Source organism: Pan paniscus, chromosome 10 (assembly GCF_029289425.2).
Source record: "Pan paniscus chromosome 10, NHGRI_mPanPan1-v2.0_pri, whole genome shotgun sequence".
Taxonomy (NCBI): domain Eukaryota; kingdom Metazoa; phylum Chordata; class Mammalia; order Primates; family Hominidae; genus Pan; species Pan paniscus.
In genome coordinates this window covers 114825311-114951764 of record NC_073259.2, presented here as the reverse complement: position 1 = coordinate 114951764, position 126454 = coordinate 114825311, and the positions used below count along the sequence as shown (strand labels likewise).

At 38.8% G+C, this 126454-nt stretch overlaps 1 protein-coding gene across 9 annotated transcripts; it reads right to left on the bottom strand.

The window, feature by feature from the left end:
- Window positions 1-8609: 8609 nt before the first annotated feature.
- On the bottom strand, window positions 8610-126177 carry RIC8B (RIC8 guanine nucleotide exchange factor B). Of its 9 annotated transcripts, none has more exons than XM_014347331.5 (11): window positions 120961-126176; window positions 111758-111805; window positions 80557-81165; window positions 70017-70111; window positions 53022-53250; window positions 51897-51992; window positions 44229-44373; window positions 35435-35579; window positions 24962-25081; window positions 21327-21413; window positions 9857-9990 (listed from the first exon to the last, which is right to left on the bottom strand). In XM_014347331.5, exons 1-10 carry the CDS (start codon window positions 121042-121044, stop codon window positions 21374-21376), a joined length of 1611 nt encoding a protein of 536 aa, XP_014202817.1. In that variant the 5' UTR covers window positions 121045-126176; the 3' UTR covers window positions 9857-9990; window positions 21327-21373. The 9 variants fall into 9 exon arrangements, 8 of the variants coding, with proteins under 8 accessions (XP_008956227.1, XP_008956228.1, XP_003832595.1 ...); XM_055096078.2 differs by lacking the exon at window positions 9857-9990 and adding an exon at window positions 16768-16902; XM_008957979.6 differs by lacking the exon at window positions 21327-21413 and having other exon boundaries at window positions 8610-9990; window positions 120961-126091.
- Between the last annotated feature and the right edge of the window lie 277 nt (window positions 126178-126454).

The window sequence follows — 126454 nt, the reverse complement described above, 5'->3', positions numbered from 1 at the left end:
TAGTACTGAGACCCTCTGTTCTCCTGAGTTCTACCTTCAGCATGTTCTCACAGTTCAGTTCCTGCTGTTATGGCTTTGTTTGATGATGATGATGATAACGATGATGGTTATGATAGCAAGCCTTTTTGTGCGAGCTTAGAAAAAACTCCAGGCCGTTTTGTACCAGTTAGAAAAAAACTCCCCTTCCACACCTCTCCTAAACACAGTCAAAACTGGTGAGAACTTAAAAAAACAAAAACTTACTAAAAAATAAGGGATTGGGAGGCCGAGGCAGGAGGATTGCTTGAGCCCAGGAGTTCGAGACCAACCTGGCAACATAGGGAGGCCTTGTCTCTACAAACAAAATTAAAAAAAATAAAAAACAAAGGAAAGCAAAGTGGAAACACAGGAAGTGTAAGAAGCCTGAAACTCTGGCTTCAGTTTTCTGACCCTCCTGGAGCTGGATTGCTCCCAGGTACTGTCCAATTTCACACAATATTTGTGATATTTATGCTCGGTGTCTAGCTCAGTATGTTATTGGTTTTTCTGAGAGACTCAAGTATACAGTCAGGCAGCCCTTAACAAGAGGGAAGCGTTCTAAGAATCTTGTGATTAGGTGATTTTGTCATTGTGTGAACATCACAGAGTGTACTCACACAAACCTGGATGGTCTTGCCTACTACACACCTAGGCTAGATGGCATAGCCTGTTCCTCCTAGGACACAAACCTGTACAGCATGTGACTGTACTGAATACTGTAAGCAACTGTAACACAATGGGAGGGATTTGTATATCTAAACATGTCTCAGCATAGAAAAGGTACAGTTAAAGTACAGTATAAAAGATAAAAGATGGTCCACCTGTATAGGGCACTTACTACGAGTTGAGCTTTCAGACTGGAAGTTGTTGTGGGTGAGTCAGTGAGTGAGTGGCAAGTGAATGGGAAGGCCTTGGACATCACTGCACACTCCTGTAAGCTTTGTAAACACTGTACCCTTAGGCTACACTAAATTCATTAAAAAATGTTTTCTTTCTTCAAGAAAAATTAACCTTAGCTTACTGTAACTTAGTTACTTTATAAACTTAAATTTCTAACTTTGTGACTCTTGTAATAACACTTAGCTTAAAACATAAATGCATTGTACAGCTGTACAAAAATATTTTCCTTTATGTTCTTATTCTATAAGCTTTTTCCCATTTTTAAAATTTTTTCTTTTTTTTTTTTTTTTTTTTACTTTTAAAAACTTTTTTGTGGCAGGGTGCAGTGGCTCACGCCTGTAATCCTAGCACTTTGAGAGGCCAAGGCAGATGGATCACGAGGTCAGGAGTTCAAGAAGAGCCTGGCCAATACGGTGAAACCCCCGTCTCTACTAAAAATACAAAAATTAGCCAGGCATGGTGGTGTGCACCTGTAGTCCCAGCTACTCAGGAGGCTGAGGCAGGAGAATCACTTGAACCCGGGAGGCGGAGGTTGCAGTGAGCTGAGATTGCACCATTGCACTCCAGACTGGCAACAGAGTGAGACTCCGTCTCAAACAAAACAAAACAAAACAAAACTTTGTTGTTAAAAACTAAGACACAAACACACTTAGGCCTACGCAGGGTCAAGATCCCCAGTATCACTGTCTTCCGCCTCCACATCCTGTCCCACTGGAAGGTCTTCAGGGGCAATGGCATGCATGGAGCTGTCATCTGCTGTGATAGCAATGCCTTCTGGAATACCCCCTGAAGGACCTGCCTGAGGCTGCATTATCATTAACTTTTAAAAAATAAGTAGAAGGAGTACACTCTAATGATAGCATAATACAGTAAATAAGCCAGTAATATAGTTATTTATTATGATGGAGTATTATGTACGGTATATAATTTTTTTGGTGTGTGTGTGAGACAAGGTCTCACTGTGTCACTCAGGCTGGAGTGCAGTGGCATGACCATGGCTCAAGGCAGCTTCAACCTCCCAGGCTCAAGCAATCCTCCCACCTCAGCCTCCTGGGTAGCTGGGACCACAGGTGTGTGCCACCATGCCTGGCTAATTTTTAAAAAATATTTTGTGGAGACAGGGTCTCGCTATGTTGCCAGGGTTGGTCTTGAACTCCTGGCCTCAAGCAGTCCTCCTGCCTTGGCCTCTCAAAGTGTTGGGATTACAGGCATGAGACACTGCACCCAGACTTCTGTACATAATTAAACGTGATACTTGTATAGGCCTGGCAGCACAGTAGGTTTGTTTACACCAGCAGCATCACAAGCTCATGAGTAATGCGTTGAGCCACGATGATACGATGGCGATAATGTCCCTAGGCTGCAGGAATTTTTCAGCTCCATTATAATCTCATAGGGCCGTGGGCATATGCGCTGCCCGTTGTTGACTGAAATGTCATTATGTGGTTCATGACTGCACTTTATAATGAAGTGAACCACTACCCAGTGTACTGCTTATCAGTTAATTCTATTTTATTTAATTGCCTTGTTCAGCTCTAGGTTTATTTATTTTTAGTTCTTGCTTATTGTTCTGCTCTTTTCTTGTAATAGAGCTGAAGTCTATGATAATTAATCGTGGTTTCGTAGACATTTTCTTTGGCTCCCTGTTTTTTGGTTTGTTTTGGCCTCTGTTTTTCATGCGAGAGGATTTCCTGAAAGGTCTAGACCCTGTGGACTGTCCCTCCATATGGATGAGTGAGACACAGAAAACCTGATTGAGAGCTCGGTGTGAGCCAATGGTGTCTTCTCTAAGGCCTGCGTGATGTGGTCTCATTCTCTCTGACCATCTCCTGTCTCCCTCCCCCTTTCTTCCTTTGTCCCAGCTGCACTGGCCACCCTGCCATTCCCGCAATATCCGGATTGTTGCTGCCTCAGGGCCTTTGCACTTGCTGGGTCCTCTGCCAGAAGAGAACATCCCTTAAGTGTTCACTCGGCTTTTTTCCTCCCACTTCTTTCAGGTCTCTGCTCAAAAAACAATTTATCAGAGAGGCTTTCCCTGATGACCCTTTATAAAACTTCCACCTGGGCCTTACTCTGCTTTTGTTTCCAATGGACTTATCGTCACTTGATGTGACAGCACAGTATGCTGTTTAGATTTATTTGTTGTCTTTCTCCAGAAGAATGAAAGCTCCATGAAGTCAGGGTCTTTGTTTTGTTCACGGTTGTGTCTTTTGCACCTTCTGCAGTGCTTGGGATATTAGCACTCAGTGTATATTTGTTGAATGAATGAATGAATGGTGGCTTGAGTGACTGTGAAAAGGCTAGGATCTGGGCATTTCATTGGAGGATTCCTAATATTCATTCTCTATATCTCTTCTTTTGGGTCAGTTTTCTCAGCTAGAAGAGTCCTGGCTGCCAGTGTTCTTAGAGCTGACTAGGGAAGGAGGCTGAAGATCCGTTGATTCAATGTGCGGTCTCTTACCTGATTCTCGTTTTCAGTAAGAATCTCCCTTTCTTCTTCTATGCCTGAGTCCGAGGGTCTAGAGCCTTTTGAATTAACTTCCTCAGTGAAACTCCTGGCTTATGCTGGGGAGGTGGATTGGGAGTCACCTGGTTGCATGCACAGGCTTGCAAGTGTGTGTGTGTGGGAGGGGCTGGTGGCAGAGTGGAATTTGCCTGTTTTAAAGCCTACCCACACCCTTATTTGCAGATGTTACTGGTATTTCTGATTCCCAAGCCATTCTGGGGTTCTGCAGGGTATACTACAGTGACTGCTGGTAAATGTTTAATTGGCTCTCCAGGGGAATAAAAGCTCTAATTTGTGGTGTTTGCTGATTCACGTGGTGTCAACATTCCCACCACAGTTGACTTCAAGTTACCATCATGACATCACTGAACATGGATTTTATAAATCCCTTTATCTCCTCCTGTAAATAAGACTCAGGTCTCAGCTGTGACCGAGACCCCACTCCATTCTTTCCACAGCTTGGTTGTTCATCTCCTCCTTTCTTTACAAAAGACACATGTTCTTCCATTACCAAGCTAGTTCAATTTGAGTTTCTGATACTTTTTACTAAGAGTTATAAGTTTTTTCAATTATGAGAATTTCTTTTTCTAAAGTCTGAACTTTCCAGGATCTCCTTTCGCATAATAGTGGCTTATCATGCTTTAACTGAGAAAATAGATGGGCAAAAGGATACTAAGAATGCAGTAATAACTTATATAAATAAGCTTTTATCATGTCAACATGTATATATATAAGTATTTGTACAATAGGAGTACTTGCATGTCCAAGGCATTGTTTATTTGGTATATAAATAATGTTTGGTGACCATACACATTTGCAGACTCCTTGAATTAACTCTTAACTCTACTCTCCTACTCCCAAACCCAGAGTTGTTTAGTTCACAGGTTAGGAGCCAATGGTTCAGATGATCTTTTCTCTGAACATTCTCATTCTCATGAGTTAAATGAGCTCTTTCTTGCCTTTCTCCAAGATCAAAGGGTGTTTCTTTTATCTTTGAAATATTTCTTGAATCCATCCCCTTTTCTACGTCTACTGCCAGTGTTCTAATCCAGGCCCTACTTGCCCCTCCCAGGTAGAGGCAACAGCTTTCTGTCTGGTCTCTTCTGTCTGTCCCTGCATCAATCCATTCTCTATACGGCAGCCAGAGTGCTCTTCCTGGTGGGGTCCTTTTCATGCCTGAAAGGCTGCTGCTCATGTGTCCAATCATGAGACATGGGATAGCTGTTTCCATCATACTCAACAACTTGTGTTCTGTAAACCTTTTGCCCATGAGCTTGTGTTTGACCCAGTTCTTTTGGTAGCAACAGCCTTTTTCCAGTGGATGGAAAACGCATATGTTACCTACAAAACTTTGTTATTCACCCCCCGCAATCCTCCTGGCCAGCATTAGCCATACCTCATCCTGGCAGCCTGTAACAGTACAGACTTTGGTTATGGACTTCTTACACTGTGGGTATTTAGGGGATAGGACCTTTCAGTTATGTTTGTATACCCAAGCACATTGACGAGTACCTGGGACATAGTCAATGCTCAATCAATGTTAATTGAACAAATTGATATGGATTGGTGTGCTTGGGACTATAGGTTTATCTTTGAGACTAGTTCCTGAATGGGAGCTAGATAAGAAATGTGTGATATGGAAATGAAGTAAGAAAAATGTGTTTTCCCAATTCTGTTTTTCCCATTTGTCTCTTCTGACATTCTTTTCTTCCAAATAAGCAAGATTTTATTGCATTTTTCTGATTGCAGAAGCAATACATTCGAAGCATAGTATTTATATGGACTCTGGCATCAGGCTTGAGTTCAAATTTTGCTATGTGTATCAATTAATAAGCAAATAGAGAGGGCTGTGTGCTTGCACACAGTGCTTAACACCTTTATGTCTTAGTTTTCTCATCTGAAAAGTGGATGGAAGCTATTATAATAGTGCTTACTTCTCAAGATTGTTTTCAAGTTAGACTGTGCATGTCAGTGCACAGTACAGACTTTGGTTATGGACTTCTTACACCATGCATGTTAGTGCACAGTCTAACTTCAAGTGCTTGGCACAGTGATTGCTCAACAAATACTTGCAGCTCTTATTGTGAAGTTCAGTGCCGAAAAGGTAAAGGTCTCTGAGATCTGGATATAGCTGCAGGGTAGGGCTTAGGATCTTCATGGTGCTGCACTAAAAGAAAACGCAAATCTGACTCCAGAAGCCTTGGAGAATATTTTGATCTCTTCTCTTAGAACAGCCTTTTTCAACCAGGTTTCATCTGGACCACAGAACACAGAAAGTGACTGGAGTGACTATTTTCTCAGTTCTCAGAATGTTACATAACTTACACTGTTCTAGATGCACGGGAGAGTATGTTCATTGTCTACAATTCAGGGCATGTAGGTTTCATGATCTCCAGTCCCCTCCGCTTTAAGAAAGGCTGCTCTGATATTCTTTGATGTTTCTTAGACCTGGAGACCTGGTGCAGGGACTCAACACAGTGCATCAGAGTCAAACCACTTAAAGTCCTCTCTAGATACCTCTCCCTTTCCTTAAACCTTCTCACAGTTGCTACAAATATCTCCCTTCCTCACCCATAATTTGTTCCTTGAACAGTTTGTTCTCCATATCGTGCTTATCACACACCTATTCTGACACGTGTTACCTTGCTTTTCAAAACTGAGAGTCACACATCACTCCCCAACCCTGTGTGTTCTCCACTTCTGGAACTGCAGTGAATATCTCCAAGAAAATTAATGCGAATAACTGGACTAAACACTAAACATGGTTGACGTCTTTTTTTTTTTTTAATGCACTTTTCTAAATCACCTGGCTCCCTCGCTCCCTTCAAATAACTCTTCTTGACAAAAACTATAGTTATCTGGGCACTTACTCTAGCTGTTCTGACTTGTGCTGCCGAGGCTTCTGTGAGACTGTTGCTGTGTGGCAGAGCAAGCCTGCTCCTTCTGGTGCCACCCCTAGTTCCTGCTGCTCTTCAGCACTAACAACTCATGCTGCCTTCTAGAAAGGCAGCAGGCACCACCTTTTTAAATTTTTTTTTTTTTTTTTTTTATGGGCATGGTGGTCATGATGTCTTCTGTTAGAAAGAATATTGGGAAGGAAACTAGCAGTGTCTGCCACAATTCACATAATGGAATATCATATAGCCATTACTTTTTGAAGAATATTTATTGACATGGGAAAATGCTCACAATATGTTAAAGAAAGCAGGATACAAATCTGTAAATACAGCATGATCCCAATCTTGTAGTAAAATAAATTATATATGCATAGAAAAAATACAGGAAGGAAATACACTAAAACATTAACAGTGATGATCTCAGGATGGTGGGATTTGGGGTAAATTATTAATTTTATTTTCTGCATTTTCCAAACTTTCCACAACGAACATATATTACTTTTATAATCAGAGGGGAAGAGGTCAATACAGGTGACACCTAGTCCTGGGAGGTGGCGAGACTGATGTGGCACTAAGGGGGTGTTTAGAGTCACTTGCACTGCCTCAGTCTGTGTCCTCATTTATAAAGAAGGGATAATAACACCTGCCCTGCCTGCCTCCCAGGACTACTGGGCATCTGAAAGGGTCACAATATCTGGTGATTGTTCCTCTGTAGCAGCAGCTCAAATGCTTTATTTTAGGACACACGCCTCCGTACCCTGCTTCCAAGGTCAGGAGAGTTGTGGGCAGAGAGGCCAGCCTGCAGCCTTGGTCCCTGGCCTATCCTAACGGATTCCAGGTCTTCATTGGAAATCCAGTGCTGACCATGCAAGTTTCCCACTCATACTTCCACTTCAGGTCACTTCCCTGCTTAAAAACCTCTTTAAACTAGTTCTGTTGAAATAGTTATTGCTTAAAATGGCCTGAGAATGACCACCCTCCTCACACCACTCTGTTCCCAGCATTTCAGAGCCCTAAGGAGGCACAGTGTGGGCCCAGGTGTGCTGTGGGGAAAAGGAAGGAGTGGTGCTGGGAGTCAGGCCACCAGAGTTGGACTCTTCCTTGCTGTGACGTGGGGTAACTTTCACAAGCTTTCTGGAGAGGATCTTTCATATGCGATAAGGTGAGGTTACATGAGATAACATACATCAAAAGCCCAGCATGTAGTAAGCACTTAACAGATATTAGTTCTCTTTCTGTGTGCCAGATGAAGACACTCTCATCTTCTTCCCCGCAAACTCTCTTTTCAAAAACAAAGCTTAGTGCCCAGTGCAGAGAAATGCAAAATGAAACAGAACTCACTGAAAGCAGAAGAGCACAGCTACTGAAACAGGACTGTTCAAACACTTACTCTGCATAAAGAAAGCTGGTAAGATGGCATTTCATTAAACACATCTTCATTTAGGTAAGCTGACATGCATGCCAAAGCTATTTGATTATAGAAATTATAAAAATACTTTAAAAATGCATTTGTAGAATGAAATAACAAAAATACTTAAAATTTTTTCTAAACTTTTCACTTAATCTAAAATTATGAATTGCCCATTTCTTTTGCTGTTGGTTAAAACCTGGGTCACTCACCTCTCCCTCAAATATTTTGGATGAAATTCTAACATCTATTGTCTTCTTCCTACCCTTTTATAAAGCATTCTGGATTTAATTTCTTCTTTTAAAAAAACTCAGGGTCACCATTATGGGAAGTAGTCTATGGGCCATACTGTTGTACACACATTTTCTGGGTCAACTAGAGTATCCTTTGGTAAGTAGACAGTCCCAGATTTGCTATGTCTTGAAGTTTTATTCTTCTCATCTCACTATCTAGTTTTCAGTTGGCCTTTTTCTTCTTTCAGTATGCCTGCCTTCAATCTAGCAGCCTCTTTCTTTGCCATTCTTTTGTGAGCTTCAAAGCCAGCTAATAAAACATGTTGGAAGCGCATGCAAATTTCAGTTCAGAGTCTAAGAGTGATATTCTTGAAGATCTCTCCCATAAGTAAGTTGCAAGAAACTTTGTGACATCTCCTCTGGCAGCTGAAAGGCCTTTAAGACGCAATTCCTGATTTTTTTGCTTTGCCAGAGAGGTAACTTCTGGATAAATGACCTTTTCACTAACACTCCATGTACTCTACCTGTCCTTAAAAAGGCTATTAGAAGTGGGACCATGGATGTAAAAGCACTTTAAAAAAGCATAAACTGTGAAATAGTATTGTTTAGCCCATGTATCTATAAAGAAACACACACAGATGGCCAAATTGAATCAACCCCAATGTTTTATTTAATTTAAAGTTTTAAAAGGCAGTGGTTAAGCACATTATGTATATATGTATATATATGAATGTATGTACGTGTGTATATACATACATATATATACAGGAAACCAACCCCTTTTCAACTTTAGCCACTGATGAGCTAGGCCCACTGTCTAGTGCATGACTCACTTTCTACTTCTTCATAGGACCAATTCTAAAAGTAAAAATAAACACCCTTTATCAGTTTAACAGTAACTAATTGTGTTTCTTTTTTTTAAATAAATAAAGTTACTATTAAACTGATCACATATGGTAGAAACGTAGAACTCACACACACACCAGCACACACAGTCCCCAATTTAAAATGTGATGTATGAATGACCTATATGTACAAATGGGTGCTGCTGACTCCCCCACCCCAAGCAGAGGCCACGAAAGAACTCCCATTACTCAGGGAGTCCCCATTCTCTATGCTGGGATGGAGGATGTGTGTGTTCCTGGCACCCCGGGTTAGACCTCAGAATGCACACTCCCCATGCGCTGATACAGATGGTGGTTCAGTTCTATGGTACTAGTGTTCAGGTACATTAGGGAATAAATAGGCATTTGTAGCTGCCTGAGAACTAAACCATCATTTATAACTCTTTATAGGGAGAAATGTATTCTGAAGTTTTAGCTAACTGACATACAAACTTTTAGAGTATAATCAGTTTGTAAGTCTGAGGCTGTGTGTGTGTTTCTATATATTTATACAAAATTGATATGAAGAATGGGGCTAGGTTTATGGAGCAGCTGCTAGGCTTCCATTTGGTGAGTTCTGATCTAAGAAGTCGCTTGCCCAAGGCTTTATTTACCAGCTCTTTCTGCTTCTCACGTGCCTCTGGCTGCTGGAGAGATTTAGAAGGGGCCACTCACACAAGTGAGGGGAAGGACATGGCTAAATCTTCTGCTAGGAATCTTGGCAAAAAGAATTGCCAGATTCAACCAGGGCCGCTTTATAGAATAAAATCCTTCAGTTCCATCCCGATGAAATGGAATTTTTTTTCTGCTTTTAGCCCCCGTAACCCCGTCTAACTGCAGCTCTGTATGAATGCCTCAATATCACAAAAAACACAGGGTCACCTCTTAAATATGCTGGATTCTCAATGAGTAAACCAGTTAATGTGTTTCTAGCCAAAGCAAGGGCATAAATGTTTTAGAGAAAAGATTCCCCTGGAGCTACAGAGAAAAGATGCTGATAAAGCAATATTGAGAGTTGAGCAGGTGATGCTTTTAGTCTGTGTCAGAGCTGGTCTCTTCGATGACAGAGTACTGGTTGAGTGCTTCCTCCAAAGGCGTTATTGTCCCATCAGGTTTTAGTCCCATTGGTTTAAGCAACTCCTCTCTAGAAAAAGAGATAAAAGAGAGAGAAAAAAAAGTATTCACCAGCATCACACACACACCCCTCCCCCCCACCCAAATCCACAACCTTTTAAAAAGAAAAGTCTTTAAAAACCAAAGTATTTTCCCTTGAGCTTTCTCTGTGTGTTTGTAATAGGAAAGATGAAAGGGGCATGGAAAGAAAAAGAGGGAGATAAAAGACTTCATTCACACAGGCCAAACCTACTAAGCCAATTAAAAGTATGAAAAGTCAAGGTCTAAATGGGCTCAGGACAAGGAGCAGGTCTCTTCTGTTTTGAATAATTAACCTTTTTTTTTTTTTGTGGATTGGTTTTGTTTTAGACAAGTTGAAGCTGCCAAAATTTCACCTGCCCCAGTGGTTGGAGCATACAATTAAATGGCTGATTTGATATGCATACACTTCATTCAATGGAATAAATCTGTCGGTTTTGATTTTGCCTCAGTCTCTAGTGATATGTAAGTACATGTTGATTCATTTCAAATTAGTTGGCCTTCCCCAACTCTCTCCCCGACTTTTCTTTCCTTCTCTCTCTCTCTTTCACTCTTTCTTTCCTCCTCCTCCTCCTTTCTAAAAAACACCATTGCTTTTGTTTGTGGCAGTTTAATTATGGGATTGACAGCCATTTTAATCTCTTCAAAGCTCCGCAACTGCCGCTTTTCAGCTAATCCAATTATATCTACTCCACAAGTTACAGCCTCATCTAAAGATGATTAATTATTGATTAAGCCAATCAAAAAGCATTAGGAAAGATTTATTTAATCTTTTCATAGGCTCTTATTTATTACATGGAGATTATGGTGAATGTACCTGTTGAGTTGCTAACTCCAGTCCTCCCATCCCTAGAAAGGTCAGCAGTGTACTTAAGAGTGGCCTTGAAGAGCCCCATGAACTGCTTAAAACTTATTTATCACAGAAATGGGCATCACCCCCCAAAAACATGTCCATAAGCAAAAACCCACATGGCAGCAGCTATAATGTTGGTGGGATTTGGATGGAGGGGAAATGACTCCCTCCTCACAGTTGTCCCTTAGGCCAACAGAAAGAAGGGCTCCCTCCTGGGAAGGGGCAGCCACACAGTAGTGTAATGGTGTTACAGACACAGTGAAACCTCCTGGGGAGGAGTGAGAACAGCTCAGTGGTCAATGGATACGCCAACAGGAGCCTAATGAAGAGCTCTGGCTAGCTCAGTAGACAACTTCGAAGTGTTTGAAAGCTTTGCTTGGGAAATGTGAACGTCTGACAGGCTAAATTGAGGCTCCTGAATACTATGAGGGAGGAAATGTGTTTCCCAATCCAAGAAATGGGGTCAGAATCATAGAACTTAAAGTTGAAAGGGGTCTGAGAGATCATTTAGTCCAACCCCCTTCTTTAATAAAGGAGACTGAATGACTCATCCAAGGTCACTTATCTAGTGGCAGAGCTGGACCTGGGACATGGGTCTCCTGAATCCTAGTCCAGTGATCTTTGCAGCCCACCACATCTGGATTAATTGCCCTAATTGCATTGGAGGAGCACACTGAGTTCATGTCTTCAACATCTGTTCAATGACTATGTGACAGGAACTATGTCATATACTGGGAGGTAAGGAAGACTGGGTACAGCTGCTGCCTTTGAGGAGCATAGAAAACAAATATATGCAAAAGTCATTTTGAGCAGAATGAGGTAAATGCTGTAAGAGAATTATGAACAAAGAAGTGAGGCAGCTCCTGAGATGAAGCACTGACCAGGCTGCCTGGGGAGGGCACTGTCAGGTGTCAGTGAGTGGCCCTGCACTAGGCAGATGGGCACAGAGCATTTCAGATAAAAGAGACTGTAAAGAGCTCTGAATGGTCCCACTGACGTGTGTGATTCTGTATCTTTTTAAACCTTTTTGGATTGTGTCAGCTCATCTTTTCTATCTCTGTGCTCTCATGAAGCCGGGAAAGGGCCCAGTGTTTGGGGAATGGTGAGGTTCAATGAAGGAGGGGCAGGAGGTAAGGCTGCAAGGGTAGTTTGGGATGCAATAGTCAAAAATGTCTTAAATGCCAAAATAAGGAGTTTAGATTTTACCCTGTAAAGAGTGTTTGATTACGTTTGTTTTATAAGAAAGTACCTCTGGCAGCAGCATGATAGACACATTGGAATTGGTGGCAGATAGACAAGTCATTAGGGGGGGTCATCATAATAGTGTGTGGGGGAGGAGACAGACAGCTGGATTAAGTCTGAGGTTGTGGGAAGAAAAGGCAACATTTCTGAGGTAAATCTCATGACTCACTGGGAGGAAAAGGGGTTGGAGAATGAGAGTAGTAAGTAGAGAGTTCCTGTTGTTTCAGCTCAGATGACCAAGTGGATGGTGACTCTATTCAATGGGGCCAGGACATAGGAGATGGAGATTTGGTGGGGAGATTCTGATATATTTTAGGACCTGAAGGGCTTGAGGTGCCTACATGACAACCATGTAGAAATGTTCAGTGGAGAGCTAGAAACAACGTTTCCATTAAAACTTCTCTCTAGCACTGACGTAAATTACATACCTATATTTTAAATAAATTCCTAGTTCTAACTGATTGTGCTAAAGGACTTTGTGATGTTGGACACTACATATTAACAACTGAAGCAAAAGGAGAAGAGGGAGAACCTGCTGGGAATGAAACACTGAGGGTCTGAAGGGGTTGGTAAACTCAGGTGTGGGGTGGGGACTGAAGGGTAGGGATAGGTAAAAGTAGGATTGGCAGATGGGACTGAGTGATAAACTGCTGGGTGGATATACCATCACTCCTGAGACTAAAACTACTGCATCTCTGATAAAAAGATGATTCTGGGGCTAGCTACTAACTTGTGTGAAGTATCTAGCACTTTCTCATCTAAACCCAGAAGTAATATTTTCAAATAAGTCTATCAGCTTTACCCTTGCTCCCTAATCCAATTATGGAAATAATTAAAAATATTAGTTTTATGGCCAAATTATAGGATTTCATTATGGAACAACGGGCCTATATTTTCATTCTTACTTGTGAACTATTCTTCTCAAGCATTTACTTTCTGGGTGCTTTGTATCAATCCCCACTAAAATGGAAGCTCCTCTGAAGGTATGAATTATTTTCTTCTCCACATGGCTCTACGTAATGCCTGGGCTCATTGATACTTCTGTAGGAAAGGCGTCAGTGAACACTGGCCATACAATCATGCATTGTGCAAATGAATTAAGGCAGCAATGTGATGTCATGGAAAGAAAAAAAAAGATCTGGAGTCAGGAGGTCTGTCTGAAGTCCTGGTTCTCCTCCACTTACCAGCTGTGTGATCTTGGGCAAGCTTCCGAGTCTCAGTTTCCCTACCAGTGAAATGGGGGTCGTGATAATCTTGGCTGTACCTACTGACTAGTGAAGATGTAAGTAGTGGTAGTAATAATAATAATAATAATAAGGTAGACCAAAGAGTTGTGAATTGTACAGAACAAATATTCGTTGTTATTATTGTGGTATAGTGAAAAGCACATATAGGTTTTGGAGTCAGACGGACCTGTGCTCTAATTCTGGATCAACCAGTCACTAGCTGTAAGAACATGAACTCACTGAATTCCAATTTCGTTCTCTGTAGAATTAGGACAGGAACACATACCTCACACTAAGTTGTGATGAGGGCAAAAGGCTACTATACATACAAAGTGTATAGTATAACATTAGGCTGGAATGTAGTTAGAACCCACAAATTGTCGTTCCTGTCCCTTAAGTGCTTACAGAAGGTTTTCCCATGCTAGTTAGGGATTAAGTGGGGGAAGAATATGCAGAGGCAAATAAAAGACATGGTCCCTGTCCTCAAGAAGCTTTTAGTCAGTTCAGAAAACACACACACATTAAACAATATTGAAAGAGTTACAGAACAGCAGATCAACAAGCTTGAGATGATTAACAGGCAGAGCCCTGCTTTCTTTAAGCTTTAAAATTTGTCAGTACACCCTTACTGTATTTGAAGTTGGTTTAAAGGAGATTTCTTGTCCTGTCTGGGAGTAGAAGGAGAGGATCATTTACAGATGTGTGACTGTTTGTTCTAATTGACCCCAGGCTTATTTCTCATACCCCCACCCTAACTTTTCTCATCTTCTTCCTCTATCCTTCAACTAGTGGCCCACAAATATCAAAATGAAATATTTGGTACAGAGACTCACTCCTAAAAGGCTTGGTAAATGACCTGGTTATATTGGACTGTCTCATTTATAATCTGGGACTATTTCATTTGCAATCTGTTGTATCTAGATCAGCAAGATGTGGACAGAGAATGGGAAGCTTTAATGAACACCACAGAAATATTCCTTCACCAGTCGTATGGCTATGCACATGTGAGAGGGACACAGGAGGAGACAGGGATGCTGACCACAGGCTCCTTGCAGTAGGTGGACTCAGGGGCCAGACTGTAATGGCAGTGATGGACACGGATTCACAGGGAGAAAGACATCCCAGAAGCAGAAGAATTAGTCAAGCAGAGGCACAGAAGCAAGAGTTAGTTGTGTGCAGGGACTGGCAAGCAGGCTGGCTCGGCTGAGATAAAGGAAAAAAAAAAAAAAAAAACTCAAAAGAGATGCGGTATAAAAGAGGATTTGAATGGAGACCTTGAATCCTAGGCTGACAAGTCTGGACTTGAGTACAAAGGTATTCTTGTTTTCTATTTCAAGAGCATCCTCCCACCCCCAACTTCTAAGGATATTAAAAATAACTGTCATTACAAAGTTTGAAAGCTATGAAATACTACTGCTCTGATATTTTAAAAAGAGAATGTCTATGCTTTACTCAATTTTCATATCCCTATGTGTCTAGCACAGTGCCTTGCAGATAGCAGATCCTCAATAAGTGTTTGTGAATTAAATTTAGTTGTACTTGATATTATCTTTCATTTTCCTGAAGAGAAAAGGTATGGTGTCTAATGGGACTCCTAATGACTAAACCATGAAGAGAAAAGCTAAATCTCTGGGTACACATTCACTTTCATCACGAAGATTTACAGGGTTAGAAACAGGATTAACATTCCACAGGAAATTCTGTATAATGCTTTCCAGAGATTTCTTGTTCTGTACTAGACTGTGAGCAACTTGAGGGCAGAGTCCATGTCTTCTCAGGCTGTGATTTGCCAGTATCTAGTATAGAACACAGCACACAGCAGGTGCTCAGTAAACGTGGCATAAATGGGAGACCATTTGTCAGGAATCATTCTCATGTTATTTTAACTGTAATTATTTTCCTGATGAATTAATATCATCAGACATTCTGACAGTTCAGCAGAAGTCAAGCCCCCTTTTCACCAGACAGCCTGGAATTCCCAACCATTAACTAACTGGTATAGACTGAGCTTCTTCCATATGGGGCATCAGAAGACCTAGATTCTAGTCTCAGATGTTCCACTAACTTGCTAGGTGTCCTTGGGCAGGTCACTTGCCTCTCTGGGCTTGAGTCTCCTCACCTATAAAGTGAGTGGTTGGACAAGATGATCCCCAATATTCTATACTAATTTCAAGAGGCTAAGTGTTGGGCTATGAAATAATTTTGATCTATTTAAAAAGCTGCTAGGTTTTTAAAGATACTCAAACTCATTATTACTAAGCCTTTGTTTCTAATGCAGATATTCTAAACCTAAGAGTCAAACACAGCATACTACCAAATTGTCACAGACATACACCAAGACCACAAGCCCTTTCTGCAAGACTACCAGCATATGATTAAAATGATTACAAAGGGAAACCAAAGCAATGGCAAGTGCTACAAAAAAGGATCCAAATTCAATCATGGCCCTCAATAAACAGGCCATTTCATAAAGAGTTACTGATCCTAAATTATGAAGGTCCTATCTAAAAAGGATGGCTATGTGTCAGATACATGTATATCATGGTAAAACGGAGATACTGTATATTGAAATGTGTATCAGGATTAAGATATTCACATAGCAACAACTCCTTCATACTTACCTTCAATGCTACACACAGGCCTTAACACAAGTTAAGACTGCCCTCGTATCAAAAAGTACAGTGGTGTCTACTGGATAAAGAGCCCATTCTAGGCACTGTGACAGTATCATGGCGGGCTTCTCATCTGATCAGGCATCTGGCCAGGGAAGAGATAAGCCTCCAAGAATGTTCAACTGGAACGAAACATCATTTAGAAATTTGATCTTACTAAACGATAAGGAACCATAATCTACAAGGGCTTGGCCAGGCAAGAGGACACAGATAAAGCACGTCCAAGAAAGGAAACCCTATTTTGCCCCAGCCTAACCCTTGGGACTGCTAATGGAAACCAAAAAAATAATTTCTTAAAGAGCTAGGGATGGGAGATACGGAATTTACACCATATTTAAAATATTCTGGTCTGTTTTTTTTTTTCCAGATATATTGTAACATTTTCCTGAGCCACCGTTTGCCTGTAAGTATGGTATACTCTAGGATGCCTGGGCTTATATGACTTCTCAGAACCTTAGAGAAGGTTCTGCTTTTTAGGGCTTCTGGTTCCTATACGACTCTTTCCCCCAAAAATGACAGTGCAAAATTGGGGTTCAGATACTAACATACCCAATCGCACAATATAGAATAGGTCAGACGTGTATGTGTATAAAACACTTTACTTGACCTGAAAGCAAGAGAATACTCTTGCCCACAGCACATGTTTTTGTGCAATACAAACAAAACATTCAATTCAAGTGTACTTGTTGAAAAACAGGACATAATTAAGCAGTTGGTAAAATGCATTCTTGTTTCCCACTTGCAGATCTCCCAAGAGTCCCTTCGAATTTACCTATACGAGTTTCAGCTTCCCGCTTGCCACTTAGCTTGATAACGACTCAAAAATCATTCCCTTGTTTTCAAGGGCTCTTCTTTCTTGTCTGCTCTGTGTACTACAGGGCAGTATTGACACATGGAATTAATGACAGGGTCTGTAATGAAACAACAGTCATGCAAACACCAGTCTGCTCTTTTGATAAAACAGCATGTTAGAGACCTATTCACCTCCCTCTAATTGAGTACTACATAATAGTTCCGATCCTTTTATGTAACATATTTTGTTCTATGATTAGAAAAGAAGAAAAGGGGGGGAAACATATGAGGCATTGCTTCCTTCAATCACCCCCTGATTAATTCTCTGTTTTTAATGAGGGCGGCTGCTATTTAGGCAGGTTCTGTTACATACTTGTTTTGTTGACTTCTGTACAATGTATAACAAAACCCAAGACAGGATAATTGGGAACCATTTCTTAAGCACAGGATTCCTGCTCTTAATGTAAGGTTGACTTGGAAAAAAGAATCCTGACAGTTTAAATTAGCCATTTCATATTTAATTCCTTTTCACATTTGAAAGATGGGATGAGAAATTAGTATATAAATAAAGCATTTTAATTAACATAGAGCTTTTCAAAAAATGCCTGTTAAAATGGATGGAGCCTGTGATAGCCCTGAGAAGGAAGCTCTGTAGTTCTTTTAAAGTCTGGGCGTGCATCTTATATCAAGATTTCAGTATCACTGGATAGTTCATAATCCACTGAAGTATAACGGGTTTCCCAATAACTTGTGATATTCTTATAAATGTTTTCACCTCTTTTTTTCTCACAGCAATAATATTATAACCTTTGGACTGGTAAACATGTTCAGTTAGATACTGTGAAAGTGTCCTTTAGGCTTGAACCCTGATCCTTCATCTTTCATCTAATGACTTCCTAGAGTTGACTGGTTACACCAATCTTTCATTAAGCCACTAATTTGGTAGGAATGAGTGGTATGGTAGCTTTTCCATAGCAAATTTGAGGTCTAGGCTACATCTTTGAAAGGATTCTGAGATCCTTCCCTCAGCCCTCATCATTGTGCTTTGGGATTGGGTACAATTGGGAAAGTAAAATATGCAACATAAAAATATTGTTACCCAAGACAAATTGATATGGTGTACAGTCCCCACATCACCATGTCTTTCCACTTTATAAAGGTAATTGGGAATTGTCTAAACCAGGGATGTCCAATTGTTTGGCTTTCCTGGGCCACACTGGAAGAAGAATTGTCTTGCGTCACATAAAATACACTTAACACTAATGATGGCTGGTGAGCTTTAAAAAAATTGCAAAAACATCTCATAATGTTTTAAGAAAGTTTATCAACTTGTGTTGGGCCGCATTCAAAAGCGTCCTGGGCTGCGGGTTGAGCAACTTTGGTAAATAGTCCCATAGGGAAGCCTTTTTTAAGTTAGGTTTTATTAATGTGATCACATGTATGAAAATTTGTCAGAAGAGCCATAATCATTCTCTTTTTAAAACAATTTAAAAACCTTGTATTAACATAGAATCATAGAAATTTTACTTGTTCCCTTCAAAAAGCTTTGCTTTGTTTTGTGTTTTAAAATATAAGCTATTTATTTAGTATTTGACCTGATACCTACGAAGAGCTCAACTGTGGAATGAAAAAGCAGTAATGCATGTCCTCTAAATCTTAGTTCTCTTCTAAAGTAAATATGCTTATTATCTGTCTTTCGTGCTTTTCATTTATTTAAAATTTAGAATGTCTTATTTAAAAATAATCAGACAACTTTTGAGAGCTGTTGGTAATTTCTCACAATAGCACACAATCTGGAGTCTCAAGACTGAAAACTGGACTTGGGTTAGTTACTTAATCTTTGGTGCATTTAATCCTTAAAAAAATACCTGACGCTATTCACAGGGCTGTTTTAATAATCAATGGAGATAACGTATATGGAAGCATTTTTTAAACCTTAAAGCACTATATAAATATTAGTTTTTTTTTAATCACTGTTCACATTTCTGTTAGATCACATGCAAAGCTTCTAAAAATCTGCTACCCACCTAATTTACCCACAGTAAACAGCATGGTTAAGAAAATATAGAGAAAAAGAGATCAGGTATAGTACTAGAAGAATAAAGTGCAGTTTTATCTTTAAGTGGTTTTAAAAATTATTTCTTGGTAATTTATTTACAGAATTTTTCTTATCTGTTGTCCAAATTAACAAAATAAATATTAATAGGTCAGCATGCCAACTGACACTGTAGAATAAAGTAGTAGAAACAGAAGTTCTTAACGCTCTTCCCAATAAGGAAGGATTAAAAGTTAAAGAATGAGGAGAACTACGAGAACAAACAGCCAGTGGAGATGATTCTTATTTGATGTTCCTCTACTAGTCAAAAACCATTTCAGAGAGTACTTTAACCAAGAGCTCAAAGTAGTTATTCCCACTACAGATCTAAAGAACAATGACTACAGATAGGCAATACAAAGGTAGCATGACGTCCTACTTAAAGGTGTCTAGCTACTGGAAAGGTCCTATATAACCTAAGGATAGATAATATCAAGCTTCTCAAGTTAATCCTCCCCTGACACCTTAAGGTGTTTAATTTAGCTGGATCCAAGTCCTCTTAATTCAATTTCCAAGCAACCTTACAGTATATTTTAATGAGGTAGAACAGCACTGTCTAATAAAAATATAATGTAAGCCACAATGTAAGCCAAATGTATGTACTCTTAAATGTTCTAGTAGCCACATTGAAAAAGAATAGGTAAAATTAATTTTAATATTTTAACCCAGTGTATCAAAAATATTATCATTTCCATATGTAATCTATATTAAACAAATAATGAGATATTTTACTTTTTTTGTGCCAAGTCTCTGAAATCTAGTGAGTATTTTACACTGATAGGACATCCCAATTTGGACTATCCACATTTCAAGTGCTCAACAGTCATATATAGCTGTGGTTACCATACTCTGGACAGGGTAGTCTAAAGAATATTCTGATGAAAACAAGATCTTTATATTTTCATATCTATAATAGATCTTACAATGCTCTAAAAATTAGATCATGTTTATGAAATGTACCTGAAAAGCATTTCCTTAACTAACTTATCACAAAGGTAGGTATAATCACAGTCGTTGATATTTTTGTAAGGAGAGTAAAATAACTTATTTATAAGAAAAAACTATGTATTTGTTATTTTTCAGTTATAAACTACCTATCTCAGCCTTAGTCAGTTTAAAATTAATCTTTTGATTAAAGGGAACTAATCCTATATCTGATGCCTGCATTTATTATAAAAGTCATGTTCCAAATAGTACACAATGACTGGCAACAACAACAAAAAAGAAAACAAAACACTTATTGGCTAAGGAGTAAGAAAAGGAAGAAATGGTAGAACAATTATCTTTAATTTATATAAATATAAATTTTAAAACATAGATTTTGATGGCAGAATATATAAGTAAAAAGGCAATGTATCTTGTTAGACAGTGACGGGGTAAGGGTGAGTAGAGGATTAATTAGCTCTGGTTCCAATTTAGAAACTAAAGGGGATTAGAGAAGTCAAAACAAAACTGTAACTTGAAATATTATTTCCCTTGGTTAGTTTAAGCTTAAGCCAGTCAATGCTCTCTCCCCTTTTCTAGAGGAGGCACCACTATTATATACAAGTTGTGTGCAATAGCTAAGGCAAATGAAATTGTATTAGGCACAGTGGGCTTGCTTTTACTACACAATTCCCATTCAGATCTCCTGCTTGAGTTGCAGGGGCTTATTTTTTCCGAAGTCTCAGGGAAGGAAAGAGGAGGTGAAGAGGCAGGCAAATTTCATCCGCTTTTCCATCTCTGCCCTCACATTAAAAAATGTCAAATGAGGCTTTCTATAATTTCATGCCTCAGGCCTTAAATGTTTATATTTGATAAATATTACAGTTATCATTCTATATTAAAGGAATTATGGACCCCAATATTTAAATAAGCCAGTCATGACTCAAAGTACTTTATGGAATTCCTTTCTGGCCCTGAATTTTATGACATCTGGCCAAAAAATGGAACTGACAGAGTATACTTTAAAGTCTTAAGCCATGTAGGTATTTTAAAGCAAAAAACTGCCCTTCAAATTTGGGGATCAGCTATTTTCATTATTTCATCATCACATACTGTGGAAACCACAGGGTACAAGGCACTGTACTAGCTAGACATGATGGGATTTATAGGGTTCAGATTCTTTTCCAACTCTTTAGACCTCCAGGTGCACTGCCAATCACCTTATCTACATCTATCACAAATATAATCCTTATACTAAAAAAAAAAAATCACTTGGAATACTCTTAAGTCAGCTGGTATTCAATGGGAAGAAAATATCTGAGCACTAATCTCTCCAATATCTTTGGAAATCTAGTTGAGAGAAAGCTGCTAAGGTGATGAGCTCCTTGAGGCAGCGGCTATGTCCAGCATGGAGGCAAAATAGAAATGTAATTTTAACTTTTACATTGGTGGTTTTACAATTTTGGTAGTGAATAACATCTATACCCTACACCAGGCTCAGTAACAGTACTTGGCATGACCAACCTTAGTCATCATCACTTTGGTAAGTGCTTTGGCACGGGCCACTGTTGCTAACCACCATCCTGGTGCAGGTCCTTCACATCTGCTCTCCTATGGATGGAAAAAAGGAAGTGTCTAGTGTCCATTCATTGGCCACATCACCTCCAACCCTATCCTTTACTCACATGCCTTTCAATTCAGGTGCAGGAGAAAACCATTTCATTTTTGAGAAGGAAAGTTAATCAGACAAAGCTATGGTACACTCTTAGCACAATAACGACTTGGTTGAATGCAGAATGTCCTAGAGTGAAAGGGAGGGAACTAACCAATAGTACAATGCTGACAGAGTGATGAGGAAGTGTTCTGGCAAACACTTACTATAACAGACAGACACCGTAGCACAGTGGACAGAGCAAACGTCTTGAGTTCTGGAAAATGAAGGTCTAGTCTCACTTTTTAAAATGAAACTAGAAAGAGGATGTATGTGAAAGTGTTTTATAAACTGTTAAAAGGAAATGAATTATCATCAGTCATTAGCTTGGAAATGCTTTGGGCAATTCTTTGGTACTTGCTTCCCCCAGTGATAAATCTGATAACGTACTAATCAAATAATGATAAAACAACCTGAGCTCTTTAGAAGAAATAAGTAGTATGTGACTATCCAAGACTTATTAACAAGATTAAATTTCTCTCCACCTGGAATGAATGGTCATTTTTCCATTTTTCTATTAAATACATCAAAATTCTAGGATCAGCACAAATGCTAGCTTTCCTGTGAAACAGTCCCTGAATCATCCAGACAGAATGAACTACTCCTTTTCCTGCATGCTTACATTTCAACATAGAACTCATTTTGTCATTATTTCCTTCTACCTTGTATTCTAGACTAGATTACAGTCATTTCTTCCACTAGAATGTGAGTTTTCCAAAGGCAGAGACTGTCACACTCTCCTCTGAATCTTCCTCAGGTTCCTAGCACGATGCCTTGCACAGAGTAGCTGCTTAGTAAATGTTCCCTGAATTGTACTGAGTTTAGTCTATTTTGGCTTTATGGCATCTTTTTTTTACCTCAAAAAAAAGTGGAAAGAGAGAAGAAACTTAAGACTAATGAGGAACACAGCACAAAAGACATGTAAGACGCATAAAGAATGACTTCATTCTTTGCATTACTGCTTTGGAATGCCCACTGCTGATCTTTATACAGTTTTGTCATTGATTGTATTTAGTGAGAGCAAATGTTAGAAAGCATACAAAGGCAGACAATGTAAAACGCCCAACACACGTCATGCAAAAATTCTGTATGATTTGAACTATTCTCAAGGTTGCCTTTTGCTTCAACTTTAATGGCAAAATTGATACCATCAAAGCCAACATAAGACATATTTGCTCTGCTTTAAACATGCAAAAATCAGTGTCACCTTCAGTTGGGCATCTGCTGGGTACTTCCGGATAAGTAGGCATCTTCTTTGAGGCATAGTTTAAATCAGGTGGAAGCTGGGGTATTTCAGACTTGACGTTTGTATATTTATTTGTTGGCAGCTTCTAGAATATGTGGATTCCCCTGAGATTAAAAGGAGAAGGACCTAGCACCTTTGTTTTCTGTGCCTGTGATAGAGATGCCTTATGAAATGGTAGTTCCTCTATTAGTAAGCCAAGTATCTGGATTATACTGTGTAGTCTTAGGCAGTTATTTCCCCTGTCTTCCATTTCCCTACCTGGAGTTTATTCATCCAGGGTAGATGGCCCAGTTAAATGGCATTTGTGTTAAACTTTAAAAACTCATGTTGTTGGTCAGAATATGAAATTTATGCAACTGGTTTACTGTCCTAACACACTAATGTGTTCTACTCAGGTCCTTGCTAACCTTTCCTCTCCAGTTTCTACCAGATGGACTCTGTCGGTTTTTTTTTTTTTTTTTTTTTTTTTTGAGACAGAGTTTTGCTCTTGCTTGACCAGGCTGGAGTGCAATGGTGCGACCTTGGTTCACCGCAACCTCCGCCTCCCAGGTTCAAGCGATTCTCCTGCCTCAGCCTCCTGAGTAGCTGGGATTACAGGCATGTGCCACCACACCCGGCTAAATTTGTATTTTCAGTAGAGACAGGGTTTCTCCATGTTGGTCAGGCTGGTCTCAAACTCCCGACCTTAGGTGATCCGCCTGCCTCAGCCTCCCAATGTGCTGGGATTACAGGCATAAGCCACTGTGCCCGGCCTGACTCTGTTGGTTCTTATCCTGTTGTTCTTATACTCCTGTGTTTCATTAGCTACATCAGCTCCTCCTGGAAGTGGCCAAGCACACATCTTATCTTTATATATTCATTTTGATCTTATTCTGCCTCCTATAGGTTTGCCCTATCGGTATCTTCTCTGTGACTATTAATCCCTTCTGGGAGGGAACATTTCTGTTCTATACAAAGGTATGGAGAATGTAATTTGCAAAGAGGCAACAATGTCTTTTGAAGATTGTGAATATAGTCAGTTAGCTGTAACTTCTAACCTTCTTGAGAAAGGATGAAAATTTAAAAGGGCTAGCTGGAAGTTACTGAGTTCTAGTCTTATTAGCTTTGTAGATAATTAAGCTATTTACTCCTAAACAACTTCTACCACACTACCAGCATCATACTCTGCAGTGTGGATAAATATCCATACTTGTCACACTCCCCATGTCAGTCTCTTGTTCTTGTCCATTTCTACCCCTAAGCCTCTGCTGTGCCCTTAATCTCTGCTTGTTTCTGTGTTCCACCTTTCCCTTTCATGGTTGGCTCTCTGGCTTTTCCATTCCAATGGCTCCTTCTTTTGACTGAGGGATACTAGCCTTTACACAGTTACTGTGAAAAAGGAGATGGCCAGAAGAAATTCATCTTTAAGTGGCAGCTGCCACCAACACACAGAAGCATTCATTCAAGATGGCTTAAAGAAGATAGTGACTCAATGTATGACTAGAAAATAGAGTGACTCAGCCAAGTATGAAAGGAATTATTTTCTAATAACTCCTCCAAGAAGACTAGTTGCTGATTAGTATATACTTGATTTAATTATTTCAAAACTGGTTATTTTTGAAGGGGAAGGAGGTGAGAAGCAAGAGGGGAAGGGGAGTTTTTTGTTTTTTTGTTGTTTTGTTTTTTTTTTTTTTAGAACTCCTAATTAATACAAGTCCCTGTTTTCAGAAAATCCTTCATGTGAGCTATTTCTTTTCACTTTTTCTTATTGGGTGCATGACATTTTAGAATTCTTGGTTTCAGCAGCAACCCAAAAAGGCGTAATTGCAAACTTACACATCAAAAATGAAAAAATAAAAGCATCATGATTTGAAACAAAAACTAAAACAGGCTAAAACAAAAATACAAGCAGCAGCAAAATCACTGAATCTAACTCACAGCATCTTTTTGAAGACAGGGAGGTTAGTTGGTTAATTATTACAGTGCTCTGGTAGTTACTATCTTAGCTTTGAGAGTTTAAATGTTTAGGAATGCACATCCAGAACCGGCACATGTAGAAAAACCATGGTAGCCAAGAGCTATCTGAACTACTGCTGCCTGGGCCACCCTATTCCAATCAACATGGATTTCCAGAGTTGCTGTTCTATGGTAACTCTCAGTGAGAGAGACAAAGAAATAGACCATTTTTAGAAACCAAGCAAAAAATGGATGGGAATACAATACCTGGAAAGTTTATCAAGCATGTTGACAAGTTTCATGGCTTCATATTCTTTTTGTTCTTCTGTCATTTCATCTATGGGGTTTGGCATTGGTTCCTCTAAATGACCAGTGATAAGATTAATGCTACAAAAAGAAAAAAAAGTTATGCTGTATGTTTTAAAATTATGCTCTTTCTATACTTTTCTGGTCCAACTTTTAAGTGATAATAAGAAAGAGTATAATAGCCAAAAAATTGGCAATAATTTCAATTTTATGGTATAGAACTGATATAGGAATTTTTAAAACTGGACTTTTCCACTAATTTGCTTTGGGAAATGGGCTGTACTTTTTTTAAAAAACGAAAACTGTCTTGCCAACTTTTTTTTTTTTTAGAGGCATGGTTGCTTTTTAAAAATACAAAATTTGATTAGTGCCGTTAGGATATCCGTGGATGCACAGCTTATCCATTAATTCTAAGGGGACACATGATTTCAGGGAAGAAGAAATGAGGAAATCCATTTTGTGATACAGCATAAAACAAACATCAAAAAAAATTGGAAAAATGATGACAGAGAGGCTACAATCTGGAAATGAAAGCATGCCAATTTATAATCTCAGGAAATTAGTCCATTAGTGAGACCACAGAGGGCAATGAGTGTTTAAATAATAAAAGATAAAGCAGAAGAACAATTTTAATTAGGTTTGATCTGGCCTAGACAAAAAAAGGGATGAAATCTAGCCTACCAAGAGACAGGTATATCATCCTGGCTTTCTGGAAATAGATTTAATACAGTACTTAAAATGAATACTTTGCAAAAACTTTGTATGAGGTTATAATACCAAACAAACTATTCTCTTAGAGAAAAGCCATACTTTTTTTTTTTTTTTTTGAGGACAGGAAATAAAAGATAACTCTTTCAATGGCTCCTAAATATCTACAACAAACATTTTTCTGGAGAAGCAGACAAGAGATCACAGTATCTTGTACCAGCCAAGTACATACTGTTTTTTTGTTTTTGTTTGTTTGTTTTGACAGAGTCTCGCTCTGTCACCCACGTTGGAGTGCAGTCGCACAATCTCGGCTCACTGCAACCTCTGCTTCCTGGGTTCAAGTGATTCTCCTGCCTCAACCTCCAGGGTGGCTGGGATTACAGGCACGTGTCACCACGCCTGGCTAATTTTTGTATTTTTAGTAGAGACGGGGTTTCACCATGTTGGCCTGGCTGGTCTCAAACTCCTGAGCTCAAGTGTTCCTCCTGCCTCAGCTCCTGAAGTGCTGGGATTAGAGCCATAAGCCATGGCGCCTAGCAGATAGTTTGTTTTTAATGATCAAATTAAATATCCCTGCAAATAGCAATTGCTAATAAATTGCTTTCTAGGGTCTATGAACATAAACGCTTTCAGAAGCCACGCCTTTAAGATAAGCAAGTGAGTGAGAGGGTCAAATATACACAATGTGGAGTGTTGGGAGATTGAGATCAACTGGAAAACGGTGCCCAGTTTAAATTAAAAAAAAAAAAAAAAGATACTGGCCAAGACAAAGACACAGTGATTAATTAAATCTTCTGGTAGCCAGCTTGCAACCCCTCTTTGAGACTTTCAGTTGGGCAAGTTCTTTACTGACCAGGGCTTTTCTCATTTGGGGTAAAGGCTTGCTTACTACGTACTGTTATCTATTACTATTAGATTTACTTTTCTTTTCTACCTTCCTCAGAGGCTGCATGACATACCAATTCTTATGGAAGGACTCAGTGCTCACCATCCTCGAAAACCTGATTCAAAACCTATCTTGCCATTCTTGCATAAGACCTACATCTAGAGTCATGTTTAAAACTTTTCCCCCATTAGAAACCCAATATATAAAATAGACAAAAGTGAACTGCTCAGGCAAGAAGGGGATGGGAATAGCCAAGTAGATAGGGGCGTAGAGTCCCTTTATTTGTCCCCTACCCACTTGTTTTCTCTTAAGGTACTTTCAAAGGTTCTGGGGCAACCTGAAAACCCATAGCCTTGTCATTTATTTCTAGCCTTGGCTGTACATTAGAATCACTTGAGAAACTTTAAAAAAGGCTTGGGTGACAGAGTGAGACTCCGTCTCAAAAAAAAAAAAAAAAAGCTTGGGCCTCACCTTAGACCAACTAATAAATCTGTGTGTGCGTGTGTGTGTCTAGAGTACCTGCTTTAGACACTCATTGTGTGCTATTTCCTCTTTATCAGGTGCTCCTAAAAGAAGAGAAAAAGGCCTCCAGTTAGAGGCCATCAACAAAAATGCTGAATGGGTCATCGTATTTCCTAAAAGTCAAGAACAAAGAAGACCCAGACAAGGCTTCTGAGAACTATGGAGACGTATCCAGATGCCACACTGAAAATACAATTCCACCACCCATCCATTATTTGCTCAGGCATATAACAAGACATCTCTTTTCACTGGTTTCTCTTCTGCCACCTGTTAAATTAGAAAAACAACTAGTCTTATAAATGAATAAAGGTGCTTATTATAGATACATACCACTTCCCAAGCAAAGAAAATCAGGCCTTAGAAGAAAGTATAAGGGAAGGTAGATGTATTAACTATGTAGATCATGCTTATTTGCCTCTTGAGAGATGGCTTCTCTCCTCAAATTCAATGGAGCTGTAATTTGAAAAATCAGGCCTGTAGGCACTTTTAGGATATAATGACATTTGCACACATGATCACATGCTTCAGGGAAAAAAATGAAATCAGGAGGACACACTGGTAAGCTGTGGGCTTATTGTGGGCACCACAGCATACAAAGTCACTATATGAATTCCCAGATTAGGACATAGTTTGATGGTTTTCTTGGTTCTCTTAAGAGCTTGGTGGAAATTAAGTCTGTTTTACATAAGGTAACCTCAAGTCCCCTGGCTGCTAAAATGATATAATGGTTTGCTCTGAAATTAGCTACTAAAGTAACACAATTCTTTGCTATCTGAGTATAAAAGCAGAAGCCAGAAATTCATTCTTACAGAGTAAGAACTCATTTTTTGCCATAGAGTAAAACATTCCAACCCTCCAAAGTCACTCTAGGGATTTGGGTTTCATTTTTTCCTTTAAAAAGACATTTTTCCCCTGGATATTCGGAAGAGTGTAAACAAAAGCCACAGAAAACACAAGTTAGGGCACTGAGGTATAGCGTAGCACTCTCTTATGGGAAAAATGCCAGTGTGCTGTGGCAGAAGGCAGATGAACACTGTCTCTTCTCCCGCTCCCCACTTCAAACCAGAGTCTCATGTAGTTTCCCTACCCAGAAAGGAAGAGAAAACAAATAATAGCTACCGTGACAACAACGACGTGAGATTTCATAAAATAGATTACTTTTGGTGGAACAAATACCTGACACCTTTCAACCTCAAACAGTACAGTCTGAGACGCCACAGTCCAGGTTTCAATCTTAACGCTATGAAATTCTGGAGTTTTATTTCATTCCAAAACTTGGAGTCTTAAGATGCTTTAAGAACACTAATTGTGGTGGACATTTTATTGGGTAATTATATTTATCATGATCTCCTCCACCTTGTCTCTGCTCCTCTGTCCCATTTTGTAGCACTCCAATCCTGTGACTTCCAATTAGGTGACAAGAAGTGTCTAAATTCTTATCTGTGGTATTTCATCATAAATTTTGTATAAGACTATTATATGAACTGACAACAGCTATGGGCCTGGAGACAAAAGGATTAAGACACACTAAAAAGGTATGGACAAATGAACACAGGTATAAAACCTGAACTGTATTTCAAGTCTTTTGCTCTTTCTTCAAATTTTTGCTACCTTTGGCCAACATCAACAGTACTAGGTCATTTAACAAAAAAGATCCATTAAAACTTAATTCGGCTATATGAAAATTAACTTCAATCTACAATGTGTGGCTTAAATTCATTCAAAGCATTCTGGTTAAAAAAGGAACTCTAAAGTCAACCTACAGGAGTTGGACAGGTAAGATAAGTGAATAGGATAAGCTGTCAAACCAAAGGAGCTTATTCCTCGTAGGAAGGAAACCACAGCTACTCAATTCCATCAACTGGTTGTCACGTAGAATGCAGGCCCTATGTTACCAGAACTTCCAGTTTTTCAAAAGAAGTTAGAAATCAAGATTTTCATCTATGGGATATGTTAACAGAACTTCCATTTTTTCAAAAGAAGTTAGAAATCAAGATTTTCATCTAAAATATCTGAATTCTAAATGTTGCTAAGTAATTAAATTATTTTAAGAAGCACTGTGTAAAACAAGCAAAACCACAAACCAAATAACCAATAGGACATGGAGCAAGCCAAACAAAACATACTTGTGGGCTAAATCTAGACAATTTGCAACCTCTACGAAAGGGATCAGGGTTTTTAGGAAAGGGCATTTTGTAAGCCAAGACCAGGAAAGAAGGGGACAGGCGGGTGGGAAAGGAGATGTTATATGTGAATGAAACTAAAACAACTTTCCAGGGGGAAAAACCCAGAATACACTGCTCCCCCAAAAAACAATATAAAGAACAAAATGGAAATTTACCATATCTGAATTTTCTTGAATTCTATTCCCTGGCTCCCATTCCTCAACTAGATGTAGAAGCTTGACGAGGAAAGGGAACTCAATTTTCTTGGTATCCTAATGCTGAGGAGGGGCTAACTCAAAAAATTCATTCAACAAAAATTTACTGACTGCCTACTGTGTGCGGGGCACTATTCTGGGGACATCTACATGAACAAAAACAGACCAAAAAACAAAAAAACAAAAACTCCTCTTCCCTCTTGGAGCTTACTTTTTGGAGGAGAAAACAGACTTAATAAGTAAGTTATATGGAATGTCAGAAGGTGAATAGCACTGTGAGAAAAAAAGAGCAATGTAAGAAGTATGATATGGAGTGGTAAAGGCAGGAGTGCAGCAACTGTTAACAAGGGCACAGAACAGGTGATACCTGAGTAAAGACTTGAAGGTGGTGAGGGAATGACAGAGATATGACAGCTATCTGGAGGACAGGCATTCCAGGCAGAAGGAACAGCAGTCAACAGAAAGGCCTCAGGCAGGAGTGTGTCTGCAGTGCCTGACACATAGTAAAGAGGTCAGTGTGGCAATAGTATAGCAAGAAAGGGTGCAAGTATACCACTGCGAGGACGTCTGAACAGTTGACTAGTCTGATTTACATATTAAAAGGATCCCAACTAACAGCTGTTTTGAGAACAAAATGAAGAGGAACAAAGGTAGAAGCAACAAGGCCAGTGAGAAGGCTTTGAGAATGATCCTGGAGAGAGATTTTAGCTTGGACCAGAGTGGTAGCAGTGATGACAAATAAAAAGTGTAATTAGATTCAGAATGTATTATGAAGATAGGACCAGAACTACCTGACAGATGTATGTGAATATTTACCAATTTAGAATGAATCAAATGGATTTTTCTGTTTTCAGGAATATCGGGGTATACACAGATACATTTTCTTTCTTTTTTTTCTGTTTTGGTTATATCAAAGAAAAATAATAGATGCTCTGAGAACAGGGAAGCTATCTGAAGGGCAAACTTATTTCTCTCTTTGATTGGCTTTGAAACAGAATATAGTAGAAGTTAAAATAAGCTCTGACTTCACACCCATTAGGATGGCTATTACTAAAAATCCCAAAGACAAGCAACCCCAGAAAATAATAAGTGTTGTGAGGATGTGGAGAAAAGGGAACCCTTGTACACTGCTGGTGGGAATATAAAATGGTGCAGCTGCTATGTAAAATATGGCAGGCTGGCAACATAATTAAACACAAGAACTACCTACCATGTGATACAACACTTCTGGGTATATACGCAAGAGAGCAGAAAGCAGGGACTTGACAGATATTGGTAGACACATGTTCACCAGCATTATTAACAACCAAAAGGTGTATATATAATGTATATACACACATGGAATATTATTCAGCTGAAACTTTGACATGTGCCACAACATGAACGAATCTTAAAGACATTATTCTAAGTGACACTAGCCAGTAACAAAAGGAGAAATATTGTATGATTCCATTTATAGAGATTCTTAGATTCCATAGAGACAGAAAGTAAAATGGTGCTTACCAGGAGCTAGAAGGAGGGGAATGTGTACAGAGTTTCATTGGGGACAAGGAAAAAGTTCTGAAGAGAGATAGTGGTGATGGTTGCATAACAGTGTAAATGTACTTAATGCTACAAATTTGTTCACTTAAAGCTGATTAAAATGGTAAATTTGATGTTACATATTTTATCCCCAAAGTAAAAAGGCAGAATGAAGAGCACAATAAAACTTGCTTTGCCTACCTCAAAAAAACAACAATAAAATTCCCAAAAACCGCAAGCTCTAGAGTCAGGCTGCCTGACCACTTAACGAACTGTTTGCCCTGGACAAATTACTCGATTCATTGCCTTTAGTTTTCTCATCTATAAAATGAGATTAATTCTACCTCAAAGGATTGTTGTGAAGATTATATAATATTTGTCTAGTTCTTAGAAAAGTGCCTGGCACATATTAAGCACTCAATAAATACCAGCTATTGTTACTAGCGTTAGGGAGCCACTTGTGGAGAAATAGGCAACACAGAAGGCCTCGGATGATCCAGGAGGTAAGTTACTCTATTCAGTCAAATCCTTACTATGGAGATGCATGTGTAATCTTCATTAACTAAAAAAACCATGCAACAAATAGGTGGTTTTGTGGCGTGTGCTTTAAATTCAGATATATTTTGAAGAGATACCAGTTTCTGAAAATGTCTCAAGTAATTTAAGAATTACCATATAAATGATACACTGATTCTCCATAAAAGAAACAGGGTAAATTATGAAAGCACAACCTAATTCAGGTTTTCGCATTACATTTGCAATAGAAAGAACCAGTGTAATATGGTGTCATTCTTTCATTTACTTATCTGATATTTACTATGTATCTACCATGTATTAGCCACATAAATTTATACATACTGAATATATATACATACAGGAATACCAAATTGCATCTAGGCAATAAAACAAAAAAGGCCTCAAAATGCCTTTTTAAATTATAGTGCTTTTTAAATGTTTCCCATGTCAGGCCGTTTGATTAAGAGTAATAACCTTGACATAAAGGATATAGAAAACTGACGATTGTGAATCCATAGCAAATAAACACTGGAGCAAAACTCAGTACTGTAGTTAAGCTAATATACTGGCCTCTTTTACCTCTGGTCTTTTAGAACTCTGAATTTAGATACGTTTTATGACTGCTTACAGTAACAGGTTCTAGTTCCTAGAAATGCTATTTTACATAAATACGTCATCACAGCCCAAATTGGGCAAAGAGAAAAATCTTCATGTCCTGGTTTCTGGGTCACTTACTTCAATAAATATTTAATATTAAAAATAAATAAATTTATAAAGCCCAATATAATGAGACAACTATAAAAAGACTTGACTGAAGCAGCATAGCAAAATCTTGACAAATAAAAGAAAAAGTATCTTGCCTTGTGCTGAAGAAACTGTTTATACAGCTGGTGGCATAGCTACAGCTGAGAAAAATATGGTCAAGAAGGAAACACCCCTGAGTTTATTAGTACAATGGTTTTAAGCTTTTCGATCTGATTATGAACTGGTGTGGTGTGTTAAGTGTGCAAGGAGGCTCCCTAGGGTTCTGCTCACTTTTGACCATCTGTTCCTCCTATCCCTCCACAAAGCAGCCTTTTAAAGATACCTCTTTGGGCCTCTAGATGCCTATGCACCCTGTGAAAGCCACTCGTCTAAAAGGAGCCAAATGTCATCAGACACACATCTTTCAGTTGATGTCTAGAATAATGTATAAACCATACCAGCCAGTTATATCACCTTTACAGTCAAGGGACCTCCATTCTCAGAGGCATTAAAGAAACAGGTATAAAGGTTAGAATTTAGAAATTTGGTTTCCCTTTGACACAGGACTAAAGTTTATCTGAAAACTTTCAACAAACCTGGCTAGACATACACCAAAAATTTATGTGGCATGTAACTCAATTCTATGAGTATATTTTCTCTAAGTGTGCTAATTGCAGAAAGCCATTTCCAGTCCATTAAATACATTTATTTTGACACAAAAAGCTTTGTTGTGATATTAACTGTCTCCCATAGCCTGAATGTAAGCTCCATACAATTCTTGGTTTCAGATTCCAGTAAAGGATTACAGGTTACCTTGGTGCATTAATCAGAATCCACTTAAAGTTTTGACAATGGGACTAGAGCCAACTGGATGAAGAGTAAGTTCTCTGCTTCTGCCAATAGTAGCAACTGTTGTGAATAAATGCATCACAAGAAAAGCAGACTGAGATCTTGGGAACTCTGACTGGTGAATGGTATTCAGGGGTAGGGGAGTAAGCAATCCTTTCAGATGCTGACTTTATAAGCTTGATTGGTAAAAAATTTTTTACAACTGTTTTTAGGAAACAAGTTCTTTGAGCTCTATGGATCGCTCCACAGAGTACAAAGGGTACTCCTGCTTGCAGAGTACTTTATTTACCACCACTTCCATAGAGATCATTTGCACAAATATTTTAAAGTAACATTAAATATCTCACCACACTTTTTCACTTTAAAAAAGGAAAATTTAAGAGAAAAACAGATGCAAATCTATCCGAAGGGGGAAGATGTGATGCTACTTGAAAAACACACATTTATACTTATAATGAGCAGTGTTTAAGAAATACAACAAAATTTCACAATGATGACTATTCTGACTACACAAACATACCATTCCTATGAATATTATAAGCAAAGTCCAAAGGCTGAATATTATAATTAGGGATGTAAGGCTTAAGTACAGAAACTTTCCATGACAGAGAGCCAAGACAGTAACAATACTAATCATGGCTGTTGATTTCAACAGAAGGTACTTCCTGAAATCTAACATCACTTCCACAATGTAACATAATTCTATTTTCCTATTGTTATAGTAGCATTCTGGCACTTGCTACATATATGACCATTACCATTATAGAAGTTATCTACTAAACAAAATTAACAATACATATTGAGATACAAAGATATCAACCATGTATGAGTACTCATGAGTTTTCTATCATAGTTGAATGTGTCCACACACCCTGGGATGTAAGAAATGCCTAATGTAATTGCTACTTTAATTTAGAAATATGAAATTTCTCAAGTGGTGTATTTTAATGGCTCAAATCAAGAGATATCAATATTAAACTGATAAGGAAATATAGTTTATAGAATGAAAAAAGCTAGTAAGACTAATTTAGAATGATGACTTCTATAATTCGGGAAAGAAAGAAGCAGGATTCCTCTATCTTAGCTTCAAATACTTGTCAGAGATAGCCAATTGATAATATCTAAATGGTGGCAGTCTTAAGAAAATAGTGCTTAGAGTCATTGCCAGCTTTCCCCCCAAAAGTCTTTATTTCTAGGACACACTCTATAAGATCCTACTAAGGCTGATGGCATTGGGGATGCTAAAAGTAACACTACCTACTCAGACCTGATTTGCCAAGAAACAGGCCATATATGTCCTGTCTAATTGGGAACTGATCATTTCTTTCACCTTCTGACAACCCATTACTTGCATGTCAACAAGGCACAATGTATGTTTTTTAAAAGTATCTAATTTTGCAGATAAAGATAGTCTATCCTCGATCACCTATTGCATGATCCACATCACACTCCAGAAGATGCCCAGCAGAAAACACAGCATGTCAATGTCACCATGTCACAAGGAAAGGGCATGCTTTTCCAATTTTCAGATGGAAATCTTCAAATGGAACCCAGAAAAAACATAGCTCAAATAACTCCTAATAAGCGGAAACTAAGAATTTACATGGGTTGAGGGTTACGAGTGGGATGGAAAGGATGGAGAGGGAATAGGAGAAAGGAGAGGTGGTTTATCTTGGGATAAAAGAGAATAATTATAGTGTCTTTAATTTGTTAAGCACTGACTCAGAGAAGACTTCACAGAGTCTCTGGTTTGCCTACTCATTGCACTAATGTATCTGTTAAAAGATGAGTCTCTATATGTTTGTTTGATTAAAATTCACTGTGAAGCCAGACTTCTTTTCTTTTGATATTAATGTGTCTTGTTGCCTATTTTACTGAATTATAAGGGCTTTTATGCAAGGGGGAGGATCAGAACCTACATTTAGATTTCTGAGAAAGACTGAAGCATCAAATAATCAACTTAAATATGTGGTCTTGGTTATACCTTATAAAATCTTAACCTATGGAAAGGAAAGCAAATAGTAAGCAATACCACTTTCTCAGTACAACCTAAACACACCAGCTCTCTTAGTACTTGGGAGAAGATAATAAGTATGTTGAAAATATCATTTCTTGCATTATTAGCCTTCCTCCATCACTTGAAGTCACTCTCTAAGGCACTAGCTATGAAACTGCCTCTAAAAACACCATTAAATGGAAAGTTTCCAAATCCACAAGAGAAAAGAAACACTTGGAAAATGAAAGACAAAGGAAATAACCAACTCAAAGGCACAGCCATAGTTAGGTGAAAAGAAATTTGATACTATACTTTGGTTTTGCATTTTTGTATTCTTCAGTGTCTGTGTCCTCATCCTCTGAGTACCAATTATCTCCTCTTCCTCCAGCCAAGAGGCCCCTGGCCGCCAACAGTCCTGCAGCATTCCCATAGCCAGTGTATTTCAGCAGACTATCCACTGCAAAAACAGAATAGGGTTTTAGATAGGAATCCTTGGGTCTTCACCATCATCATCAACCACTCACCAACACAAGAAGATTGAAGACACACACTATGGCAGTAAACCTTTAAACTGAGGGAATTTCAAAATGTGGTAGTGGTTATACTGAACTACTTACAAATTTTCCCATAGGTTCTGGGGACTAAGAGCCTTTTTTGAGGTACCAGAAACTAAAGCAGAGCTGTTCTGAACATACTTTATGGCAAAAGTGGGGCCTCTGTGACTGCCAGGCCTTTGGTAAGGGTCACGCTTTAAGTTTCTGATCTCAGATCTTACTATTTAAAAATCCAGTTTTGGAGAAATGATAAGAAACTAGAGAGAGTGAAAGTCAGATTGGGACTTTAGCAATATGGCACATAATGTAAAATCTCTCTCTCATTCTTTGTTGGAATTGGAGGAAAAGGAAGTAAGAAATAAAGAAAACTTAAGGAAGAATATTAGCAAATAGCATAGGTGATAACTTACTGCTTTTTTAAAATAAAAAGTCGGCAACCATATATAAGCACATGAAGCCCATTAAGAAGGTAGACCCAGGAGTTAGACTGGCTGGATTTCAATACTGGCTCTACCAATTACTAACTGGTTGACCTTGGGTAAGATATTTTGCAGCTTTATCCTAGTTTTCTAATCTGTAGAAACAGAATAGTAACTATCTACCTCACAAGTTAATATATGCAAAGTATGAAAAGTATCTACCAAGAAGTAAACAATCATTCTTTTTCTTTGAGAAGAGTGGGTAAAATGATCATTTTAGAATTATCTTAGTTTAAAAAAAAAAAGGAAGCCTAATGAAAAGCTTGGTTCAGGCTCTCTGAAAGTATTATCCTGCCAACAGGGTCAGGTGATGTCTCTCTTAAGATGAGCAGACACACACAACTTTTGCAAGGGACACTTGCACTGCAGTAATGTTTTTAGTGATTTCTAAACACCTTTAAGGAAGATACTAAGCAATAACTGGCAGCTTTGTTTAGCAGTATTTCATTTTCTTCAGGTACAATTTCAAGGTAAACAGAATATTTAATCGAAAGATAAGAATTGAGAAAATTTACTTAAGGTCTTTAACAGAATGTTGTTAAAATGTCATCTGAAAGGCAACTGTAGGAAACACAACATAACATACAATCTTATCCACGTATAAAGCCATAGTAAAATCTACATCTGTAATTCAGATCACTTACCTCAAAAAAGACAAAATAGAGCTGGAGAAGATTCAGAAAAAGGTAATTAAAATGACTGGGGAACTGAAAGGGTTGGTGGAAAGGAAAATAGGTAAGAAAAGTGGGTATATATGATCAGAGTATAAAATCATGGAGGATACGGACAGGATAAATATATTCTAGGATAGAGTTTACTGTTACATTTTCAAATACCTGAACTAGAGGGTCCTTCTCATGACACCGAAAATAAGTGGTATGGGGATAAATAAAAGGAAGCCCTGCTTTCAAATAATATAGCAAACTGGTGAAATTTGTGCAAAAGGAAACATGGGCTAATGAGTATATTAAATGATGTTGAAACTAGTCATTTTCAATCTTAAAACCTATTGGTAACTGTGGTCTCTCTGTAATAATTCTCAGTGGGTGCTGGATAGAATCCTATTAGAATTATTGAATGAGGGTGGGGTAAGCCCTCTGAATAAGTCTGATATGCTCTCTCTTGGCATCAGTGCCTCCCCAAGATGTAGTGCTTTAGATAAATGAAGGAATCCTTAAAAAGTACAAGCAGAAGAAATGAGTGTTCAGTGTATATAGGTATTCTTAATATTCATGAAGGTCAAACATTTTCTTAATGACATGGTCAGACACAAAGCCACTGAAGGCAAAGGGTCACAGATCTAAACCCACACAAAGTAACTTACAGATAGTAGGTGATGCTATCATTGTAAGCATTACTGATAAAGCTTATTTTTAACAAACAAGGAGGTTTAGTGGATCCAGAAAAGAAATACTCATTACAATTAGGAAACTCTAAATTGAGATATGAATAAATGTTTAAATGAATATACTTAAAGACAAAATAACAATAATTTAAAAAGACATAAAATGGCGAAAAATTAAAAGAGTTTAAAAATGCAAAGGTTATGAAAAGCCAAAATAGGTTAAACAGAAGTAAACAGAATACTAAATAACTGTTCTCTTATGTAGAAAATCTCTCTGGAAGCCAGTTAACAGTAAAAGCCCCCGGCAATTTTATGAAAATCATGTCAACTCCTCTTTCACTGGAACAAACCTTATGTGCTAACTCTATGACAGGCAATGTGGGTTACAAAGGTGACTTAAGACAAAGTTTGCCTTCAAAGTAGATAAAGGGTATAGCCAAGAGTTTTAAAATCACATGAACTTCTGTTAACAGGATAAAATACCCAAAAATTAGGGGTAGAGAAGGTGAGACAAATGAAATACGAAATCCTCACAGTGAGAAGCATTGAAGCAGTGTTTCTAGCTACTTTTAAGTCTGTTTTCAAATACACCATAAAATATCCTATTTGATACTGGGAAAGTAGTAAACGGAAAACTGACTGCACTTGGATGTTAAGGTGAGCTGCTAGTGCAAACAAAAGATTTTCTGGGTGGTTCTAAAATAAAAAGGAAACACACAAATATATTTGTTCCTTGCATAGTAATTATCCATGCAGTTATATGAAAATGCTGCCTAAATGAAACAATTCAGCATTCAGTCAAAAAGTTGCGAGAAATATTTCACCACTATTTTATCAGGATGCTAGAGGGCACTATGAACAGAGGAAACCAACCACAGCAGCACTGTGCAAAGTCAGAACTGCACTGGTAATAACATAGACAGTTACACAAACGTGGGTTCTACCACACTCTAAAATAAAAGCAATACGTTTTTGCTCTTTTACCAAGAACAAAGAATGTCAAGAACCAGATTCTACCCAGAGACCATTCCCCCTTCTCTGTGAAAATCCTTTTCCTTCTAGTCAAATGCTGTAACTTTTAGAAGACTCAACTAGTGGCTTCGTCTTGGTGTCCTTATTTCCAGTCTCACACTCCTCCATTTCTTATTCCACACAACTGCCCAAAATATCTTTGTAAAGCAAAAATAGGATTTTACAACCTTCCTGGATAAAATCTCTAACGTCTTCCCCTAAAAACTAAGCTCAAATTCCAAAACAGGGCCTAAAGGGCTCGTTTTCTGGCCTCTGCTGTCTTTTCCAAACTTGTCTCCTAAAGATTCCTCACACATTAAACTAGTCTCTTTTCTATACATTCAAGGCTACTTCCTATTTCTCTGTCCTCTTCTGTGAAGACTTTGTCTGATCTCCTCCACACCGCCCAAGCATTCCCTCTTCCAGGTTGCCATAGCACCGGCACATTTCTTCTTAGGGCACTTATCATAGTGTACTGAAATTACTCCTTTAAATGGGACCCTGTATTCACCAGCCTGAATTTATAGAGAGCACAAGCATTTGCTCTTTTATTAAACATTTATGGGGCACCTGCTATCTGTTAAGCACTGGGGATCCAAAGATGAGTAGGACATGATCTCCGACCTAAAGGAAACTCAGTGTCTAGAATGTAAGTTCAACAAATAAAGAGTTACAACATAGCAAATGTCAAAAGTATTAACAACAGAGAAGGAAAAATGGCACAAAGGAGAAAATGATGAACTCTGCCTGGAAGGTCTTCACAGAGATGATGTTTAAGCTGGTCTTCAAGGATAAGTAAAGCTCGCCATGGTAACAAAGATGAGGAAGAGCATTCCTCACAAAAGGAACAGCATCTGCCAAGCCATGGAGATATGCCAAGAAATGGTGCAGTATAATCAGGCAAGAATAAAGAATTTAGTATGATTAAGCATGCAGTGTAACAGGGGAATAGATTTAAAATACACTACACAGAGACTCTGTGGAGGTAAAATTTGGTTTTTACCATGCAGGCAACAGAGAATCACTGAAAGTTTTATATGAGGGGAATGACAAGATTATATTTGTGTTTTACACCAATCCCTCTGTTAACCACGTGGAAGAGAAACTGAAGAAAATCTGACTAGAAACAGATGAGATATTTTAATAGCTTATTAATAGTTAAAATAATTTTAAGGGTCTGCACTAAGATGGTGGTGTGGGAACAGAATGGGGGAAATAAATAAAAGATATTTAACAGGAGGTAAAATCTACAGATGTGGTGATTATGACTTCTACAGGTAAAGAAGGAATCTAGCGTAACTCCTAAGTTTCTGGCTTTAGGAACTAAACAGACAGTGGTGCTGTTTGCAGAGAAAGTGATAGAAGGATAATGAAAAGGTTGAAGGGCATGGGAATGAAGATGATAAATTCAACTTTAGCTATGAGTTTGAGGCACCAGTGAGAAACTCAGGCAGAGAGGTCCAGTAAGCAAGTGGATAAATATGACTGGGTTCAGAAGAAAGGTTGGGGCTAAAGATACATAGATTTGGGAATCTACGCAAACAGAAGCCAAGGGAGAGGATAAGATTACTCAGGGAGCAATGTGAAGTGAGGATTGGGACCAAAAGATTACTTTAGGGAACACCAGCAATTAAATGTGGACAAGGACAGGAGCTAGCAAATCAGACTGCAAAGAAAGAAGAGAGGTCAAAGGACATCTAGGAGTGTGTGGTAGTACAGAAACAAAGAAAGTGGACAACAGCATTAACTGTTATGAGAGACGTAATAAGACAAAGACTAAAAAATACCCATTGCTTTTGAAAATCAGGTAATTTGTGACCTTATTGAGAGCATTTTCAGTGGTATTTGGGGGGTAGTGAATGGTTATGGAAAGCCTGACTTGCAGCAAGTTGAGGACTAACTTTTTCAAGATGTTAAGCAGTGAAGGACAGTGATATAAGTATGCATAGAGATTGGGGAAAGCACATAGGGCGAGTTCAAAGAACAAAAGAATAAAGGGTAATGAGTGATGGAGCAACACTTCTGCAAACACAGGAAGAGAAATGATCAACAGGAAAGGGAGACTAGTGAACCTCAAGCTAAAGAGACAACCTATTCCTCTGAGACTGAAGTGGGTATTACAGTAAATTTATTGGTGTGGGGCTATGTGCTAAGGGAGTTCAAGCCTAATTTTTCTTTGCAATTCAGCCCCTACATCATAATGCCTACCATATACTGAGATTTAATGAATACGATAAAAGGTGGGGGGGAACCCCTACCAAGGCAGATTATTTTACAAATCATCTTCTTTTAATTAAACAATGTAAGGCCTATTTTTAGGCCCCTAGTAGAAGGTACACAATTTGCAGGGAGATAAAAATAGTCACGTTCAGGCTCAATTGAACAAGTTAATGGCATGAGTACAAGTTAACCTGTGGGCCATTATGTGCTGGGGATACCGTTGGGCCTGGCACAGATGGGTATTTAAGACCTTTGGATGGTTCTTTCTGTGCCTAGTCTTCCATAAAATTTTGTCCTTTCTCTCTTACCTCTTTCTTTTTTCTTTTTTGAGACGGAGTCTTGCTCTGTCACCAGGCTGGAATGCAGTGGCGTGATCTCAGCTCACTGCAACCTCCACCTCCCGGGTTCAAGCGATTCTCCCCTCAGCCTCCTGAGCAGCTGAGATTACAGGCATGCACCACCACGTCCAGCTAATTTTTATATTTTTAGTAGAGACGGGGTTTCACCATGTTGGCCAGGATGGTCTCGATCTCCTGACCTCATGATCTGCCCGCCTCGGCCTCCCAAAGTGCTGGGATTACAGGCATGAGCCACCGCGCCTGGCCCCTCTTTCTTAATGCAGTCTCTGTGTTCCTAACCCATTATAACTGCTGCTTGCTGTCTGTCTCTACTTAGTGGTCTGACCTTTGAGCCTTGATCAAGGTGCCTTCACTTTCAAATTTACTTGGCATATCCTTAAGAGACAGTTCAGACATTCTGAAAAATTATTTGAAATTTATTTTATTTTATTTTATTTTAATAGTCTACCTCCAAACCCAAATTCCAAAATCTGATTACTGTTAAGTTGAAGGTAAACAGCAGACATTTTCTTTTTTTCTGGCCAGAAGGTTTTAAATTTGAACTAGCTGACAACATTTAAAAACAGAGAGCTTCTCTTGAAAACATGGAACATCTGCTAACCCTGGCCACATGTTCCTTGATGGTAACCATCAGTCACTGCTAAATAGTAGCAACATACTGTTTATAATCTCCTATAGTCCCTTCGTCTCCCTACACCAGCCAATTGTCTCCCCAACAGTGAGCCAAGTGTCAGCTTTCATTTGTTCATCTTACATCTAGTCCACTTGACTTACTTTTATTACCAGCCTGGCTGCTGTAGGCATTTGAGTCGGTGACCCTTAAATAAAAAAGTAAGTAATACATGGGCAGAAACACTGTTTATCTTATATACCTCTGTAATTCCAGGGTCTAGTTCAAAAACATTTGTTGAACAAATGTCTGTTTATTCCGGAAGAATACATTTACTAAACTTATAATCAAATTGGAAGAAAAAAAATGATTATAGGTCAGGTGCGGTGGCTCATGCCTGTAATACCAGCACTTTGGGAGGCCGAGGTGGGCAGATCACAAGGACAGGAGTTCGAGACCATCCTGGCCAATATGGTGAAACCCCATCTCTACTAAAAATACAAAAATTAGCCAGGCATGTTGGCATGTGCCTGTAGTCCCAGCTACTCAGAAGGCTGAGGCAGGAGAATCGCTTCAACCTGGGAGGCGGAGGTTGCAGTGAGCCAAGACTGCACCACTGCACTCCAGCCTGGGCGACAGAGTGAGACTCTGTCTCAAAAAAAAAAGACTATAAAGCAGAATTGTTGAGGTCAAATTAAAAATATATTATCTGCTAATGGAGGTTAGCTTTGGGCTCAAAGACAGGACTATGAAACTAAATACTGGGTCCAAGAGGGCGCAAAACCAACCATTTTAAATTTTAAAAGTTAACAAAATTCACTTATAAATGCAATTTACCATATTTGCTATGATACTCACTCATCGGTAATGTGATTACATTTATAAATTATTTAGATATGTAATTATTTATTTAGATTTATATATTTAGATATACACTTAGATGTGTAATTACAGGAGAAATAAACTTTATTTTCCCCATTTTAAAACTTTTTAAAGGTATACAAAAAAATACATGTTCATTATAGAAAAATTATACAGACAACTAAAAACATCACCAGTTCTCTTATTACTCAGAGGTAACAATAAATAATATTTTGGTATATATTTTGACAAACTTTTTAAAATGAATAGATACACATATGTGTGATTTTGGATTTATGCATATACATGTATAATTACACTTTAAAAAACAGATCATTTCTGATCTCGAATCAATTCAATTCAGCCAATATTTACAGATAACTATGTGCAAGGCACTATGCTAACCACTTAATTCCAAGATGCTAAATCAATCTTTTTTCAAAGTCATTAAAGAAGAAGTAAATTGTCTAAAAGAACAGATGCTAAACAGTCTATGATAATAGTTAATATAATTATTATGAGAGGAAATATGGCAGAAAGAAAAGACAGGACCCAAATTTGGGCTCCTGCCCTCAGCAACTGTGTGACATGTTATTGAAAGGCTCTCAGGTGGCAGGTTGCTTCATTTATGAAATCAAAATATAATATTTACCTTAGAGAGTCATTATGAGAATTAAATGAGATTATACATAGAATGTCAGGCACATGATACCTCTCAATTCATAATCACCATTATAATAATGATCAAATTAGGTTACTAACATACCATCTTAATGTCAACTTAAGTGGTTGGATCAATACATCAGAAATGAAGTTTAGGAATAACAATTGACTTAAGATTTTAGGAGGAGTGAACTTTTCCATCTCCAAATTATCTATCTTATAAAACTGGGGTACTTTAAAAAAGTAGAATATAGATCTGCTTAGATGGGATTTTATACTAGCAGACTTACAAAGTAGAAGAAGAAAAAATAAGTGGGAATAACTGAATAATCAAAGTTCCTTGTTTGGAAAACTTGCCTTTTGCAGAGTAATCCATATAATTTTAGAAAATATCTTTAATTGTTGGATCTATCTCAGTAGACAATCACTTTATATACACTTATAGAGTAGTATTTATTACACTGTAGTACAGTTATTTTAAAATTTCTCTCTACCACTATCTTAACTTTGTCTCAAGGGTATTATGCATTTTAAAAATTTCTATTCAGTATATTATATAGCTCACATTCAGTAAGTACTGATTGGAAAACGTAGTAAAGAAACCAAAACTCCTATAGCTTTAATTCCAAGAGGAATTAAAAAGAGGAATTAACCCAGACCTGTGCCTCTTATTAAAATAGTAGCCGCTGAATTACTGAACCAATTTTTCATAATGGCTCTATGTCCTGCCCCATTAAGATGAAGGCTGGGTTAAGGATACAGAAGGCAAAGTTTAAATGTGAGTGTGTTTGGTAATGTATCTGTCTTTGCATGTCTCAATGAATTCAGAAGCGTATACAAATGTTTTTGGCTATTAATTTTTATTAACTCCTCAGCCTCTCTAATAGAACAGACAGTAAGCTTTGGAAAGAATGGAATGAGACGACCAGTACTAACACTATCAATTAAATTTCTCAAAGTCCCTCTGAAAGATAAAAGGCAGAGGCAAAGAGAGTTTAACCTACCTCTCTCTTTGCAAAGGACAAAAAGGAATTCAGCAGCAATTTGCTTGACTCCAAGGTCAACATGTGTCATGAGGCGCACCAGCTTATTTCTCACAGTTGAGCCAACTTCAGGTCGATTTGTCACATCCCTCAACGGTGGTAAAACCTGATGGCACAAATGCAAAAACCATCATCAATCGAGGCTACTAGAGTGAGTGAGGATGGTACAATGCAACTGGCCAGTCTTGTAATGTCTACTGGGGTTTGTATTGTAGGAGCAAAAAAAAAAAAAAAAAAAAAAAAAAAAAAAGGTTAGCTTCCAAGTAAAACTAAATAACAAAAACCAGACCTCAAGTGATTTCATGCCTCTGATGAGGTTTCATTTGAACAGAAACATCTCTTCACTGTATCATCACACTATCCTCAAGAGAATTTCCGAGTTTTTGTTTATCTCAACACCTGGAATGCCTCAACTTGCCTCTATGAAAATCCATTTTGAAGTTTAGGTCAAGTTTCTCTTTCTTCCATGAAGACTTCCCTAATACCCTGAGTCATACTGATTTTTACCTTCTCTTGAGTCCTCCAACATTTTCAGTATAGGTTGAGTATACCTTATCCAAAATGCTTGGGACCAGAAGTGCTTTGGACTTCTATTTTGGGGGGATTTTGAAATATCTCGTGTTATACATACATCTGGATTAAGCATCCTTAATCCTAGAATCTGAAATCAGAAATGCTCCAAAATGACCATTTCCTTTGAGCATCATGTTGGTGCTCAAAAAGTTGCAGATTTGGGAGCATTCTGGACTTCTACATTAGGGACACTCAACCTTTATTTAATTAAAAAAACTGTACTTATGTTTTCTAGCTATTTAATTTTATAATAAAAATGGCTATTAATTTTTTAGTACTTTCTATGCATTAGTTGCTGCACTAGATGGTATATATACATTATTTATAATCCTCACAGTAACCCCGCAAAGGAGATAGTAACATCACTCTCATCCCTGTTTTGTATTAGGTTGGTGCAAAAGTAATTGTGGTTTTTGCTTTTAAAAGTAATGGCAAATAGACTGATCCCCAGAGGGCCTATGAAACTTGCTTAGTTTGTCTGTTAGTTTGCTCACTCACTCACCCATTCATCCACCCACATACCTTTCTCCTGGTCCTCCTCCTATCTCATTGGTTGCTTTGTCTCAGCCTCTTTTGCCAATTGTCTTTTCTATTCCTGTTTTGTTAATGTTGGAATATTCAAGGGTTGAGTTTCTAGGCAACTTCATTATTTTTACTCAATTTGTGATCTCATCCAGTTTTATGGCTTTTTATAGTCTCTGCATCCTGATGACTCCCTAAATCAGCAGTCCCCAACCTTTTGGCACCAGGGACTTGGCCAGTTTCATGGAAGATAATTTTGCCACAGACTGGGGCTTGGTGGGTGGTTTCAAGATGAAACTGTTCCACCTCAGATCATCAGGCATTAGATTCTCATAAGGAGCACACAACCTAGATCCCTTGCATGTGCAGTTCACAATAGTGTTTGTGCTCCTACGAGAATCTAATGCACCAGCTGATACGACAGTAGGCGGCGCTCAGGCAGTAATGCTCGCCTGCTGCTCCCCTCCTGCTGTGCAGCCCAGTTCCTAAAAGGCCATGGACCAGGCCCTGGGGTTGGGGACCCCTGCCCTAAATTATATCTCCATTGTTGATTTCTTCCCTGACCTCCAAACTTCTTTTTTTAATCACAGAAATTATAGGATTTTACAAAGAGCTACAGAAACTAATAGATTTAAATAAGGGCAGAAAATATATTAAAATGGACTCACTTTCATTTTTTTAAGATAATTATATCTATGATAGATCTATATAGAGGATATTCAATCTAACACAATATTAAATACACTGCCACCACCTTACTTACACTTACAGACTGATTACAGAGCATATTAAAGTGTCCTGAAGTCATCCTGTTAACTAGGGCTTTTCAGGCTAGTGATTTTAGACTGGAATGTGCATTCCAAACACCTGGGGATCTTGTTAAAATGCAGATTCTGATTCAGTTAAGTCTTGGTGGGACCCATAACTGATTCCTTGTTTGTTTTTTCTAACCTTCTTAAATTTGTATGTGTACCATACGGTATTTTTTTTTGTAGTTTTTTTTTTTTTAATTTTTAATTTTTGGCCGGGCATGGTAGCTCACACCTGTAATCCCAGCGCTTTGGAAGACCAAGGCAGGAGGATCGCTTGAAACCAGGAGCTCGAGACCAGCCTGGGCAACATAGCGAGACCCTGTCTCTACAAAAAATAGATAAATAAATAAATAAATAAATAAACAAACTATTTAAAAAGAAAAAAAATTTTTTTAATTGTTGTGGGTACATAGTAGGTTATATATTTATGGGGTATATGAGATATTTTGATACAGGTATACCATACATAATAATCACATCAGGGTAAATGGGGTATCCACCATTTATGCTTTCTGTTACAAACAATCCAATTACACTCTTTTAGCTGTTTTTAAACTGTACAACAAATTATTGTTGACATCACCCTGTTGTGCTATCAAATACTACATCTTATTCATTCTATTGAAGTACATTTTTGTACCCATTAGCCATCCCCACTCCTCATTCTCCCGCCACTCCCCCATTATCCTTCCCAGCCTCTGGTAACCATCATTCTATAGGTACAATGTTGTACAGCAGATCTCTTGAACTTAATAATTTTACATTATTGAAATTTTATATCTATTGAATAATAACTCCCCATCTTCTCCACAGCCCCTGGTAACCACTATTCTACTCCGTGTTTCTGACCTCCAGGCTTTTATAGACTTCTTAAATTTAGCGGGTCCTAAGCAGGACTCTTGAAGTTCCCACCAAACCTGTTCCTCATCAGTTTTCCATCTCATTAAATGGTAGGTCCATTCTCCCAATTGCTTAGTACAAAAACCTTGGAAATATCCTTGACTCCTCTCTTTAATATCTATCCATCAGCATATTATGTCAGCTCCACCTCTGAAATATACCCACAATCCAACCACTTCTCCCCACCTCCTCCAGTATTACCAAGTCCAAGGTACCAATATTTCTCTGGACTAATACCAAAGCCTTGTAAGTGGTCTCTGCTTCCATGCTGGTCACTCTCTAATTCATTTTCTACATAGTGGCTAGGATGATCCTTTGAAAGTCAGATCATGTCACTCCTCAAAGTTCTCCAGTTCCCATGGCTTCTCATCTCACAGTAAAAGGCAAGGTCCTTAACAACTTCCGTACAGGATTCCACATAATCTGGCTTCCTGCTACTTCTCTGACTTCATTTCTACTATTCTCCCTGCCTATGCTGTTACAGACACACAGACCTCCATGGACCTTCTTAAACATGCCAAGTACTTTCCTGCCTCAGGTCTTTTGAATTTGCTTCTCCTTCTGCCCAGAAACTCTTTTTCTAGAAACTTGCATGGCTCTCTCCTTACTTTCTTCAGGTGTTTGCCAAAATGTCACTTACAGGAGACATTCCCTGACCACTCCATATCACTAACCTTTAGCCCTCTCTTTTTGCAACACCTCCACCTCCTTACTCTGCCAGAACCTTCCTCATAGCACTTATCACCACCGGACGTAGTATATAATTATCTGTTTACTTGTCTGCCTCCTTCCACAAGACCAAGTTCCACTGGGGCAGCGATTTCTTTGTTTTGTTTACTGCTTTCTTCCCAGTGTCTAGCATATTACAGGTGTTTAATGAATATTTGCTGGTTGAAGGAAAAATGAATTAATTCAAGAAGCTTTTATTAAGTGCCTTCTATTATATAAGCTAGGCACTGTGCTAAGAAATGAGGGCAGACACGAAGTCAAATAAGAACTTACTGTGCACCTATTATATCCCAGATCCTTTATGTATATATAATTTTACTTGATCCACTCAAATGACTTTCTTCTCTCTCTCTCTTTCTATGTCAAGTATCCACCATGTATCAGGAGATATCAGAGGCAGGGGAGACACAGCTATAAACAAAAATGGAAACTAAATCTCACAAAATTGAGTAACCTATCTAAAGTGTTTACGGAATCCATATTTCAGTCTCTGGCTGGGTAGAACAAAATGCTAGGCACAAAGTAATTGCACAATAAATCCTTACTACTGTGAACCATTATTGAACCATACTTAGTACATCTCCCATTTCTAGAAGAATGAAACATGTAACAAATGATTTCATGTAGTATATGTCTATAGTACCTCGAGTACAGAATCTATGAACAAAGGTTATCATGTAAAAATTTTGTTAGCTACATTTTTGGTTCCTTAAAACAAATTTTTAACAAAATTTTGTTGTTATTGTTATGTACCACTCCCAAACTGCCTATGTATTTCCCCCTAGAATACTACCTCCAACAAATTTTTTCTTTGACAAATCTTGTCCAGTTTCTTTTTCAAATCCCCCAAATACTCATTGCTTCTATAAGCCTCTCCAGAATAATACAACCTGGGTCAGTAATTTCTACCACTTGCTTTCTTTTCTACCTCCCAAACACAGAATATAGACCAATTTCCTTTGGATAGGCATGAGTTGGATTTAACCAGGTATTTACTACAGGGCATAATAATAAATCAAGGTTCCACTTACATTATTATCAGAGTTAATCATCTGTACTTTAAGTTCTGCCTTTCTTGATCATAACAGTCTACAGTGCATCCTCTTCAGAAGGAAAGTTGATTTCTGTATTATGCCTTGTATCTTTAGTTATCTTTTTACCTGTCATGTTTCATCTCCATACCTCTACTGTAATGTTTCTTGAAGACAGACAGTGGGTCACATAATCTTTTATAATGACACAATATGTGGCCCAAGGCCTTCATATTAAGAAGTATTTAACTAATAGGTTTTTTTTTTTTTTTTTTTTGGCTGTTCTGTTTAGAGATAGCAAAATCTAAACAGTTTAGGTGTACCTGGATCCCTTGTGGAAAAAAGCGAAAATGCAGAAAAAAAGTATTTTCATTTACTGTGCTTCACCAACTCCTCCTAGTCAAGGGAGAATGTCTTAAAATAATCAAATGTGGAAATGACCTTAATTAATTAATTAATCTTGCTTAAATCATTATTCATGCTTTCTGGGTATTTCTCTTCTTTCAACAGACTGTAAATTCCTCAAAGATGGTCTCTATTTTCTAATCTCTCCTTATCAGCACTACCTATTAGTGTTTCTAGATACAGTAAGGTGCTTACTAAATCTTGACCATAAATACAGAGGGAAAAAATGAATCTGGTTCATTTATTAGGGGAGATTCTATGCAGTGATAAATGAACAATTGGGTGAACGGTGGTACCACGTATTGAAATGTGGAAAGAAGGGGAAGAAATAGGTTGGAGGGATGAAAATCAAGATATTAGTTTGAGGTATGTTAAACTTGAGATACCTACTATACATCCAAGAGGAGGAGATGAGTCGGCAGTTCATTGTATAAGTCTAGAGCTTAGGTGACAGGTCAGGGCTGGAGATATAAATTTGAGAGTCATCAGCATACATGGATGATTTTCAAAACCATGACTCTTGAATGAGATCACCATGGCAGCAGAGATAGAGACAAGACAGTATTGCCTCGGGGCACTCAAACATTTAGGGTTAGGAAAACGAGGAAGATCAACAAAGAGGTTCTCTATTGTGTCCTAGAAACCAAGTGAAGAAAGTATTTCAAGGAGGAGGGAATACTTACATCAAATTCTATTGGAGAATTTAAAAAAAGAGACTTGAGAACTATTAGCTTTGGCAAAGTTGAGTTGGTGACTGTGATAAACACCTTTGCAGTGGGGCGGAAGGCATGTAGCCTACAGAGGGTTTAGGAGTCAAAAACGAGTAAAAAGAATAGAGAGAGTGAGTACAGAGAACTCTTCTGAGGACACTGCATAAAGAGGAGCATAGAAATAGAAAGGCAGCTTGAGAAGTGGGATAAGGGAAGGTGTTTTTGTTTTTAAGATGAAAGATGTGTTTGGGTGCTGATAAATGATCCAATACATTTTTTTAAATGATTAATATAAGAAGAGAGAGAGGGGAAATAAATGCAGGTGCAAAGTTGCATTTAATGAGAGAGAAAGAGATCCAGGACAAATGCTGGCCACAGAAGTAGCAATGATTCATCCATTGTGACAGATGGGAATACAAGGGATATGGCAGCATAGATGCAGACAGATAGCAGATGCAATGGTGGAAAGATAAAGTTTTTTCTTAATTTCGTGATGAAACAGGAAACAAAGTCAAGAAATGAGAGTGAGGAGAGGGCAGTAAGCATTGGAGGTGTGAAGAAAAAGAAGCTGTGAAATAGTCATCTTGGAGTTTGCTAAGGAACCGGTTGGGGCTGGTGGTCTTAAATTTAAAGTAGACTCGTCAAAATGGTTGTGTCATTTTCTCTTATCATGTTCAAGTGCTTGGTGGAGACCCAGAGTAGGAAGAAAGCTGGTGTTAGCCAGTTTGTTAGGTTTTGCCAGGTGAGTACGACTGAGGGAGCGCACAAGGTGCTAGTTAGAGATGTATGGAAAGGAGTGATTACAGTAATGAACCTCAGGTGGAATCTAGCCTGGGTAAGGAGAGAAGGCACAAGTGAGTGAAGAACAGTGGGAAAAAATGACAGACTGACAATCCTCCGAGGAAGAAAGAATGTTGAATTGAGGGTACTAAATAAGAGAAGGTGCTTGAAATTGGGATTTTAGAGGAGGCTAGTTTCAGGTATTGTTACAATCAAAGTCTTACACTTGTAGTCTAAGATATAATCTGAAAGTTTAAAAATCACCCTTATTTTTTCTTTTTCAACCCATATTCCAATCTATCAGCAAGTTCTGTGAGCTACTTTTAAGACATATTAAAATATTTAAGACATATCCCCAAGTATGAACTCTAACCACTACCATCCTACTCCAAACATGCAACATCAGTTATCTTTTGGACTTGTCTCCTTGCATCCATTTGTGCTCCACTATGTCAATCTTACAAATAGTAGCCAGGATATCTTTAAGCATAAATAAGGTCACATCACTTCCCCTCTTAAAACAGTCCAATATCTTCTCATCTCACTTAGAAGAGAATGGAAAGTCCTACACCGCCTGCTGTATCTGGCTCTTGTTACCTCTCTTTATCTACCAATCTCCCCCTTGCATATTGTGGCCTAGTCACACTGGCCTTCTTGCTTTTCCTTAAGTGTACCAAAGCATCCTCTTGTCTCAGGGATTGTGAACTTGTTCTCTCAGGGACATTCCTTTCCAAACATTCTCAGAGATACTCTTACTTTTCCACCTTTCTGTTCAAATGTCATCTCAGAGAGGTCCTCCCTTGTTCCCTTAAAGTGTCTCCTCTCTCTTAAAATGCTTTATCTTTCTTCAGAATGCTTATCACCACCTGCCATTATATTTTAAATTTGTTTACTTTTTGACCCCCCTCTACAAAATAAACTTCCCAAGGGGAAAGACTTCATCTGTTGTTCAATGCCCAAAACACAGCACACACAGCAGATCTCGGTAGCATTTGCTGAATGAATGACTCAAAAAATACACACTTCTTGATTAAGAAGATTTCAAAGATTAAGACTGAGTTTCTGATTATCTGAAACAAAATCATTGTGAGAAAATTCAATTAATTCTATGTTTAAAATGCACATAAAAAGACTAACTTTGCAATATAATATGCATTAAGCAGTTACCTGATCTTTGAGAAATTTTCGGATGTTTCGATGGGCTCGGGAACATTCGGTTAATAAGCTGAGAACTGGAGTTAGACCCTCTCTATAGCTGCTTCCCTATAAAAAAAAAACCATATGTTTTTGAAATACATTAGTTTTGTTTCTAACAGTATTACTTTCCTTCATGTAACTGAGGATACCAATTTGTTTTTGAGGTGGGGACTTTTTTTTTTTTTTTTTTTGGGAGAGGGAGTCTCCCTCTGTTGCCCAGGCTGGAGTGCAGCGGCGCAATCTCGGCTCACTGCAAGCTCCACCTCCTGGGTTCACGCCATTCTCCTGCCTCAGCCTCCTGAGTAGCTGGGACTACAGGTGCCCACCACCACACCTGGCTAATTTTTTGTACTTTTAGTAGAGATGGGGTTTCACCGTGTTAGCCAGGATGGTCTCGATCTCCTGACCTCGTGATCCGCGAGGTGGGGACATCTTATGTTACCTAAGCTTACAAACTATTTTAAAAATTCTTTTCCTAAAAACATTTCCATTTTATCATCTTCATGTTTACTATTGCCTTTTTTGGTCCTTCCTGGATGTTCCTACATTTTCTAGGATTCCCATGGGCTTAGCCAAAGGGCTTGAATGAAGCAAAATTTTGGTGACTGGACTATGCTACCTTGCTGCCTTTTAATACAGATACCTGACAAAGTGAGTGATAGACCAGAGAATGTAAACAGCTCACAACAAATGGGAAATTGACAAGGTCTTCTTTTTTCTTTTTTTTGGGAAGATGTCTTTTAGGTATTATGAAGAGTATTTAGCAAGTTTTTGGGGGGATATTTTTTATTTCTAGGACTCACAAAGTAACAAAATGGAACAGTAATTACTTTTTCCTTTGTTTTCAAGCACTAGTCATAATTTTGGTGTTGCATGAACATAATTTTCAGCATTAAACAAATAAATTAACATGGCTTCAGCAATTTATCATATATTGTAATAAACTGCTTTCCAAAGTAAAAACAATTATGCAACATATCAGTCAGAAAAAAAGCTTAGATTTAAAAATCATGCTCTGTGATGTGTGTCTGTATGTATGGCACATTTACATTCTTTGGAAGCATCTTCCCAGGGCTTCCATTTTATCAGCCTTACCTTGTCTATTCTCTTCTCCATAAAATTAAGTAAAACATGAATGGCCTCCATATTCATACCATTGTATACCATGGTATTGTTTTTCAAAACTGTTTCTTTCTCAGCTGTTTTATTACTGGGCAGTTCATCTAGAGTCGTTGCCTCTTGGGCTGTTTCTTCATGGGTTAACGGACAAATGAGAACATCCAAACAAGAGACCGGAACATTGCTTAAAAGGTTGACTGCATTGCTGAAAAGCAATTAAAAAAATACAATATTTTAACTTGATTGAATAGTCCTTTAAAATGCAAACATAATAAGAAGTTCAAAAGTGACTTTTAAGAGTCAATTAAAATATTTCTTTTCCAAAAATGAGCCATTATGGACACTTGACACTATGAGATAGGAAATAAAAAACTGTTTCAAATATATGTTGTACAAATTAGAAAAAAAAAAATGTTGAATAGACAGACACAATCACATGATGTCATGTCACTTTCTGAAATGCTAAAATAGGAATTAGTGAGCTTTAATGCCAGCTCCTTAATTTTATTATGGCAACAATGCTAGCTTTGCATTTCTTCCCTGGGATTTTAAATCCTTTTGTGGATCCACTGGTGTTTTATTATTCCTTAGATTACAACATAAAGCATTTGAGAAGCACTGAAAATAAGCAGCTTATCAGTAGCAACAACAGTAAACCAAATATGGTAGAATTAAGTTTTATTCTTTCTAAATGTAGAAAATACAATTTTAAAATCATCCCAATTTTTGTAAGACATATGCAGAAAAAGGGAAATGGAGTTTTTTCTCTCTTTCTTATCATCAGGTCTCTAAATGAAGTTAATATAGCTATTTCTAATCTCTAGCCCCTAGGCCTTTCAGCTGTGTATTAATGAATACACGAGACTGGGATGCACACCAGTAGGGGGAACCCAAACCTTATATTTTTGGCATTCCCTAAAAACCTTGTTCTGTTGTTCAGTGTACAAAAGATTAAAATGACACTAACAATTTCAAAATTAGATATGTTCTCAACAAACATATTTTCTTCCATGAGTTATTTCATATTCTTTCATCTAAAAGGAGTGGTGGTGTTCTGGCTAACTGGCTCTTATATGCCTGTGCCTTAGAACTTCCTGATCAACAATGGAAAGACAGGCATTTTATTTCCTAGTGACAGAGAAGCAGATCTAAAAATAACCACATCCTGACTAAAAATAAACTCCTGCAAATGCAATTTAAAAGTCCAACCACTTGGAAACCAAATTTAGAGCTTCATCTATCTGATACTGCCTTAATTTAGACCAGCAGCTCCTTCTACTTTAGATTATAGTGACACCCTGAAAAACAAAGCAAAACTAACAGAAAAACAAAGAAATAGAAATACAAAAATTTTTCTTTCCTCTACCCTGAATTGTGCTCCACCTCCCCAAGAATGAATATTTCTTTTCTTTTTATATTATGGAAAAATAAAAACCAGTAACAAGTCAGTTGAAAAGTTAGACAATGCAGAACAGAAAGTGGTAATGTATAGGGCATCAAAAAAATGAATCAAGAGCAAAAAATAATTTAACAAGTCATATGAATAAATGGTTCCTAGTAAAATACAAGTTATTTGGTTGCCCTCACTAAAACCAAATACTGCTGCTGCTACTGGTGTTATGCACAAAATCTCTATATTTGGTTATTGGTAAATAATCAAAGGTGGCTGAAATATAAGCTTTCCGCAAAACTTTCTCTTAAAACTTTTTTTTGCAAATATCTGTAGTTTATCTTATCTATAGTTCAGAACGTTTTGCTTCTATCTTAAGCACTTAGAATTTGTTACTAAATAATACCATAGATTCATTGAGAATAAAAGGGGGGAAATAACTCTACCTTAGAATTATTTTCAAAAACTGTATACAAGCCATTCTGAAATGTTATGATTTTTTCCCTAAACATCAGGCAATAGGCTCTTAAATACACTGACCGTATGATGCTCTGAACCTACCAGAGACCAGATTGAAAAGTTTAAGATGGGTCATTTCATTACAAAGGAATGTTTCCCCTTTAAATTCGTTTAAAGTAAGCAGTTTCCAGGAATTCAGTAAATTTAAGAAACCAAATGTAGACTTTGATTCAACAAATATTTGGAGGTTTTAGGCTTTTCAAGAAAAGTTCCCATTTTCTTATTTCTTATTTAACAACTTGGTTTCCAAACAACTACAAAATTAATTTTCTGGCTCACTGTGTTTGAGCTGTTCTTTTTAAGTAAGGAAGGCCAGCTTTTTGAGCTCTGTCACTTCTCTGACAGTTTTATTTGTGGTAGAAGAGCGTATGAAATTCTCCAGCTACCAGGAAGTCAGTGACTATGCACAGATCTGCACAATAGTGTTTGCATTCCTACTCCAGGGGGTAGAAATACTGTGTATATTACACTCCCCTTTTCAGCTTCCTAGAGATCATTAATCACTGAGACATGACATCCTCCCGCTCATGCTCCCAGCCCCCTCCTGATATGCAGATTCAAAAGCAAGACCTATTTAGAACTCCTTAATGCCCTGATTAAAGCCTTGTCAGTTGTGGGAGAGGAAAGGCAATCTAAAATCTAGTCCTCTGTGAATCGCTGGACAAAAACATGAAATTACACTGAAGAACATGATATGGCACACGTAGATCCATAGTTGTTAATAAATCTTGCTGGTCAAATGTATCTTCTTTATATTTGGGGCTTACACATCTTTTTTCAAGGCTGTAAAGTCTATGTAAACGAATCTTAAAATCTCCAAAAGATTTTCCTTTTGCCCTCTTTATTCATTAAAAAAAATTGTTTTTGAGATAGAGTCTCTTGCCCAGGCCAGAGTACAGTGGGCATGATCACGGCTCACTGCAGCCTTGACTTCCCGGGCTCAAATGATCCTCCCACCTCAGCCTCCTGAGTAGCTGGGACCACACGCACACACCACCATGCCCCTTGCTAATTTTTTAATTTTTAGTAGAGACAAGGTCTCACTATGCTCCCCAAGCTGGTCTCAAACTCCTGGGCTCAAGCAATCTTCCTGCCATGGCTTCCCAAAGTGCTGGAATTACAGGCGTGAGCCACTGCACCCAAACCCCTCAAAATCTTTGAAAAGTATTTTTTTCTTTTGTGGTAAGAGCACTTAACGTAAGACCTATTCCCTTAGCAACATTCTAAGTATACAATACAGTATTGCTAACTATAGGCTCTGCTACACGGGAGATCTCCAGACCTTATCTTGCATAACTAAAACTTTGTATCTTTTGACTGACACCTCCCCATTTACTCCTCTCCCCAGCCCCAGATAACCACTATTCTACTACCTAGTTCTACAAGCTTCACTATTTTAAACTCCTCATAAAAGTGGGATCATGGAGTATTTGTCCTGTGCCTGGTTTATTTCACTTATCATAATGCCCTCCAGATCCACCCATGTTGTTCCAAGTGATGGGATTTCCTTCTTTTTTTAAAGGCTGAATAATACTCTACTGATTCTGCTCTGTGTGTGTATACATATATACGCACATTTTATCCATTCATCTGACTGATAGACATTTAGGTTGTTTCAGTATCTTGGCTATTGTGAACAGTGCTGTAAGGACCATGTGATGAAAATGCAGATATCTCTTTGAAACAGTGATTTTATTTCCTTTGGATATACTCCCAGAAGCGGGATTGCTGAATCAAATAATTCTATTTTTCATCTTTTGAGAAAACTCCACACTGTTTTCCATAATGGCTATACTAATTTACATTCCCACCAACAGTGTAAAAAGATTTCCTTTTCTTCACAACCTTACCAATGATTATCTTTTGTTTTTTGAGGTTTTTTTTTTTTGGAATAACCCTTCTAACAAGGTATGAGATGATATTGAGGTTTTGATTTGCATTAGTGATGTTAAGTACCTTTTCATGTACCTGTTGTCTGTTTGCATGTCTTCGTTGGTTAAATGTCTATTCAGGTTCTCTGCCCATTTTAAAATCAGGTGTTTTTTTTTGGCTATTAAGAGTTTTTTAATAGGTTTTTAGATATTAACCTCTTGAGGTATATGGATTGAAAATACTTTCTCCCATTTCTTAAGCTGCCTTTTCATTTTGTTGACTGTTTCCTTTGCTGTGCAGAAGTTTTCTAGTTTCATGTAATTCGACTTGTCTATATTTGCTTTTGTTGCCTGTGCTTTTGGTGTCATACCCAAGAAATCATTGCCAAGACCAATGTCCGTAAGCTTTTTCTCTTACGTTTCCTGCTCCTGCTCCTCCTGCTCCTCCTCCCTCTTTTTTTTTTTTTTTTTTTTTTTTTTTTGACAGGGTATTGTTCTGTTGCTTAGGTTTTAGGTTAGAATGCAGTAGTGTGATCACAGCTCATTACAGCCTCAACCTCTCAAGTTCAAGTGATCCTCCCACCTGAGCCTCCGGAGTAGCTGGGACTACAGGTGTGCCACCATGCCTGGCTAATTTAAGTGTTCTTCTAAGAGTTTTATTGTTTTAGGTTTTACATTTAAGTCTTTAATCTATTTTGAGTTGATTTTTGTGTATGATGTGAGATAAGGATTCAATTTCATTCTTTTAGTGAAATCCAGTCTTCCCAAAACCATTTATTGAAGAGACTATTTTTTTCCCCGTTGTGTATTCTTGGCACCCTTGTTGAAGATAACTATATATGCATGAGTTTATTTCTGGACTCTTTCTTTTGTTCTGTTGGTCAATATGTCTGTTTTATGCCAGTACAAAAACTGTTTTGATGACAAAGTTTATGGCCTTGATTATGGTAATACCTCTCAGGTGTTTACTTAGAATTCCAAACTCATCAAGTTGTATACATTAACTATGTACAGCTTTTTGTGTATCAACCAAACCACAATAAAACCATCTGAAATGATTCAGGCAATGAAAAGAACGATCCCCGACCAGGTGTGGTGGCTCACGCCTGTAATCTCAGCACTTCAGGAGGCTGAGGTGGGTGGATCACCTGAGGTCAGGAGTTCGAGATCAGCCTGGCCAACGTGCTAAAACCCCATCTCCACTAAAAATACAAAAATTAGCCAGGCATGCTGGCGCGTGCCTGTAATCCCAGCTACTTGGGAGGATGAAGCAGGAGAACTGGTTGCACCCAGGAGGCAGAGGATGCAGTGAGCCAAGACTGCACTACTGCACTCCAGCCTGCGCAACACAGTGAGACTCTCTGTCAAAACAAAAACAAAAAACAAAAAACAAAAGATTTTCAGATGTAAATAAATAATTTTATTTAATCTAACTCAATCCAGTAATTATTTATTATTTACTTGTGCCAGGCACTATTTCAGGCAGGTATCACAAAGAAAATAAAGAAAAAATTCCTGTCCTCACAGAACTTATTCTCTGGCATGGACAGAAAAGTCAATAAAATTTTTTTAAAGTTAATTAAATAATATGCTAGAAGGTGATAAGTGCTCTGGGGGAAGAACCCATGAGGGTAAACTAGTATGTATGGGTTATACTTTTTTTTTTTTTTTTGAGAAACAGTCTTGCTCTGTCGCCCAGGCTGGAGTACAATGGCGCCATCTTGGCTCGCTGCAACCTCCGCCTCCTGGGTTCAAGCGATTCTCCTGCCTCAGCCTCCTGAGTAGCTGGAATTACAGATGTGTGCCACCATGCCTGGCTAATTTTTGTATTTTTAGTAGAGACGGGGTTTCGCCATGTTGGTCAGGCTGGTCTCGAACTCCTGACCTCGTGATCCGCCTGCCTCAGCCTCCCAAAGTGCTGGGATTACAGGCGTGCGCCACTGCGCCCGGCCGGGTTATACTTTTAAATAGGATGGTTAGGGAAGGCTTCACTGAGATGAGTTATTTAAATGACTTGAAGGGATTAGAGAGAGAGTAATGTGACTGAGGAAGGAGCATCAGAGGAAGAAGAGTAAAAGCAAAGGCTCTGGGGCAGGAGCAGTGGCATGTCTGAAGAACAGTAAAGAAGGTGGTGTGGCTGACCCACCATACATAAGAGGAGTAGGATATGACATCAGGTAGATAACAGAGAAGACCAGATTGGTCTTGTAGGATATTATAACTTTAGATCTTATTCTGATGGAAGTGGAAAATCATTCATTGCAGGGTTTTGCATGATGAGATCCTCTTAACTTAGGTTAAAAAGGTCACTCTGGCTACTGCATTGAGGACAGTCAGTAGGCCATCAAAGGTAAGGGAGAATAGTTAGAATGTTACTGCAATAATTCAGGTGAGTGCACAAGGTATTAACAGTGAAGTGGTTCATTTGATACATAATGAAGGATTTCCTGACAGGCTAGTGTGGAGTGTGAGAGAATCTAAAGTTCTAGCCTTAGCAAGTGAAAAGCTGGAGGTGCCATAAACTGAAAATGGGAAACACTGCAAGAGAAGAAGCTTTTTAGGGGGATGATAGAGAGTTTAATTTTGGATGTTAAGTTTGGGGTGTCTAGTTGACATCCAAGTGGAGATGTTAATAGGAAATTAGCTAGGTGAGTCTGGAGTTCAGGGAGGGAGATCAGGGTTACAGAGGGATATAAACTGAAAAGTCATCAGCATGTAGATGGTATTTAAAGAGAAGACTGTATTAGATCAGTAAAGGAGTGAGTGTGGATTAAAAGACTATGAAAGCTGAGACTGGAGCACTCGATCAATCATTCAGAGGCTGAGGAGTAGACAAAGAATTTACAATTAGTTAGGTAAGAGGAAAACCAAGACAGCATGGTATCTAAGAATGGAGTGATGATCTGTGTCAAATGATGCTGACAGATCAAGTAAGATGACTGAAAAATGTCCACTGGATTTAGCAACACAGAAGTCACTAGTGACCCTAACAATAGCCATTCTAAGTGGAGTAGTGAGGCTAAAAGCCTCGGTGAACTGGATTCAAAAGAACAGTAGAGGAATCAGATAGTCACCACTTAAAGGAGTTTTGCTACAAAGAACAAGAGATGACTACAGCAGCAACAAGTGGGGAAGCTTCAAGAAAACTTTGAATGGAAAGACCCCTGAATGCTACCCTCAGTGAAATACCTTTTAACCCATGGTGACCAGGTCATTGTTCTCTAAATGTGCTGTAGACATACTCTCTTTTCTGTATTTGTCCATGTTTTCTCCTGCCTAGAACATTTTCATTCTTTAAGACTAGCTCAAACCTCACTTTATTCATTCAACAAATATAATATTTGCTATGCCTTGTGCTAGGTGCCAGGTATAAAAAAGAAAATAAACTCCTTTTCGTAAGGGAAGGCAGCATAACATAATTAGTAAAGCACTGGGTTTGAATTCTAGTATGCCTTAGGCAAATTATACAACCTCTTCTAGGCCTTGTCCTACCTCTAAAATAAAGGAGCTTAAACTTACCAGGTTGATGTGGGTATTAAATGAAGAAAGGCATGCAAAGCATTCTGCCTGGCACATAGTAAATGTCAACAATTAAGGAGCTTCTGAACAGCAGACATATTCCACTATAAGAGGGAATAGCAAAAATTTGGAGGAATGAGAGATTATGGTACTTGTGGGGAACTGAAAACAGGTTCCTAAACCTAAAGCAAATGATAAGGCCTCTAAAGGAGGGGTCTTAGTAGGTAATAAGACCAGAAAGGTCTATTTATGTATGTATGAAATGGGGTGGGGACATTATAAAAAGTCTTGTATGTTATGATAAGGTAACTTACTAATGACCTTAAACCAGAGTTGTGCTGGCAGAGGAATAGATGCAGAAGCCTGATTACAGTGGGCTGAAGAATGAATAGAGGGTAAAGCCATGGAAACGGTAAGTACAAACCAGTAGTCTGCAAAATGAGGTAGATACAACCCTGGAGGTACATAAGATGATCTACTGGGTGTGGGAAGAAAAGAGTTCTACTTTTTTTTTTTTTTTTGACACAGAGTCTCGCTCTGTCGCCCAGGCTGGAGTGCAGTGGCGCAATCTCAGCTCACTGCGAGCTCTGCCTCCCAGGTTCACGCCATTCTCCTGCCTCAGCCTCCCAAGTACGTGGGACTACAGGCACCCGCCACCATACCTGGCTGATTTTTTTGTATTTTTAATAGAGACGGGGTTTCACCGTGTTAGCCAGGATGGTCTTGATCTCCTGACCTCGTGATCTGCCTGCCTCGGCCTCCCAAAGTGCTGGGATTACAGGCGTGAGCCACTACGCCCAGCCAAAATAGTTTTTTTATTATTTTTATCTAAAAAGTTGAAAAGAAATTAAGCTTTACTAATATTTTATAAATGAATTGACATTGGTACCCAGACCTGAACCATAAATCAAATGCTCCCCATGTCACAAACAAATGCAAAGTATCTTGAGATACTTTGAAAGAAGTATTAAAATTGAGAGAAGAGTTAAAATTCCATGTTACAGAAGGGTAGCAGTGATGTCCTTCCTTCCTGGTCACTCATTTGCTTTCTTCATTGGTCATATTACAATTTACATATGCCCAGTTAACTGGGTTTATATATTATATCCAGTTTTAACTAAACCAATTCTTGTAAAATGAACAAACTGTTTTAAATAATTCCTATAATACAAAGACACCAACATTGAAGATAATTAGTATAAGCAAAGGATAAGAAAATGGCAGAGCCTTTTGTATGCCATTATCATGAGTCAAAACAAGGACAATCCAAACAGATCTGACAAGAAACTAGTTTTAGAAAAACTGGAAATTATCTGTAACATAAATTCACAACTACTACAATACTAAGGAGTCTTGCCTTAAATACTGTATTAGTCCCATAAAGGAATAGCTGAGACTGGGTAATTTATAAAGAAAGGTTTATTTGGCTCACAGTTCTGCAGGATGTACAAGCATAGCACTTGTATCTTACTGGCTTCTGGTGAGGGTCTCAGGAAGCTTACAATTATGGTGAAAGACGAAGGGAGAGCAGGAGTATCACACAGCAAGAGCGGCAGCAAGAAAGAGGGGGAGAAGGTGCTAGGTTCTTTTAACAGCTAGATCTCGAGTGATCACAGAGTGAGAACTTACTTGTTATGGGGAGGACAGCACCAAGCATTCATGAGGATCCACCCCCATGACTCAAACACCTCCCACTAGGCCCACCTCCAACATTGGAGGTCACCTTTCAACATGAGATTTGGTGGGGACAAAACATCCAAACACATCAAGTATATAATGTGCCCACAGCTATTAGCTAATGATAGTTCAAAGCCACCACAATTAACAAGGTACTTAAATAGTAAGTGTGCAGAACATAAAGAAAAACTTCTGCTATTTGATAATTTTTTTTTCTTTTTTTGAGACAGAGTCTCACTCTGTCACCCAGGCTGGAGTGCAGTGGCGCGATCTCAGCTCACCGCAACTTTTGCCTCCCAGGTTCAAACGATTCTCCTGCCTCAGCCTCCCAAGTAGCTGGGATTACAGGCATGCGTCATCATGCCTTGCTAATTTTGTATTTTTAATAGAGACAGGGTTTCTCCATGTTGGTCAGGCTGGTCTCGAACTTCTGACCTCAAGTGATCTGCCCACCTCAGCCTCCCAAAGTGCTGGAATTACAGGCGTGAGCCACCACGCCCAGCTGATAATTTTGAAAGTTTGTGGCAGGTTAATTTTAAAAATCTATTTTAAAATATTAATCTCTATGTTATCCCTTTTTATTATTTGTATATAATTTCATTATTTCGTGTGTCAGTTTAGCAGCATATATATATAAGGTATATGTAAATAAATATACTTGAGGGTGTATTCAAAAATTTTTATTGATTAGGAATATGACCAAAATATTTAGAGGCTAATGGCACACAAAACACTGTCAAAAAACTTAGCTGTGAAGGGAAGGGAAGAAACAGGGTCATATCTCTGAGGTGACAAAGATCCGATAAAAGATTTTTTTTTCCTCACAAAAGGGATAGATCTCAGCATGTCACATATTGAAGGGATAAAGCCCAAAGAAGAGATTGAAGAACTAGAGGAGGAGTTCAATGCTGAAATAAGGCCTCAAGAGGCAGAAGAAAAAGGTGTGGGCATTAACCTTGGGCAGCGAGAGAGCCACTTAATTTCCTGAGATTGGCAGAAAACAGGAAAGAATAGGTACATTTTACAGTACACTTATAGGTAGGGATGGGGAATTAAGGGTTTAAGAACGATCCTGCTTGACAGTTTCCAATTAGCCTCTTAAGAGGTCAGCAAGATCATCTATCTATCCATCCCTTCATCCAACTAATATTTATTGAGCATTTACTAAGTATACCTGTTCTAGGTGTTGGGTATATAATGGCAGAGAAGACAGACACAATCTTCACTCTTTTTAAGCATAAAATTTTTTTTTTTTTCATACAGAGTCTTGCTCTGTCTCCCAGGCTGGAGTGCAGTGGCCCCATCTCAGCTCACTGCAATCTCAGCCCCCCAGGTTCAAGCGATTCTCCGGCCTCAGCCTCCTGAGTAACTGGGACTACAGGTGCCTGCCACCCGCCCATCTAATTTTTGTGTTTTTGGTAGAGATGTGGTTTCACCATGTTGGCCAGGCTGGCCTCGAACTCATGACCTCAGGCGATCCACCCGCCTTGGCCTCCCAAAATGCTGGGATTACATACAATTTAATGAAGGAGAGAAACAATAAACAAGTGGAAAAATAAAAGATGAAGATTATTTCAGTTAGTGATAAGTACCATGAAAAAAATAAAGCAGATGATAAGATAGTGACAAGATATGTGTGTGTGTGGTGGCAGGGGGCTGGGAGGGAGTTCTTAATCTAAATTAGGCAGTCAGGGAAGGCCTAACTGAGGAAGTGACATTTGAGCTGAGTTCTCAGTGTCAAGAAGGACTCAGCCTCTTAAAGATCTGGGAAAAGGATTCCACGCAGTAGACAGAGCAAGTGTAAAGGCCCTAATAAGGCATCTATGTCTAAGGAAGAGAAAGAAGAGCAGAGTAGCTTGAATACAAAGTCATGCAGATTGTGGAATGGTAGGCTCCTGGAGGCAAAGGGAGGAAGTGGCTCCATGCCATGCAAATGTGTTGCTTGATAACAGAAAGACGAATGCTGTCGGGGCAGAGAGTTCCCAAGGTGAAGGCCAATGCCTCAGATCCAATTCCATGGATTCATCCAATACAATGCAACCAGAGACGGTTTCCCTCATTCAGAAGTTACTGGCATATTGCCATGATAACAGCATTTTGCCCAATTTATTAGGCAGAGACTCTGACACTTTAGCATGATATTCTGCCCTGAAGTCTTGTTGAAAGGGTTTAGATTTAATCCAGATGTCAGGCTTCAATGGCCATGCTAAGATGTATTTGAAGGCTTTAAGCTCTCTCATAATCTCACAACCCCTACACCATGTTGCCAGGCCACCCCAAATATCCATAATAAAAACTAAGTAAAAACATGTTATCTTCTGAGGACAAGGGGGTGCAGAAGGCCTTTAGAGAGTTGCAAAGGTTTGGTAGAATCATATACATGGGATGAAAGTGGGAACTGACCAGGGGAAACAGATTTTCTACATAAGACTGCATATCATAAACACATGCACAGTGATTAAAAAAATTTTTTTTTTCTTAATCCTTAAGACAGAGAAGAGCCACGAAAGGACTTAAAGTAGAAATCCGCTTTTTGAAAAACACCTCTGTGTGCAGTGGAGAAGATGGAGCCATCTGTCAGGTTAGGTAAAACTTTCCCTTAGGGCTCAGCAGCCTGTGGAGAAAGAAGGTGAGCTGACAGATCTAGGGTTGAGTGCTTTAAGACTGGCAGGACATGGTAATGGAGTGGAGCAGGTTGAAATGATGAACAAATGTTTTAGAATAGAGATGGAAGAAAGGAAATCTATAAGAGGACTTAGAGATAGGAGAAAAAGGAATCATCAGAGGACTAGAAGTCTGGAAAAGGCCAGGACAGGTATCATTCGAGCAAGGAAGACTTTCTTCATCATGACAGACCATAGTGACGTTGCCCTTTGAATTCTATTAGCAATTATTATTTGAATAATTAATTTACTGGGAAACTACTAAAAAAAATCTGTGATATCTCTCTATCCCTGTCTCGAATTGTTATTTAGCTTTCCTAACATTTATGTCTTTTCTCCTTATAAAAAAAATAAAGCAGATGATAAGACAGTGACAAGATATGTGCATGAGGGGGAGGGAGGGTCTTAATTTAAATCGGGCAGTCTGGGAATTTAGTCTCCATGTTCCTCCAGGTATGCATTGTGAAGTCCTCTAAGACCAGTGTTCAGCTATAGTTCAGAAAACATCTGTTCACCTAGATGACTGTCATTTACAGAGAGTCAGCTTAAAGAGCTAAGAGCTTTATGATTACAACAAAACCAATCCAAACCCCTTCTCAATCTCTCCAAAGTAAATTATCCTTTTCTGTACAACTATATAAGCTTATTCATGTCTAATACCGCACTCATCAAAACAACTCTACCTATTTACTTACAAATCTGTCTTATCTATTGATTAGCGAGTCATGGAGAACAGAGACTGTGCTGTATTCACCTTTGTTACTCAACATAGTGCCTAACACATAGTAGTGCTTAATTAATAAACACATGAAATCAATTTTCAAACATTTATTAAAAGTCTGCCTTGTGTAATTAGAAGACAGTATTGTTAAAATGTTAATACAACCCAAAGCATTCTATAGGTTCAATGCAATCCTTATGAAAATCCCCATGACACTCTTTTTTAGAAATAGAAAAACCCACTTTAAAATTCATATGGAATCTCAAGGGACTCTGAATAGTCAAAATAATCTTGAAAAAGAACAAAGCTGGAGAACTCACACTTACTCATTTCAAAACTTACTATAAAGCTACAGTAACCAAAACAGTGTGTTACTGGCCTGAAGCCATACAGACAAATGAAATAGAATAGAGAGCTCAGAAATAAACTCTCACATATATATATTCAAAGGTTTGGTAGAATCATATATACAGGATGAAAGAGAGAACTAATCAGGAGAAACAGATTTTCCACATGAGACTACAGATCATAAATACTTGCACAATGATCCCCCACCAATCCTGCTGCCAAAAAGTTTTCTCTTATTCCTTAAGACAAAGAGGAGCCATGACAAGATTTAAAGCAGGCATTTGCTTTTTGAAAAACACCTCTGTGTGCAGTGGAGAAGATGGAGCCATCTTAATGAATAAATGAAAAGAGTTACGGAGAAGGATGGTGGTGATGGTTGCACATTATAAACAGAACCACCAAATTGTACACTTAAAAGATGGCAAATTTTATAACTGTATTTTACCACTATAAAAAAAACTGAAAGAAAAAAAGACTGCCATGTTTAAGGCATTGTATTTAGCACTGTAATAAGGTGTTATTAGGTACTGTATTATGTACTATATTGTCCCCTTCAATATGTGAGACAAAATGAATTAGTCTAAACAAAGAAACAGTAACAAACAGCTTTATAAATACCAATGCACTCAGTGAGTAAAAGAAAACGAGATTGAGAGCCTAAAATAAATTAAATCAAATCCGGTCCTCCCCTCCTCTCATCAGCATATAGGCCATCCTGATTTCTTCCCTTCTCTCCAAAATAAAATAAAACCACAACCACATGCCAACTTTTTTGGGCTAAGTATTTATGCATAAGCTTGTTGATTATGGACTGGAGTGCTGAAAATACTTTCAGGCACATAGAAATGAACAGAATTAGGATGTCCTTCAATGGAGCAAAAAAGGTGGATCATACCAGCAACCTACCTGTTACCATTAAGTACAGACAAAAGGAAATGAAAGAATAGATTTTAAAAGCCATATAAAATGTTGATTAGTGGAAATGAAGGTCAAGGTCTGCTGTCTTTACGAGCTAACTCATTTCATCTCTATGTCCATGTCCTCTTGACTTCTCTGAAAAAATTGCACTGTCTTACAAAGACAACGTATCAGAAAAAGCTGCCAGGCTATTTTTTTTAACTTACTTTTCTCCTAAAGCACCTTTATAGGCTCCTAACATGCATATATCATAGAACTTATCTGGCTTCAGAAACACTTGGATTAAAAGAAAAAAGATGTCTTTACACGATCACAGGATAAACATAGGCATAAGTTCCTAAACAGCGTATCAAAATCAACAAACAACTTTTAAAAAAAGATTTAAAATAACTAAATATTCTAAAATCCAGTATGTTTATCATAATCCTAATAGAAGTAGCACATCAGTGGCACAGTGGCAGTGGTGGCAGCAGCGGCAGCAAGTGCCATTTACTGAGTATTTTCTCATTGCCAGGGAAGAGGTGCTTTATGAACCTCTCATTTAATCACCATCACAACTCTTTGGGTTTGATGATAACGCACAACCATACACTGTGCTACCCAGGGTTACCTATTTCATTAAACTTTTCTTTAAAGCAAATCAAAGTGTCCAAAAAAAAGCAAAAACAAACTTAGAAAATAACTTTCAAAAATGGAATTTGAGATGTTACTTTGAAATCCTTTTAAAAAAATTTTTATGCTTAAAACACACACACACAGAAAAATTGTTTTCAGGATCACTAACAGAAGCTTCCTAAAATAGCACTTTGAGGTTAGTGCCATTTTCGTTGTATTTAAATGGATTAGCCTAGAATCATTACTGCTCAAAATGATACTAATCACTCTAATTCTGATTAAAGGAACATGCAAGGCCATTCCAGATAAACTGTTAAGTCAGCAGCAACCTCAATCTCCCAGGAAAGCCTCTGAGAAATACTCATAAATCCTGTCTGTGGCTCTAGGCATGCTCCTTATTTACAGTGAAGCCGATAGGTTTTTATCAAAATAACTTTTAAGACAAAAGCAAATTTAAGGAAAAAAGCTAGCATCACTAAGGAAAATAAATACGACTTCTTTAAAAAAATTTTATTTTAAAAACCTCTATTACATAGTTTTGCTCTCTTTCAACAAATACTGGGTGCTGCGTCAAGATATTAAATTCATTATTTGGAGAAATCTTTGGCAATGTATTTGTGACTAGTATAGCAATCTTGGTCAAAGTGCCTTCCTTTCACATCCTTGTATGATTATTTAACTTGTGATATCTGACTTCTTAAAAAAAATCAATTTACTCTTGGGCTTATAAGAGCATTTTCTTTTAGTTTTAGGGTCTAAATTTCTAGTGTCTCTTAATTACGAAAAAAATTACAGTGGGTCAAAATGTTTAATAAAATCTTGTTAGGATATGATTTATTGCAGTTAATCTGACTTTTTTTAAAGGTACTGTCTTAAGAAAACTAAAGGAATGTTTGATTTGTAGCTACAGAAAAAAAATTACATTTTTTAATCAAGAAAAACAGTCTTTTGACCGGCTGCAGGGCAGGGAGTACACTGAGATAACCTACCAGCAAATTCAGTACAATATCAAATAATAAGTTGCTGATCATAACTAAAATAATATGGATTTAATTGAAAAATAACAATTAAGCATATGTTTCATTTTATACTGTGGCTGTGTTTCTATAGTTTTATTTAAGCCGTATTTTGGAAAACTGAATATTTTAAGTGTTCAAAAAGGAATTTCTACTATTAAGAACAACCCTATGTTAAATCCTTTGTAGAGTTAATGCCAAAGTAATTTGTTTGCAGATATGAGTTTATTTGAATTGTTTAAAATGCCATTTGTATTCATATAGAATAAAGCATCATGAGTAGCATCATGATGAAGTCAGAACTCTTGTTATTGTAAATCTGATCCAGAATGGAAAGAGAACTGGAAAAATGCATTAATTCTTATTCAGTTGTTCTCAGAGTACAATAAATTTTTACAGCAGTCCGTTAATAGTTGTAACGGACAAGTCGCAAAATTTGAACTATTTTATTTATTTATTTGAGACAGGGTCTCGCTTTGTCACCCAGGCTGGAGTGCAGTGGTGGAATTTCGGCTCATGGCAACCTTCGCCTCCTGAGGTTCAAGAGATTCTCCCACCTCAGCCTCCCAAGTAGCTGGGTCTACAGGCGTGCGCCACCACACCCAGCTAATTTTTGTATTTTTAGTAGAGATAGGGTTTTGCCATGTTGCCCAGGCTGAACTCAAGTGATCTGCCCGCCTCAGCCTCCCAAAGTGCTAGTATTACAGGCATGAGCCACAGCACCCAGCTGAACTATTTTATATATTTTATTTACTTTTAAAATTAATTAATTAATTTTTTGAGATGGAGTCTCACTCTGTTGCCTAGGCAGGAGTGCAATGGTGCGACCTTGGCTCACTGCAACCTCCACCTCCCAGGTTCAGTGTTTCTCCTGCCTCGGCTTCCCGAGTAGCTAGGATTACAGGCATATGCCACCATGCCCAGCTACTTTTTTTGTATTTTTAATGGAGACGGGGTTTCACCATGTTGGCCAGGCTGGTCTCAAACTCCTGTCCTCAAGTGATCCACCGGCCTTGGCCTCCCAAAGTGTTGGGTTTACAGGCATGAGCCACCACACCTGGCCTATTTTATATATTTTAATGCTAGACACTATGCCCTAATTCTTACAAGTTTTTTTAAAAAATAAAACTATCATTGCCAAAATATATACTTTTTGGTAAGTACTCTTCAAATGAAATTAGTGAGAGTACTAGTTAAGTGTAGTAATTAAAAGCAGGGTTTAAATCCCAGCTCTTTCACTTGTTAGGGCTGTATAATCTCAGAGAAATTGCTTGATCTTTCTATGCATCAGTTTCCTCAACTAGTAAAAGGGAAAAATTGCAGAATCTACCTTATAATGTTGGCATGGTGATTAAAGAAGTTAATCGTTATAAAGCACTTAGCACAATGCCACAGAGTAAGTGTTCAATAACTGTGTACTATTATTGTTGTTCTGGATAAAACCAAGAACAGTAACTATTTGTGGCATTTGCAACAAATGCCAAATTCTCTTCTCCTGTTGAGCCTCAATATAACAAAGTGAAAGGGGGCAGAATAAAAATTTCTCATCAGGGCATAGTAATGATTTCCATGATAATGATTTCTGACCTACCAGTTACCTGATTTACTGTAGTAGTTTCACTTTCTTGTGCTTATAATAATTGAAATTAGATGCATAAAACCAAGAACAACTGATGATGTCCTTCATTGGGATATCAATACAGAGCTTACCCACCTGTGTAGCTCTTCTGTTTTGTCTTCAGTTGGACCTACGATTAGTAAACAATGACGAAGGACAGCTGCCATTACACGGAACTGATGAGAATCACTCTATGGCAAATAAAAAAGAGAGGAAACATTGGGGGTTGAATACCTGAACAGTGGGGTCTGCTACTTTACTACATCTCTTGCCCACCCCAAACAAGCATTCTTATACCATACATTTTAGATGGCAGAATATCCTAGGAAGAATTCCTGAGGCAATACTAAGTAAATAGTCACTATCTCTTATGAACAACCATAACCACTTCCAGAAATGCTGACCTAGCCACTCTCGTTTACCTTCTTAAGATTCAATTCCGCTAGAGACTTTTTTTCATTTCCAAAAAGCCTAAATTCGTTTTTTCTATGGTGCACTGTTGCAGTTTACTAACCATTATAAAAGTTTCAACAGATGTGATGTTACCAGGTTATTTCAGAGACTGGTTGTACACCCTTAATAAAAATGTCTCATCTCTTAACTTTCAAAGCAATAAATCCACGAACTTCATTTTAATCAATCTTAATATCCTAATTCCCCCAGAACTACCAGCAAGTAATGAAAAACAAGTGATCTCCAATGTTTACTCACTGGCAGTGGTATTAAAGAGACACAGGGAGTTAGAGGCAAGAAGGCAAACAGTAGGAAATAAACTAAGCCCTGAATACTCATTTGGTTTACTTCTTCATTTTTAGTGAGATCTTGGGCCATTACACCTGCTTTAATTATCTGCATCAAAGTCATATCTTTCTTCTTCCAGATTTTAAATAATTAAGAAGACACATGAAATTAGAGACAATTGTGATAAGAGAGCCTGGATATGCCATATTTCAGGAAGACTCCAACTACCTCAAAAACTACTAAAAAATTATAAAACTTTTTTTTTTTTTTTTTTTTTTTGAGATGGAGTTTTGCTCTTGTCGCCTAGGCTGGAGTACAATGGTGTGATCTCGGCTCACCACAACCTCCGCCTTCCAGGTTCAGGCGACTCTCCTGCCTCAGCCTCCCGAGTAGATGGGATTACAGGTGCCCGCCACCACACCCAGCTAATTTTTTTTTTCTTTTTGTATTTTTAGTAGAGACAGGGTTTCACCATGTTGGCCAGGCTGGTCTTGAACTCCTGACCACAGGTGATCCACCCGCCTTGACCTCCCAATGTGCTGGGATTAGAGGTGCCAGCCACTGCACCCGGCCAAAACTTCTTAATATATCATCGATTTCAAGTCCATGTAAAGTGATATATTTTCATAAATTATACACATATATCCTATATTCATATATAGAACTCACATAACCCTTCTAGGAAGATGTCTCTCCTAAAATCTAGCAAGCAATTAGGGCACACTTTCACAACTCATAATGTGGACCATAACATTTTAAATATAACATCATCATGTATAGAGCTGGATGAGAAGAGGGCCTCAGTGGCCTAACTGAAATAAAGGCACTGCACTTGGGGTCAGGACTCCAGATCGGCACTTTAGACAAGTCATATAGTTTATCCGAGCCTCAGTTTCCCCACATGAATCTCCAAATACTGGAGGGTTCTGTCAGGGTTACAAAGGATTAAAGAAGATGATATGCATAAAAGTGCTTTAATACTTTCAATATAACATCTGAAGGTTGGGGGAAGGGTAACAGAGGAAGGGAACAAAAGGCAAGACTGATAGAGGTGAAACAAATGATAAATCATTGTAGGGGGAAAGGGGAAAAACAAAGAGGACTACTGGAATGACAGAGACACTGAGACTGGAAGGGTTGGAATGAATGTTGTCCCATTCACTATCCATCTCAAATGCCTGAATAAAAATTCTCTCATACGAGTCGGGTGCGGTGGTTCATGCCTGTAATCCCAGCACTTCGGGAGGCCGAGGCGGGTGGATCACCTGAGGTCAGGAGTTAGAGGCTAGCCTGGCCAACATGGTGAAACCCCGTCTCTACTAAAAATACAAAAATTAGCTGGGCATGGTGGTGCAAGCCTGTTAATCCCAGCTACTCGGGAGGCTGAGGCAGGAGAATTGCTTGAACCCAGGAGGCGGAGGTTGCAGTGAGCCGAGATCATGCCATTGCATTCCAGCCTGGGCTACAAGAGCTAAACTCCGTCTCAAAAAAAAAAAAAAAAAAAAATTCTCTCATATGTTAAATACCCATGTGAAATGCATTCATTACTTAACTCTTGATAAGATCATATTTCCCTTAGTTTTAAAAATTAACTAGGGAATACACTTCCCTTTAAATTATATTTTCCTTTATTTTAGATATAATAATCTTTCTCTTTTCATGCTGATGTTGACAGACTTTTGGAAATCTATCCATTTGGTCTTTCCATTATTTGCAGCTGCAAACCAAAATTCTACTTTTTACCTTTTCCAGTTTTGATAACATCAACTCCCAAGTTGTACCCGATGTCTACAATGTCCTCTTTTACTCTAAATCCACTAAATTAGCTCTATTTCTCTACTCAAAACAACTACCAAAATCCCTGGATTGTTTGCCTCTGCTCTTTGCATCGCTGGTTCCTTTGCATACTCCAGGTTTCAGCTAAAGTATCTTCTCCGAGAAGACTCTTTTTTCTCTCATGAAATCATAATTTGTAATTTCACATTTGTTTACTTGCATACACTTTGTTTCCTCCACTAATCTACTACCTTAATGAGGAAAGAGGGTGTGTGTTTAATAGGTCATCAATACATTTTAATGTAAATGTTAAGTATAATGTACATACAGAAAAGTGCACAAATCATAAGCGCACAGCTAAATTTTGACAAAATGAGCACACCCATATAGCCAACATAAAAATCATGCAATGCCAAGATTAAGAATCCCAGAATTCTTTCCATACCCCCTACAAATGACCATCTTCTGCTCCTCAAGGGTAATTCTAACTTGTTAATGTCACAGGTTAGTATTTTGGTTGCTACTGAACTTTACACCTATGGAATCATAAAATACAGACTCTTGTGTTGGCTTGTGAGATTCATTCACACTACTCTGTGTAGTTGCAGTCTGTTCTTTGTCATTGTTTGAGAGCAGTGCTATTTGAAGTATGTTTGTGTACCACTGCTGGTCCCCACCCTGTTCATCACTGGCCTGCAACACCATGAGTACAGAAGGTATGTGTGAACATTTAGAAACTTTTGAGCAGTTTGGCGTTGTATGTAATATTGTATTACACAAGAGTTTCATCCTGACAGATTTTTAGGGAAAAAAATCTGGTTCCTCACCTACAGATAGGTTAAGAAAGCACTGCTATATAGTATTCCAATGTATGAATATGCCACAATTTACTTATCTGCTGTACTCCTGATGACACTTGGATTGTTTCCAGCTTGGGGCTATCTTGAAAAGTGCTGATGTGAACACAATTTTTACATGTCATTTGATATCTACAGGTATACACCCTAGAGAGGAGATGCTGACTCACAGGTTATATCCATATGTCAATCTTTACCAGGTACTGCTGAACAGTGTTTCAAAGTACTTATACCAATATATACCGCAGCAGTTGCTCTACAGGGACACCAATACTTGTTAGAGTCAGCCTTTTTCATTTTAGTCATTCTCATGGATGTGTAGTGATTTCTTGGTTGTAGTATGCATGTTTATGGTGACTAATAAAGTTGAACACCTTTTCATATGTTTATTACTCATTTGGATATCTCTTTTGTGAAGTTCCTGTTCAAGCCCTTTTCTTTTCTTTTTTTTTTTTTTTTCTTTTTTTTTTTTTTTGAGATGGAGTCTCGGTCTGTCGCCCAGGCTGGAGTGCAGTGGCACGATCTTGGCTCGCTGCAAGCTCCGCCTCCCGGATTCACACCATTCTCCTGCCTCAGCCTCCTGAGTAGCTGGGACTACAGGCACCCGCCACCACAGCCGGCTAATTTTTTGTATTTTTAGTAGAGATGGGGTTTCACTGTGTTAGCCAGGATGGTCTCGATCTCCTGACCTCGTGATCTGCCTGCCTCAGGCTCCCAAAGTGCTGGGATTACAGGCGTGAGCCACCGCACCTGAACGCCCTTTGCTTATTTTTCTATTGGGGTGTCTGATTTTTATTTTTATGGGTTTGTAGGACTTTTTAGTGTATTCTGAAGAGAGTCATTGCACATATCTTCTCCTCCTGGTGTCTTGTCTTTTTGCTTCTTTTGATGAATTCACTTTAATGAAAATCAATGTCATTTCTTTAATTAATAATTTTATCCTTATTTTGCCCTGTTTTAGAAATCTTTGCTCATATAAGAAATGTTTGACTTGCATGAGATAAAGTCATGAAGATACTCTTCAGTGAGCTTTATTATTTACCTTGTATATTTAGGTCTCTTATCCATCTCAAATTAATTTTTTGTGTATGGTATAAGATGGGGATTCAAATTCACTTTTTTTCCATATGGCCATACAATTGATAAAGCCCCATTTATTAAAAAGCCCATTCTTTCACTACTGCACTTCAATGTTACCTGTAAGTCAGTTGATTGTATCAACTCTATTTATTCTATTCCATTAGTCTATGTCTCCATAAATATCCGTTGGATGAGTGCTATCATTTAAGAAGTCTTAACAAAGCTTAAAGTAGACACTATTTTCTACTGTTGGTTATTCTACTGTGTGACTTTCCTTAAGTAATTTAAACTCTCTGATCTTCACTGTCCTCATTTGTCAAATTGGGTTAATGCTCCTGTCTCACAAAGATGCCAGCAAAGAAATGCAATTGCTTTTTCCATAGCATTATACAAACACAGCTTATACAACTGTTTACTAATTGTTTCCTGATTTAGTTTTGATATTTTCAGGGCATCAATATTCTCTCCTCCTGAAATGATACCACCTTCAAAGGCTGAGAGAGAAAAGAAGTCCCTAAGGATGAAGGGCAAAGGAAGAGAAAGACAGCAAGCAGGCATGGTTGTGATAGTGAAAATCGAAATGAGGTAACATTAAAATGGAGAAAAAAACTCAGGAAATTCTTTGGGATCTCTTTATATAGCTTTCACATCCTAATGACAGATTCCACTACTGCATATTTCCTTCAAAGTCTTTAAAATAATCATGGAACTAACCTCTTTTGTGACATTCCTAATTAACTTCTATGGACACTCACTGTTTTATCTCATTTAAATGGTATCCTTTGACTACTCAGATACTTGTACTTCTCTGTGTGCACTGGGTTGTCTGTTTCTAACATGTCTGCTGGTCTGTACTTTCTTATTACGTTTCACTGATACCTTGGAAGCACGGGAGAAGGGAATGTGGTCTTCATTCCAGGGACCCCTTACAGTCCCTAGAATAACATGCTCTCTTCCATCAACAGAGATATTTAGAAAAGTGTTAAAACAGGAGGAAGACAAGACCATTTCAATTAACTTTTCTAAAACTGACTTTATATCCTGCTAAATAAATCAATTGGCTTTTTAAAACACACTAGCTTTAGGAAAGGGAGACAGAGGCTGATTCCACATGTGGAAATAAGGCTAGCTACATTTCCCACTGAATGGAAAGCAAACTCCAAATTAATCTGCTGATGGCATCAGCAGGCAGGCACGAATTTAACACTGAGGCATGAATCTAAAATGAACAAATTGCACTAATTTGCTAAACCTCAAGAAAAATCTAGTCATTAATTTTCTATTTTTGGTGAACTGTAAATGAAAGTGGTCATAAAAATAACTAAAACAGTTTAAAACCAAATGTTTGCATTTTCTGTAACTGTAAAGCTGTGAAACAGGCAAAGATTTTAAAAAGTGAAATGCCCAGGGTTTGAAAAGGTATAAACCAACAATATTTTTCTGAAGGTAAATTTGGCAACATATATAAAAACACCTGAAACTTTGAAACCCGCTGGCCCACCAATTTCAGGAATGTACCTAGAAAGACTTTATAAGAAAAATCATTAGAATTTAAAACAGCAAGCAACTGCAAACAATCTAAGTGTCTTCAAAAGGGAGATTTGTTAAAGGTTGATACATCTTTCCTTATGAAGGAATACTCTAAGTATAAAATATATAAGTATTTTATATATTTTATATATACTTATATATTAAATACTTATGAGTATTCCTCCTCCTCTTTTTTTTTTTTTCCTGAGACGCTGTTACCCAGGCGGGAATGCGGTAATGCAGCCTTAACCTTCTGGGCTCAAGTGATCCTCCCACCTCAGCCTCCCAAGTAGCTAGGACTACAGGCACATGCCACAATACCTGGGTAATTTTTATCTTTTTTTATTTTTTGTAGAGATCAGGTCTCACTATGTTGCCCAGGCTGGTCTCAAACTCCTGGGCTCAAGCCATGCTCCTGCCTCAGCCTCCCAAAGTGCTAGCATTACAGGCGTGAGCCACCACTGCACCCAGCCATATTCTTTATTTTCATAGGTCTCTTTATACTTATAAGTATGTATTATTTCACAAGAAGTTAGAAGGTGGTCATCAAAAATTTCTTTTGGGTTGAAGAACCCTTTTTATCCCCCAAGTTAAATCTTAATTACAACCTATATTTAAAGAAAAGCAATAGCAATAGCAAGAACAATTGGTGCTCTTTATTTAAAGTGAGAGGGAGGAACTTGGAGCACTGTCCAATTACTCCCAGAGGCCACTGCTAGGAACCTTGTGGCTTAAAGAAACACATGTTGAAAACCTACTCTTTATGAATTTTTATTGTGAAGAAAAAAGACTAAGATTATTAAATGACTGCATTTTTGTAAAAATGTATATATATATTCGTTTATATATTATACAATGAAGAATAGTTAAAAAGATATACTCCAGCTGGGCGCAGTGGCTGACACTTGTAATCCCAGCACTTTGGGGGGCCAAGGCGGGCGGATCACTGAGGTCGGGAGTTCGAGACCAGCCTGACCAACATGGAGACACCCCGTCTCTACTAAAAATATAAAATAAGCCATGGGTGGTGGCACATGCCTGTAATCTCAGCTACTCTGGAGGATGAGGCAGGAAAATCACTTGAACCCGGGCGGCAGAGGTTGCTGTGAGCCAAGATTGCGCCATTGCACTCCAGCCTGGGCAACAAGAGGGAAACTCCATCTCAAAAAAAAAGAAAGATACACACCAAAAGGCAAATAGTGCTTGGTGCAGTAGCTTACATCTGTAATCTCAACTACTTGGGAGGCTGAGGTAGGAAGACTGCTTGAGGCTACAAGTTCAAGACCAGCCTGAACAACATAGCAAGACCCACGTCTTAAAAGAATAAAAAACAATTAGCCAAGTGTGGTGGCCTGCACTCGTAGTCCCAGCTACTCAGGAGGACAGCTTGAGCCCAGGAGTTCGAAGCTGCAGTGAGCTATGATCACACCACTGCATTCCAGCCTAGGCAACAGACAAGACCCTGTTCTTTAGTTTAAAAAGAGAGGCCGGGCGTGGTGGCTCATGCCTGTAATCCTAGCACTTTGGGAGGCCGAGGCGGGTGGATCATGAGGTCAGGAGTTCAAGACCAGCCTGGCCAACATGGTAAAACCCCGTCTCTACCAAAAATACAAAATTAGCCAGGCATGGTGGCGCACGCCTGTAATCCCAGCTACTCCAGAGGCTGAGGCAGGAGAATTGCTTGAACCCGGGAGCCAGAGGTTGCAGTGAGCTAAGATTGCGCCACTGCATTCCAGCCTGGGCGACAGAGCAAGACTCTCTCAAAAAAAAAAAAAAAAAAAAGAAAAAAAAGTGTTTATCTTTTGAGTGGTGAGTTTACAGGTAATTTGTATTTTCTTATTGCTTATATGCCTTTTTCCTTGATATTATACAATGAGCATATATTATTTTCATAAAAAGGAAAAAAATGTTTATTTTAAAAGTTGGATTCTTCTGTACAATAAGTTTTCCATATCCTTTTATTTCAGTCACTGTTTTAAAATTCTGGCAATTCTTTATGGGCTTGCCCAATTGAAGTAAATTGTCTTTTGTGTCTTTTGTCGGACAATCAAGCAGATATTAAAATCCAGGTAAATGGGCTCTTAGTAGCAAGTTTCTTTGCACTCTGGTGAGAGATTTTTTTTTTTTTTTTTTGAAACAGTGTTTCGCTCTGTCTCCCAGGCTGGAGTGCAGTGGCGCGATCTCCGCTTACTGCAAGCTCCGCCTCCCGGGTTCATGCCATTCTCCTGCCTCAGCCTCCCGAATAGCTGGGACTACAGGCGCCCGCGACCACGCCCAGCTAATTTTTTGTATTTTTTTTTTTTAGTAGAGACGGGGTTTCACCATGTTAGCCAGGATGGTCTTGATCTCCTGACCTCGTGATCGCCCCGCCTCGGCCTCCCAAAGTGCTGGGATTACAGGCGTGAGCCACCGCGCCTGGCCGAGAGATTTTCTTTATGCTATGTTGTGGGTCCCTCACTAGAAAGTACTCTATGTTTTGGTCTCTGTCTTTCATACACTGTTTAACTTCCACAAAATGTTCATCCCCCAATTTTTTATCCCCCGGTTTTTCAAATGGCTGAATCGTTCTGTTTTCAGATCTCAGGAGAGACCTTCAGAAAATTTCTCTTACTAAGTATTCTCAATCAGTGCGCTCTTTCTCTCCTAGCACCTAACGGAATTTGAATTATATATTTGTTTACTGATTTATTACCTATCTCACCTAAAAAAACTGAAGTTTCATGAAGGCAAAGACAATGCCTATTATTTGCCAAAATATTACATAATGCAGGGCATTATGTCTAGCAATTGACCATAAATATTCACTGACTGACAGACTGATTGGATGAATGAATGACTAAATGTTTGCTAAAAGTTGACTTTGGAAACTCATGAAGACATTCTTATCTAACTGGGTTGGCAAGACTCTTATTTTCAATAGTATTTAAATTTCTGAGCACTTCAATAATAGCCCAGAGTCACATTAAATGTGCATATTTTATAATGGCTATATCAACTGACTCACAACAGGTACTAGGTCAGAGATACCTGCTCCAGGATTACTGATCCTTTTCATGTATCTTTTGAAGAATAAATATTCTATAACACAGAATGAGTATTTGCTACTTCAACATTTTCTAAAGCTTCTTCTAGCTCCGATATTACTTATAACTGAAGTATACTAATAAGGGATAATCTCAATATACTGATATTTATTACCTATCATCCATCTCATACATATACTGATGTGTAGCCACTGAATTTTAAACCCTTTTTTGTCAGGAATCTGAACAGTGTGAGCTACTATTTTGGGTATAATTTAAATAACAGGGGGCTCTAACAATGGCAAACCAACAGTCTCTGGAATTTAAGGTCTCAAATGGAGAACTTAAAAACCCCAAAACAAACAGCGTAAGAAAAATAACCATAGAAGGTACCAAATAAGCATAGAAACATAACATTTTAAATACTTCCAAATATTTGGTTTCAATGCATAAATGGAGCATGTGGGCTTTCCACATCTTTTCTTGCCAAGTCCCAGGAAAAACTGACCATACTACAGTCATCTAGAACAGCTGTTAGAGCTGATATTCAAATATTTAGTTTCAAAATACAGATCTATTTGCGCTTTAAAACTCAGATGTCTGCATATTCCCCCTATAACAATGCACTGAGATAATCCCTTTAAAGTAGGCTGCTGGCAAAAACAGATCTTTACTCATGGGTGAGAAGTGTTTCAAATGTTAGCCTAAATCTTAAAGTCAATTGTCAAAAAAGACAATTTGCTCTGGAACCAAAATCTCTTTCTTTTTACAGAAGGGGGTGAATTTCAACAGTTATTTAAAGCTAAAAAGAGAATAAATGTGACATGTTATGCTTCTAGAAGGAGGGAAAAAAGCTTATGTCTACTTCACTTAATTTGTTGACTTCCTTAAACTAAGTTTCCTATTTAGCATATTGTTCTTGTGGGTACTCAAATGTAAACTATCAAATCTGCCTCACTTTGGGTTGCTGAAGGGTCCAAGCCACAGTGAAGAAAGATCTTTGTTTAGAAATAAGTCAAGTGGTTTAAAATAAGCTTTCCCACACTCTGGTATAATCAGCTTGTTTTCTAGAACTTATATATGAGCACAGATATCTAGTTGTGGTCCTATGCCGCTGACAGTTATCTAACACTACAGAGAAACCTCCCAGAGACTGGGACGATAGGCATACACAGAGCATCTTCTACTCTCCTGAGCAGACACCAATTCTGATCGATCAACTTCAATTGGCTTGATCTGTCTTAACTTTTCTTTAAGATGGCAGCCACTGAAAATGCCTATAGCTTTATCAACCACATTGTTTTGTTTCCCCTCAAATCTTATAATTTAAACCTTATTCCTGAAAGAGGCACTCTTAAAAAGAGAGAATAATGCAACTCAGAAAACTATATTGGCATCTTACAAAATAGTAGTCCATTTTTACACCTATTCTGATAGGTGTTATCACACAAATGGAAAGAATAAGACTTACAATGGTTAAGAAGTATATCCTGGGTAATACAATTGCTTAATGGGAGAAGTGGGAACTTTTTCCATTTCCCAACTTGTATTCTTCTCTTGCAGGAAACTCTAGGGATGTCCCAGACCAATTAAATTCCAGGTAGACAAAAATAGCCTTCTCTACCTTACCTCTTTATGCACCTTCCAACTGTCTACCGTCACATTGAAGAGAGCTTTGAGGGCCTCAATGGCACAGTCTGTCTCCTGAGGTGAGAGAGGAGGTCCATTATGGTCTATGGCCGATTCATACTCATCGGTCCACTTGATGCTAAAGGCACTTTCCAAGATCTGCGTTAGCAGCGGTAGACCCTGGAGCTCATAGCGCAATTGTGACCTGATGTCGGTGTGCAAAAGTGACAGAAGGAAGAGCAAGCGCAAGTCAAAGCACTTAATGTCATTGATAAATTTCCGGTCCTTGCACTTTCTCAGGAGGTTACAGAGCTTTGCAGCAAGATTAAGTTCCAGGCTGAGCTGCTGTGCCATCTGACTGTTGAACACTATATTACACAGACATTTTAATGACTCCACAATAACTGGGAACTCTGATACTTTCTCCAAAGAATCATCTAACTCATTTAGCTTGGCTAGTCGCAGCAGTATCTGCATATTTTCCTTAGTTGTTACAGGAACTAAAACCTTTTTGTCTCTGGAGAGAATGCGGAGTACTTCCAGGCAGGACACTTGACATGTTGTTGGGATGTCCTTTATAAGGACTTTAAATATGCCTTCACAGAGTTTCTGAAAAACAAGAACGAGTATGCAAAAATCATTATTTGGCTCAAATGACTTAACACAGAATGTTTCTCTGCCAATGTATTTAACAACAGTTAAAAATCCAGAGAGAAAAGGTTTTTATTATTTTTTAAATCACGGAATGTTAGAAACTGAAATATAAGGTCACCATCAGGATGGAAGACAATCAGTGTGAATCATAGCTGTTCCCTTCCCAGAAATAAAGATTAACGTCTCAAGAATTGGTTCATATTTGTCCAGAGTACAGGCTCTTGCAAAAAGACTTAAAGAAGTATGCATTTCTGCTGAGTTTTAGTCGTGCTATTGCTTCTGAATTTATAGTTCTTTAGCAGCAGTCCCATGTTTCAGAAACCCTTGAACCCCCTTTAGCTAAGATCTAATAATATTTAATCATCAAACAACCCCAGAGAAGAACTTTTGCTGACAAACTGATAAAAAATTATTCAAGTGTTAGGTTCCAAATAGAGTTGAATTAGCATCTATTATGCCTTGAGCCAATTGCAAAAAGGTGACCCCTCCTGGTATACAAACTACAGAAAAAAGTTCCCACTGGGTGGGCAAATTATTAAAAAGCACACATAGCTTGGAAAGCTCAGACTGTGGACAGAATTTTAGCTTTCTTTTGTTATCTTGCTGTAGGGCACAGACTGTACAAATATATGTAGTAGTTCTGGTTCCAAACCTTGCTATCAATATCTCAAAAACAATTCTAGAATGAACCCAAATATCTTATATTTCCTAAAAAGGATTTTTTTATACCATTGCCAAATTTAAGGATCACTGACCACTCCCTCAAAATTCAATGTCAGCTTTCTTCTCTACAAACTGCAGGTCTGGGTCTCTCAAGCTTACCCTTATATGTGAGGCAAGCAGGTATAACTACTCTATCACCGAACATTTCTGTACTCCCTTACATCTTATAAAAACAACAACTACTATTACCAATATAAGATTTTACAAAATTTCTATTAATCTATCATCAGACTTAATTCTTCAATAAAAAGAGGCTGCCTGTGGGTCCCATTGTGATCTTGTCAGGAAACCTAGGCTATGTGCACATAGTCATCAGCTACAAAAATGCCTATTTTAAATGTAGTCATCCCTTGGTATCTGTGTGGGATTGATTCCAGAACCCTCTGCAGATAATAAAATCCACAGATACTCAAGTCTCTTATATAAAATGGTATAGAAGGCTGGACGCAGTGGCTCACGCCTGTAATCCCAGCACTTCAAGAGGCTGAGGAAGGCGGATCATGAGGTCAGGAGATCAAGACCATCCTGGCTAACGTGGTGGAACCCCGTCTCTACTAAAAATACAAAAAATTAGCTGGGCATGGTGGCACGTGCCTGTAATCTCAGCTACTCGGGAGGCTGAGGCAGGAGAATCACTTGAACCAGGGAGTCGGAGGTTGCAGTGAGCCAAGATCGTGCCACTGCACTCCAGGCTGGCAACAGAGCGAGACTCTGTCTCAAAAAAAAAAAAAAAAGGCATAGTATTTGCATATAACCTATGCACTTCTTACTGTATACTTGAAGTCATCACTAGATTATTTATAATATCTAATACAATGTAAATGCTATGTAAATCGTTGTATTATTTAAGGAATAATGACAGAAAAGTTTGTACATGTTCTACACAACTATCCTTTTTTTCCTTGAGTATTTTCAACCTACAATTGATTAAATTCATAGATGCAGACTACACGATACAGAGGGATGACTGTATTGCGTTCTCTAAATAGATGTGGAAAAGAACTTTATCTGATAAGCCAAAAAAAATTTTCATAACATTGTCAATTCTATCCCTGCCATACCTGATATTTAGAAAGGACTTTCTCTTAATATTTTACTATCATTGTTAAGCACTTTTTTTGAATGTAGTTTGGGGATAGTGGAAAGTATAATGTGCCCATTAATTAAAAGTATACAGAACAGGGAAAATTTTCTCCATATTTAGATCTTTCATATTCAAGACAAAAAAATACATTCTACATACTGCTTCACATGTGGTATATTCCTGGGGGTGGAGTCAGATCACCTTTGTTTCCACACAATTTTATTCAAGAAGGAAATATCTACCATCCTCCTTAAGTTGAGAAACATGTAATAAGGTATTATAAAATATTATATATGTGAACTTGGAGTTCTGCATATCTAAAAGCACACAAATATCTTTCTTCCATTCTAAACCAAAAACAACAGCGACAATAAAATTAAAAAAAAAAAAAAACTATAGGCAATATGGTACCTTTCTTCCTAATAACTTCAGACTCAAGAAAGAAAAAGAGCAGAGCCTGAAGACAAATTGGAATAGCCAGGGCTATACATAAACCAAATGGACTGAGAAACTCTGGGACATGAAAGAGATTAAAGGTGCCTACAAAATTTATAGTTAAAAACTGCTTCATCTAAAAGCTTGTAGAAGATCATCCAGCAAGCAAAGACAAGATTTTTTTGCACAGTTTTTAATCATAGTTGTTCTTGAACATACCATTTATCACTACAGACCTACCTCACACGGTGACTGTTGCACAGCTTTTTGCCATATCTCTTGAAAATTAATACCACTTTTTGGACAACGACTCTTTTTAAATTACAATTTTTAGAACCAAAAACACGTAAAAAATAAAAGTGATGTTTAATCGACATATTTAATGCTTTTTACTCAATACAATGATTTCTATTTAAAGAATATTATCAGAAACAAATAAAAGTGGTTGAAAAGGCAGCGTTCTTTGTAGCTCTTCTATCTGTTGAGTTTGTGTACTGCTTCCATGTTTCAAAGGTGCTCTTGTATTTCCCCTTTATTTTGCCCTGTCAGTACTTTTCTGTGCTATAACTATTTAAGTTGATTTTACTCTTCCTAAAACATGCTCTGCTCTCCTCAAACACCTTTCATACCTTCCTGCTGCCCACAGAATGCTGCTGAAATGGGCCCAATTTCCCCTTTCCTACTGTTGTCTGATACACACAATGCAAACACACACAGTTTCTTCTTCAGGTGTTCCAAATTGACCCCCAGACCCTGACCATGATACGTCCTGAGTCTTTCCTCCACTGTTCCTTCAGCATGGTGTGCCCCGCCACTACATCTACCCATCAAGGATTGCCAAAAACTTTTTAGTAGTTTGCTCCCAAACTGAAATCCTAGAGTGGACTCTAAAGGTGGTTCTCAAACTTCATCATGCATCATAATCACCTAAAGGACTTTTAAAAAACAGACTGTTGCACCTCATCCCTAGAGTTTCTGACTAAGTAGGTCTGGGATGAGGGTCCAGAAATGGGACTTTTAACAAATTCCTAGTTGATGCTACTGCTGGTCCAGAATCCACAACGTGAGAATCACTGAACTATGATTAACAACAGAGTGACATAATTTGGACGTTAGGGTCGAGGGTTAACTGAGAATACCTGACCAGACGAACACAGAAAAGCAGGCAGACTTGAAAACCATTAGCACATTACCTTGACTTTTCCTTCACTGCCATGTGCTAAAGATGTGTAAGGGTGGCAGGGACAGGAATGAGATGTCAGTTTCTATTGCCACATTACGTTTCTTAACTAAAATGTTAAAAACTGCCAAAGGTGTGAGGCATATTACTTGTTTAAGGTCAGTGATCCTGGGCTTGAAATTTGTTCAACCCACCATAGACTCTAAAACCAAATCAGTGTGGTAATTAAGAGTAGAAGTTCTGAATTTAAATTGTTTGTATGCAAATCTTGGCTCTTCTTCTGAACAACTGTGGCCTTGGCAAGTTACTTGTCTCTGGACCTCATTTACTGCAAGAATTAAATGAGATCGTGCATGTACAAACACATAGGGCAGTGCCTGGCAAGTGATAAATGTTCAGTACAGGTTATCTGTTATACATTATTATAAGGTAAAATGTCAAAGTCCTCAGTTTGGCACTTAAGATCTGCTAACCTGCTCTGAGTCTTCTTTCATACTATTCTTATCAAATTTTCCTCTTTAGCTATATTTCTTTCCAAATTATCTCATATTGAGCTTCTTTGCTTTTTTACAGCCTCCCTCTACACATCAGTCCTTTTCCTTTTCTATTTAAGTTTTAGCAATTCTCGAAGGCTAAGCTTAAAACCCACTTTCAACATAAAATTTTCCCTAACCACTTCAGCCCTCAACATTCTTCTTTTCTAAGGGATACCTAAACCACAAATCTGTAGCAATCATTTGGTGCTTAGCACATCCGTCCTGTCAGTTTTCTTTTTATGAGTTTGCCTCAACTACTGAAAGCTCTCTGAAGGCGGAAGGGACATCTTTTTTACGAAGAAAACGTATTGTAGTGGCTTTTAAATCAAAGACCGGAGTTTAATACCTGGGTTTGCCACTGTGTGACTTTCTTTTCTTTTCTTTTCTTTTTTTTTTTTTTTTACCAGATGTATGATTTAGACACTTCTTTACCTCAGTTTCCCATTTTTAAAAAATGGGAGGCTGGGCATGGTCACTCATGCCTATAATCCTAGCACTTTGGGAGGCTGAGGTGGGAGGATCAAAAAAAAAAAAGGAAATAACATCCATATCTCACAGGGATGTTATAAAATAGACGCTGGGACAATAATAAGCACTCTTTAATGGTGACTATTATTATGTTTTATTTTTTCCTAAGAAATAAATAATAAATAATAAATATGTTTTATTTCTTCCTAAGAAGTGGTAGTAGAAGTGGCTTTGAGGTGGATATGGAGGGGTTGGTTAATGGGTACAAAAATACCATTAGAAGGAATAAGATCTAGTGTTCAGTAGCCCAATAGGTCAATTACAGTTACCAATAATTTATTGTATATTTCAAAAGAACTAGAAGAACAGAATTGGAATGTTCCTAACACAAAGAAATTTTAAAAGTTTGAGAGGATGGATACCCCAATTACCCTGATTTGATCATTATACATTGTGTACACTTGTGTCAAAGTATCACATGTACCCCATAAATATGTAGAATTATTACGTATCCATACATTTTTTTTTTGTTTCGAATTTTGGAGATTTCAGGTTTGGGGATTTGGGATGTGTAACCTGTAATATTTTTTGCTTATGTGCTTTACAGTTTACAAAAAACTTTTATGTTTCTCAATCTAAGAAATGCTTACTGAACACTTACTGCACAATTCTTTTTTTTTTTTTTTTTTGAGACAGAGTCTTCTCTGTCTCCCAGGCTGAAGTGCAGTGGCACAATCTCGGCTCACTGCAACCTCCACCTTCGGAGTTCAAGTGATTCTCCTGTCTCAGCCTCCTGAATAGCTGGGATTACAGACACACACCACCATGCCTGCTAATTTTTGTATTTTCAGTAGAGATGGGGTCTCGCCATGTTGGCCAGGCTGGTCTCAAACTCCTGACCTCAGGTGATCCTCCCACCTCGGCCTCCCAAAGTGCTGGGATTACAGGCCTGAGCCACCATGCCCGGCCCCACCACACAATTCTTAAAACGTTAAATGATTGCCTGGAGCCACTTGGCTAAGAAATAAAAGATCAGGACTCAATCCGGATCATCTGACTCCAATGTAATTTCCACTGTAAATTATGATCATACCATAGCTGTCTCCGATTTATTGTGATTTTGAGCATGTCACTTTATTAGGCCTTTTTTTCCCTCCACACCGTGCGTTAAAACTAAATGCCCTCTAAGACAACCTTCTTTGAGCTCCAGAATAGTAGGCTTTTTTTTCACTCTGAATCAATAAAACAAGGATCATCTTTGGCTTTAGCTATGAAACAAAATAGGCTATGAAGCATATGTGGGCATTCAAACGATCTATCAAGATTTATATACTATCTTAAGAGGTGATTTCTAAAACTATTAAAAAATTAAAAGTTTTATATTTTATACATAAAGAAAATGTCTTTGTTTAAAAGATTGATACCACAGTTCATCTACTAGACTCTGGGAATCCAAAATAGGTTATTAGAAAACACTTTTGAGGCAAGTGCTACTTAGAAGAATTGTCTATTGATTAATGCCAATTCACCAGCTCCTTGTTGCTAGATCATGTTGAGATAGGTACATAAGGTGAGACAGGCATAAAAAAAGAGTATGCATTTAGAAACTTTCATAGTAATTTGATGATTATTTCTTTTAGTGATTAATTTTTATTATATTTTAGAAAAGTATTGGCCTACTGCAAATTAGGGAAAAACAAACAAGAAAAGACCTTGATCCTTCATCTCAAATAATTTGAGAAGCACTGTTCTAGACCACATTTCTTATCCTTTATTATAAGTTTTCTTCAACTATACAAGGTAGCAAAACTGAGATACCAGAGTAATAAATAAATAATATAAAGTTTCATAAATACAGTTGTCCCTCAGTGTCCTCAGAAGGCTAGTTCCAGGACCTCCATAGATACTGAAATCTACAGATGCTCAAGTCCCTAATATAAAGTGGTATAGTACTTGCATATAACCTTTGCACAACCTCCCATATACTTTAAATCACCTCTAGACTACTTATAATACCCAATACAACATAAATGCTACGTAAATTGTTATACTGTATTTTTTATTTGTATTTTTTACTGTTATATCATTGTTTTGGGGGGTTTTGTCCCCTAATTTTTTTTTTTTTTTTTGAGACAGAGTCTCGCTCTGTTGCCCAGGCTGGAGTACAGTGGTGCGATCTCAGCTCACTGCAACCTCCGCCTCCCAGGTTCAAGCGATTCTCCTGCCCCAGCCTCCTGAGTAGCTGGGATTACAGACACGTGCCACCACACCCCACTAATTTTTGTATTTTAGTAGAGATGGGGTTTAACCATGTTGGCCAGGCTGGTCTCGAACTCCTGACCTCAGGTGATCTGCCAGCCTTGGCCTCCCAAAGTGCTGGGATTACAGGCATGAGCTACAGTGCCCAGCCTCCCCTAAATATTTTTTAATTCTGTTGGTTGAATCTATGGATACAGAGGGCTGACTATAGGCTCATCTAACAGTTTAATTGTTAGACACTGTGATGGAAACTGATAGTTGTCCACCAAAACTCACTGTCCTTTTCTCATGCAGTAACAACTGTGGCAAGGCCCATGGCTACCTAGCTACACCATATTCCCCAGTTGTTCTTCACTGCTATATGATGGAGCTCTTGCCAGTAGAATGAAAGTGTATAGACACGATCTATGCCATTTCCAGGTCTGGCTCTTCAAGACAGTGGGTATGACTTCTCCACTGTCTTTTCCCCTTCTATAGCCTAAAACCTGAAAGTGGCAGTCCAGCCTAGGTTAAGACAATGCTCAGAAGGTGAAGCATGACTTAACGACTTGAAAGGAAACAGGCCCCTGAATAAATTCATAAAGCAGAGCCATTCACTGCCTGAATGATTATCTCAGAACTATTACTTGAAAAGGTAATAAACACTCATATTTTGTAAACCACTTCTATCTTGAGGTCCCCTTGTTAAAACAACTTAGCTTTAACCTAAATATAATACAGCTTTGAAATATGGTATCCCATTGATGTACCATACAGAATCTGTACCATACAGAATCAAAATGGGTTGGACTGGAACAAACATAGTTTCAACTAGAGTGGTAGCAGTGGAGAGGGAGACAAGCGAACGGATTTGGTATGTATTTTAGAGGGAAAATTGACAGGACTTACTATTTGTGGGGGAGAGGGAAGTTTCTGGCTTAAGCCAACATAGTACCATTTATTGAGAAGGGGATGACTGAGGAAAGAACAGGTTTGGGGGAAAATTCTGTAAGGTCACATTAAGTTTGTGATAACTAGAGATGTCAAATAGGAAGCTGAATGTATGTGGCTGGAGCCCTAAGCAGCCATCAGGGTTATCTATGCTTTCTATATGAATAAGGGCATTCTTTTATTTATTTATTTATTTTTGAGATGGAGGCTCACTCTTGCCTAGGATGGAGTGCAATGCCATGATCTTGGCTCGTGCAATCTCCGCCTCCCGGGTTCAAGCAATTCCCCTGTCTCAGCCTCTCAAGTAGCTGGGATTACACGCATGCACCACCAGGCCCAGCTAATTTTTGTATTTTTAGTAGAGACGGGGTTTCACCAGGTTGGTCAGGCTGGTCTCCAACTCCTGACCTCGTGATCCACCCACCTCAGCCTCCCAAAGTGCTGGGATTACAGGCGTGAGCCATCATGCCGGCAGTAAGGGCATTCTTAAGTTACAAAAGTAGATGAGATTGCCTAGAGAAAAATATATAGAGAAAAGGGGGACTAAAAGCCATGAAAGATGCCACCACTCAGTGGCTGTGGGGAAGAAAAACTGATAAAGGAGGTAAAGAGGTATTAGCAAGAGGAAATTTAGGAGTGTGGTGTTCTGGAACACAAGATGGCAGAAAATATTTTATGTAGGGAATGGTCAGCTGTTTGAAATGCAGATGAAAGATCAAATAGCATTAAGACCTGGCAATGCTAGATCACAAATGGCCTTGATAAAAACAGTTTCTGGGGACAGGCACGGTGGCTTATGCCTGTACTCCCAGCACTTTGGGAGGCCGAGGCGGGCGGATCACCTGAGGTCGGGAGTTCGAGGCCAGCCTGGCCAACGTGGAGAAACCCCGTCTCTACTAAAATTACAATTAGCCGGGCATGGAGGCACATGCCTGTAATCCCAGTTACTTGGGAGGCTGAGGCAGAAGAATCACTTGAACCTGGGAGGTGGAGTTTGCCGTGAGCCGAGATCACACCATTGCACTCCAGCCTGGGCAACAAGAGCAAAACTCCATCTCAAAAAGAAAAGAAAAAAACCAAACACAAAAAAACAGTTTCTGAAGAGTAACTGGGAGGTGAAAAAGAGAGAGAAGTAGATACCTTTCAAGATGTTGCTGTAAGACAAACAGAGAAATGGGCTGGCAATAAGAGGGAATGTAAGATCAAGAAAGGCTGTTCTTTCTTTTTTAAAGAGAAAATATACTAGTCCATGTTTATATGAGAAGAATGAAGAGTCTGGAATTAATCCAGAGGGAAATGGGGAACTTACTGCAGAGTATTAAGCAGGATAATGACATTAGATTTGTATTTTGGAAATATTACTCTGATGTTAATGTGGAAAATGAATAAGAAAAGGGGAGCAGGACCAGAAGCAGGGCAGTTAAGTGGTTGTTGCAGTAATCCTAGTGAGAGATGATGGAGGTCTGAACTAAGGCAATGGTAATGAAACTGGGAAAATTACAGGTTTTTTTTTTGTTGTTGTTGTTTGAGACAGGGTCTCACTCTGTCACCTAGGCTGGAGTGCAGTGGTGCCATTATGACTTACTGCAGCCTTGATCTCCCGAACTCAAGTGATCTTCTCACCTCCCAAAGTGTTGGGATTACAGCAGTGAGCCATGGCGCCCAGCAGAGGAAAGATTTTAAGGGTGCAGAATTGACTGAATGATTGGTGGAATGATTGGTCAAGAATGAAGAAGAAAGAGGAGGCAAGGAACCTCACAGATTTCTAACTTGTATAACTTGGTTGTTGGTGGTATCTTTTACTTCTGAGATAGGTGACTTGCTTCCTAAAGCTGGCAGCAAAAAGAAAATGTTGCTGCCTGGTAGACATTTCTCTTTAACTGTCCCATAGTAGATACCTGAAATAAAACACATCCAAACACATTAACCAGGAAGGGGCCCGATCCCCCATAACTCACCTTTCTAAAACTCACATTCAACTACTTATTGTCACAATATCCTTGATCTAGGCACAATAATCTACTCTCTAATGCCTGTCCAAACTTCTGTGCCTTTTCTCATGTTACTTCCTGGATTCAAAACGTCTTCCCAACCCCTGACCTTCTTAAATCACTCCTCCCTTCAAATCAAACGCTATCTTTTTCACCATCCCCCAGCAGGAAGTAATCCCTTCCACCTCTAAATCCAGAATACTTAATCTCTAGCACTTTTATAGCACTTAACACCTCTGACCTTGAATTATATTTATGGAGAGTTCTCTCTTTTATCAGCTTTGGTGGGGGCAGGGTCTGTTTAACATATTTCTCTTCTTCCACATGCACAAAGATGCTGTCAAATATGTTGAATATTTACAAACATACATACTAGGTATGACATCTTCAAAGCACTGTGTGCTATAGAATATTATTTCCAAACATTTAATAGGTTATTAAAGCTCTGGATTTGATTCCCAGCTGCCACTTGACCAATTTCTTTATTTCCTTACCTATAAAACTGGTATAATAGTACCTACTTCAGCCTAGGCATGGTGGCTCATGCCCAGCACTTTGGGAGGCCAAGGCGGGCAGATCACTTGAGGTCAGAAGTTCTGAGACCAGCCTGGCCAACATGGTGAAACCCCGTCTCTACTAAAAATACAAAAATTAGATGGGCGTGGTAGTGGGCGCCTGTAATCCTAGCCACTCATGAGGCTGGGGCAGGAGAATCGCTTGGGCCCAGGAGGTGGAGACTGCAGTGAGCAGAGATCACGCCATTGCACTCCAGCCTGGGCAACAGAGCGAGACTCTGTCTCAAAAAAAAAAAAAAAAAAAAAAAGAAAGAAAGAAAGGAAGGAAAATAAAGTACCTACTTCATAGGGTTGTTGAGGGAATTAAATGAGATGATGTGCATGTGCTACCCTAGAATTAGTCAATAAATGTTACTTATCATTGTAACTACACCACACATGCCACATACAGTATTATCATATGTTTTAGTAAGAAGCTACAAGGTATAATAGAGAATATAAGTTGGATATGACTGCTATTTATTATTTGTGAGATCTGGACAAGTTATTAGGTTTCTCTGAGCTTTAGTTTCATTACCTATAAAACGGGGATAATACTCCTTCTATGACAATGTTGTTTTATTAAATGAAATGATGGTACACAGTAAGAGCTAAAATTTTGCATTTCTAAGAACAAGACCTATAATTAAAGATCTTAACCAATAGCAACATTTTAAAGGTGGCTTGTTTTTCTGATTGAAATAAGTCCACATGTAGAAGTGACATAGTTTTCTCTCCAACATTAGTGTTTCTCAAAAGGATTTAATGGGCTGAGGGTTTCAGAAATCTTTACTATTAGTTGGTGAAACTCAGATAAAGATGAATAGATTAATTTAGAATAAAAATGGGCCAATAATTGAATACACTGAAACAAAGGGGCACAGAGAAAGTGAAAAACTGCAAAAGACAGGGAGTAATGTTTGTTTTATTTACAAGAAACAGGAAAATGCAATAACTTTCCAGTACCAGCTGGAAAAAATGGCAGGATACACACACATTACAAGCATTGAGTTCAACTTGTTAGTAACCTAGGATAACTACAGTCTAGAAACGAGCTGCACAGTCAGACAAACTGTGTCCAATTTCAGAATGTTAAGAGTTAGAAGGCACTATAATGATCACTTACCATTAACAAACACTAGCAGTACAAAAGATTCTATAAAAATGGGTTTTGTAGGCAAATAAGCTTGGGAAACTTATAAGGCATATCAAACTACCAAAGATTCTCCCATGTATTATGGAAAAGAAACTTGCTTTTTTTTTTTTGAGACAGGGTATCATCACTCTTGTCACCCAGGCTGGAGAGCAATGGCACGATCACAGCTCACTGTAACTTTGAACTCCGGGGCTCAAAGGATCCTCCTGCCTCACCCTCCCAAGTAGCTAGGAATAGAGGTCCAATTAACTGTGTTCAGCTATTTTTTTTACTTTTAGAGACAGGGTCTTGCTATGCTGCCCAGGCTGGTTTCAAACTCCAAGCCTTAATTAAGCAATCCCCTCACCTTTGCCTCCCAAAGTGCTGGAATTGCAGGCTTGAGCCACTGTGCCCAGCCCTGTTCATTTTTTTCAAACTGATATTTCCTTACTTTGACCATAGAACCCTTTCAAAAAATAACACCTATTAACATACTCAGGACAAGAGGATTTATAGATATGAAAACTGACTCCCAGATAGGCTAAATGATTTGCTTAAGGTAGCAGAGAAAGCTACAGCGGAAAAGGGGACTCAAATTCTTATTTGACTCAGTCCTACTCTCTTTTACTGGTATCTAGTGATACACAAGAACTAAAACAAAAATGAGTGTTCTTAACATTAAAAGAAATTCTGGGCTAAACCAGGCCAGTGAAGGGAATTTCTAAGAACAGATTTTTGTTTTCCTTAAACAAACAGACCTAAATCCTTAAACATGGTTCTACTTAAAAAAAAAAGAAAAAAAAATTCTCATATTGTAGTGGCAGTGAAATACCTATCCCTATAGTCTGCCACTTTCTCTTTAAAAAAATAGAATAGATAACAGAATAGACTCCTCCTTCCCTGCTTTTTTGTCCATTATGGCTACAGTGTTAGCCACATGCTTGAATTATACTCACTTGAATCTACCAGTATACTCCTATAGTGACGGGATAGACCCTAATCTTAAAATAGGTTATGCACATTCATCTGGGAGATGTGGCCCAGTGCCAGGGATACTTAAAGTCATAGGGTAATTTTGGTACATATTCTTTAACCACTATTTTACTAAAAGATTTATTTGGGGTAGGCGATTTCTACATGAAAATAAATGAATGCATTACAAATCACAATACATAACTTACATGAATTTTAAGATAAAAAATGAGATGCCAAAGGAATTTTTGTAGTTAAGGCAGGCTCCCTTGGATGGATGATGTTTCCCTGGCCTCTCAAGGTTATGTCTACACTCTTCTGTGATGAACGTCACTGGATATATATTCCACAAGGATCTAATTTTAGTTCTTAACTGGAGCTGAAGGTCAGCCACCTAAATCTGATAGTCCTTAATTTCTGCCCTCTGTATACAGCACGTGTATGTAGGGGGGAACAAGAGGTACATGTGTACATGCAGAAGATGAGGGTGGTATTAAATTCTAAAATAAGCTTACTATAATTGTAGTTGGGACAATGTTGTCAGTTCCACAAGATGGACCTATTCAAAAACTGTATTTCACAAAAATACTAGTTAATGACTTATTGCCAGAATTTTAAAATATGTTTTTAATAAAGGTTCTGGGAGGATTCTAGAGGTCAAATTTGGAATTCTTTATAAAAAGCTAACATGGAGATCTTCTAAAATGAATACTCACGCAGCTGAGTTCATGTAAAAGATTAATATTATATACACTTGAGGGTTTTTCCTACTTGTAATATGGGAGGCAATGGCAATTCTCACTTTTTATTTAATGGATACTGTCTCTATGAACGAGGCTGTATCTCACTTCCTAAATTTCATCTCTAACTTCCTTTCCTGCACATGTACATGTTTCAGTAACACAATCAATGTTATGTTATATATCATGGTGATCTGTCAAAAAAAACTGAAAATAAAGTTCTGAGAAACAATTATTAAACAAGTTTGGCTCAAACTTTTTTGCTAATTAGCAATCCTGAGAAAGACACATTACATCATCAAGAGTTCATTAACAGGAAAGAGCTTAGGTGTAAATGGAAGCTTATAAAACCAATCAGCTGCCCTTTCTTTCTTGACAAGAAAAGTTTTATAAGCTTCCACTTACAAGCCTCCATTTTGAGGGCAAAAATGGGTATGTCAAAACTTTCTATTTCTCTTCAAACACAGTACCAGCCAACTCTGCTTCTTTTACTACTTAAGCCTATTTTTCAGAAAGCCCTGTTCTCCACTGCCCATGTGAAATGTATTTTAGTATTTAAAGTTAGTATGTTGGCAAATACAGAAGTATCTTCATTTGTTTCAAATTAGAATTTACCAAATGAGAGAACATTACTCATTTAATCTTTAGGGAGTTCTTAGCACAAGCTATAGTTTGATTATACAGTACACTAGGCAAGGCTGCAAGATGAACACTGTCACAATAACATGTACCTCATATCTTGGTGGCTGATATAAATCCTGGTCCTATAGCAGCCCCTTTGCTTCTTTGCCTTTTTAGTGAATCAAGTTCTTTCCTATATACAATCTCTTTGGAATTTCCTTACTTTGTCTCCAATGCCATCTACTCCACAACACTCAATTAGCCACTCTGAACTAGTTCCTCTATCTTTGAATCCCTGGTTTTCAGCTCTAATAGCCCAAGCATGTATGAAAGATAGTCAGGGACTCTGATGGTAAGCTAACATATGGACTGTATGTTTGTGTCCCATGCCCCCAGATTCATATGTTAAAGCTCTAACCCACAATGTGATAATATTAATATATGGAGATGGGGCTTTCGAGCAGTGATATGGTTTGGATCTGTGTCCCCCCTCAATCTCATGTTGAAATGCAATCCCTGGTGCCGGAGGTGAGAATTACATGGTGGGAGGTGACTGGGTCATGGGGGTGGATTTTCCCCTTGGTACTGTCCTGAGTTCTCGTGAGATCTGGCTGTTTAAAAGTGTGTAGCATCTCCCCCTTCTCTCTCTCTTCCTCCTGCTCAGCCACATAAGGTGTCTCCCTCCAGCTTTGCCTTCTGCCATGAGTAAAAGCTTCCTGAGGCTTCCCCGGAAAGATGCTGCCTTGCTTCCTGTACAGCCTGTAGAACTGTGAGCCAATTAAACCTCTTTTCTTTATAAATTACCCAGTCTCAGGTATTTCTTTATAGCAGAGTAAGAACAAACTAATACAGAGGTAAGTGGGGTTAGGTGAAGTCATGAGGGTGAGGCCCCGGTCTCTTGGGATTACTTCCCTTATAAGAGACACCAAGAGCTTGTGTTCTTGCTGTGTAAATGCATACAAAGAAGTGGTTATGTGAGCACACAGTGACATGGCAGCTGCTCACAAGCTAGGAGAAAAGGCTTCGAAAGGAAATCTACCTTGACAGCATCTTGATCTTGACTTCCCAGCCTTCAGAACTGGGAGAAATAAATTTCTGTCCTTTAAGCCATACAGTCTACGGTATTTTGACAGCTCAAGCAGACTAAGATAGCCGAGAACAGGGGAAAGAGGGAAGTTAAGTTGTCTCAATGAGACAGCTGTGTGATTTTAGAGGTCTTCAAAGGCATAAGAACACATTAATAATATAGCAGAAAAAGTACGGAAACAAAATATGTGGGTTCTTCCTAATCCCTAGTTCTATTTTCTGAACTTGGATCTGGAGTAAATTGATCTTTCTGAAACTAAATTTCCTTATTTGTAAGATAGAAATGTATCTATTTCACATGCTTATGGTAATTATTTACATAGACAGCATATGAAAGACCCTATTATGAAGTATAAGGCATCTTTTACGTGACTTAATTGAAACAGTATAGTTGAAGTAAAAAAAGCACCTGGATTCAGACACTAGCTGTGCTCTGCCCCTGTGGCTAGGTAATCTTGGGCAAATTTCTTGAAATCACTTGAGCTACATTTCCTTAACTCTAAATAGATAGGGATAACAACTAGGGCTTATAAATATGAAATGAGATGATATATTAGAAACCTCTAGCATAGTGCTTGGCATAGAGTAGGAGGTTGATGCACATTACATCATAAAGATGGCCAGATGGACAAACAGATCAAGAAACGCTAACAAGCACATTCTATACAAGAAAAATATTGCTAGGAATATTTTTGTTTTGTTTACAAGGGTTTGCATTTTAATGAAATGGCAAAGCCACTTGAGAAAGTAGTGATGTTATAAAAAATAACACTGCAGTTTTTCTATTAATTCTATAGATTCTACAGTGTCCATTACTGAGCACCTATGTACACCACCCTGATACAGGAACGTATCTGAAAATGTTCCCAATTTAAAATTTAAGTGCATGCAAATTATTCAAGAGAAATATATTCTAACTTAGTGACAAGATGTCTATTTTGAGTTAGTGAGATATAAAAGAACATGACTCAAGTAGTTTATAATATTAGGGAGGTTGAAATATGTAAAATGAATAAGAAATGCTAAATTTCAATAGACAGCAATTTAAGCTATGTGCTAAAAGACTGAAGGAATGAACTATAAGAAATTTTGCCAGAGAAAGCTTTTTGATAAATGTGTTGGGCAGTAAGTGGGGGAAAAAAATGATAAAGACTAAGTGGCAAAAAAGAGGTGGAAAGCTAAGTCAAATGACGGACAACAGCAGCAGAGAGAAATATGGGTAAACTAGGACAAGCAAAGCAGATTTGGAGTTCATATAAGTAACAGCCTTCTAACAATTAGAGCTATCTAAAAAAAAAAAAGTACAGTGGCTGCTGTAAGCTTTCCATTACCAAAAGTATTCAGTCAGGGTGATGACCCTCAGTGTAGGATGCCTTAGAAGGAATCATACTGCACTGGAAGACACTGTGGGTCCCTTATTACACTGTGAGCTATCTGAGGATAGGCCCTGCAAAGATCATCACTGAAGTCAGAAAAGAAGACAGAGGAACTGGTTTGAGTTCCAGCTTTTCTGCTCATTAACTCTGGTCTTGGGTAAGTCAACCTCTAGTTTTTTTATCTACAAATAGAGGAGTTGAGAACGTGGAAACATCTGGTCAGCCAAGAACTTTCAGGTCCCTATGAGTTTTCCATACATCAAAGATGTACAAATTTCTGCACTTTGCTCAGCATCTGATCAAAATTTGAAAGGAAGAAAAAAGCCAGCTACCGAGAAAAGGAAACCTCACATTTTTGACAACAAAAAATGAATCCGAGGCATCAAAAAGATCTACGATATGCCTAAGTGTTATAAGGCCAGTACTACACAGCTATCTTCTTCACTAGTTATTTTATTCAGTCACTTACACTGGCAAGCATGATCTTCTGTTTTCTGTCAACGCTATAACTAGTTTAATGTCAAAGCTTTATGTTCTCCATCAAATCTTACATTTCGGGTGCCTAAAATCAGGAAATAAATAGAATCGATTCATAAACTACACAACAGGTCAATCCAATTATTAATGAGCGGCAGTACGGTGTAGCACACGGGTCTTGGAGCCAGGCTGCCTAAGCTCGAATCATGGCCTCCAACTTCTTTATTTTCAGTGAGTAATTTCTCTGCGTGCCTTTGTTTCCTCATCTGTAAAATAAGCAAAATTCTACCTACTTTATAGCTTTGTTGTGAGGATTAAATGTTAATACCCAACAGTACTTGGAACGATGATGGGTGTAGAGGATACATTATCTACTAGTATTTATTTTAAAATAGCTTGAGATATAATTCACATATTGTAAGATTCAACTTGTTAAAGGATGCAATTCATTGGTTTTTACTATATTCACACTTGTGCAACCACCCTTATTATCTAATTTTAGAACATTCTCATCATCCCCAGAAGAAGCTCAAGATACCTATTAGTAGTAACTCCTGATTCCCCTCTTCCTCCAGCCCCTGGCAACTATGAATCTACTTTGTCACCATAGATCTGCCTATTCTAAAATTTTAAGTTAATAAAATCATACAATCTGTGGCCTTTTAAGTGTCTGGTATCTTTCGTGTAGCATAATGTTTTCAAGGTTCATCCATGTTGTAGCAGCATCAGTTAGTTTATTCCTTTGTATGGTCAAATATTTCATTGTATAGATATAACACATTTTATTTATCCACTCACCAGGTGATGGGCATGTTTACATCTTTTGGCAATTATGAATAATGCCATGAATATTTGTGTACAGGTTTTCATGTGGATATGTATTTCCACTTCTCTTGGGTAGACACCCAGGAGTGCAACTGCTGGGTCATATGGTAATTATTCAACCTTTTGAGGATCCACCAGACTGTTTTCCAAAGTGCTGCACCATACTACATTCCCACCAGCAGTGTATGGGGATTTTGATTTCTTCCAGTTCTTGTCAACACTTGTTATCTTTTTTGTTTTAGCCATCCTAGTGGGTATGAATTGATATTTTATGGTGGTTTTGATTTGCATTTCCCTGATGACTAATGATATCAAGCATCTTTACTGACCATTTGTATATCTTCTTTGGAAAAGTGTCTAGTCAGATCATTTGCCCATTTTAAGATTGAGTTGCCTTTGAGTTGTAAGAGTTACATAGTCTAGATACACGTCTTTTATCAGACATAGGATCTGCAAATATTTTCTCCCATTCTGTGGGTTGTCTTTTTACTTTCATGATAGTATCCCTTCAAAGCACAAAAGTATTTTAACTTTGATGAAATCCAATTCATGTTATTTTTTTATTTTATTACTTGTGCTTTTGGTGTTATCTCTAAGAATCCACCGGCAAATCCAGGGACACGAAGATTTACCTTTATGTTTTCTCCTAAGAGTTTTATGACTTTAATGCTTACATTTGGGTCTTTGATTCAGTTGGAGTTAATTTTTGTATACAGCAAGAGGTAAGAATCCAGCTGCATTCTTTTACATGTGGCTACCTAAGTGTCACAGCACCATTTGTTAATATCTACATTTATCCTCACACCAATACCAGCTGCCTTGGTTATTACTGCTTTGTAGCAATTTCTTTTTTCTTTTTAGAGACGGAGTGGGGGGGGTCTCACTATATTGCCCAGGCTGGTCTCGAACTCCTGAGCTCAACAGACCCTCCTACCTCGGCCTCCTAACGTGCTGGGATTATAGGCGTGAGCCACTGCTCTTGGCCCTGTAGTAGATTTTAAAATAAGGAATTGTGAATCCTCTGAGTTTGTTCTTCCTTTCAAGGTTGTTTTGACTACTCTGTGTCAAAAATTCATATGAATTTTAGAACTAGCTTGTCAATTTCTACAAAGAAGCCACCTGGGTTTCTAAAAGGTATTGCGTTGAATCTGTAGATCAATATGAGGAGTACTGACATTTTAGCAATAGTAAGTCTTCTAATCCATGACCATGGGATGTTTTTTCATTTATTTTAAGCTTCTCTAATTTCCTTTAACAATGTTTTACAGTTTTCAAAGTGTAAGTATGAGTTATGTCCTTAGTCATTGTTCTAGGGCTTAGCATATATACCTTATTAGAAACAGCTCCAGATTTATACTAATTCCAGTGAGATACAGAAACATTCCTGTATAACATTATTGATACAGGAGTTAAGAAGAAATTACTTAGGCAGATAGTGAGGGTACGGAAGTCCTCGGTAAGGTTTTCCTTTTAATGAAAAGCAGCCCCAAATTATTTTCCTTTCTAACAAAGAACAGCCTGTAAAATCGAGCTGCAGACATACATGCCGGCAGTTGTGCCAATCATATTCAAGATGGTGGCTCCATCTTCCCTTCTCTTTGTCAGCCACATGTACATTAAGGAGCAGACAAGACAGTGCTGGCCAATGGGAAAGTTCATTTGCATAATAAGATGAGGTTGGGGCGGCCAGCCCTCCCCACACTATGTAAACATCATACCTGATCGAACCAGTCTGTGAGCCCTATGTAAATCAGACATCACCTCCTCAAATCTGACTATAAAATCTGGCACATCCGTTGCTGGCTCCTTTTTCCTCTCAGAAGTCCCCTCTCTCTCACTAGAGAGAGAGCTGTTTTCTTTTCTCTTTCTTTTGCCTATTAGACCTCCGCTCCTAAACTCCTGGTGTGTGTCCATGTCCTAAATTGTCTTGGCGTGAGAAGACGAACCACGGGTATTTACCCCAGACAACGTAGCTACTTCACTATTCCCTTCCCCCTTTTTCTATAGTATTATTGTTATATACATCTATAAACATTACAAATCCAATAATACATTATTATAATTATTACTTTATAATTTTGTCTTTTAAAGAAGCTGGGAGAACAAGTATACATTTATAGCTTTTGATATATTAGCCTTATTTATCATTTCTGGTTTTCTTGATTTGTTCTTGTGGATCCTAGTTACCATCTGGATTTGCTTCCTTAGTTCAATACAGCTTTGCTCCCATTCACCATTGTGCTGTTTTTGGCAAGTGTATTACATTTCTCTATATTATTGACTGAACAATACATTATATACATATTGTTTTATACAAATGCTCTTAAAATCAATTAACAGAAAATGGGAGAATTATGTATTCATACTGACTTCTACAATTACATAATTAGCTTTACAGGTACTCTTTATATCTTCACGTGGATTCAAAGTACTGTTTAGGGTTACTTGCTTTCAGTCTAAAGAACTTGTTTTATTAAGTCTTGTAAGGTGAGTCAGCTAGCAACAAATTCTTTCAGTTTTTTGTTTATCTGAAAATGTCTTTATCTCCCTTGCAGTGTTAAAAAATAGCTTTACTAGATACAGGATTCTTAGATGAGGTTTCTTCTTTAAGCACTTTCAATATGTTATCCCAGTGACTAACATTTCTGATAAGTCAGCTGTGAATCTTATTGACCTTCCCTTGTAATGATGAGTCATTTTTCTCTTGCTGTTTTCAAGATTTTCTCCTTGTCTTTGGCTTTTAGCATTTTTACTATGATGTATTTATGCATCTCTTTGGGTTCACTGAACTTCCTGGATATGTAGGTTTCCAATAAATTTGGGAAGTTTAAACCATTATTTCTTCAAATATATTTTTCTTCTCCTTTCTTTCTCTCTCCTCTCCTTCTGGTATTCCCATTATGTGTAGGCTGGTATGTAAATGTTATTCCACAATTCTCTAAGGCTCTCTTCGTTTTTCTTTATTCTTTCTTCTGTTCTTTGCCTTGAATATTCTCTATTGCTGTGTCTTCAGGTTTGCTTATTCTTTCTTCTGCCAGTTCAAATCTACTGTTGAGCCCCTTCAGTGAATTTTTATTTCAGTTATTGTACTTTATTCAACTCCAGAATGTCTATTGGGCTCTTTTTAAAAATAACTTCTATCTCTGTATTGATTTCTCCATTTTATGTGACTTCATTACATCTGTTACTTCTTTAATCATGGGTTCCTTTAGTTCTCTGAATGTATTTAAAATGGCTACTTTGAAGTCTTTGTTAAATCCAACATCTGGTCGTACAGGCAGTTTTTGGTGCCTGCTTCCCTCCCCCACCCCCACCCCGCCCATGGAAACTGGACATCTTGTAACAACTCTAGGTATTTGCACTCCCTTCCACCCACCTTCTCCAGGAGTTGCCATTGTATTTGTTTATTTGTTTAGTGACTGGCTAAATTATCTTAGCAGTCTATTCTCTCTCTGCTTCCTTAAAGTGTGAAGCCCTAATGTTGCACCTTATAGGGCACACCATTGGGTATGCCCACAGTTGCACTGGGATGACAGTGGCTTTGGCAGACCCCTCTGACTTTCTCTTTTCCTGATCACACACAGCTCTTATGTGACACTAATTGCTGGTTGACTGATCTACTGTCTTCAAAAATGTCCTGGGGCAAAAATTGCTCCACAAACAGATCCAATCTTTTGAAGGGATAGTTCCTCCCAGCTACCACTTTCCTCCTTTCACTCTAGCAATCTAGCTCAGTTATCCCATTCCTCCTAGCAAAGTAGCTGGCCTTTGGGTTAACCTATATCTCCAATGACTGTGTTAATGTCACCCCAAGTGCCTTTCATCACAACCTGCACCCTTAGGCATGAACTTCTCCATATTCTGTGCAAATGAAGTCAGTTCCTTTGAGGAGACATTCAGCACTCTCTTTTATAAGGCTTGCTTCTTCCCCTGGACAAAATTTCTGAGCCCTGGTGCTGATGCTGGGGGCAGAGACAATGGTATGCTTCTGTGTGACACCCTCACTTTAGGGCTGACAGCTCAACTGAAGTAAAGGTACAGCAACCCTTGATCTCCTTGGTTTGCTTTTCCTGGGGTGGAACCATGTTCCGCCACCAGGATGACTGTGGCCCCGGTATTCTCAGCAGTGTCACATCCAAGGTACAGCTGCTATCCCATAAGGAAGGGCAGAATGGAAGGAGGTAAGACCCACCTCTCAGCTACACTTATCCAGAATTTAGTTTCAGCAACAGGTAGCTGGGGGCAGGATGAGAAATGCTGACATTCCATCACTCCTGTGAAGACAGCACTCCAACTGGGACTAGAGGGAAAGGGAACCGTATATTCTTCCCTGCACCAGTTTGGAGAAGAGTTCTATCTCACTTAGCCAAGAGAAGAGAGGGAGAACAGGTCTTGGTTCAAATAACACAGACTTTCACTTTCCTTGCTTTTTTTCCTTAGAGATAGGGTCTCACTCTGTCACCCATGCTGGAGTGCAGTGGCGTGATCATAGCTCACCACAGCGTCAGATTCCTAGACTCAAGCAATCCTCTCTCCTCAAGCCACCCAAGTAGCTGGGATTACAAGAGTGAGACACAGCATCCGCCCCACTTTTCTTACTTTTAGATTTTTTTGAATAGGTGTTTCTTCATTGACTGTATGCCTTTGGGACTATTTCCAGACTTTAAATGGTTGTTCTTAAAAATAATTTTTACCAGTTCCATTAGGGAGCAGATCTGTAGAGATCTTCACACTGTCATGGCTGGAAGCGGAACTTCTTGATGAAATCTCTATATGAGAAAATGCACCTGAAACTCTAAAGTACAAATCAGAGATAGTATTCTTATTATCCCAGACAGAAATCTTAAAAAGTGATCCAACGATCATGTATAGACTGCCATACCTGTGGCTTACTAAGTCAGGGCTGTCCTGTCCTTGCTTTCTAGATTTACTCCTCCAGTGCCATGGAAAACATCTAAAACTAAAAGTGGAATTTGGAATGAAGTTTAAATTGTTTTTTTGACCTACCGTGAAGCATTCATCCTGCCCTATGATACAACTCAGACCTAAGTCAAGTCTTGTGTCAGATTCCAGCTGGACAGGAACTTTAAAAAGTAAAAGGTTTAGATGTACTTTTGGTATTGTGTGCAATTATTTTAAAGAGATGAAGATGTTGAAAATTACTGGTTTCTAAGTAAGAACTGTACTTGCACTATGTATCAAAACATTCCCTCAAGCAAAGACACCAAATAAATTTTGAGTCAAATTTGCAAAGCATACAAAGCTTATTTTATTTTAGTAAAAACTGGAGTGTGACAATTTCAAATGACCAAAATAAGGACAAAGGGCTTTTAGAACAAGCATCCATTCCTCAAGCTATTCCAAAGCATGGATTCACAGTCTAGGATTAATGATTCTATTTTGGCACATATTCCTTGGGGGAATCTAATATAGAAATTTACCCATTCATTTTCTATAGTCCACAATGGCAAGCCTCAGCATGCATCTATAATTGAGAAAGTGCCAAACCAAACACCATGGACAAAAAGCCAACTTAGGAGCCAAGGCCTAACACAAGGCCAGGAATACAGGATTTACTGAAAAAACATTTGTGGATTACAGAGATCTCTAATATGCTAAATACATTTGTGTCTGGGGGAAAAAAAGAAAAAAGTATTTGAAATGGCAGAATGAACTTTTGTGTTTATATATATTTCACTCCATAAACTGGCTCTGCTGATAATACTGCCCCAAACTGAGTAAGAGTTTTTTATGCTCTCCCAAAAGGAATACGTAATCAAGAAGGCCAATTTTAGAGAAAATACATGATTTGAAAAAAGAAATATTAGTCCTTCGCTTATAACTCCAATCACACTATTGTAACAGTATATTGTAACGTTATAATTATATAATGAACCTATGCTTATATCATTATAATCTATTGTAATATAAAAGAACAGTTTAAAAAACAGAAAAGAAAAATATCCACAGTAATAACTATTCAGGTGGCTGCCATTTATCTCCTTGTCACCATTTTTTCTTTGTATGGTTTTTATCAGTTTTACGTGGCTGTGATCATACTGTATGCATACTTTTGCACTGTATCCTGCTTTTTCAGTGAACAACATGAGCTGTGCTTGGGATTCTACTTTATAGCTAAAATAATATAGAACACAAAACCAAACAATATGTACAAGTCACAGGAATTCTGGCCTCCACTCACTCACCAAGTTCTTTTCATTCAGTTAACAAGCATTTATTATAGGTGCCTATTTTGCTGAAAATATAAAGTAAGCTAGAGTTCTTGTCCTTAAAGAGCTTGCAATCTCAACTTGACAATTACCTTACGGCTTCACAGAAATATGGGCTGTGTGAATTTGAAGGTAATAAAATATGCTTGATATTTGGCTACTTTTAACTTTACTCTTTTGAGGAAAATTACTATATGCACAAAGATTTATCTCAGACAACTGAAATTTTCCACATTTGATAAGGCTGTATTCTTATATGTGAAAGAGCTGGAAATCTTTTAATCATTTTATATGTCTCTTCCAAAACTTATTGCAATTAGTACTCTTTATTGGTTTTGAGGTCAGTTTTGTTTTAAAGCTTTTTGTTTAAGAGCTTTCATTTCCTCAACATGTGAATTTTCAGATTATTCATTATATCCTCCCCCCCAATCCTACATATTTGCATGACATATTTGTTTATGTGCTGGTAGATAATCACAGCCTACCAATTTAGGTACAGAATATAAAGCAAATGCTTCAATAAACACAGGTGCTTATATCTAAGTATACAATGATCCACATGCACCTGGAACTATTTGCATTATATGCACAAACATTAGCCGTTGTATCTGACTTTACTTCTCTAGAAAAATGTAAGCACTTCTAGTTGCTAATTTCCTTTGCTATCTTCCAACTTAAATCTAGTTACCTAAATGGTTTCTCAAGGTATAAAATGAGAGAAAACAAGGTACTGGATCATAATTTCAAGCCTTCTGAAATATACCTCAATGGTAATAAGAGGGAGCTATTGAGCAGTGAGCAGTGAAGGAGCTGCACATAATAGATAATCTGCTGTCTATGTGAGGCTGAACCACTAACTAGTGGTGTGAGTGTTAGCAAGCTGTCATTCATATGAGCCTCAGTTTCCTTATTCATAAGATAGGAATGGTGATATTCTTACCATACTTACAGCATTACCGGTAAGAAGCAAATCTTTGTAAAACTGCAAAACACTATATAAGTGTCAGGAATTAGGTCTAAAGATCATTAATTTATAATTATCTCCTAAAAAGCACAGTATAATCAAGTTTTTTTTTTTTTGAAGGGCACTGTTCCCTTACACTTACTTCTAAGTTGTCACAAAGATTTTTCATATAAGAGGGGTTAGTGTTTTTCAAAGAGATAGCAATGTAGTTTACCAAAAAATGTCCCGCTGTTACTAAGTAGTTGCTGGCATAGAGCTCCAAAAACACATTTAGGAAAGAGAACGAGGGGAGCGATATGGTTTGGCTGTGTCCCCACCCAAATCTCATCTTGAATTGTACTCCCATAATTCCCACATGTTGTGGGAGGCACCTGCTGAGAGATAATTTGAATCATGGGGGCGGTTTCCCCCATACTGTTCTTGTGGTAATGAATTAGTTTCATGAAAGCTGATGGGTTTATCTCATTCTCTCTTGCCACCACCATGTAAGAAGTACCTTTCGCCTCCCACCATAATTTTGAGGCCTCCCCAGCCATGTGGAATTTTAAGTCCAATTAAACTGCTTTTTCTTCCCAGTCTCGGGTATGTCTTTATTAGCAGTGTGAAAATGGACTAGTATGTTAAGTTGGTACCAGTAGAGTGGGGTGTTGCTGAAAAGATACCCGAAAATGTGGAAGCAACTTTGGAACTAGGTATCAGGCAGAGGTTGGAACAGTTTGGAGGGCTCAGAAGACAGGACAATGTGGGAAAGTTTGGAACCTCCTAGAGACTTGTTGAATGGCTTTGACAAAAATGCTGATAGTGATAAGAACAATAAGGTCCAGGATGAGGTGGTCTCAGATGGAGATGAGGAAACTTGTTGGAAGTGGAGCAAAGGTGACTCTTGTCATGTTTTAGCAAAGGGATTGGTGGCATTTTGCCCCTGCCCTAGAGATCTGTGGAACTTTGAACTTGAGGTAGATGATTTAGGATATCTGGCAGAAGAAATTTCTAAGCAGCAACACATTCAAGAGGTGACTTGGGTGCTGTTAAAAGCATTCCACTTTAAAAGGGAAACACAGCATAAAAATTCAGAAACTTTGCAGCTTGACAATGCAGTAGAAAAGAAAAACCCATTTTCTGAGGAGAAATTCAAGCTGGTTGCAGAAATTGTGAAAGTAACGAGGAGCCAAATGTTAATCCCCAAGAAAATGGGGAAAACATCTCCAGGGCATGTCATAGGTCTTAATGCAGCCCCTCCCATTACAGACCCGGAAGCCTAGGAGGGAAAAATGGCGGGCCCAGTGTCCCTGGCTGTGTGCAGCCTAGGGACTTGGTGCCCTGAGTCCCAGATGCTCCAGCCATTGCTAAAAGGGCCCAAGGGACAGCTCAGCCCATGGTTTCAGGGGGTACAAGCCCTAAACCTTGGCAGCTTCCATGTGGTGTTGAGCCTGTGGGTGCACAGAAGTCAAGAATTGAGGTTTGGGAACCTCCACCTATATTTCAGAAGATGTACAGAAAGGCCTGGATGCCCAGGCAAAAGTTTGCTGCAGGGACGGGGCCCTCATGGAGAACCTCTGCTAGGGCAGTGCAGAAGGGAAATGTGGCTTCAGAGCCCCCACACGGAGTCCCTACTGGGGCACCGCCTAGTAGAGCTGTGAGAAGAGGGCCACCATCCTCCAAACCCCAGAATGGTAGATCACTGACAGCTTGCACCCTGCACCTGGAAGAGCCGCAGACACTGAACACCAGCCTGTGAAAACAGCCAGGTGTGGAGCTATACCCTGCAAAGCCACAGGCGTGGAGCTGCCCAAGACTATGGGAACCTACCTCTTGAATCACCGTGACCTAGATATGAGACATGAAGTCAAAGGAGATCATTCTGGAGCTTTAAAATTTTACTGCCCTGCTGGATTTCAGACTTGCATGGGCCCTGTAACCCCTTTGTTTTGGTCAATTTCTCCCATTTGGAATGGCTGTATTTACCCAATGCCTGTACCCCCACTGTATCTAGGAAGTAACTAGCTTGCTTTTGATTTTACAGGCTCATAGGCAGAAGGGACTTGCCTTGTCTCAGATGAGACTTTGGACTGTGGACTTTTGGGTTAACGCTGAAATGAGTTAAGACTTTGGGGGACTGTTGGAAAGGCATAATTGGTTTTGAAATGTGAGAACATGAGATTTGGAGGGGCCAGAGGCAGAACGATATGGTTTGGCTCTGTGTCCTCACCCAAACCTCATCTTGAATTGTACTCCCGTAATTCCCACGCACTGTGGGAGGAGCATGGTGGGAGATAATTTGAATCATGGGGCAGTTTCCCCCATACTGTTCTCATGGTAGTGAATAAGTCTCACAAGATCTGATGGGCTTATCGGGGGTTTCCACTTTTGCATCTTCCTCATTTTTCTCTCTTGCCACCGCCATGCAAGCAGTGCCTTTCACCTCCCACCATGATTCTGAGGCCTCCCCAGCCACGTGCAATTCTAAGTCCAATTAAACCTCTTTTTCTTCCCAGTCTCAGGTATGTCTTTATCAGCAGTGTGAAAACGAATATAGGGAGCAAACGAATTGGGCAGTAATGTGACTTCCTTTTATTTTCTGAGTAGGCTTAAGGTACAGAAATGCCTATATTCTATATGTCTCTCCATTAAGAACTTGAAAAGCTTATTAAGGTATAGATCCTTCTGAGCTGTCCAATAGTTCTGATGTCTAAGTCTAAAAAGAGCCTTAGGCATGAAAGAGTCACAAATGGTTTTAACCCCTGGAGACTTCACAGAAATGAATTTGTTTGTTGATGTTTTCCCATTAATGAAGATTACCTGGCTAGGTCCCTAATGACATTTGTTTATAACAGACCTCCCAGAAAGCAGAAACCTACACACTGTAACTGGTAATAAGCACTATAGAGTAGTTACTCTCTTCAGAAATCTAAAACTCAGAAAAAGACAGTACTTTGAAAATGTTAGTTTTTTTCTACTACCCTATTGGAAATAAACACATTTTATTAATAACTGTGAAAGAAATTTCTCCCTTTCACCTGAAATTTATATGGGGTAGGAGACTCTGTCTTAATATGCTTGTTTTTACCAGTAAAAGCACTACCAAAGACTCTAATGTCAGATTTCTAAGGCACCATGAATCTATGGATATAGTATGGATCTTCCAATGCAATTAAATAAATAGCAGCTGGCTTCCTAGCCTGAATACTTATCATGAGTTTGTCAAACAACATGTTCTTTTTAACACCTTGCTTTTTTTTTTTCACTCTCTCATTAGCACATACAGCGAATCTCTTTCTACTACATCATAATATTCCATAATGTAAATGAGCCATAGTTTCTTCAAACACTCCTTAAATGCTGGACACTTGTTTCCAATCTTTTGCTATTATGTACAATGTTTCAGTGAATAACTTTGCTTACTTGGGGTTCAATCTATCTGCAGAATAGATTTCTAAAAGAGACACTTCTTGGTGAAAGAATAAAACGTATCTGTAATTTTGGTAGACACTGCCAGTTTCTTCCCCATAGGGATTGTGCCATTTTGCACTCCCATCAGATATATGAGTATTTATTTCCTGAAGACCATCTATAAAAATACACATTGGGGCCAGGTGCGGTGGCTCACGCCTGTAATCCCAACACTTTGGGAGGCCGAGACGGGCAGATCACGAGCTCAGGAGATTGAGACCATCCTGGCTAACACGGTGAAACCCCATCTCTACTAAAAATACTAAAAATTAGCTGGGCGTGGTTGCGGGCGCCTGTAGTCCCAGCTACTTGGGAGGCTGAGGCAGGAGAATGGCATGAACCTGGGAGGCGGATCTGGCAGTGAGCTGAGATGGCGCCACTGCACTCCAGCCTGGGCAAAACAGCAAGACTCCGTCTCAAAAAAAAAAAAAAAAAAAAAATACACATTGGGCCAAATGTGGTGGCTCACACCTGTGATCCTAGGGCTGTAGGAGGTCAAAGTGGGAAGATCCCTTGAGGCCAGCCTGAGCAACAGAGTGAGAGCCCGTCTCTACAAAAAATTTAAAAATTGGCTGGGCATGGTGGCACATACCTGTATTCCTAGCTACTCAGGAGCCTAGGGCGGGAGGATCACTTAAGCCCAGGAGTGTTACAGGGGACTATAATCATGCCACTGCACTCCAGCATGGGCAACGAAACAAGATTCTGTTTCTAAATAATTTATATACTTTATACACACACACACACACAGAGAGAGAGAGAGAGAGAGACATAGAATACACATGCCTGGAGCTCACCTCCCAAATTCTCACTCAGTAGATAAGAGGTTGGGCCTGAGCAGGGCTATTTTGAAAAAGCTCTCCAAAGAGCATATCCCTAGTTGAGAATCCCTGTTCTAAAAAGGTATTCTAGTCTTGGTTACATTGTTCAAATCCAAAAGAAAGTCAGAGTTAAACCTTTAATCTACAAAATTTATATTCCATGGTCACTCATCCAATAAATACTTTTTGAGTGCCTATGATGTGCTGGGCACTCCAAATGTCAAGTGTATAGAGATAACAGTGTCTAACATCAACAGATATATAATTAAGAAATAAGGCATAAATATTAATTTAGAGATTTATATAGAGTATTATGAGAATATTGAAGAGGTACTTCACCTTAACTGGAATGTCAGAGGAGGCTTGCTGAAGGAGGTGCCCCTGAGGTGAGTAGGGATTCACCAGGTGAGAAAAAGAAGAGGTGTACAAGAGGGAGAGAGCACTCTAGGTAGAAAACAATATATTGCAAAAGTAGTAAGCAAGAAACAGAAGGGATGTGGATGTGTGCATAACTGGAAACATTTTCTATTTCTAAAACACAAAATACAAGGGAGAGAAAAGAAATAAGCTGCGAAAGTAGGCATATATCAGATCACTGAGCACCCAGCATGTCATGTTAAGAAGCTTGAAGTTTATTCTGTAGGTAAAGAAAGTCAATGAAGGGATAGATGAAGGGTTTTAAGGCTAAGGATGACATGGTCAGATTGCTATTTTGGATTTATGGATGCCAATCTACTAGAAAAGCATGTAACTGGAAAATGAAAGAACAGTCAGGAAACTGATGCAGTAATCAGATGTAGGCCTGAATTAGAGCAGAGGTTAAGGAGAAAATGGATGGAAGAAATCTGAAAAGGTAAAATGAGCAGGACACTGATATTAGGTATGGGGATACAGGTGAATGGAGGAATGATTTCAAGGCACTGTCAACCCACTACTAGCAAAATACTGGATTTAAGCTATTTTTCTAGCAGCAGTGATAGATTTACACTGATTCAGTCATACTCTCTTGTTTGGTTCTGGCATTTGTATAGCCAGGGATAGATGTACGGAGTACAGCAAGACACAAAGGCAGGGCCAGGCATGGTAGTTCACACCTGTAATCCCAGCACTTTGGGAGGTTAAGGCAGGAGGGATCACTTAAGGCCAGAAGTTCAACAGACCAGCATGGGCAACATGATGAGACCCTGTCTCTACAAAAAAATTTTAAAATGGGCATGCTGGTGTGTGCCTGTAGCTCTAGCTACTGGGAGGCTGAGGCAGGAGGACTGCCTGAGCCCAGGAGTCTGGGGTTACAGTAAGCCACTGCACTCCAACCTGGGTGATAGAGCAAGACCTTGCCTCAAGCTAAGTTTTGTAATATTAGCAATGGATTTTGGGCAACCTGGAGTCTTGCCACTAAACAGTCAGTCTTTGGGAGTGAGTAGATCTGGGGAGAGACTCCTCTGAATCCCTCCCACTCCCCTGATTTATACAAGTGTTAATAGTCCTGCGAGGACAAAGGAGGAAAGAGTTACGTGTAACCCAAACTAAACCTAACCTAACCTTTCTTCTCAGGGTTCCTAAAAAACAAAATGAAGGAAAACAAGAAACCAATCAATAACCATCAGATGAAAACATGACCACTGCTTAGAAAGTCCATGAATGCAATACACACACACATAAACATTCACAGAGCAACACCAAGGCTTACCTTTCTTTTATCTTCATCTGTTGATTCAAATTTGAAAGTAGCCCTATGCTGAGGGGGAAAAAAGGGAAACAATGTCATTTTAAATACATGTATTTTTTAATTTTGGCTACGTTTAATAGCATCTAAAATAATGTCCCTGTAAAAAATTTTGCCTTCCCGTATCTCAATATTCTTATTAAAGTAAGGGAGACAGGCATGTAAACAAATAGTTATAAAGCAGTGTGAAAAGACTACAGCAGATATATATACAAAGGAGCACAGCAAACCAAGCCACTAACTGCCCAGGAAAATCCGGAATGGCTTTCACAGAATACAGAGCATTTGTGTTGGATCGTGAGGGATAAACAGGAGTTTGCCAGAGGCAAATGGAATGCATTCCAGGAACAAAAACAAAGGCTCGAATGTGTGAAACTATATGATATATTTGTGAAATAAGCAACTTTGTGAGACTGGAACACAGGACATACGTTTGGGGTGGGGCATGGAGGAAGATGAGAATGGAAAAGTAGACTGGACAGTGATTTGGAAGGGCCTTCCGATGCTGCTGAGTTTATACTTTCTTTTTCATATGCAATAAGAAATCATCAGAGAACTGTGGATAGGGAAGACTTGATGGTTTGATATTTCAGAAAAGTAATTCAATAAGAATAAGAGTTTAAATCATGGTGGCTCCACCACTTACTAGCTGTGACCTTGAGCAAGTAAACTCTCTGGAACTGAGTTTCTCATCTGAAAACAGGGTGTACCTAGTTCATAGAGAGACTGTGACAGTTAAAAAAAAGCTAAGGCATGTATATAAAGCACAATCTCAGTGCTGGCAAGTAGCAATACTCAGTAAATATTAGGGATATAATGATGATGATGCCAATGATTATGAGGAAAAAATAACTGGAAAGGCAGAGAGTGTCATGACTCTTCTGCAATGATTGGCAATACTATATTTTCTACTCTGTAGCTGAAGTAGAGGGGAATAGAAGACAGAATAAGTTGGCTTGCCCATGATCACAGAAAGAACAATGGTACCCCAAAAATAGAGCACAGAATTCCTCATTCTCCTCTGAAGTTTTATTCAGGAGAACCAAGTACTCTTAAGAATTCTAAGCCTTTCTATTAAAAAACAAAAATCTCCACCAAAAATCTCTCCACTTTTTCTTTTTTCTTTCTCTCATTAGCCACACTGACAAATATTTACTGGCAACCCACCAGGAGTGAAGTACACTGAGTACTAAAGATATCATCATCACAGGTGGTTCTGTGTTGACATCTTTGTAGAAGCAGCAATTTTTTAAATTAAAGAAGATAGAGAAATGTTGGCAGAAAAGAAGTTCTGAATGTAAGAAATGATCAGAGGGAAGACTCAGAGGTAGGAGAGAGTGGCCATTTGAGGGAGGGAGGCTGCCTCGAATATAGATGCAAAACAATTAAAAGGAATGAACTCAGGTGGTAAGGGCATGGATTTTAAAATTTACACCTGAATTGGCAAATAGGTGACAGGCAACCAGGGGAAGACTACGACGGAGGTGTGACCAGCATTCTGGTAGAACATTTTGGGCGGTAGCTCACAGGCCAGATTAAAGGAAAGCAAGACTAAGGACATAATGCCCTGTGAGGAATGGACATCAATAATCCAGGCATGATACTCCTGGTGGCAGTATAAACTGACATAAACCTTAAAAGAGAAAGTGATTTGGCAACAACACATATTAGAAGACATAAAAATATTCATATTCTTTGACCCAGAACTCCTACTCCTAGGAATTTATCCTACTGATCTAGAAGGAGAGAATAATTATATGTGTATCACTGCAGTGTCATCCAACATAGTGGAAGAAAAAAAGCGAGAACTGGAATAACCAACAGGAGACTGATGGAATGTTATGCATGTGACAGTATTCTATTATACATAGTATATTCACCTGACAAAATATTATGTAGCAATTTTTTAAAAAGAAGACTCATTGTTGGTATATTGTTTTCATAATAAAATTTTTTTTAAATAGATAATGAATAAAGAACAAGAAAAAGAAAGAAGGAGGAGAGGAAAGAAAGATTGTAAATCTGAGGGCTATACTTAGAAATGTATAGACCTGAGGTTTAGTGAAAATTAACATTAGACTTAAAAGTGCCAGATATCAGGTTAAAGTTGTAAACTAAAGCTCCATAAAGGTTCAATACAAATGAAAATAATCGCACTAAGAAACCAAGAAAGCCTATTTTTTGCCATTATATGTAAAATGCTAATTCCATAAATTATCTGGAATAAATGTACCTACTTGTTAATATAACGTTTCTTCTAAACTTTTTTTTGGCATTAATGGTAAGGGGAAAGAAAAATAAATTGCCTTTTGGAAAGACACTCAGTAAGTTATAAGTGTCTTTTAAACAGTTCCTCTGTAGAATTAATCTTTTAAGGTGGGAATTCAGAATAGTACCAAGGTCTAATTATTCTGTTGCTCTTAATTAGAAAATATAATGGTCTGTGAGGCACTACAAATTGAATCTGGAATGCGCCAATCTATTCAGAAGCTCAAACCTCTAAGAGTGTTTGGATCCAATAGATGTTGGCTTCTATAAACCTGGGTTCTTTTATCCAACTTAGATCATACTTAACTTATTCAGTACCCCTATCTTTATTCTCTCCCCTTTCTAAGGCTGAAATGGGGAAAGAGAGAACAAGCATTTCCAGCTGTACATGTATTTCTAGAACAGTTAGCCAACAGTCAGCCATCTCACCTTCTTTACATGTTTAATTTCCAGAGAAACAGGAGCAAAAAATCAAATATAAAGAGTTAAATTGGCCGGGCATGGTGGCTCACACCTGTAATCCTAACACTTTGGGGGGCTGAGGTGGACAGATGGCTTGAGACCAGGAGTTTGAGACCAGCCAGGGCAACACGATAAAACCCCATTTAAAAAAAAAAGAGTTAAACCATTGTTCAATTTAGAGATCAAGCAAGCTAACAGCTCAGTGACACACCAGACTATTATGAGGACTCTCACTGCAGGTTTCATACTCCATGAATAAGCTCTAAAAAGCTCAGGATCAGAAGTCAGACAACCTTGAGTTTGAGTCCAGTCTTACTGCTTACTAAAAGTGTAAACTTGGTCAAGTTATTCAACTTTACTACCTATCAAATTTTCCTTATTTTTTATAAGCATGGCACCTTGCACACAGTAGTGTTCAATGGCCACTACTGTTATTGTTGAATAACCTATGGTGTGGCATCTGGCCAAATATTGACCTATTAGAGAGCTAGGAATAATTTCATAGATTTCTAAAGATACACTCAAACAGCACTACTACAAGGGAATAAACCTAATTGGGTGGTGTATGTTGTGCTGTTTCATGAACACAGATTGCTTCTACAACTTAAAATCAGAAACAAATTATATAACATAATCTGGACATAAGAACAAAGTATAACAAAGGAACAGCCCACTAAACATGCTTCTCTGCAAGAACCCACAGAGTGAACTCAAAGAGTCAGAGCCCAACTTCCAAAGTAGAAAACAAAAAGTTCTCTTACATGGTCCTGGATATTTACATACTCTATTCAAATGTAGAGGCTATATTTATAGAACTGTCCCAATATCAGGTTTCTATGAATCAGGTTCTTCTAGCACATGAATGAAGACCTCACTGCCAGCAGTCTTGTTTTCTTCTCCTAAGAGGACTATACTAGAGACCTACCTATCTGTCTGTATCTTAAATACCTTTCATTTGGCCAAAAACTTGCCATACTTCAAAACTGGAATGCTGCTGGAATTTGCTATGTATGGGGTAGTCATACGTCCAGGTGGCCTGCAGGGCCACCAAGCCACCTCTCTGGTTATCATCATAGTTGATGAGTCATCTATTAAACGAGGGGGTTGGGCCCTATTATCTTTGAGGCTCCTCTAACATAAATAGCCTGCGATGTAAAGAATCATGATACTACTCCATACCTCAGGGCCCTTAGTCACAGTTTGTTGTTGATAATCATGATAATGATGGCAACTAATCTCTCTACTAAATGTGTTATTAGAGAAGTCCTGAGGGCTGGGCACTGTGCCTCATGCCTGTAATCTCAGCACTTTGGGAGGCTGAGGCCCAGAAGTTCAAGACCAGCCTAGGCAACATGGTGAGACCCCCAACTCTACACACACACACACAAAAAAAAAAAAAAAAAAAAGAACAGGCCTGTGGGGGAGCAAGAGCTTGAACAGTCTAGACTGGAATGACACATAATTCCCCAAATTAACAGTTCATTCTATAACTAAAGTTGAGGCGATTAGGACCCAACAGTAGCCAAAGGATTCTGTATCTGTGGATTCAACCAACAATGGCTTGAAAATATCTGAAAAAAAAAAAAAAAAAAAAGTTTTTTTGTGTGTGTCTGTGTTGAACAAGTGCAGGCTTTTTTTTTTTCTTGGCATTATTCCCTAAATAATACAGTACAACTATTTGTATACCATTCACATTGTATTACGTATTATAAGTAATCTAGAGATTATTTAAAGTATATAGGAGAGGCCAGGCATAGTGGCTCATGCCTGTAATCCCAGCACTTTGGGAGGCCCAGGTGAGTGGATCACTTGAGGTCAGGAGTTCATGACCAGCCCGGCCAACATGGTGAAATCCTGTCTCCACTAAAAATACAAAAATTAGCCAGGCATGGTGGCACACATCTGTAGTCCCAGCTACTCAGGAAGCTGAGGCAGGAGAATCGCTTGAACCTGGGAGGCAGAGGCTGCAGTGAGCCGACATCAAGCCACTGCACTCCAGCCTGGGCGGCAGAATGAGACTCTGTCTCAAAAAAAAAAAAAAAATGTATATAGGAGGATATGCCCAGCCAGGCTCAGTGGCTCACGCCTATAATCCCAGCACTTTGGGAGGCCAAGGCGGGCAGATCACCTGAGGTCGGGAATTCGAGACCAGCCTGACCAACATGGTGAAACCCCGTCTCTACTAAAAATACAAAATTAGCCGCGCATGGTGATGCATGCCTGTAATCCCAGCTTCTCAGGAGGCTGAAGCAGGAGAATCATTCGAACCCAGGAGGCAGAGGTTATGATAAGCCGAGATTGCGCCATTGCACCCCAGCCTGGGCAACAAGAGCAAAACTCCATCTCAAAAAAATGGAGGGTGTGCCCAGATTATATGCAAATACTACGGTGTTTTCTATCAGGGACTAAAGCATTAGAAGATTTTGGTATCCACAGATTTTGGTATCCACAGGAGATCCTGGAAGCAATCCCCTTTGGATATTGAGGAATAATCGTAGTATACCACTCCTGAAAAAGAAACTTTTTCTGTGCTCAAAAACACAGAAGAGACAGGGTAAAGGCAACATAGCCCTGCAAAAAGATCCCTGGATATGGAATCTGAAGACCAGGTCTGCCATTTCTTAGCTATGTGACCTTGAGCCTGTATATAGAATACTTCCATCTCCCTCATAAGTTTTAATATAAGAGGATTAATATAAGAGGAATTAATATAAGATGACATACGAAACGTGAAAATGCTTGGGATAATACATAGTACATAGCAGGCACTCAATAAATGTTAACAGGTGAATTGAGAGGAGATAAAAACAACTGCTCCTCCCATTAAACAAACAAACAAACAAAAAAACTTGCCTATGCTGAGACCTATGCTGTGTCATGCCCTTGACAAACAGACAAGTTTCATTCTTTCTGGGATAGATACATATTTCCTCTCTCCAAGATAACAAAGGTCAGTGAATGAAGCAAGAAGGCTTGGAAATGAGAATCTATATAACACAGTAGAAATTAGATGTTTCCCAGAGCCCGACAGGTATCTCTAAAAGCGGTACAAGGTACAATTTTGCTACCCATTAGAAAAAGAAGGGGAAGAATGGAGCATATTCCCAAATTTTAATATCGTGCTATCCCAACTCATGCCACGTTTAATTTTTTTGTTCAAAGCTAACAGTTATGGGGTGCCTCCTCAGTGGCAGGCACTGTTCTGTGTGCTTTACACATGTAACTCATTTAATCCTGACAACAAACCTATGATATAGTTACTATTATTATCTCCATTTGGCAGATGAGGAAACTAAGCCACAGCAAAGTTAAGTAACTCGTTTAGGGTCACACAAGCCATTAAGTTGAGGATCATAGCCAGGCTGGCTACAGAACCTGTGCTCCGGCCACACCTCTTAGGTACCCTGGTCATTATAACTGTAACTTACTGAGTGCTTCCTAGGTGCATTGTGCCCAGTGTTGGCATTATATTTCATTTAATGTAATCCTCACAATAATTTAAGAGAATGGTGATATTATCCCTATTTTACAGGTAAGGCAACTGAGACTCACAGGCTTAATATAATTTATCCATAGTCATAAAGCTAATAAATGGCAGAGCTGGGATTTGAACCAAGTTTATCTGATGTCAAATCCCACCACCTTTCTACTACACTTGACTGCCTCCTTTCAAGGACTAGCTTTATTAGAGGTATAAGGTAGCATAAAGAACCTCTCCACTACTCTCCCAAATAATGAACCGGTCTCTCTACAGCATTCATGTCTCTCTGTTGGACCCCTCAATACCCTATAATCACCTCATAATCCAAACATTTCTCAAATCCATTTTTCCAGATAAGGAAACTGAAGTATATGGTACCCAACTATTTTTTTCAGGGTTCCAAATTCCATATACCATAGAGCTGGGCAATTTAATTCCACCTCCCCATTCTTACTGCCTCAACCACTATGATCATACATTCACTTCCTATTCATCTGCTCTCAAAATCTCTCCCTTTGAGGGGCAAAACCTCACTGCAATATGATGTTCAGCCATTTTCTTTGTATTATAATCAGCCCTACTATACTGGCCCTACTACAGTCAGTATTAAATATGAGAGCTTTCTCGCCAGGCACAGTACCTTACACCTATAATCGCAGTACTTTGGGAGGCCAAGGTGAGAGGACTGCTTGAGCCCAGCAGTTTGAGAGCAGCCTGGGCAACATAGTGAGACCCCATCTCTACAAAAAATGAATTTAAAAAGTTAGCCCAGTGCTGTTGCACGCACCTGTAGTCTCAGCTACTTGGGAGGGTCGGCGGGGGGAGGAGATGGAGGCTGCAGTGAGCCGTGATTGCACCAGTGCACTCCAGCCTGGGTGACAGATACAGACTCTGTCTCCAAAAAAGAAGAAGGGAGCGCTTTCTTCTGAAAGAGCTAACTGACCCAGTTCACATCTAGTCAGAGCACTCTCAGGCTTGATCCCAAAATTACAAGTGTTTGGGAATCTTTTGAAACACTTCAGATACCACCTTAAGCAAGACACACCATGCAAAACAACCTTAAAAACATTCCCAATACAAAAGGGGAGCTGGAGATGTTCAGGATTTAAGCTCTGACAGCATCTGGCCAGGAGTGGTAAGTAGATACCAATCTGGAGGGAGACCAATGAGAAGAGATAAATTGGAGGAAGCAAATCTGGAGTCTAATTAGTTTAGCCATAAAGGGAAGGAGAAATATTAAAGAACGTGATTATATCCAGTTGAAGGTTTTTCCTCCTTCCTCCCCTACAGAAACAAATTCCTATTTATTGCTGGGTATCTGGCATATAGTAAGTGCTAAATAAACATTAGTTGATTCAACAAATGGCCAAGTTCTCTTTGCATTTCTTGCTTCTGAAAATCAGTTTGAAGCTGCCTTATATCTTTTCTGGAAAGCAGTAATAAATCGGGTTAAATCATAATCTCCACAATATGCACAACTATGCATTGAATGAGTTATTCCTAAATTAGGCAGACATGTTCAACAATAAAGCGTATCAGAAAGTGAAGGAGCTAAGATATGAATAGATAGAACCTATGAATCTTCCCAAGGAAAGCAACACAGTACGGCAGAAAGAGCGCTGGACTTGGAGTTGGACAACCTAAATTCAAATCTCAGCTCAATCTCTCAGTGGCTGTGTGGACTTGGGACCACATTATCATTCCAAATTTTATCATTTGTGAATTGGGGAATACCATCACTCTCCTCCCAGGGTTGTTGGGAAGATTAAACGGGAATTCAGCCACCAGTATGCCATTTCTGCCCCGGGTGGAAAAGATTCAAAAATAAGACACAAATTGTCAGTAATACAAAGTGGATGGATGCAGTGGTGGACACAAAGCAAACACTGAAGGGGAGACGATGTACGGGGGCAAAAGAAAGAAAAACATTAACAGCTAGGTTGTGACTTGGTGTTGGGTGTGTTTTCACAGAAGGGAGTCGCCAGTCATTCCTATAAAGCAGTCTTCTAAACCAAAGGATAAAGGTGTGGTAGGCTATCTTTTGAAGTGAGCATGTAAAATTCCTGGAAGGAAAAGTAATGAAGAGCTAACGGTTCTTGGAAAGAGGTTCTGAGAAGTGACTGGGATTTATAACAAGATACTCTTTTACGCAGAGTTGTAAAGTGGAAATAACTAAACTGGAGTACCAGCTCCAAGTATGACCTTGGGCAAGTTACTTAACCAATCTAGAGTCTCAATTGCAAAATGCAGATAATACCTCACAGGATTGCTGTAAGATTAAATGAGATAATGGATAGGAAAGCTGTTAATGCGATACAAATAACAGGTATCATTAGGAGTTACATTCTCCACCCACTTACAACATTATATGTCCATGACCTTGGGCGTGATTTCAGCTCTTTGCACCTCGGTTTCCTCATCTATAAAATGGGGAGGATGATACCATCTACCCTATAAACACTCTGAGGATCAAAGGAGACCATAGATGAGACATCAATGCCTTGAAAACCGTACAGTGCTAAAGGTATAGAAACTGCCATCGTTGCTGATACATCTGATGCATGTCACGGGCCGTGTTTATGCAGGGAAGCACGTATTTTTATGCTATACAGGTGAGGAAGCCTCTCATGCATTTATGCATCCAGGAGTGGGGCACGGGGCACAGATGCACATCTACGGATTCCGGGGGTGTGACTTGCACGCTTGAGAGGAGGACCGGAGGTCAAGCTGCTGGGCCAGGAATCAGAGGAGTGGGCGCTACAGTGGGGGTAGTGGGATGCAGGATGCATGGATGGAAAAGGCTGGGGGCACAAACACGCATGCCCAAGCCGGAAACGTTTTCGGGGGAGAGCAATGCGCATCCCCGGAATGAGGGGGATGGGGAAGGATGCGATGTGCAAGCACGGAGGGCGGCCCGGGGGTGCGATACCGCACGCCCGGGGCCAGGACTCTTTACCTTGTCGCTGTAATCCCTCAGGACCCGCTCGATAGCCCCTGCTTCGCCGGCCCGGACGATGTAGAGGGCGCGCTCCTCATCCATGGCCGCAGGTGCGGGGGAGCCGCGGCCGCTCTGCGCGCCCAAGCCGCTGCCTCCAGGTAAACGCCTCGCGCCCCCGCTCGCTCCTTCCCAGCTTCCTTCCTTCCCTCTTTCCCTCCCTCCGTCCTGCCTCCAACCCGCCAGCCTCCGCCCGGGCCGGCCCGACGTCACCGCCCCTCAACTTTCACCCCGCGACGTCACCGCTCCCCCAGCAACCGGCGCCTCACGGCCGCCCCCGACAAGGCCCAGGACTCGGTCGAGGCCTGGCTAGCGGACCGAGGCGGAGTCAGGCCCAAGGCCCTGCTTGCTCTCCTGCCTCTCCCTCCCTCGGAGAACTGTCCAGTCTTTTAAGGGGGCTTTCGCAGACTGAACCGTTCTTCTTTCCTGACCCTCCTCTATGAATCATTCTCAAAGGACTAGAGCAACCCGGCTCTTCCCCGCCCATCTATGAACCAGCCGCTAAATGGACTGCAATTCCCTGCATGCAATGGGGCTATCCCGCTCTTCCATCTAATTTACTGGCGTGCCGAATGGCATGCTGGGATTAGTAGTCATCCAGCCGGAAAGACTTCCCGCCAAGGGCATGCTGGGAACTGTGGTACCGCGAGGGCCGGAAACGGGAGTCTGGCGGCCGCCTGAGGCCGGCGGCGGGGAGACCGTTAGAGGGAGGGTCTAAGCGTCTGCTTCGGTTTTGTTCCTTATGTCGCTGACTGTCCTGCTCCAGTCTCGGCTGGCTGGGCTGGCTGGACTGGCCGACGGTCGCGGAAACTGCCATCCCTTGGTGGGAACTGTCAAGCACGGTTTAATTCCCTTTTCTCATTTAGCGGTTTCGGTCTCGGGAATTCCTTCCACCCTTATTTGCGTTCTTGTTATGTACTCAGCTACAGTAATGTGGGAAATAATCGAAGGCAGTTATCTGGATAAAAGAGGACTCGGCGATTTTCTGCCTTAATACTAATCTCTAGCATGCATCTCGTGCCACCGGGGCTCCAGACTCTCTTAGGTAATTTCCCTATATCCTCTAATTATCCCAACACAAATTTTTGTGGAAATAAAAAGGAACCCGAATAGTTTCAGTAATTTATCCTAAGTCACACGGCCAGAGAATGGGAAAGTCGAGGTTTGAAACCAGGCCTTTCCCCCCGAAGCGGCCGCTCTGCGACCTCCGGGAACTGTAATAATACCGATACAGTAGCGGTGGTGGTGATGACAAAGGTTCCCATTGCCCCGGTGGTAATTACGTGTCAGGCACTCTGTTAATACTTCACCTGTGTTAGCTCAATCAATTTCATACACATTCATTCAACAAATATTTGAGAGCCTGTGCTGTGCCCAGGTGCTGTTAAATGCAGTGTGGATACAGTGGGCCCAAAGTAAAGTCCCTGCCTTCATGGAGCTTCCATTCTAGTGAGCACCCATATGAGTTATTCTCATTTTAAGATGAGGAAACTGAGTCTTGGAGAGGTTAGTTGGTTAATTTATCAAAATTGCAGATTTTTGGAAACTGAATTTGAACTCAGAGCCTGTGCTCTTTCTGCTCTCCCAAGCTTTTTTTTTGATGGAAAGTGGATGAATTATCCAAGTAATTTCAAGTTTTCCATTCCAAGCAGCCTTTACCCATAATCATCCTTGATGTCTCCCCTACCAGTCTCTCCCTCTTGAGCTGTGCTGAAGAGGAACTAGAGGGGGCAAAAGTTTATTTATCTAATGATTGAATTTCTTCTATGCTGTGGTAGATATTCTGCTAGATACTGGGAATTCGGAAATAAGAACGAACATGGGACCTGAGTTTATGGAGCTTTTGGTCTTTCTGTATATTATACTTTCCATGCAGCAAACATTTATTGAGCATATTTGAGTCAGGCATTGGGGTAGGTGCTCTGTAATAAATTAAGTCAGAAAGATTTTAATCCATCTCTCCAAAAAGCACATTTTAGTAAGGTCATGGAATAGTTAGCTAATTTTCTAAGCTAATAGTAACATCTTGCGATTGTTTTTAACAGTTTACAGAACTTTTTAATACTTCTAATCTCAATGGATCATTGGGGAAGGTATTGTTCCCACTTTATAGATAAGAAAACAGGGTCAGATGAGTTAAGTAGCAAGAACTGGGACAAAAACTGAGAGCTGTTAACAAAGTATTTGTGTGCCTGCTCTGTGTCCAGTACAGAATTAAGTGCTTTGGGGGTATCCATATATTTATTTTTGGAGCAAGGGTCTCCCAGAGACGATATTAAACGAGCACAAAGTATCTTATTTCCCTAGAGATGTTTCTCTTTAGAATTCTTTTAGAAGGTCTCTGACATTTCAGACACATGTCTTTGAAGTGTCTGTTTGCCAGAAATAGGCTATGTTTTTAGTCTCCAACTCTGTACTTCTAAAAAGAGATTTAAAAAATGTAAAACCAGATGAATTAATGACTTGGGAAGTTGTACTTTAGTAATTTTAATTAAATGTTCGTATTCTGATTTTATAACTCAAAGGGATCTTTGACTCTAATTCAAGTCATCTTTTGACCACTGACGAGACTCTGGTTCCAGAAAAATTAAGTGGCTTGTCCAAGGTCAATAGCAGACTCTGGGAATGGAGCCTAGACTAGCTGAGTCCTAGGTCACTACATCACTTTACCTCCTTGAATATTAGTTACGGGATACTTTCAGGGACTAGAGACTCTAGTCCTGTTCTGACTTCACTTCCTGGTGATGCTTGAGTGGCATGATAGCAAGGAATTAATATTTAGAGCCTTGGTAATCAAAGCAACAAATATTTTTTCACAAGTCGTTGCTCATAGAAACAGTAATATAGTAATCCTAGATATATCTATGGATAGAGATTTTAAATTCTTAAAATATCTCCACGTAGATTATTTGATTTAATCCTTACTATAGCTGAAATTGCAAGGTCAATAAGAGGCACTATTTTCTTTTTTACAGAGAAAAGGGAAGTTCAGAGTATTGATTAGCTGGCTCATAAGCAAGGAAGTTTGCTAATAAGTGGTATAGTTAAGGGCTAGAAGCACCCTGGGCTCTGATAACATAAAATATTATGGACTTTCAGGTTAGGGCCAATGAAAAAGCCTGCAAATAGATACTAGTCATTTATTTTGGACTTTGATATATCCTGCTGTGGCATTTCCTCTTGCCATGACAATGGGCTAGTTGGAATGTGCCAAACCGAAGGTCTTTAATGAGTACCTGGTGCTAACAGTTTAAAATTCAACTGTTGTAATATTTTGAATACATTTTCTTTAGGAGAAAGCAGAATTTAAAGCCTTGGCAGTTTGGTCTATTGGCTACAGCTCCAGAACTGGAGTTCAGAGAATTCCACTAATTCAAGATATGACTTGTCACTCAGCAACCACCACCTCACTATGTGAGGCCACTCACTCAGCCTTTCTTGAGGTTTAGAAATTTAGAACTGAAATAATAGCTGGATTGTCCCACAGTGTCCTTAGCTGTTAAACTAAGGGATTGATCCAGATATTATTCCAGTTCTAAATTTTTCAGTTCTAAAATTTTGTGATTTTCGGAAAAACAAAACCACCTTTAAATATGCTAATTCTTTAGAAAAACCTATTATGAAGAGTGGGGATGTGAAAATCAATATGTGCAAATCAAATATCAATATGATATATGCAAATCATTCCTTGGGCATACCTCCAAAGATTCTGATTCAGTTGATCTGTGGTGAAATCTGGATACTGGTAGTTTTAAAAGCTTCTCAGTTGATTTGAATAAACAGCTAGTATTGAGAACCACTGGATCAATATTTTGATAGAGTATCTACCACTGAACTGGTTTTTTTGATAGACCCCCAAACTCATGTGCATGTAACTCATTAGTCTTTGAGAAATAACCTGACAATATGAAAGTTATTTTTTTGGCCGGGCGCGGTGGCTCATGCCTGTAATCCCAGCACTTTGGAAGGCCAAGGCGGGTGGATCACCTGAGGTCAGAAGTTCAAGACCAGCCTGACCAACATGGAGAAACCCCATCTCTACTAAAAAAAAATACAAAATTAGCCGAGTTTGGTGGTGCATGCCTATAATCCCAGCTACTCGGGAGGCTGAGGCAGGAGAATCGCTTGAACCTGGGAGGCGGAGGTTGCAGTGAGCCGAGATCGTATCATTGCACTCCAGCCTGGGCAACAAGAGTGAAACTCCGTCTCAAAAAAAAAACAGAAAGGAAGTTATTTTTATTTCATTTTTTACCAAGAATGCAGTCTCAGCCGGGTGCGGTGGCTCATGCCTGTAATCCGAGCACTTCAGGAGGCCAAGGCAGTCCGATCTCTTGAAGTCAGGAGTTTGAGACCAGCCTGGCCAACATGGTGAATCCCCATCTCTACTAAAAATACAAAAATTAGCTGGGCGTGGTGGTGCATGCCTGTAACCCCAGCTACTTGGGAGGCTGAGGCAGGAGAATCTCTTGAACCCGGAAGGCAGAAGTCGCAGTGAGCCAAGATTGTGCCATTGCTCTTCAGCCAAGGTGACAGAACGAGACTCTGTCTCAAAAAAAAGGAAAAGAAAAAAAAAAGAATGCAGTCTCCCTTTGATAGCAAAGTTACTTAACATAGTTTGATCTTTTAACACATATGTAGTGCTCACTGGAGCACAGCATTGTCTTAGATACCATAAAAATTTTTTAAATTTTTCTTATATCCTTTGGGGATATAAGAAACAACCAAACAATAATCTTTTTTACTGATAGGAAAAAACAAATTGAACATAGTACTGTGTAAATCAAAGCAAGATAAACATTAATGGGAAGGACAGTAGTCAGAGTAGCCTTCTTGAAGGAGGTGATCTATAAGGAGGGATGGTGTAGAGAGCATAGAGGGCTCCAAAACGGGGAAATGCTGTGAGAAAAGGTCAGGAGGCCAAAATTAATGAGACTCTTGTTGAGAAATGATACCAACTTGGTTGGACTTGAAAGCCAGCAATGGCGATTTCTTAGAGGTCAGTTTGGTCAGTGGGAAAGGAAAAGTTAAGTATGAGAGATGTTTCATAATCAATGATGACTCTGTAACCAGCCAGTCCAACTTCGACTTACAACATGTTGCATTCCTGAAAACGTTACCTTACAATGCTGTAGGACATAAAATTAAATAGAATTGGGAGACAGGAAGGGAGAGTCTGTTGCTGACTGTCTTCAGATCTTTATGCACATTATTTTATCTCTATCTCATAAAATTAGAGTCGGACTAGATGACTTCAAGGGTTTTTTTTCCAACTCTTAAAAATTTACTTGATTCAGCCTTTCAGCACCTTTATGAGTTTCCTCAGTAATATTCACTGTATTCTGATTGCTTAAATTGAGTCCATGCCATTAGTCCTAGGCAGATGTCCCTCTAGTTGTTTAATATTGATTGACTACCCACAGTGGGACTCTTAGATTAAGCACACAAAATGGGCTCT

Excerpts from the sequence above, each read along its gene's own strand:
- RIC8B (XM_008957979.6), bottom strand. The coding sequence starts at position 121,044 with ATGGATGAGGAGCGCGCCCTCTACATCGTCCGGGCCGGCGAAGCAGGG. Across the intron at positions 35,580-44,228 it reads TGTCCTTTGCAAAGAGAGAG|TGGATAGTCTGCTGAAATAC; the intron begins GTAGGTTAAACT and ends CTGTTTTTGCAG. Across the intron at positions 9,991-24,961 it reads ATGCTTGATAAACTTTCCAG|AGAGGAGTTGCTTAAACCAA; the intron begins GTATTGTATTCC and ends CTCTTTTTCTAG.